Genomic DNA, 101,098 nt, shown 5'->3' on the forward strand with positions numbered 1-101,098 from the left:
GTTGCGATTTCAGATCTACAGCGCCATCTGGTGTCACAGTGTTTATAACACTGTATTTTGAGTTACAGGTAGGTAGCCGTGTTGGTCTGAGTCGAAGCAAAATTTAAAAAATTCCTTCAGTAGCACCTTAAAGACCAACTAAGTTTATATTTTGGTATGAGCTTTCGTGTGCATGCACACTTCTTCAAAATATAAACTTAGTTGGTCTTTAAGGTGCTACTGAAGGAATTTTTTTACTGTATTTTGACTAATTTTGCTGAGTCCCAGGTCCTCTTTTAAAATTGCTTTACCTTTTACAAACCGACCTCTAGAAAACATTTGTTTCAAGATCTACAAATTGGTTATATTTGCTTGTTTAAATAAAGGCTGATCCAGCAGAGGCATCAGTGATGATGGAGCCAAAACTGAGCTCCAAGTCCACCAATGCCATCAATGATACTTTTAAAAATGGGTTGCCTGTGTTTTCTCGTTCCACGCGAGCAGCTCGCCTCTAGGAAATTTCCCTTAACATTATCTTTTGGTGACATGGGGCCACCACATGCCTTGCAAAGATAAATTCATTAAGCTCACCATTATGCTGGAAAGACTGGAGAACGAGGTTCCTATTTTCATGGTCCACGCATTTTGCAAAAAAGTTTTTTATCTGACCTCCAAAATTACAAAACAGTCTATCCCTCCTAATTTGGCACTTGCCTTATCATCACTAGACTTGACCCCCCCAATTCTACTCTTAAAGCTAAATAATTAATTTCCTTTCTGTGCACAGCAACTAGACTAGTTGTTGCCCAATGACAGAAGGAAACCTTCAATATACCAATAGAAGCTTTGGTTATTAACATCAAAACGCCTCACCATAGGTGACTAATCAAGGGCATCTCCAAAAAAAGATACCTTTGATGTGATCTGGCCTCCCTTTTTCTCTTTTATTGAAGAGGAGCAGGATATTTTAATGCCAGCATCATCACAGAGGTGTCTGTGGAGGGGATATATGGACTGAAAACGTCTAGCCAACCAGATCAGTAGTTTGGTTCCTAGTGAGTATATTCAGCAAATAAATGTTATTAATTAAAAGGTCAAAAAAGAAATGGAACATTCCTGCCTGCCTTCCATAGTGGGTGTCCCTTAAGCCAGGGGGATCCAGGAGCCTGGATTCTGTTCTGGGAATTGTAATCAAACCGTGTAGTTTCACCCGTGCGCCAGGTTTCCTATCTTCATTGCTCACTGGATGGCCTTGATCCCCGCCATTCACACACTCTCGCCACTTAATCATAATAATGTACCTCACAGGGCTGCCACGAGGATCAAATGGGGAGGAGAACCTTGTGTGATACCCTGAACTCCTTAGAGGAAAAGTGGGGAATGCATGCAATAAGTAATATAAAATAACTTACTAGGGATGCAACAAGGCCCTGATTTCCATTCTGCCCCATGTCCATTCATGCAGCGCAATTTCCATTCTGCCACACTTCTAACAAAAACTGTCCACTGAAGCAGAATTTTACACAATTCATTCCACACCATTGGTCTCAATGCAAAGGGAGTTCAATGCAAATGGGGTGGACGTGTCTCCATTTATGTATCACTTTTGGACTGAAAAACGAGCAATGAATGCTAATAATATTTGCTAGATTGAGTTCCATCCTGTCTGGGAGACTCAGGAATCAAGAAGATGATGACTTTAAAAGAGAACAGGGGAAATTCATAACTTACTAAGGAGACCATTGTAAGCAAATAAAAAGTTAGCTGGACTTTAAAAATAACTTGTAAAGAAATGAAATATATGGATAATTTAGAGAGATGAAAACCATGGAGAACGTAATGATATATAGTCTTAGGAAAATTATTTTAAGGACCCATGCAGGGAACAGCGGGAAGTCACAAGATTCAGAGAATCTCATATATGGATATGTTTTTTTAAAAATTCCTCATTATTTTAAATTTGTTCTTGTAAAAACTAATAAAAAATATTTTAAAACAAAGAAGAGATTGATTTCCATCCAGGTCATTGAACAAGTAAACATTGGGAACGTCTCCTTTGATAGCTCAGTCTGTAGAGCCCGAGACTCTTCCTTTCATGGTAATAATGGGCTCAAGCCCAACACTGGGCAAAAAGATTCCTGCTGCATTGCAGGGAGTTGGACATGATAGCCCTCAGGTTTCCTTCCAACTCTCCAGTTCTATGATTCAATTATTCTCAGACAGCTTTACCTCTGACTGGCAGTCAATCTACAGGGTCTCAGGCAGAGAATCACCTGCAACCAGGAATTCCAGGCTGAACTTGGGACCTTCCAGATGTAAGGCAGGCCCCCCTCCTGGAAGCCGAGCGGGTGTTATTATTCAGATGTGGTCACTGAGAACATGCCTTTGCACAAAGAACCCTTCAGGTGTTTGAAGTGTATGCTCATGCTTTCATATACATACTACGGTAGAACCACAGCTACACCTAGTGACCATTCAAAGCTTTGCAAGTTGAAGTGCATTTAAAACCGCTGGCTGTTCCAGTCCAGGAAGTGGTGGAAGGAAACACAGCCTAGTTTTAATAAACTGAAGCAGCACAGTTAATGGCTGCGTATCTTGTGGGTTGGTTATAAGTTCATGTGTTTTTTTTTCTCTCATGCAAAGTGGGTGAAACTCTAAACACAAAACCTCCTTGCAATGGCGTCTCCTTGCATCTCCTTCCCCGACTGCACAGCAGAGAGCAGGAAGGTTCAGGCTGGCAAAGTGCTGCTTTCCCAGGGCATCCTAGGGAGAACATATTGGTGAAGCTGACTCCTGTAGCCAGAGATTGAATCTTCTGCTCTCCAGCTGGTGACAGGGGGGTTCAATCCTGCTCAGTTTGACTGTGTGTGTATGTGTCCCTTTAGGGAACAGTCACATGCAGCCAAAGTTCAGTGCAGGGCTGTTCAAAAGCCAACAGCCCTGGATTGCTCTGCATAGGTCAACACGGGGCTCTCTCCACCGGACTCAGATAAAGGCAGGATCACGCCCCCTCCCCTGGAATCATTGCAATTCAGTTCAGGATTCAGGCTTTGGCCAGACCTAGTGCACAGCCCAGAGGGACCCAGGTGGCGCTGTGGTTAAACCACTGAGCCTAGGGCTTGCTGATCAGAAGGTCAGCGGTTCGAATCCCTGTGACGGGGTGAGCTCCCGTTGCTTGGTCCCAGCTCCTGCCAACCTAGCAGTTCGAAAGCACGTCAAAATGCAAGTAGTAGATAAATAGGTATTGCTCCAGCAGGAAGGTAAACGGCATTTCCGTGTACTGCTCTGGTTTGCCAGATGCGGCTTTGTCATGCTGGCCACATGACCTGGAAGCTATACACCGGCTCCCTCGGCCAATAATGCGAGATGAGCATGCAACCCCAGAGTCGGTCACGACTGGACCTAATGGTCAGGGGTCCCTTTACCTTTACCTAGTGCACAGCCCTAGGAAGGCTGTTTGGACTTGAACTAGGGATATCCAGGTGAATGACATGGGGCCAATCAACATGCTCACCTTAACCTACCTAACATGTACACAACCTTCAGAGCCACCAGTTGTTGAAGGCAGAGATATATATGGGGAACATGCTGACCTGGCTGCATGAAGCAGAGCAGGGACGTTAATATCTCAGGGCTCTCAGCAGTAGCCAAGATCTGGAGGGGGGAAAGAGGTGGAGTTGCAATCGTCTATCGTGATTGCATCCTCCTGGCCAGGTGTCCTCTCCCACAGCCTGCTGGGTTCAAGAGTGTATCTGAAGACGGGTGGCCAGGGCAGAATAGGGATCCTGTTGGTGTAGCACCCACCCCACTGCTAAAGTTTCCTTTCCTGAGCTAGCCAGGGTGGCCTGGGAGTTGGTGCTGGAATCCCCCTGGCTTGTTGTGCATTCAATATGAGGCTCCCCTGTCAGGATTGGCTCAGGACTTCATGTCTGCCATGACAACCATGGTTCTAGTTACAGGTAGGTAGCCGTGTTGGTCTGAGTCGAAGCAAAATAAAAAAAATTCCTTCAGTAGCACCTTAAAGACCAACTAAGTTTTTATTTTGGTATGAGCTTTCGTGTGCATGCACACTTTGTCAAACTTAGTTGGTCTTTAAGGTGCTACTGAAGGAATTTTTTAATGACAACCATGGGTCTGCCCCAAGTCATTTCTGGCCCTGCTCATGGTGCAGGCCACACTCTGGACACGCGGTTCCTGCACTGGGTTGGATGATGGTGCCCTGATGAGCGGAGGAACCTCTCTTTGAGAGCCAGTGTGGTGTAGTGGTTAAGAGCGGTAGACTCGTAATCTGGGGAGCCGGGTTCGTGTCTCCGCTCCTCCACATGCAGCTGCTGGGTGACCTTGGGCTAGTCACACTTCTCTGAAGTCTCTCAGCCCCACTCACCTCACAGTGTTTGTTGTGGGGGAGGAAGGGAAAGGAGAATGTTAGCCGCTTTGAGACTCCCTAGGGTAGTGATAAAGTGGGATATCAAATCCAAATCCAAACTCTTCTTTAGTTCCGTTGTCCTGTCAGATCACACGGTACTCCAGGGGCAGAGAAACAGACACAAACAGCAGACTTCTAGTATGTCAGTTCTTTATTGAAAGCACCTGTTCCTGACTCAACATGTCTGGCAAAAACAACATTTTTTATTAATCCAAGACAGACAGACACAGAAAGTCAGTTTTTTGTTTTTATAAAGGAACAAACAAGTCAAGAAACATGAAAAACAGTTACAAGATTTAAAATGCAATCAGGAAAAAATAATCCAGTTTTAAGATAAAAGTGTTTCTTAAGAACTATCCATTTAAGTTTCCTTCCCCTTTAGGTGGGGTTGGGGAAGAGGGATGGAAAGCTCTCTTTATTTGTATTGGGAAGCAGTACCATTACTCAAAAAGCAGGTGGTCACTACCTGTAATGTGCTCTATGAAGGTCGAGAGATTACTGGACCACCACCTTCAGCAAGAATTCAGAACAAGGTTGAATTTTGGTTAGAACTAGTTTAGGTCTTCCTAGAACGCACACAGCTAAAAGGAGGGAAGAGACTTGCTTGGTCGTAAACTAACAAAGGATGTGGGCAGTGAGCAGATCACACTGCTCAAGACAAATGCCCAAAACCTGCTGCTCATGGCACTGGTCCCATTGTATTGGCTCAGTGGATCCCGGACAACAAGAACCACAAGGGGGAAATGCTCTAAGAACTCTGAAGTACAGTACCATGGACAAAAGCAGCATAAATCAATCTCATACCCAACTCCTGCAACTCTTAGCAGGTGATGCTTTCTGCTGCATATTTGGCTCCACGAGAGCAGGGGTGGGGGGGGGCAGAGAGGCAAGGCATGAATGTTAACATCAAAAGGTGGGGGTGTTCTCCGGAAGGATCCGCTAGCATCCCAGGGGGTGAGGTTTACTAATTTCTCAGATAGTTAGGCCCATTAATTTCAACAAGTCTACTTTAAGTAGGACTAATGTTGAATATAATTCATTTGTTTCGTATCACAAGCAGAGTAAACCATTCTGGAAGAGCCCCCACTGGCACCCTGAGAAGTCTGTTGTGTCCCCCCCCCCTTCTGCTTTTGCTACCACCCCAAGAGTTACCCATATTTATTCTCACCCTGCAGGCAGATGTCAGAATCAGATTCCAAACAGATGTGCATATCCATCCAGCAAGGGATGGGACCTGCAGCCAGATCATAAGACCCAGGAATGCAGGAGGGGCTTGACTGAAAGGCCTCCATCAAAAGAATTCCCATGCAAGGAAAGCTAAGACACCAGGGAGAAGGTGGCAAACTTCTCTCTGGCAAGGAGATACTTAGCAACAAGCAGGTCACTGAATATTCAAGGGTGGTACAACCCGAAGAAGATAGGTTCCAAATATGAATCAAATATTAATTTTTTAAAAGTCAAAGTCTGCATGAAGCAATGACCCCCTCCCTGAAACCCCTTTGCACACAATGGATTCCAGCACCCCTCCCCCCCCCCAAAAAAAATCTGGGCCCTTCCTTTTTTGTTCACTGTGTGCAATTTGATGGCAGAGGGAAAGTGGTCCTCCATATGTTGCTAGACTACAAATGCAAGAGTCCTAGACCCACTGGGCATGCAGGGTGGAGCTGATGAAGGCTGGGACTCCAACCAGCACCAGGAGAGCCAAAAGGCCCCCCACCCTGCTCCCTTTCCAGTGCAGTCAGAGAAAGCACAAAGACTGTAGCTGTGCCTCTGAAACCAAGCAACAGTAAATGGCTTGCAGCGTTCACAGCATAAAATCTCTCATTTCAAACACTTGGCCTTGCTTTCCAATAGGTGTATTTTAAAAAGATGATGGAAAAAAAGGTTGCTCCCTCAAGTCATCGGGCAGTTATAGTTATTACTCTGCACTTTAAGAGTGGACAGCACACACAGGGGAGCACAGTGGTTGCGCTCTTCTCATTCCACCCCAAAGAGACAGGCACTTGCCTCTCCAGCACACCTTCTGGGAAGCCAACTCTGGCCATCTCATGATCCCCAGCCCCTTAACTGCCAACACCAACTGCATGGGTCAGGGTAGGCTCCCATATGGACCATGATTTGTGTGTGTGTGTGTGTGTGTGTGTGTATGTGTGTGTGTAGATGCACCTACGTCTACACAAGTCAACCACTTGGGCCTCATAGCCTGCTCTCCGGTGGACACTGAATGGCTTTCTCAGAAGCCAATGGCAAGCAGCAAGGTCAGGACTTCCTCGCTCAAGAGGAATTGTTTAAAACAAAACAAAAAATCAACAGAGTGTTTTAAAACCGTACCAAAATGCTGAGGAACATTTTCTTTTTAAATGCCTTCAGGGAGCAAGTCCCTGAAGGTATCAACCCACTACTCCAGAAGGAGAGTTGATGAGGTGGTGGTGGTGAAGGAAAGGGGCTAGCAGTAAGATTCTTTTCTAAAGGCACATTGCAAGAGTCATCAGTCGAAGGCTGCCAGCCATGCATTTGACTTGGTGAGACCAGTAGAGGTGACAACAAGGAGTCAGCAAAGGAGCGAGAACTCACACTGTGTGCTTGGCCCAGGGTGGTGGCCGGGGGCAGGTAGGTGAGCTCTGTTTTGCAGAGCATGGGGGCTTCTTCTTCTGCAGCACCCACACACAAAGAAGCAAGCAGGGGGTGAGGGAAGAGAGGAAAATTTCCAAATTGGGGAGAAGGCAGGGGAATCTCTTTCTCTGGGTGGTGGGCTGGTGGCCATTTCCCCCACCTGTAGAACTTCAGTGCCTGGGTGGGGTGGGGGAAGGGGAGAATTCTGGCATCAAGAACGTTGCTGGAGGCGTCATCTTCTTTGCACAGCCTGTCTGACCAGGAGGATTCCATATTGTTCAGGGGCCAAGCCATGTTCCTCAGGGAAAGAATTTTAAGGAAGAATTAGAGGTTCCATGGACTCAGGAGGCAGCCCAACGCCTGAACGCTGCAGTGAAACCAGTGTGAAGGTGCAGCCCAGCTTCCCAATGACATTTCAAGTAGGCAGCAAACACAGGCCTCAAGAGGGGGGTGTCCAACAGTACCCTCTACTCCGAAAGAGACGGGTTGAGCAGCTTTAAGACACCACCCACCAGGTGCAAACTCCCCGTCACCAGGACCTGGATGGTGGCCGCTTCCTTGAGCAAGACAGCCCCGCTGCTGGCTGCTGGGTGAGGGTGGAGCCCTCGGGATGCCGGGGGCTGGAAGTGCGGGTCCCTGCCTTGGGTGATCCACTGCAAGGCCTTGGAGATGCAAGGGAAGACCAAGGAGTTGCTGTTGAGTGGGCGTGCCGAGGGTGGCAAGAAGAGCGGGGGGCCGTGCAGGGGGGCCTGCTTCAGCCACCCAGCCACCCCTTCCACTTCTGTTGAGGCAGACAGCCAAGGGTCCGGGCCCACTTTTGCCTCCATCAGGCGGTTCCAGTGGGTCTGGTTTTGCAGGCAACGGGTCAGGACATTCTCCAGGGTGACATTGAAGTTCTGCTGATCTGTAAGGCCAAACACAACAACCATTTTTAAAAAAACAGAAAGAAGACGAGGTGGAGTCCCAGGGATGCCAGGGCCACCCACCCACCCACCCACCCAGCCCCACACCAATGCAGCTTCAGGACAGCCTCCCTTGGATGGTTGGCCAAAGTAGTGTAGTGGTTAGAGTGTTGGACCAGGACCTGGGAGAGACGAGGGTTTACATCCCCACTAGGCCGTGAAGCTCACCGGATGCAACCTTGGGGGGCAGCCACTGCCACTCAGCCTCACCTACCTCGCAGGGCTGTTGTTCAGTTTGAAATGAGGAAGGGGGTGACCATGCAGGCCACCTTGGGCTGCTTGGAGAAAAAAGTGGGGTGCAATAAATAACTAAACCTTCCCCACATGGGCCAGCACTGACTCGTGGGCGGAACCACTCGCCTGTCAATCACCTGACTTAGCAATGGGACCTGGCGACCTTTCACCTGCACAGGGCTCTTCAAGCACCAGTGGTCAGCAGTGCCTGCTTCCGGTAGGGAACTACACCTCCACCTGTTCCTGAACTGGACGTCCTATGATGTGAGGATTTTTGACAGATGGGCACGGCTTGGGTGAAATAGCCTTGGAAAGGCCAAACAAGGAGGCATGGTGGGCTTCATTGGCCCAGGAGATCCCCACCCACCCCCAACAGAAACTGAGGTGAGCTCTTATTTATGGGGAAGGGCCATAGCTCAGTGGTAGAGCATCTGCACTGCATGTCACAAGGTCTCAAGTTCAACCGACCCTGGCATGGAAAGTGTCTCTGTCCAAGACCCTGGAGAGCTGCTGCCAGACAGACTAGACAATGCTGGGCTAGACAGACAAATGGCTAGGTCCAAAGACTCATGTGTGTGTGTGTGTGTGTGTGTGTGTGTGTGTGTGTGTGTGTTTAGGGCAGCACAGATGGCCCCCCACCTAAATTTTATCCTCTCAGCAGCCAGCAAGTTAGGCTCAAAGATAAAGGTAAAGGGACCCCTGACCATTAGGTCCAGTCGTGACCGACTCTGGGGTTGCGCGCTCATCTCGCATTATTGGCCGAGGGAGCCGGCGTACAGCTTCCAGGTCATGTGGCCAGCATGACAAAGCCGCTTCTGGCGAACCAGAGCAGCACACGGAAATTCCGTTTACCTTCCCGCCGGAGAGGTTCCTATTTATCTACTTGCATTTTGACATGCTTTCGAACTGCTAGGTTGGCAGGAGCTGGGACCAAGCAACGGGAGCTCACCCCTCACAGGGATTTGAACCGCCGACCTTCTGATCAGCAAGCCCTAGGCTCAGTGGTTTAACCACAGCGCCACCTGGGTCCCTAGGCTCAAAGATAGCAACGGCCTAAAGAGCTGAGTAGGCTTTCGAACCCAGGTCTCAAAGCCGTTGTTCCGCCCGGACACTGAGGTCCAAGCAGAGGGCCTTCTCAGTAGTGGCACCCGCCCTGTGGAACGCCCTCCCACCAGATGTCAAAGCGAAAAACAACTACCAGACTTTTAGAAGACATCTGAAGGCAGCCCTGATTAGGGAAGCTTTTAATGTTAATAAATTATTGTATTTTAATATTCTGTTGGAAGCCGCCCAGGGTGGCTGCCTGGGGAAACCCAGCCAGATGGGCAGGGTATAAATTATTATTATTATTATTATTATTAGGCATTTTTAGCCACTACAGCACACTCTGCACGGGCAAAGGTACAGCGCTCCACAAGTTTCTCTGTGGCACCTGGAAACCTTTCAGTGCAGCCCCATCTTTTACCTGCCCCACACCTGGATATCACATGTGTCTAAGGCAGGTGGGTGTGGCCTGGCTGGCGAAATGCGGAGGCCTGAGGGACGGTATTTGGCCTCCAGGCCGAAGGTCCACCACTGCCCTGTGGATCAGTAAGAATAGGGCCCACTGCTTAGCTAGCATTAGCCACGCAAGGGAACCTTATTTCTCTCTCAGGCAGGTCACTTTTCCCATCCTAGATTTCCTAGACTGATTATATTTCTATGCCGTTTTTCATTCCAAAGAATCTCAAAGTGCCTTACAAACAATAAATAATAATAGCAACATGCTAGAACATAATAGAACATCACAAACACAGCGTAAATCATATACCCTAATAAACAAGCCACCGGTGAAACAATTACAACCTATAAAACACTGTTAACAAAGCAACAACTAAAAAATAAGTAAATTAAAGCCAAAGTCATATTGTATGATTCCCAAATCAATACAGCATTTATAATCTATAAAACCCTGCACGCTTAAGCTAATGAAAACCAATGAGGGGCACCTGCTGTTATTTAAACAGGAGTGGGAGAGAGATTATAATTATAGCCAGAATTCAGAGCTAAGAAGGTCTACCTTTGGCCCTCCAGCTGTTGCTGGAGTACCGTACAACTCTCATTCATCAGCTCCTAGCAAGCACAGCCAATGGCCAGGGATGATAGGAGCTGCAGCTCAACATCTAGAATCACAGAGGTGGAAGGGACCCAAGGGTCATCTAGTCCAACCCCCTGCAATGCAAGGGCCAACGGTCCCCACAACTGATCTAGCCCAACTCCACGTGGCCATATTTCATTGGCAATTTACCAATCCTGTCTGCCCTGTGACCCACCTGCATTTCCTGCGGTGGAAACTTCAGTGAAATTGGGGCAGAAAACGGCATAGTCGAACTGGCAAGGCTGAAAATGTAAGAGGAATAAAGATTATAAAAGCAAGTCACCACACTGCAGGGGAGAAAGCAACAGTTGAGTCTGGCTTGGACTGCACTACTTCAGGCAGCATGTCTTATGTCCCAGTGTACCACCCCAGTATATACAAAGCAGGGATAGGGAAACTGTGGCCCTCCAGGTGTTGCTGAATGCCATCCCCCCATCAGCTCCTGCTAGCATGCCCAATGGTCAGAGATGGTGCAAGCTGCATTCCAACAACATCTGGAGGGCTACCGGTTCCCCCACCCCCAATAAACCTCTACATATGGAAACACAGCATGTCAGGAATAAAGTATTCTTACTTAGTTATTAAATTTATTACTGTAGTCACCTTTTTTTTTTTGCCGCAGCAAATCAAAGTGATTTACCCTATTTTAAGCAAAAACCCAAACCCAAGTACATTAAAACCAGCATTAAAAAAAAATCCTTAAAAGATCCCACCCGTGCAAAAAAAGCCATAGATAGTTAAAAGCCAAAGGCCTGATGAAAGATGTACAGTATGTTTTTGCCAACGGCACCAGGCAAGCCTCTGTAGGAGAACATTCCATAAGTGGGGAGCCACCACTGAAAAGGCTTGTTTTCATGTTGCCAACCTCCAAGCAACCTCCAGGGGGCACATATGAGGAGAGGTGGTCCTTGAGGCATCGAGGTCCTGAGCCGCATAAAACTTTATAGATTAAGAACCAGCACTTTTGAACTGGGCCTGGAAACTATTCAAGAGCCAGTGCAGTTTAGCCAGGATCCGTGTTATGTGCTCAGACCGTCTTGTCCCAAGTGAGCAACCTGGTTGCTGAACCCTGCACCAGCTGAAGGGCAGGGTGTGAATGTAAGAGTGTAAATAATGATAGAAGCATCTCAGCTGAAACACTCAGAAGCCAGTTATAATGGCAACCCAGCCCTATGACCCTCAGGAGGAAGTTCCACACATGACGGGGACACCTCTTATAAGGCCCCGCCTCTAGTGCAGCTTTCACCAGCCTTGATTTACAACTCCTATCAGCCAGCCCCAAAACATCTCAAGGGCACCAGCCTGGCAAAGGCTGCACTGGCATTTTCAAATCAAACTGACTGGCCAGAAAGCAGAGCCTCTAAAGGGGTAGGTCGGGTTGGGGGAACCCCATTTGTGGAATGTTTTCCTCAAGGAGTCGTGGCTGGGAAGCATATACTGTATAATTTCCCAGGTCATTCAAAGTGTCCGCAGAGGTCTTATATTTAATCTGCAGATAACCTCATGCATTTCATTTCCCTCTGCTGCTTTAATAGGTGCTGGTGATTTTTATTTCTAAATTCTATTCCAAATCATTTAATATTACTATACTTGTAATGGTTGGATACCAGTAGTTGTCCTGGAAGCCGTGTTAAAGCAGCGTAAGGTACTTCCCCCTTCCCTTTTTTTTTTAAAGAGAGAGAAAAGGAAAAAACAGCAAACAAGACAAACTCACCAGCAGCAGCTTAAGTAGAGCAGCAGTATCGCGATCGCCTGTCACGTTGAAGAGGAGCACCCGGACTTCAGAGCCGCTGCAAAGGCAAGGAAAGAGTCAGGTCTCATTATCTATTCACACACACCCACACCCAGCTCAGTGGAAGACAGACACGCACGACCAGAAGATCTCACAAGGTATGGGGACGGCCACCAACTTGTTTAAAAGAGGATCAGACAAATTTATTCAGGATAAGGCTATTCTAAGCAGTTGAGGCTCAGAATGGAAAAAGACCCCAGCCAAACCCTCACTTACTCTGCAGGCTTCTCCTCATTCAAGGCAGCTTTGCGAAACCAGCGGACACAGGCCTGTATACTGCTGGTGGTGTGGGCCCCATCGATGTACCACGTCACTGGGCCGTGGTGTAGCACCTGGTTTCGACCAAGCCACACGGCTGCCTCTAGCCCTGGGGAGCAAAACAGACGGAGGTGGTGGCTAAGCAGAAACAGCACCCTGCCCAAAAAGACCGACACAGGCCTTTATTTTTTTATCTACTGCAACTTTCACATCTCCCCCGTTTCCTCCGAGGAAAGGAGAACACGGTGAGACAGAAAGGTAAATAAATGAACCCAGCCTTTCACTCCAGAGAGTACAACCAAAGCCATTTGCTACCAGTGCAATAACAAAACACTAAGCAGTAGTAATAAAAAAAATGTACAAATTACACATCCATAAAACATTAGGAAAATATTAACAATCACAGAAATCAGGGTGCTAAAAATCAGGGCATTATTAGTCTGGGAATGTACTAGTGAAGAGGTATGTTTTCAACAGAGGCTGGAAGAACCGAAAAGTTTGTGCCGCATGAGCTCCTGAGAGGAAGTTGATCCATAGCAAAGGTGAGGAGTCTCTGCCTCCTCAGCCTAGTCTGGTCCATTTCAGCTGAGCCACGGCCAATTCCCCTATATTTGACATCGTGTGTGGCACGTAAAAAACCTGGTTCAGCTGAAAGGAGTTTTGCAGGAACTGCTAAGCAGGTGATCTGCAGTGCCCGCAAAGTCCCATTCAAAGTGCTCTGCAAGACAGTCATTTGTTCAATGAAATGGAAAGGAGATGTGTTACCAACGGTTCATGAGTGGCAGGGGAAATGAATAGAATATTTGAAGATGGCGAAACTGACTGCTATAATAAGAGAAGTACCCAGGCAGAAAATTATGGGAGAATGGAAATATGTACAAGATTACTTGGAGAAAGAAAATTTAGAAAATAATTTAGTGATGTGCTTAGAATAAAAAATCACAAGAGGAGAAATTAGCAGCATGTATTTAATAATGGTAAGATTCTTAAACAGGCATAGTAGGAGATACAGCAATGGAAAAAGATTATATATAGGGAAGCGTGTTGTAAATAATAGGAAGTGAAAACTTCTTTGATGTTTCTTTCTTTCTTTCTTTCTTTTTCCCCTTTTTGTCGTTTCTTAATTTTTTGCGCATATCTACCGTGTTTCTCATATTATAAGACACGTCTTATATTTATTTTTTCCTCAAAAAAACACACTATGGCTTATTTTCAAGGGATGTCTTATTTTTTTCCTCCTCCTCCTGCCGCGGCCAGCATTGCTGCTGCTCCTATCACTATGTCTTATTTTCGGGGTATGGCTTATATTCCTTGAATGCTTAAAAATCCTGCTATGGCTTATTTTATGGGGATGCCTTAAAATATGAGAAACAGGGTATCTTTGTATTTTTGGATTTATGTGTGAGTGGGTTTTTCTCTATATGTTTTTCCTTTTTTGTATTTTTTGATTTTGTATGTTTGATTTTGTATTTTTAAAATTATCTGAATAAAACTTTAAAAAAATTTTTTTTTTAAAGACAGTCATTTGTTCATTCATTTTATTTCTATACCACTTTTCCACACAAAAAAATCATGCTCAGCAGCCCACAACAAAGAAACAAACACTACAAAAAAACAATTTCATAACAACAAAGCAACATATACCAAAACAAAAACAAAAACATTTCAATACTATAAATACAACAAGATTTCTTAAAGAACAGTGCTTTGAAAATGGAACACAGCAAGACCTTCGGAGGCAAGGGGGAAGATCGTCTGGTGTCACTTGCCAGGCTTGGTTCATGAGGGCTGGTGGAGAGAACAACCCCGCTACCAGTTCCCTGGGCTAAGGGCCACCACAAAGTAGGCTCTTTTCCACAGCATCATAAGGTGAACTTCTGCAGACTATGCAGCTAACAGGGCCTTTTCTATTAGCAATTCATTCTTCTTGCACTCTACTAATTTCATGACAATCCAGCCGTTTGACAAGCTAAGAGAAGGCGCAGTTAGCAGCTAGTGGAGGTATAGGCAAACTCCAGCCCTCCAGATATTTGGGACTACAATTCCCATCATCCCTAGCTAACAGGACCAGTGGTCAGGGATGGTGGGAATTGTAGTCCCAAATATAGGAGTTTGCCTATGCCTGAGCTAGTGAGTCTTCAGAAGAAGCAGATCTGTGCTGCAAACGACCCCCTTCCAAGCCTGCCCGCTTGGCATGGAGAGAGAAGAAAAGTCAACTGGGCTGTAACCCAACTAAGTTATTCTCAGAGTAGACCCAATGAAATAAACGTTACCAAGTTAGTCATGCTTATCTGTTTCAATGGCTCCACTGTGAAGAGGACAACCCAACGCATGCAGAAAGTATTCTTAGAAGCTGGTCCATAGTGGTGGAACTGCCCTTTTCTTGGGAGACACACCAAGGCCCTAACCAGGACAACTTCTGGAAGCAGGCACAATGTTTCGTTGACTTTTGATGTTCCCATAATACAGCAAGTGAAATGGTGGATTTAATCACTGCCAGAGATTTTGATTTCAGCACGGGTCTGGCATCAGCACACAGTGCTCTGCGGCAGCTGACAGGGTCCCAGGTGCTGAATGGGAGCCTGGTGCTGATGCCTCCCCAGTGACATTTTTTTGGAGGGGGCCGTGTATGGGTCCAGTAGCTGTCGCCTTAATTTCCCACAAAGCTTAGGAGTATTGCTGCATGAGGATCGTTGTGGAGAGTTAAAACAGTGGTTCCTGGACCCAGTCGTTTGGGGACTGCCTCCTCGGTCAGCTGGACAAAAGCCACTAAAGTAGCAAAGGGTTCGCTAGAGGGAATTTTGCCCTGTACACCCTCATGCCTGTAGCCAGACCTATATTACTGTCACCATTCCTTGAGTGCAAAAGTCTGGATCACACATTGTAGAGTTTGCTTCTTACAAGCTCGGCAGGGGGTTGGACTGGATGGCCCTTGTGGTCTCTTCCAACTCTATGATTCTATGATTCTAAGTTTTCCTTCATAACAGTAGGACCAGAAAATGAGCTTTAAAAGTCAACCAGCCAGTCACACACAAAATGCAAAATCCTTTAAAACAGGTGTGTCTGTGTCTATAACCTGTGGTCCTCCAGATGTTGTTGAACTACAACGCCCATCATCCCTGAGCATTGGCCATGCTGGTTGGGTCTGATGAGAGTTGGGAATCCAACAACATCTGGAGGGGCTGCAAGCTAGCGACCATGGGAAACGCACGTACCCTGCACTCTTCTTCCTTTGTCTAATGTGGGAACGGACTGAACAGAAGCAGAACACACCAAGATAGGGATCGCTACCTCAAAAGCATACATTGTTGGTTTCCTCAAGTTCTGTGGGAAAGTAAGCCACAATAATTCTTGCTGCGACCTTGACTTCAGCAATTAAATATTACTGAATTCATTCTTTTCGTACCACGCCTTGCCTTCTGCATCCATTTGCGTGGGAGCAGCCTCCTTTGAGGTCCCTGACGGGAAAGCCAAGGAGGCTAGAACGTGTCCACACTGTTGTTTACTTTATGTGAAAGAGAAATGCTCGCACTGGGTCAAACCACCGCTTGCCAAAAGTCAAGGGCAACAGCAGTGTGTGGGAAAACAGCCAAGAGAAAGGCCTGTGACCCCTTTTTTTAGAGAGAGGGAGAAACTCACCTTGCAGCATGGCTGCTCCTGGCTTGAAGGCAGGGGCCAACGGTGGAGATCTCTTTGCCGGCAGCTCTGAGCTCAACCACGGGGCCTTCAGCTCACCAATATCTGTCCGGACACAGAAAAAGCCACCCCCTTCTCTGTTAGTTAACACTTAGCGTCTGCTGGAATCCTAATTTTTTAAAATTCATTTATTTATATCCCAAAGCCTTCAGCACAAACATGCTAAGGGGCACCTAATGAGAAAAACAAAAACAGCAATCAAAGGCAGCAGATGAGGCTATCACTAAATTAATAAAGGAGAGCTTATATCTTGATCCCCATTTAAGCCACTGTTAAAAAGATATTTTTAAAAATCAGCAAGGAGGAGGAGGTCTTTGAGAGGCACAAAACTCTACAAAAACTCCAGACTTTTGCACTGTACCTCTCTTTTAAATCAGAACCAGTGAAAGCAGTGAAGATGCTGTGTGAGTGTCTGGAGGCGGATAGATGGCAGCTAACAGATTGAGGTTGAAACCTGACAAAACAGAAGTACTGTTTCGGGGGAACAAGGGGTGGGTGGGTGTGGAGGACTCCCTGGTCCTGAATGGGGTAACTGTGGCTCTGAAAGACCAGGTGCACAGCCTGGGAGTCATTTTGGACTCACAGCTGTCCATGGAGGCGCAGGTCAATTCTGTGTCCAGGGCGGCTGTCTACCAGCTCCATCTGGTACGCAGGCTGAGACCCTACCTGCCTGCAGACTGTCTCGCCAGAGTGGTGCATGCTCTAGTTTTTAAGGTTTGACATTTTATTGTGCTTTTAATATTCTGTTGGGAGCCGCCCAGAGTGGGGTATAAATAATAAATTATTGTTATTATTATTAAACTTAGCCACTTTAAAGCGCTTGTGATTGAAACAGAAAAGGTAGGACCTAAATCTCTAAATTTAAAGGCATTACCTTTATAACAACCTTGCAAAGTGGACTGGTATCAGTTCGCCCTCTTCCCAACTATAGCCCCAAGGAAAGTTAGTTTCCTACACATCCAACTCCCCTCACATGTGGATGGTGCCAGTCCCAATAACCAACTTATGTAAAACCACGTGCTCTGGGGAGGCAGGCTAATGTAAATGCCATGTGTCTCTACTTGCTGGACCAAACTGGGCTTAAGGCCCTGACCCAACCCCTTCCACATGGCTTTTAAAAGACTGAATTCTAAAATATTGTTTCATACAGCCTGTTTTTTGTGCTGTACATGAATTGCCCTTTTTTTAAAAAAATAAAATCAAAATTAAAATACAACAATGTCAAGATAACGAGTCAATTTCACACATAACTGAGTGCGGACCATAGGGGGCTGCCTTATTCGAGTGAGACCGCTTGCCCATCCTGCCCAGTATGTAGTCAGCATTTACTGACAGTGGCTCTCAAGGGTTTCAAGCAGAGAATTATTTCCCGGCCTTACCTGGAGATGACAGAGATCGAGCCTGTGATCTTCTGCATGCCCAGACACTGAAGAACAGAAGCAGTGATGGGTGGTGTCTGTTAGAGTTGGTAGGGTGGAAGGCAGGGAGACAAACAGCAGGTGGTGCCACAGCCAATGGCAGCCACAGCCAACTAGTCTTAGTTTGTCCCCATTCTCCTCCTGCTCCATTCTACAAGGTGCAACACCGAGACTGAAGGGGAGGAGGCTTGCCGTCAGCACCAACCCCTGGCCTCAATGTGAGTAGGAAGGCAGGCAGATGGGTGCTGGCCGAGAGCAGGCTAAGGTTGTAGGGCATAGCCCTGCTTGCCCAGCCCCCAGTGACCAGAAGAGAAGCATACACTCTGGTGTCTAAGGACAGGTGAGGAGCCTAGTTGCTGGATCAGGCCACAGATCCATCTACTCCAGCACCCAGTTCTCACAGTGGCCAACCAGATGCTTCAATGCAGAGCTGGAACACAAAAGCGCTTTCTCCACTTGCAATTTCTGGTAACCCGGGGTCAGAGAGGCTACGTGCCCTTCGCTCCCAGGAAGAGTAAGACCAACCAATGGCCATCACTCCAAGAGGAGAGGCTGCAAGGAGCTCACTTGCCCCTTCCCTGTCTGGAAAAAAAACCTACTCAGCTCCAATTGCCCCAGGGACTGCAGGAGCAAGCCAGGGCAGTGTGTATGGAGGTCCTGGTCTACCCAGACGACAAGAACCCCCCTTGGCCTCACTGATATGGTCCAAAGGAAAGGAAAGCATATGGCCCCCACTTGGCTGCAGAGTGTTGCCAAAAGGATCCAACCATCTTATGGACTCCACTCTGGAATTGTGTAGAGTTTACTCCTTAGCCTTTTTTTCTCCTGAAGATATCCCGCAAGGCTGTGGGAGTTTTAGGGTCAGAGATTTCCTCCTCCTATATGGGCTACCTTCCCTCTCTACAGCATGTACAGAAGCTGCCTTCTTGACTGTTGGGCCTACCTATCCGCTCAATCTGCTAGAGCCTGTCTTCCCATGCAGGTGATAGACAAGTCCCTAACTCACTGAGGGCTTGAGACCCATCAGCTACCCTCACTGTAGGAGCAGGTCAAAGTAAAGGACACTCTGGCCCACTGACTAATGCAACAAGAGCCACCAACTGCTTTTACAAGCAAGAACAACACAACATGCTGGTTTCTACAAAGACTTAGCACAGGCTTCTCTATCTTTCATGCAGGCAAGCAAGAGGCATTATCAGAGTCCAAGAACACATACCAGCATGTCAAGAATAATCTTTCAAAGAGGCTGCAAGATAGGGCTTGCTAGACATGTAGCTGGGGATGGGATGTGGCCCAGAAAGAGTGCTGAGGGCCAGACAGAATGGCCTGGAGGGCCACATTTTGCACCCAGGCCTGTGGATCCCCACCCTTGCTTTGCTGCTATGTACAGAGTCAATTCAGACACGACAGTGGAGTTGTATACTTTTCCAACACTGTAGCATGACCTATTCTCATGGCTACTGCCTCATATACCTGAGCGTTCCAGTTATGGATTGGAAGCTTTTTGTAGGGGCACAGCCCCTCCCTGTCCCACCCCCAAAAGTGAAAAATGACTCTTTCCACTCACCCAGATACCCCTGCTGTCCAAGCCACGTGCGAGAGAGCTGGAGGGCCAAGGCAGCGTTGGAGCGCTGGTGGTCGCCCGCCAATCCCAGTCGAAGAGGCTTCCCATCCTCTTCGAAGGCATCCAGGTCAGGGCACAGGTAGAGCTGGCACTGCAGAAGACAAAAGCCTCCACCCTCTGGTTATCCACTCCACGCTAGCAGTCCCAACCAGTCACGTAGGAAACTGGGCTGCCCACGTAGATAACACCCAACATGAACCAGTGGTTTTTAACCCTAACTTCACTTTGCCCCTGCCGCAAACATGCACTGCCCCATTGCTGAACTGTTGTTGTCATTAAGCTTCTAGATGTTCACCTGAAATCTACCTATCCTCCCCTGGGTGAAACCAGAGACAAGATCTTTCCCTATTCATGCACAGCTGCCTTCACTAACCTGGTGCCCTTCAGATGTTTTGGGCTAAAGCTGGCTGGGGCTGGTGTGTGTTGTGGTCCAAAACATCTGGAGGACACCAGGGCTGGTGAAGGCGGCAGCTGCACAGGAAGAGGGCTCACCTCCATGTCTACCTCAGTTTTCTCTTCTCCAAGCTAAAAGTATCCACTCCCTTGGGCATTTCTTCATGGAACCAGGTTCCCATACCCACCCCCCACCCCACTCTTTTCACACACCAGCAGGGACTCATGTTCTAAGAAGGAGGCGAAGGACATAGGGGTGTGTTTTGTGGAACTTCTTACCGAGCTCTTCTCAGCTCTCTCTCTCAGGACATCTAAGGGCCGCTCTGGCTGAGGAACAGTGAATGCCGGCACTCCAGGCTGAAAAGCAAGCCGAGAAAGAATAAAGCAGCAGCCTCAGAGCACTAGAAAAAGGGACATACACGCAGTTTCTGGTCCTAAATGCAGCCTGGCCATATTCCACCAAGCCGCACAGTGCGCCAAAGCTGAGCAGGAGGTGCCAACATACATTCTGTGTGGGCTGCTGGGGTGTGTGGGAAGCCAGGTTCTGTTACATCAGGGATGGGAAACATTTTTCAGCTCAAGGGCCACCTTTCCTTCTGGACAACCATCCCGAGGGCCACATGCCAGGGGTGTAAAACAGGCTAGCTTCTGCACACACTTGCAGAGCCCTCTCTATCCCCCCTCTATCCACAGAAGCAAGAGGAATTATGAGAGTTTAGGGAGATATTCCAGCCAGGGAAAAATACTCTGTGGGCAAAGCAGGCCCAATGGGGGTGAGTGGCCAGGGAAGCATTCAAAGGTTCAGACTCAAGAGGTGTGAAGGTGGCCTAAACAACTGCACAGTTCAAAAGTGAAACATCAATTTATGTGTGTGGATAGATAGATAGATAGATAGATGATAGATAGATAGATAGATAGATAGATGATAGATATGTAGGTAGATGATATGGTGATAGACAGACAATAGATAGATAACCTCACAATGCAGCATAAGTACAATTTATATAGTTCAAAAAAGTATTAAAGTACAAAATCTGCATTAATCCAAATTACAAAAAACCTTTCACACTACACAAAATGAACATAAACAAACAACCCCACATATACAACCACTCTCCTTACAATCACTCCATCCCTCCATCCACTCAATTCTCATTCCAATAAAACACTCCAACATTGTAACAAGGAATAGCTAACCAATAAACTTGTACAGAAAAATAGGTCAACTAAATAAAAACAACCCAACAGCAGCAGACCCCTCCCCATCCATTTCCTGCCCCCCATGTTTCACCTGAGGTAATAAAGACCTCTCACCCAAGGACATTAAGACCTTACCTTGAAGATGCCTCCCTTCTGCCAGGCAATCTTCTCAATGGTGTCACCCAATATGCTGGTGTGGTCGATACCCAGAGAAGAAACCCCACACACAACTGGTTTCCTACAAGGAAGAGAAGGTGTGAGGAAGGCAGCCCTTCTCCCCTGGGCTTGGGGACTCTACTGTATCCAAACCACAGTGAATGGCAATGGGGTCCAAGCGCATGCGCACGCACACACCTCTTTCAAGCAAATGCAGAGGTCAGGGCCCCACCTCCCCTTTACTCGACATGCCTCGCTGAGGCAGCTTGCGCAATGGCAGACCCGTACGATGAGAATAGGGCTGCTGCAAGCTAGCCTACAATTCCTCCAAGTGGCGCTATTGTGCTATATGGGGCAGGTGACCCGGCTCCAGAACTGCCTGCATTTCTCCTACCTGCACCAGCAAGCGTGGGACTGACTGTCCAATTTGGTTCCTCCCTTCCCAAAACTGCCAGCATCAGCAGTCATTCTCCATCTTAAGTTACATCATCTTGTCACATTCTGGTGCCTGAACTTGCCTGTCTTTCTCTTCCTTCACATTTGTTTTGCCTTTTGTACCATGTCCCTTAAGACTGTAAGCAATTATATATAATAACAACAACTACATGCCGATACGCTGAAAGCCAGTTTGATGCAGTGGGCAAAAGACTGAGAGATCTGGGACCATATCTCTACTCAATCATAAGCCTCAGTTGGGTGGACCTGAGCCAGGAACGGTCTCTCTGCCTAACCTACCTCACCGGGTTGTTGTAAGGATATAATGTGGAGTGGGAGGCCCATGTGCATTCATCATTATCCCCTTGGAGAAAAGGTGCGGAAGGAAATAGATAATGATGATGATGATGATGATGATGATGATGATGATGAAATGGGGCACACACACCAGTGGGAAACTGCTTGGTGAACTGTGCCCACTCATTAGGGAAGCAAGAAACTGCTTGATGTTCTTTTTTATGAGATGGCATTCCAAGTATTTCCCACCAAGAAGATGACGGCCATTCGACTCACGCACACACACATGCCCTACCTGATAATATTGGTACAGTCATATGCACCACCGATACCAACTTCCATGACGGCTAGGTCTACCTGGGAGGAATAAAGGTGCGTATCAGCAAAGTCCGTACACAGAGCATATACACAGAGCAGGCACACTCCAGGGGAAGTTGGACTACAACTTCCATTGTCTCTGACCCCTGGGTGATGCTGGCTGGAGCTGATGGCGGTTCAAGAGATATGGAAACCCTCCAAGCTGGGGGGAGGTTGGCCTTAAAGGCACCCTCCGGGACTAACGAGAGTCGGTCTCCAGCAACTTCTGGAGGGTGCCATATTGGTTACCATAAAGTGCAGCATGGAATCTCTAGGGGCAGGGCATCCTTTATCCCTCTCTCACTCTGAAACACTATAAGGAGGATGGCCACATATCCTTCTCTACAGTCCTCTATTTGAAAGTGTCATTTGTTGGAGGGTTGTCCAGTCAAATCTAATAGCAAAGGTAGAGCAGGTTGGGCCCTTGAAGTTGTTCATCTATAGTTAGCACCTGGACAGCAGACTAAGCAACTAATCACACATCCACAGCCTTCCACACTAAGGTGAGTTTTCCAATGAAATTATAGCCATTATCTCTAAAAGTGCACTGACTCATATAATATTTGCATGTGCTAATATGTATGCATCTGTGCCCTCTTTTGTGGTGACAAAAGAGAAAAACAAGGCTCCTGTTTCAGGCTGTGTAAGCCCTAAACAGGAGTACTCTTCTGAGAGGAACAGGGAGGAATGGAAATATTTTGCTGTAAATCCCATTTACCACGACTAGGAGCCATTGACACGCTTCTATCTTCCACTAATCCAGGCTTCCTCAACCTCGGCCCTCCAGATGTTTTGAGACTACAATTCCCATCATCCCTGACCACTGGTCCTGCTAGCTAGGAATCGTGGGAGTTGTAAGCCAAAACATCTGGAGGGCCGAGGTTGAGGAAGCCTGCACTAATCTGTCTGATCTCCTTTTCTTTAAAGGGCCAGGCTAGCAATGCCACCAAGCTCCTTAGGAACATAGGAAGCTGCCTTATACCAGGTCAGACTCTTGGTCCACCTATTTCAGTACTGTCTACACTGAGGGGCAGCAATGTTCCCCATGATTTCTGGCAGGGTTCTCTCTCAGCCCAACCTGAGGACTGAACTTGGGATCTTCTGCATGCCTACCAAAGCACGACCACTTCCTCCATGTCTGGCTCAGCACCTTAAAGGCAGAGATGTCATAACTGGAATGTATCCATACACCATGTATTTAAAGCACTATGATATTACTTTGGCTTCCTCCAAAGATTTATGGGAGCTACAGTTCCTAGAGTTCCGTGTGAAGGACTGGTTTTTAAACTACTCCGGCAACTCCAGCTCTGTGGGAGGAATAGAGGCCTCTTAACAACTCTCACCTTTAACGGACTACAGCTCCCATAGCTTCCCCCATAATTCCTTGGGGGAAGCCACGGCTGTTCGAAGTAAAGTCATAGTACTTTAAATGTATGGTGTAAATGTGGCTTAGACCCAAAGGAGGGTCTCACTCTGGTCAGCGTTAATGAATGAGTCTGCAAGGTGTACCTTTTCCTGCAAGAAGACATGGAAAGCCATGATGGTGAGGAAACGAAAGTAGGCAGGCATGGCCGGATGGTCAGAAACCTTCGGAGAAAGCAAGCTGCGGGTTAGGAGGACTGCAATTCACCAATGGGCAATCTATACCACGAAACAAAGCCTCTCTTTGTTCACCATTAATCAGCCAAACTGGGTTTCCTTGAGATGTGCACTTTGAGCTCCATACGGCAGAAGACTTTCAAACTGTTGTGCTTAGTCCAACAGCAAAGCTAGAATTAAGTTGTTGTTTTTTTCCAGACAGTAGTCTTTTTTTCCATACAGCTATGTCAATATAAAACCACCAAGCACAAATCTATCAAAGCATACAATAATCAAAAGTTTCTATTTTGTTCTATTTAAATGCTTTTATAGCAAAAAAACAATCGCACATCAGAATTATGTGAACGATTTTCTCACTCAAACTTTATGCAACACAGTTCCAGAAATACTTTCTAGCAACATTTTGTTAACTTTTGAATACTGTTATTTGATTTTTTTAAAAAAAGAGGAATGGCTGAGAAATGTTTTAAACAAATAAACCAAGATTATATTTATTTTTATTTAAAAAAATACAAAATGGCAAAACTGGCAGCTCTGAACCCACAAAATCACAACTCCGGCCAGAAATCTACTAATGGAAAACAATCGTTTTGCCTTCTCGTTCCTTCTATTTCTAATGTTCATGCTGTGAGTTCCGTTGATGATGTGTAGCCTAAACACCACCATCCATGCACAAGACAAAGTGGATTAGCAGACCTGGGGAACTCCCAAGGTTTGCAGAAGTACCCCAACACTCTCTTGAGACCACCCCAAAACAGGCCAACAAAGACTATGCACCAGCAGCAGCCAGAGAATGACCACTGACTTGGCAGTCTGGTAATGGAATGGAAGATTCTGGGGAAAGACCATCGCTGAACATCAGGGCCAGTGGACAGGAGCCCCTCACACTGCAACACAGGTGGCGACCAGGTTCCGCTGCACTCACCTTGCTCTCCTCCAACCGATTATACACCTGCCAGAAGTACTTGCTGAACAGCTCCTTGCTGATGGGCTGCCCATTAATCCGGATCCTCTCGCGTACTTGAACCAGATGTGGAGAACTTTGGAGAGTAACAGACAGACAGACAGACAGACAGACAGACAGACAGACAGACAGACAGACAGACAGAGAGGATTAAGCCCCAGACTCTGTGCTAATCCACCAAGTAGAGCCCAGATATCAATGGACGCCCTGCTGCACTCTCTCTCCTACAAACATGGGTGAAGGGTAGCTGAGGCATGAGGTGGGGGACCCTCCCGGCTGCAGCAGTGCTGTCATAGGCCAGGATGCAAAGCAGCAACAAGTTGGTAACAGGTGTGAAAGCAGGCACATTTGTATCTGCTGCCACCCCCAAAAGCTCCCCCCCCCAACTTGGCGCTGTCCTATCCCATTCCAGCCTCAGCAAGTGGCAGCATGGCAAATTTCACATGTTGTCCCACCTGCTCCCTTAACAAAACCACGATTCCCAGAGTGGTTTATTATTATTATTTTTAAAAATGTATTTATTAAAGATTTTTTCAAACAACAAAAACATACAGAAATACAATACACAAAAAAGAAATACAAAACACAAAAAATACAAAATACAAAAATGCAAAAACAAAAATTCTAACTTAAACCCTTATTTCTAATCTATTGACTTCCTCCTTCCACCTCCTACTTCGGTTCTATAAATTTCATGCTTAGTAAATTCTAGATCTTACATAAACTCTAATTCTTACTTCAATGTTAACTTATTACTATATCTTTTATATCGTATCCATATAAACTCAATCTATATCTACTTCTTAATTAATTTATCCTTATCTTTTTTCAATACATATTCCAAACCCTTATATTATCTACAACCTCTTTGTATCTCCCTCACTTCCATTCCCAGAGTGGTTTAATGAGCAACCCCTCTTCTTCTCAGGGAATCCTTGGAATTGCAGCTCTGAGAGGGAATATAGAGACCTCCTAACAACTCTCATCACCCGTGACAAATTACAGTCCCCAGCATTTTTTATTTTTTTTGCAGGGTGGAAGCAATGGCTGTTTAAAACTGGTACCCTAGCGCTTTTAATTTGTGTTGGGAATGTGAACCAAGAGAGGCCTAACCAGCCCAGCCCTCAACTCAGCAGCACCTACCTGTAGAAACCAGTCTTTAAGCCGTAGTTGCGAAGAATACGTTCTGTGAAGGCACATGCGGAACCCTGAGGTGGGGAAGAAGAGGGCAAGAAATTACCAAGTGGACAAAGGCAAGAAGGGAGGGTGTCCCTTCTTCTAGCAGGAAGCCAGGCTCAAGTTCTGCTGGTTAAAAAATAAATCCGCACAGGGACACATCTGTCTGGCAAGGGGAATCTGGACAAAATGACTGCCCAAGGTGATTTGACACAGGAGCCCAAGTAATACAGGTACAGGTGAAACTCGGAAAATTAGACTATCGTAAGAAAAAAAAAGGTGCATTTATTTCAGTAATGCAACTTATCATTTTTTTTATTTTAATTTTTTTACAAATGCTTTCTCTTGGAAATTCCACAGTAATAAAACAAATAGTTACAATAATACAAAAATAAAACAAATAGTTACAATGAAATAAACATCACTATTACATTTCATTAATTACATTCCATTTATAATTGACCCGCCTAACGACAAATAATTACAATGACAACAAATCAAGGCTTGACATATATTGCTTTGCGTGTCATGCATCTATGACTTAAAATGAGGCTGCATTTTAAATTTTAATATTGCATTTTAATCTGTATTTTAATTATTTTCTTTTCTTTTCTGTCTTGTTGTAATTTTATTGGTGTGAGCTGCCCTGAGCCCGGTTTTGACTGGGGAGGGCGGGGTATAAATAAAAATTTATTTAATTATTTATTTTTATTATCTCATATATTGGTTTCACCTTTTAAGTTGTGTTACTGAAATAAATGGTGGGACCCAGGTGGCGCTGTGGGTTAAACCACAGAGCCTAGGGCTTGCCGATCAGAAGGTCGGCGGTTCGAATCCCCGCCACGGGGTGAGCTCCCGTTGTTTGGTCCCAGTTCCTGCCAACCTAGCAGTTCGAAAGCACGTCAAAGTGCAAGTAGTAGATAAATAGGTATCGCTCCAGCAGGAAGGTAAACGGCATTTCCGTGTACTGCTCTGGTTCGCCAGAAGCAGCTTAGGCAAGCTGACCACATGACCCGGAAGCTGTCTGCGGACAAACGCTGGCTCCCTCGGCCTATAGAGCAAGATGAGCGCCGCAACCCCAGAGTCGGACACGACTGGACCTGATGGTCAAGGGCCCCTTTACCTTACCTTTACCTTTACTGAAATAAATGCACATTTCGACGATATTCTAATTTTCCGAGTTTCACCTGTACATAGGTACTCATTCAAATGGGGGTTCATTTAGAATTTCTCAATAACTTACACTGTGGGTGAGGAAACTGTGAACTATCTGGCCAGTTTAAAGCCTGTTAATCAACCACCATCTAGATGTTTTCTAACCACCCCACCTTTCTAGGTGCTTTTCCATTCATGAACTGTTCCTTTTGTTCTGTCTTCACAAAGACAAAGGCTATTATTCCCATTTTGCAGTTGGAGAACTGACAGAGATAAAGATTTTGCCCAGGGCCAAAAAATGGGTAGCCCTGAAAATATTAATATTAATATTATTAATATAATATGATTCTGGTGAAGGGCCGGCAAGAAATACAGTACATAGGAACAATATTATTATATCCTGCCTTTTTGGCACCCTAACCATAAAACACAACACTGGGGAAACTAGAAGCACAGTGTTTGGAACGCTTTGCTTAAGAACGGCATTCCTTAAAAAACAGCATCTGGATTAAAAGAGCATGTTTTGTGTCCATGTACATCGGAGGTAGTCAACATGGTGTCCTCCAGATGATGATGGTTGGGGCTGGTTGGGGCTGATGTGAGTTGTCTTTTAGCAGCGTCTGGCGGTGTCTGTCACATTTGCTACCCCTTCTATACACATGCTAATGAATAAATCCAGGTCTGCATCCAATCACATAGAAAAGCCAGACTATGTCAGCTCTTCAGACTAAGGCATCCAATCACATAGAGAAGCCAGACTACGTCAGCTCTTCAGACTAAGGCATCAAATCACATAGAAAAGCCAGACTACGTCAGCTCCTCAGACTAAGGCTGGGCGGTGTTTGGTTTCCAACACCGCGATATAGAACCAACTAAACATCGTTATCTACCAACATATCACAATGTCTGAAATAAGAATGGAACTCTATAGCAAGGAGATACTCTGCTTAAAAAAAAGCCTTCCTCTGTAATATGGAGGGAATCTATTCAGGGGGAACCAACTACATAAACACCAGGAAAATAAAAACAAAAACAAGCCCCCCACCCTGTTTCATCGCTATTGGGGGGGGTTGGGAGGGAAGAGAAGGGAAGTGGGCGAAGCACATAAAGCAGCTTAGGGTTCGGGAACAAATGTGTGAGAAAGCAGAAGGGCTAGAGGAGAATTGAGGAGAGTTCAAGCATAAGGAGAAGAAAATGAGAAACATAACTGGGGGGGGCGCATAGACACGTGGGAGACACAGACAAAATAACCTTTCATAATAGCGCTGTACAGGAAAAGTTCCAAAGTGCCGAATCCGCTTGGCTCTGTGAAGGCAGTTCTAGGGCTCTGGCCGCATCCCAGAGCCCTTACACCGTCCTCCCAAGGCCAGACAAAATGGAGGACTTTGCAATCCTACATAAAATGGCGCCCTGTGAGGCCAATATTTGGCGCCTCCAAGTGGATCCTCACAGTTATGCATCTTCACAGCACAACTTTCAGCTTGAGGGAGGCGGTGCCAGGGCTCTGGGATCCCATAGCCCTTGCACCATCCTCCCAATGACAAACAAAATGGATGGGACTTTGTAATCGTCCATAAAATGGCACCTTTTGGAGGCCAACATTTGGCGCCCCCAAGTGGATCCTCAGTTATGCAGCACCTCAGCATCACTTCCGGCTTTGGGAAGGTGGTGCCAGGGCTCTGGCAGCATCCCAGAGCCCTTGCACCGTCCTCCCAAGGCCAGACAAAATGGAGGACTTTGCAATCCTTTTGCAGCACCTCAGCATCACTTCCGGCTTTGGGAAGGTGGTGCCAGGGCTCTGGCAGCATCCCAGAGCCCTTGCACCGTCCTCCCAAGGCCAGACAAAATGGAGGACTTTGCAATCCTACATAAAATGGCGCCCTGTGGAGGCCAATATTTGGCGCCACCAACTGGACCGTCTCAATTTTGCACCACCATGCGTCAGCACCCTGTGCAGAGAAACTTCCAGTGCTCCAAATACCGCACTGCGGCTAAGCAAGGCGCCTGGCTCTGGGAAGGAAGCTGCAGGGCTTGGCCAGGTCCCAGAACCCTCCGTCCCTAGGAGACGCAAGACACTTGCAGCAAAAGAGCAGAACCCCGGTTCCCGAGGGAAATGCATGCGCCCCCTCCCCTCCCACTGCTTCTGTCCAGGGGGAAGGATTGTTCCGTCTTCACAAACCCCTTCCACATGAGAGACAGGTGTTGGTTAAAGTGAGATAAGGGATGGCTTTCCTGAGGTAACAAAAGGGAAGCCCCTAAAATCCCACAGCTGGAGGAGAGGACAACTTTGTTTCTCAGAAACAATCTTTAGAACTACAATAAAGCACAGTGGATCCATTGTACCTTTTCATTCAATTCTGGGGCTCCACCACTAGAGGTGCAGTTAGGATTTTTGGGTGGCTGAAATAGCATAGTACTATGTAAAAATGAGAACAGAATGGTGGACTGGAAACAACATTAAGTACCTACAGGAAAAGCAGGGCTTGTATGCCCTCTTCTAGATAAGAGAGAAGGTTCTGCTACTTGAAAGGGTGTGGAGATCGACAGACTGAAATGAGCATCCAACATTCAGAGAGGCCAGAAATGAAAAGGGCTGCACGAGGGCTGGGCAATGTCTGGTTTCAGGATCGTGATATATCAACAGCTTAACATTGCGATATACCGATACAGAACGATGTCTGAAATAAGGCTGAACTCTGAAGAGACAAACCGGGTAATCTCCTGGCAATTGCTACTACATAGGGGGTCTAAAACTTACAAAATTTAACTTTTCTTTAATGTACTGCTACGACTGTTAATTTATAGTCCAGGTAATTTTTAAATTAGCACATTTTTTCAAAAATTAAAGCTGTAGGAGTAATTAGTAGCATAGATATCAAAGAGAAAATTTTCCCTAATAGACACGAGGGAGACACAAGCACACACAAAAAAACACAGAAGGGAGGAAGGAGTCATTGGCTGTGAAATATTTTAAACTGTCTTTTAATTGTTTCAATTGTTTTAATGTAGAGTTTTAATTGGGGGGAGTGTATTTCTTGGGGTGGGGATAACGGTGAAATGCTCATATGTTAATTTGTATTTGTATTTTTACTGAGTTATTTATGTTAGTTAAATTAGAAAAGATATTTAAGGGGAGAGGCATGGGCGTACCCAGGAACAAATCTGGGGGGGGGGGCAAGCCATGGTCGTCCAGGTTGTGACATTTCAGCACGGAAAAGGAGAATGAAACCAAAATTTTATTATATATAATTATAGCAGTGTTTTATTACGGTAGTTATACGGTAGTTATTACAATTATTTGCTTGAATTTTTTAAAATTTCTATTCTAATTACATACTAATATCATTTTTCTTGGGTTTGAAGAAAATGTTGAGGTTTGTTTGGTGCGGCCTTTTTACGTACCTGGACTAAACAAACCGGCAGTTGTGTGGTATAGTAATGCATATACAGTCCTGCCACCATGTACACTGGCTGAAGCAGACTACTGTGCTACACAAACTCTTCACCGGGAACAAAACTGAATTCAATAACCACATCTTTTAAAGATGTAGGAAAATTAAGGAGTACTCTCACCGGAGGAGAGTATGGTAGGGTGCCCCTCTTTCCCTCAGAAAATGTTGAAGATTATGGTGTTAAGCGACCCCCAAGCTACATCTGTTCCTAGTGGTCATCTAGTCCCACCCCCTGTAATGCAAGAACATGCACCTATCCCATATGGGGATTGGGCCTGCAAAAATTTGGCTTTATCAGCACTACTATCCTGCCAACCAATAATATGCAGCTTGCCCAAATGGGGATTGAACCTGCATCATAGGGGTTATCAGCACTATTATCCTGTCAACCCAGGAATAGTACCTCAAAGTTTTGATGGGACCCTGGGGTCATCTAGTCCAACCCCCTGTAACGCAATAATATGCAGCTTTCTCATATGGGGATAGAACCTGCAACCTTGGCGTTAATAGCACTACTATTCTGCCCAGAAAAGTACCTCAGAGATCGAGGGGGTCCTAGTGGTCATCTAGTCCAACCCCCTGTAATGCAATAATATGCGGCTCTCCCATATGGGGATTGAACCTACAAGTTTCATAAAGAAGATTCCCAATCCTACCTAGAGATGCCAGGGACCTTCTGCATGCAAAGCAGGCTATCTTCACTGTGGTACAGCTCTAAGATTAGGTTAAGTAATTAGGCCAAAGGTCATTTAGTAATCTCGACAAGTTACTGGAGATTTGAAGAATATAATTTATTATTGATATAATTTTATGTATTTATTTTCAATATTAAAGAATAATAATTATTATTATCATTATCATCATTCTTACTACTACTACTATTACTACTACTGATTATTATAGAGCATTATTTACTCTTTATCAGGACAGGAGTGCCTGGCGTGCTATGGTCCATGGGGTCACAAGGAGTCGGACACGACTAAACGACTACAACAACATTTACTCTTTATGCAAGGCGAGCATAAACTAGCAGCTATGAGAGTAAAATAATCAAGCAACAATAACAAAAGCAAAACAATGTAACTAGGATTAGAGTGATTTAGCTGCTGGCTAGAAAGGGACTTAGAGGGATCCTTTAGGATGCAAAAACCAACAGAGGTGACCCAGCAATCCTTCCCTGTCCCAGGGAATGGTCCACACTGAGGATGAACACTGCAACTCCGCTCTCCGCTGTCCCAGGAGTGGGTCCTAGCCAACACAATGTCTGGGGCAGGTTCCACAGGGGGTGATGCATTGGGATACCCAATCTCAGTGATCGGGGCAGGAGGAGGAGTTGCTCAAGGGCCAGACCATGTCATTACTAAGGAGGCAGGTTTAACCATTGCCTCCAGGTCTGGTCTTGACCAGAAGGATGCAGGTATCAGCAAGGGTGTCCCACATGACCTGAAGGTGCTGCTGTGCAATGCCAGGTCAAAGATTCATAAGATCACTGCCATCCATAATTTGATCATGGATGGAGGAGTTGACCTGGCATGTATAACAGAGAGTTGGTTAGACATAGCAGATGTTCTTGCTCCTGCTTGTCTACCAGGTTTCTCTTATGCACAGCAACCCAGGGCATGTGAGCGGGAAGGGGGGGTTGCAGTGATTTTTAGGAAGTTATTAGTTATCACCAGGTGTTCTATTAGGGAGACCAAGTTTTCTGAGTGCATGTCTAGAAATTGGGCAATAGGAGCAGTACAGCATTCCTATTGTGGACCTACCTCCTCGCTGCACCAAGGATTCCCTGCCAGAGCTGCTTCACATGTTCTCCTGGAGACACCTAGTTTGGTTGTCCTGGGGGATTTTAACATCCATGCCGACATGACCTTACAAGGAGCCTCTCAGGACTTTGTGTAAAGCATGGCCTCCATGGGGATGTCCCTGAATAAGTTTGGCCTGACTCATAGCCATGGACATGACTTAGATCTGGTGTTTTTACCTCTGTGGACGTGGGTGATCTGGCACTAAGTTCCAGTGGAACAAAAGAAGTGGCATGGTCAGAGAACTTACTGGTGCAAGTGGACTTCTCTGCGACCCTTCTCCTACACAGAGAGGTGAGACCAATTCAAATGGTCCACCCCCGCTACTTAATGGATCCAAATGGCTCTCAGACAGTGGTAGGGGATATATTATCCCATGCTGATTGCCTTTCAGTTGATTCCCTGGTGGCACACTGGAATGCAAACTGTCTGGCTCTGAAGTGCCCTCCGATTGCATGGAGCCTGGACAGCCCCATGGTTTCCCCCAGAGCTGAAGGCAATGAAACAATCATTGAGATGGCTAGAGGGCCAGTGGCCAAAAACTCATTCCAAATCGGACCAAACATAGGTTACAGCTCAACATCTATTTTTGGGGGGGGGGGGAGTTAACAGTCATTAATATAAATCACAATTCTTTCATACAGATTACTAATAAGCAAATGTAAGTACAAATTTCAGATTTCCAATAAAGTTATTTTAACAATCAGATCTCGTTTTGTCCATTTTTTACCTCTTTTCCTTTCCCTTAAAATTACTCCCCCCCTACATGTTTTCCCAGTCTTTAATTTCTACTTGTTAAATTAACTATTTTCTCCAAAATAAACATAAGTAAAATGTTCATCTTTGTTCTGCCGAACTAAGACTTCCCCTTCCCGTACCCTTGGTTTTATTTATCCACTCTTTGCTTCTCGCACCTTTATTACTCTAATTTATTTGTTTACGTTCACTCTACTCTCTGTAGGTCATCCGTATTCTCACTGATGCAGGTATTACCACATTCCTGTAAGTGTCTTCACGTTTAAACAATACGATTTAAGATATTCCATACATTTACTCAATTCATTTCGGGTTTTCTGGTATTTTTGATCTCTTATTCTTCCAGTTAAACTTGCCAGCTCAATGTATTCTATCATTTTCCCTCTCCACTCCTCCACCGATGGAACCTCTGTTAACCTCCATTTCTGTGCCAGTAGCATTCTGGCCGCTGTGGTGGCATACAAGAATATCTTAACATCCTCCTTTTTAACTTCATTCCCTATTAAGCTTAACAAGAGTAATTCGGGTTTCTTTGGGAATGTGTATTTTAACATTTTTTTTTAACTCATTGTAAATAGCCTCCCAGAAAGGTTTTACCTTCTTGCACAACCACCACATATGGTATATATCCCCACCGGCCTCTTTGCACTTCCAGCATTTCTTGTCTCCTTTTTTATATATCCTGGGTAGCTTAACTGGTGTCAGGTACCAGCGGTACATTACTTTCATGATGTTTTCCTTTAAAAGCGTACACGCTGTAAATTTGATGTTTTGATTCCACAATTTTAGCCATAAGTCAATCTCAATGTTATGACCTATGTCCCTCGCCCACTTGATCATAACTTCTTTGGTTTCCTCATACTTAGTATGCCATTCTAGGATGAAGTCGTACATTTTCGACAATATTTTCCTTTCACCTTCAATTATTTCAGTTTGGAATTGAGATTTATCCTTTCCAAAGCCATTTTTCCTATTGTCCTCTTTAAATAAATCTGTAATTTGATGGTATTGGAGCCAGCTAATCAGTTTAGGTTTTAACTCTTCGTATGATCTAATTGTCAGGCTTTCCTTTGATCTAACTATTATATCTTCATATGTTAACCATTCCTGGTCCATATTTTTTTCTTTATTGTTAGGGCTTCCGTTGGTGACAACCACAGAGGGGTCTTTCTCTCTAATAGGTTCTTGTACCTCTCCCATACCTGAAAAATAGGTTTTATGAATACATGTGTTAGGAACCCCCTGTGCGTCTTGACCTTATTATACCACAGGTACGCGTGCCACCCGTACCTGTTTTTAAAACCTTCCAAATCTAAAAGGTCAGCATCTTTCAATAAGATCCATTCTCTTGCCCATAACAAACATGCAGCCTCGTAGTAGATTTTCAAATCTGGCAGGGCGAAACCCCCACGCTCCTTTCTGTCTATTAGCAATTTATGTTTTATTCTTGGGGGTTTCCCCTGCCAGATGAACCTTGAAATCTTTCTCCTCCACTGATCGAGGCTGTTTGTTCCCTTTATCACCGGGAGCATTTGAAATAAGAAGAGCATCCTCGGTAAAAGATTCATTTTTATTGTAGCTATGCGGCCCCATAGGGATTAATTCAACTTTTCCCACCTTTCCAGGTCTTTTTCTATGTTCCTCCAAGTTAGGTCATAATTGTCATTAAAAAGATTTATATTTTTTGACGTTATCCAGATTCCTAAGTATTTGATCTTTTTCACCACTTTAATACCGTATTCACTTTCCAGTTCGTCCACCTCCTTCCTGCTTATGTTCTTAACTAACATTTTGGTCTTATCAGTATTTAATTTAAAGCCAGCAAGGCTACCAAATTCCTTCAGCTCTTTTAACGCTTCTCTCATACTCTCTCCTGGCTCCGCCAACGTCAACACCAAGTCATCAGCAAATGCCTTTTGCTTACCGTGTTTCTCATATTTTAAGGCATCCCTAAAAAATAAGGCATGGCAGGATTTTCAAGACCTGGCGAAATATAAGGCATACCCCAAAAATAAATGGTACGGTATGGCAGGGCACGCCGCGCCAAGTCCCGACTGAGCAGGACCCGGCAAGGGCAGCAGCGCGCGCTTTGCCAAGCCCCGACTGAGCGGGAGCTGGCAAAGGCAGCAGCGCGCGCTTTGCCGAGCTCCAACGGAGCGGAAGCCGGCAAAGGCAGCAGTGCGCGCTTTGCCGAGCTCCAAGCCGGCGGCGGGCTGCTGCTTTCCCGCTCAATTTCGACAATACTGCCACAAGCGAAAGGACGCAATGACGATGCCACTACTCACGACACTACTTTCACTTCCACCCTCCTTCTGGGATGGCCCATCCGACCCCACCTAAGGGCGGGCTTAATGCGGGGGCCTCGAGCCGCCATGTTGGACTTAACCACCAGGATTGTTCTAACGAGGGGGTGGGATGTGAAGCGAGTTTTATCTCAAGACCGAAACGCCTAATTCCTAGGGGAAAGCCTAACTGGGCGTTAACCTATAGCAAACCCTGTCCTAGCCCATTAACATAGGAGATTAACATATACAACCCAGTAAGACACCGCTTTTGGAATCCGTTCCTCCCCCCCTCCTGTGCCGAGTTGGTCCCTGCCCCCTCTCGCGAGACTCGCTGCCGGGTCCGCTCTCGCGCACATGGCCTGGTGAGAGGGAGCCTCCCCTGCGCGCGCGCCTGCGCTCTAACCTCCCCCCTCCCCCTTTTCGGCCCAGCGCGCCGCCTTGCCTGTTCGTGCGCTGCGCATGTGAGGCGAGCGGGAAGGCCGCGCAGCCCCCCATGCAGGAGACCCAGGAGAGCCTGGCGGCCGCCGAGACCCCCACCACCGCTCTTCCCGCCCAGGACAAGGGGCCCGGAGGAGGAGAGCCCGGCGGAGGAGGAGGAGGAGAAAGAGGCGACAGCAGCAGCGGCGACTCAGAGGCCGAGCTGCCGGACGGGCCTTCCGCGGAGGAGCCTGTGGGGAAGAAGGAGCCGGAGCCCGAAAAAGGCGGCAGTGAGGAGGAGGAGGAGGAGGAGAAGCCGCGAAGCAGCAGCCCGCTGCCGGCTTGGAGCTCGAGCCGGCAAAGGTACCGTAGCAGCGGCGCTTTGCCGAGCTCCAACAGAGCGGGAGCTGGCAAAGGCAGCAGCGCGCACGTTGCCGAGCTCCAAGCCGGCGGCGGGCTGCTGCCTTTGCTGGTTCCCGCTCAGTCGTGGCTCGGCAAAAAAAAGACACCCCCGAAAATAAGCCATAGGCTTATTTTCTTGAGTAAAAAAATATATAAGACATGTCTTAAAATATGAGAAACACGGTGAATTCCTTTGCCCCTATTTTCACCCCTTTTATATTTTTATTTTCTCTTATATGTTTCATCAATATCTCCAATACGGAGATAAATAATAAGGGCGACAAAGGGCACCCTTGTCTGGTGCCCTTCTCTATTTCAAAATCCTCTGTCACTACACTGTTCACAATTAGCTTAGCTTTCTGATTTTTGTAAATAGCACCGATACCATTTAAAAAGTTTTCTCCAACGTCCATTTCTTCCAACAATTTCTCCATAAATTTCCACGATACGTTGTCGAATGCCTTTCCAGCATCGACAAATATTAAGGCCGCTTTTATATCTATCCTCGTGTCTAAGTATTCAATGATGTCAATAACAGTTCTTATGTTATTTCTCATATAGCGACCTGGTAGGAATCCTGCCTGGTCCCTATGTATGCTCTTATTTAATACTTTTTCCACCTATTTGCCAAGATGTCAGCATAGATCTTATAATCAGTGTTTAATAACGATATCGGGCGGTAATTTTTCATTTCCAATAAATCAGTTTCCCCTTTCAGTATTAGTGTAATGAAAGCATTTTTCCATGAATTGGGGATTTCCCCATTTATTAAGATGTTATTCACGACTCTCAGCCATGCTGGCGACAATTTTTCTATCAGAACTTTATAAAATTTAGCGGGAAGGCTGTCAGGTCCAGGAGCTTTTCCTATTTTTAATCTAGCTATTGCTTCCTGTACCTCTTCTAACGTTACTGACTCATTCAGATACTTTTTCTGTTCTTCAGTAATTTTCTCCAACTTGGAGGTTGTCAAATATCTAATTATATCTTTATCATTTTCCTTTTTCTTTTGGTATAGTTCCTTGTAGAACCTCAAAAATTCCTTCCTGATTTCTTTTGGATCTTCAATTATTTTCCCATTTTTCAATATTCTATTTATAGTGTTCTGGTTCTGCTGTTTTCTAATCTGCCAGGCTAAAAATTTACCGCTCTTATTGGCGTATTCAAAATTTCTCTGCTTCAACCATCTCAACCTCCATTCCACCTCCTGATTAACTAGTACAGAAAATTGTGATCTCAACAACGCTATGTTTTGTTTCATCTGTACGTCCCCTGGTTTACCAATCATCAGTTTCTCATTTTCCATAAGTTTTTGTATTATTATCTCTTTATACTATTTTGTTGGACAAGGAAACCCCTCGCCACTGCTTTTGCTGCATCCCATACTGTATTCAAGCTTGTTCCCTTATCTAGATTCAAATCAAAGTACTCTTGTAACATTACTTCCGCTTTCTCCACCACCTTTTCATCATTGAGTAAGCTTTCGTTCATTCTCCACCTGAACAAAGAGTCTTCCTTTTTTAACACCATAAATAATGGGTTGTGGTCAGAGAGGGTACTCGGTTGGATCTCTACTTTTTCCACCTTTGGTATTAGTTCCTTAGTCAACCATATATGGTCTATTCTCCCGTGACTCTGGTTTGCATTGGAATAATAGGTGAATTGTTTGGTAGTTGGATACTTGTATCTCCAGATATCCACTAGTCCTAAACTCTCAATCATCTTAAAGAAGCTTTTTGGTAATTTCCCTTCAAACATGTCTTTTTTCCTTGCGCTTCGGTCCAGTTCCGGACTCACTACTCCGTTTAGATCCCCCAACAATATTATTCTCTGGTCAGCAAATTCCTGCAGATTTCTCTCTAGTTTCTTAAAAAACTTTGCTTTTCTCTGATTTGGAGCATAGACACCAACAATCAAAATTTTCTCCCCTAATATCTTTGTTTGCACAACTACTACCCTCCCCTCTTCATCTTTGTAAATCAGGCTTGGTTCATATTTTTCTTTTATATATAACACTACCCCACGTCTTTTTTTTTCATCCAAGGTGGCAAAATCCAAACCTAATTTTTTATTTACTAAAATTCTTTTATGTTTTTTTTAAATATGAGTTTCTTGCAGACATATAATGTCTAATTTTTGTTTGCTCAATATATACTCAAACTTATTTCTCTTACTTTTGCAATTCAAGCCATTAACATTCCATGATTGTATTTTCAATGCCATAATGTTTTATTGAGTTATTAACAATACTATTATAATGTTTCTTTTCTTTTATTATATCTATGCCTCCCTCTCTTTATCTTTAATACCTTCTAACTCTAAGTTTTCATCTTCCTCATTTGACTCTTCTTCACCGCTCTTCACATCTGATCCCTCCCCTTCCTCCTCCTTGGACTCATCATCATCCTTTCTTACCCAGCCTAGAATTTCTTTATATTTTCTTCTGAATTTTCCTATATCATGAGAGTTTTTAACTATAAATCTTTTCCCTTTGAAATAAAACGAAATTCCCTCCAATTTCTCCCACCTAAAACTTATGTCATTTTTCCTCAAAATAGTCACCATCTCCCGGAAATTATCTCTCTTACGCAAGATTCTGCTTGGGATTTCCTTGAACACAATTATCTCCCTTCCCTCTATGACTAATTTTTGTGTAAAGCTCTGACTTAAAATCGTGTTTCTTAAGTCCATAGAGTTAAACATGACTAAGCAGTCTCCCGGCAGTTTCTTTGCTTTAGCTTTGGGAGATTTAACTTTAATCCGAAATGCATTTAAAATTTTTGCATCTACTTCCTCTTTTTCAATTCCTAGCCAGTTCACAATTTCCACACTTAACTTCTCTCTAATATTTTCATTCATCTCTTCTTTAATTCCCCTGACTTTTAAATTCAGCTGTTTCTGAGTCTGCTCTAGTAGGGCTATATTATCCAAAATGTCCTCCTTGATTTTACTTAGTTTCTCTACCTCCCCTTTCACCCAGTCTGTCTCTTTCTTTGACTCCTTAACCTCCTTCTGAATTTTTTTAGTCATCTCTTCCACTGTTTTTGTCCTAACTATTACATCATCCATTTTTTTGGGAGATTTCACCTACTACTTTTTCAAACTTTTGATCGATGGAACACTGTATGTCGGTTAGTTTCTTCTCTATATTCTGTTCACTTAATCTGATCTCTTTCTTGATCTCTCCTAATAGACCTTCCCAATCTTTGAGTTCCTTTCCCTCATCTTGTCTAGAACCTCTCCGTTCTGTTGGGGTTGCTGTTTTCGCCCCTCTAATTTTAGTCTCCGTCATTTTCTATTCAATTCTTGGGACTTCCTGTAATGCTGCTTTGAACCACTAGGGGTTGCCACTTCTCAAAAGCCACCAGTTTCCTATCACTGCAAAAAGCACTCTCACATTTACTGCCCTGTTAACTTCTTTTGCCCCTCTAGTTATAACCTTATAACACAGCTGTAAATACCTTAGATAACCCCCCCCCAAGTCTTTGTTCTTAAGAATCACTATACAGTCAGTGTACAATGTACAGTCTTTTTTTTCCTTTTTCTGTTTTTCCCCTCTGTCGTCCCCCAACGTCTTCGTTCAATGCAGAGTTCTAGATGTTCTGGGTGGTCTCAAAGCTCTTTCCTTTTCTGTTATCTGTCACTTCTATATCGACACCAGGCCCCACAGCTAACCCGATCTCCAACCTCCCACAACAACAGATACAGTGGGTACAGTGGATACAATTTCTATAAAAGTCGAAGGGGTCAAAAGGGAGTCCTGTTGTTTTTCTGCAGTCAAGAAGCCCAAGGAGGGAGGGTCAGCGTTCTTACCTCACTCTCCACCCAAGTCCGTATACAGTCCCAGTAGCTCTTTAAGGCTTAATTTTAAAGTTTCCTTCAGTGGTCGATGGTCCGATAATACAAAAAGCCTCTTTTAAGTCCAAAAGTAAGTATGTTAGCCACCTGTAGGCTCTCCTTCTCTTCCGAAAACCCTGAACAGTTCTCTCTTCCTTATATTATACTTTCCCTTCTCCGCTTTCACGGGAGCGACCCCGTTGCAAATTGTCTCCTTCGAGCACCAAGCAAACGTCCTAACTAACCAAAACTAAAAAGTCCCAACATCCAAAAGTTCACATAAAAAACATAAAAAACATGAGAAACTCTTGGATTATTTGGATTATAAAATATGCTTATTGGGAGACTTGAATGGAGTGGTGTCAACATTAATGGACAGATCTCAAAGACAAAAGGAATCCAAAGATGGAAGACTCCCAAAGTCATTTTTTGAATTGATAGAGAACTTTGATCTAATCGACACATGGAGATTGAAAAATCCATTGGAAAAAGATCAAACTTTTTTCTCAAATGCCAAACAATCGTGGAGCCGTCTTGACTACATATGGATTTCAAGAGAATTGGGACCGAGGATAAATAATGCGGAAATTTGCCCAAGAACATGCTCCGATCACAATGCAGTACTTTTGGATTTAAAAACATCTCTTCAGGGTACTTACAGATGGAGAATGAAAGATGCCTTATTGAGGAATGAAAAAATCTTGAAAAAAACCACAAAAAACAATAAAGGACTATTTTGAGATTAACTTAAGAACAACGGTCAGCAAGGAAGTTATTTGGGATGCCCGCAAAGCTGTAATGAGAGGATTTCTGATTCAACAAAATGCAATCAAGAAAAAAGAATACAATGCAAAGAAAGAAAAGATTTGGAATCAAATGAAAGAAAAGGAAAAGAAATTAAGATCCAACCCTAAGAACATACAGATACAGAAAGAGATCAAGGCATTGCAAGGACAATTTTCGCAGTTAATGAACCAGGAAATAGAATCTAAAATTAAATGAATGAAACAGAGATCTTTCGAATCAGCGAATAAATGTGGAAAATTACTGGCATGGCAATTGAAAAAAAGGCAGAAGCAAAATATTATCACATATCTCGTCCGAGATGGAAAACATCTGGAGCACCCGACGGAGATCAGAAAATGTTTTCAAAAATATTTTAAACAATTGTACAAACAAGAAAAACAAGATAAAGATGAATTGGAGCAATTCTTGGACAAACACGGTTTGCATAAAATCCCAGAAGACAAGAAAACCCTACTTTCACAACAGATAATGACACAGGAAGTGGAACAAGCTATACAACAAATGCAATTGGGCAAGACCCCAGGACCGGATGGTCTTACAGCTACATACTATAAAACAATGAAGGACTGGATAGTCCAACCTCTGAAAGACTTATGCAATGAAATCATGAATGGAGGAGAGGCCCCCGAGTCTTGGAAAGAGGCTTATATCACACTGATACCTAAACATGGATAGAACGCAAGTAAAGAATTACCGCCCAATCTCCTTGTTGAATGTGGATTATAAAATATTTGCCAGTATTCTGGCTTCCAGACTGAAAAAGGCCTTACGAGACTTTCTACATAAAGATCAAGCCGGCTTCTTGCCAGGAAGGCATATGAAGGACAATATTAGGAATGTTGTGGACATTTTGGAGATGCTGGAACAGAAAATAAATAAAAAGGCCGTGCTAATGTTTATTGATGCAGAGAAGGCCTTCGATAATATTTCTTGGACATTCTTAAAAAAGAATTTAGAAAAAATGGAGGTGGGCCAAAAAATTTTGAGTGGAGTAAAGGCGATCTATTCAGAGCAAAGAGCAAAGATAATTGTCAACAATATGGTCTCAGAGGACATTAAAATTGAAAAAGGTACAAGACAAGGGTGTCCCCTCTCACCCTTGCTTTTTATAGCGGTCCTGGAGGTTTTGCTCAACAGGATTAGAAAGGACGATGAAATAAAAGGAGTGACTGTAGGGAAGAAACAATACAAACTTAAAGCCTTTGCAGACGATCTTGTCCTGACATTAGAGGATCCAGAGTCCAGTGTGCAAAGGGCTCTGGAAGTAATTCAAGAATTTGGAAAGGTAGCAGGTTTTAAATTGAATAAATCAAAAACCAAAGTTCTAGATAAGAATTTAGACAGTAAGGAAAGAGAAAAGTTACAGGAAACGACTGGTTTATCTTTTGTTAAGAAAGTAAAGTACCGTGTTTCCCCTTTTTTAAGACGTAGTCAGCAAGTAAGCCATGGCAGCATTTTTTAGCATTAGTGAAATCTAAGACACCCCCTGAAAATAAGACATACCTCCATGCGAGACCGCCGAGCGCCCCAGCCAGCCAGAGGGGCCTGGAACCGTCTGCTGTTGCTGCAGTGAACGCATGGAGCGCCCTGCAGCGCCTGGCCTCTTCTTTTCTTTTCTTTTTTTTGGGCTGCCCGAGGCCTGCCGCCCCGCCACCGGAACCAGCGGCTGCAGAGTGGAGCGCTCCGAAGCGCCGAGTGCTCGGAGCGCCCTGCAGCGCCTGGCCTCTTCTTTTGGGGGGGGAGGAGCTGCCCGAGGCCTGCCGCCCCGCCGCCGGAACCGGCGGCTGCAGAGCGGAGCGCTCCGAAGCGCAGAGCGCTCGGAGCGCCCTGCAGTGCCTGGCCTCTTCTTTTTTGGGGGGGAGGAGCTGCCCGAGGCCTGCGGCTGCAGAGCGGAGCGCTCCGAAGCGCCGAGCGCTCGGAGGGCTCTGCAGCGCCTGGCCTCTTCTCTTTTTGTTTGGCTGCCCGAGGCCGGCGGCTGCAGAGCGGAGCGCTCCGAAGGCTCTGCAGCGCCTGGCCTCTTCTTTTGGGGGGAGAGCTGCCCGAGACCTGCCCCCCGCCGCCGGAACCGGCGGTCTGCAGCGCCGAGCGTCCGGAGCGCCCAGCAGCGCTGGGCGGAGTGCCGAGCCAGCAGCCTGCCGCCTCGGTGCCGCGCAGAGCGCCCAGCAGCACCCCGAGCCAGTGGCCTGGCCCTTTCGAGGAGGCCTTAAGGTACAAGACATCCCCTGAAAATAAGACACCGTCTGTTTTTTTTGAGTAAAAAAAGTTATAAGACGGTGTCTTAAAAAGGGGGAAACACGGTACCTTGGTGTTAACATGACTGCAAAAAATTTGAATCTATTTAAAGACAATTATGTGGAAATGTGGAATGAAGTGAAAAAGGATTTAGAAACCTGGACCAACTTGAAACTTTCTCTGTTGGGCCGTATAGCTACTGTTAAAATGAATGTATTGCCAAAGATGTTGTTCTTATTTCAATCGTTGCCAATAGTTGAGAAGTTGGATTGTTTTAAAGAATGGCAAAAGGCTTTGTCAAAATTTATATGGCAGGGGGGAAAGCCAAGAATTAAATATAAGATTACTGATGATAAACAAAGAGGTGGCTTTTCCCTGCCAGATTTAAAGATTTATTATGAAGCAGCGACCTTTTGCTGGTTAAAGGATTGGTTTTTGTTGGAAAATTCAGATATTCTAGATTTAGAAGGATATGACAATGTTTATGGTTGGCATGCATATGTATGGTATGATAAAGTAAAGGCCCATAGAGGCTTTAAAACACATATAATAAGAAAAGCATTGTACAGTGTTTGGTCCAGGTATAAAGATTTGCTAGAAAGAAAAACCTAAATGGATTTCACCGTTAGAGGCCAAGGTTCGTAAAAGAGTAAACATGGAACCCAGTTGGCCGAAATATAGAGATTTGTTGATTCAAGAAGGAGACCAATTTAAGTTAAAAACTTATGAAGAAATGAAATGCAATTTAAATGATTGGCTCCAATACCATCAGATAAATGAAGTGTTCAAAATTGATAATTTAGTTGGTTTCCAACCAGAGAAGTCAAAGTTGGAAACAGAATTGCTAGAACCCAAGTCGAAAATGCTTTCCAAAATGTATAAATTACTGCTAGAGTGGCATACAAAAGATGAACAAACAAAAAATGTGATGATTTTGTGGGCAAAGGATGTGGGACATAATATTATGATGGAGGAATGGGAGAAACTGTGGAATGTGAATATAAAGTTTACTGTGTGTATTTTATTACAAGAAAATTTAATGAAGATGATGTATAGATGGTATCTTACACCAGTAAAATTAGCAAAGATATACCACAGTCATGATAATAGATGTTGGAGATGCAAGAAAGAAGTAGGATCCTTTTACCACATGTGGTGGACATGTCCACTAGTAAGTGACTTCTGGAATAAGATTTATAATGAACTTAAGAAAGTGTTTAAAAACACATTTGTTAAAAAACCAGAAGCATTTCTAGTGGGCATTGTAGGGAAGGAGATTCCAAAGAAAAATGTGTCTTTTTTTATGTATGCTACAACGGCAGCGAGACTGTTGATTGCTAAGAACTGGAAACTACAAACATTACCAACGATTGATGATTGGCAGATGAAGATGATAGAGTTTATGGAACTGGCTGAGATGACCGGAAGAATCCGCAACCAGGGAGAAGAAGTGATGGAAGAAGAGTGGAAAGATTTTAAATTATATCTTAAAAAACATGCTAAAGTAAATTACTAAGATAGAAGTTAAGTGTAAATGAACTGTGGAAATTTTTCATATGTAAGATGACAGAGGAAAAATAGGATTTATAAGGTGATTAAAATGATATAGAATTTGCTAATAATAAATTTAATTAAGGACCACAGGGAGGGAAACCCAAGGGGGTCCCCATAGACAATGTGAAGGGATTAATGAATTAATAATTTGATTTTGTATTTGTATTTTTGTTCAATTTTTTTCTTTTTTGTAATGTTTCTTTTATCTTTTTTGTGCTTTTTTTCTTTTTTGTACTTTGGAAAATTTTAATAAAAAATATTTTAAAATAAAAAAGAAAAAACATAAAAATCCCAAAATTTCAGATAAGGTTTGCTGTCTCTTGGAGGTTAATTAGTAAACGGATTATCCAAGTGTTCACACCCCAGGCTGAATCAATCATTCACTCACTACAACGCTTCGTCCGGCGCCATTTTCACGCCGAGGTTAGGGAAGTTCCAAATCTGCGCCCCACCGCTTCTTGAGCACTGCAGACAAGATTTCCTCACAGATTCTTTTCAGGCGGCCAAGAAGTTCTCAACCGCCTCCAAAACATCCAGTGCTCCTTCTCTCTACGGAGGCAGGCTGCTTCTCATCCGGAGCTCGAGGCTGCGAGTTACGGAGTGGGCGATAGATCCCTCTCGCATCCGCCGCTCAATCCCCTCTTCCACCTCCCTGCAGGGAAGCCGAAAAGCGGGGAGAGCAGCCAAGGACGCTGCAGGGAAGCCCGAACCTCAGGGTAGCCCCCCCTGAGGTGACCGGGTCCGCTTAGCCTTAGCAGACCCCTAAAATCACCGTAACTCACGGAACCCCTCACGGAGAGTGCGTTCCGCGCTCCTTCGATGTCCGCAAGCCTCACCGGAAGAGCTCAACATCTAGCCTACCAAGTGGCGATAGTGATGGTGAAGAGGACCTTCTTCACCGCCTCTACTGCATCTGCAGAAAACAGTACTAGGAGACTCTTTCAGGTGGTTTGTAGCCAATTATCACCCAGTCTCATATCTGGGCAAGATTATTGAGTGTGTGGTCCCTGAACAACTCCAGGTATGTCTGGAGGATGCAGACCATTTGGACCCCTTCCATTCGGGATTCAGACCCCATCACAGGATGGAAACCATCTTGATCGTGCTGGTCGATGATCTCTGGTGGGCTAGGGATTAGAGGTGAAAGCTGTTTCCTGGTGCTGCTGGATCTCTCAGCGGCTTTGATACCAAGGACCATGGCATCCTTCTGGACCATCTAGACAGGTTGGGAGCTGAGGGCACTGTTATGCAGTGGTCCCTCTCCTTCCTCTTGGGCTGTGTCCAGAAAGCGGTGAAACAGGAAGTGGTGAGGGAAGTGGTGAGACTTCCGGTTTCCCGCAGATCAGCTTCGGACACGCTGGCGGGCTGCTCCCGGCAAGTGCACTCGCTAAAGGGCGGATGGGGGGGTATTGGGCTTCAAAGCCCCCCCCCCTTTTAAAGGTGTTGGAGGACGTCCAGACCTAACTGATCAGCAGCAGTGTCGGGAAGGGTGCGGTACCGGACTGGAAAGTGTGGTGGAGAGGAGCCCCCCCAGGACGCCTGCCTAAGGATCCCGCCCTAGCTGAGAAAGCCCGAAAACCGGAGCAAGCAAGCAGTGAAATCTCCAAGGAAACTATCCGACCTAAGGTAATTCTTTAAGCTCCACATGCCCGGAGGTCTTTTGAATCAAGAATAAAAGAATAAAAGCAGACCCTTATCGAAAGACCGGGGGAAGTGGATTATAACAGAGAGAGAGGAGGTCGGCACGTTGATTAATGGCGGTGCAGGAAGTCACCTTCACGGTGCTCCACTTTGCTTAAACTACCAAACACAATAAAAATCAGGGGCTGTGAGAAATTGCCACTTTCTTTCTCTTTTCGCTGCCTGAAGAACAGTGTACATAATTGTAGCAGCTAAGGGGGTGCCTTGACAAAGCGGGACAGTTATTTTGCAGCGCGCAACTCCCAAAAAAACAACTACTTATCCCTCTTTTTGTCGGAGCCCTGTTGGAAGGGAAAGGATTCAGAAAGACTACTGATGGGGGAATTTGAACTGTTGTAAAAGCCAACCCCCCCCCTTCCAAAGCTTAACGCGATATACGGACTGAAATGTGTAGAAAATAAATTGGGGTGGATCTTCTGGCAAACAAGAAACAAGACTCAGAGGAGAATTTACCTAAGGATTTTAAAGAGCTTGAACTTTTTATTGGCAATTAACACTAACTGGATTGCTGAGTCACAGTGGTGGTAGACGACAGATCTTGCAGAGGATAACGCTAGTGTGGAAGAACGCCACCTACAGGAAGGCTGTAAAAAGGCATCTAAAGACATAAAATCTATTTAATCTACGGCCTCCATCTTAAGGACTGATAAGAGACTTTACTGGAGTAACATCTGGGGTGGATAAGAGGAGCAGCATATACTTAACGACATAAAGGCTTCAACAAATAGTGGACTATCATATAGTTGTTAACCACTTTTGATTAACTCTTCAAATCAGGTTTTTGTAAACCAAATTGGTGTATTGTGAACCCTCTACTTCCTCTCATTTGATCTTTTTCCCCCTCTCATTTTGATCTTTTTCTTTCACCTTGCTGTCTTTATTGTGTTATCACTGTTGTAGGGGAGCTATGGGAACCCAAAGAGAAATGGCAGGGGGGGGAACTGCTACCACTGCTTTAGTGGGGAACGCTCGTAATCAAGGTAGAAGAGGGTCAGGAGCAGATATGGATGCAAATATGGATGTGAAGGAACTAATCCTAAGCCTCAAAAGGGATTTTGTAGACATGAAAAAAGATATGAATGAAAAGTTGGATAGCTTTGGGGGGGGGGGGAATAGATGGGAATGCCAAGATAGTAACTGAATTAACTGAGAAGATGAATGAGTTGGGGGGGGGGGAATGTAGAGCTTACGAAAACAGTGCAGGAAATAAAAGGGAAGACCATAGGGTTAGAGGAGACAGTGAGGAAATTACAGAATGATAATAGAGAATTGAAAAGGGAGGGAGAACGGGTACGGAAGGAGATGGCTGAAATGAAAGAAACCAATGGGACTAAGAGCAATACCTGAGAAACCAGATGAGCAAATTGGACAGAAAGTGACTTTAGAATTAGCAAAATGGCTGGAAATTAGCGAACAGGAAATGGAACAGCATATAGATAGGACATTTAGAATAAGATCAAATGTTGCAAAGGCAAATAATTGGCCAGGGGACTGTCTGATAACCTTCAAATCTCTGGATATTAGAGATAAAGGCCTGCAAACAAGTAACAAAAAAAAGCTACAGATTGATGAAAGCGATATAATTATTCACAAGTATATACCAACAAGATTCTTGAAAAAACGAGAAAAATTTAAGCCATATGTCGAAGCTCTGAGAGGAAAAACGATAACACACCGATGGGAATTCCCAGAGGGTTTTTCCTTTTTCTTTAAAGGTAAAAGGCGAAAATTTGTGGTGCCAGAAGATGCAGCAAAATACTGGAGAAAGTACCCGAAACAATTAGGAATAGTAAGAAGGTGAAGTGGAGGAGGGGAGGAGGGGGTAGAAGAGGGCTAGAGAGGTGGTCTACAGAGTTCTAAAGTCTTAAGTATTTTGTGAGGATAACCATGAATTGAAACTTATACAAAATCATTTGCTTTTGAATTGCAGTTTCGCAAATTGTTCTTCTTTATTTTAAAATATAATTTTTCCTATAATAAAGTGAAGAAAGAAATAGATAAATAATAAAGAAATAAACAAAAAATCCCAAAAATAAAAGAAATGAACCTTAAACTTCTGACTTGGAATGTAAATGGATTAAATGATAAGATAAAACGAAATAAGGTAGAACATGAGCTAATTAAGCAAAGAATTGATGTGATCTGTTTACAGGAAACCCACGTGATGCAGAAACATATAAGAGTGCTTTCTAATAAAAAATTAGGACAGGAATTTATTTCGGCCGATAAAACAAAAAAAGAGAGAGGTGTGGTAATTTATGCTAAAAACTATCTGGAACCCAAATTATTATTCAAAGATTCGGGGGGGGGGGATAGTCATCATTGAAATTACACTACAAGGAGAAAAGATAATAATAATAGGAATAAAAGGTAAAGGTGACCGACTCTGGGGTTGCGCGCTCATCTCGCATTATTGGCCGAGGGAGCCGGCGTATAGCTTCCAGGTCATGTGGCCAGCATGACAAAGCCGCGTCTGGCAAACCAGAGCAGCACATGGAAACGCCGTTTACCTTCCCGCTGTAGCGGTTCCTATTTATCTACTTGCATTTTGACGTGCTTTCGAACTGCTAGGTTGGCAGGAGCTGGGACCAAACAACGGGAGCTCACCCCGTCACAGGGATTCGAACCGCCGACCTTCTGATCAGCAAGCCCTAGGCTCAGTGGTTTAACCACAGCGCCACCTGGGTCCCAATAATAGGAATATATTCACCAAATAAAAGACAAAAGAAATTCTATCAGAAACTGGAAAAAAAAATTAGATTACGTGGGTGAGAAGACAATTTTGTTACTTAAATGGGGCCACCACACCTGACTTAGACAGATCACACAAAAAGAACGGGAAAGGTTCTAAGCAAACCAAATTACCGGTAATATTTACCCAAATGATGGAGATAATGAATATGAGCGATGCATGGAGCTTGCGTTCGGGAGGCAGACGACGGAAAAACCCCGCTGCAGACTGCCTTCTGCTTGGGGTCTGGCTTGACGACAGCGGCAAGAAGGGGAGAACCCCCTTCTTGCCGCTATCGCCACCAGACCCCAGGCAAAGGCAGTTAGCAGCGGGGGTTTCGCTTCCCTTGGCAGCCGCCGCCTGGCTTCAGACGGCGGCTGCCGAGGGAAGCAGCTGTGTGCCAGGCTGCTGGGGAGAAGCAGAGGAGCCGCTTCTCCCGCTGCCGCTCGGCACAAAGCCGAGGCAAGCCGCTGTGTGCCAGGTGGCGCGGGAGAAGCGGCTCCTCCGCTTCTCCCACTGCCGCCTGGCACAAAGCTGACATCGGACGGGGCTTCAGAGAGGCGCAGCACTTCTCCGAAGCCCCGTCTGATGCTCCCTGGTGTCCGTGGCATGGTGGTGGGAGGAGTAGTGGGGGAATGGATCAGTTTCTCCACTTCTCCCCCCCTTCTTCCCGCGCTACAGCCCTTTGTGTTCCGCTGGTCTCTGCCAGTTGCCCTTCACCAGCAGAGACCAGCGGAACACAAAGGGGAACGAACTGCATCGCCGGAAGAAGGCAAATGAAGATCAGCTGAGAAGCGCTGACAGCTGTCAGCGCTTCTCAGCTGATCTTCCTTTGCCTTCTTCCTGTGCTGCAGCTCGTTCCCCTTTGCTAGACGAATGCCCCTTTAGGTTTTGCAATCGGAGGTTTTTATGGCCACACTTCGCAAGACGAAGCAGTGGCCATAAAAAAACTCATCGTCTTGCGAGGCAACCTCCGATCGCAAAACCTATTCGTATAGTGGAAAATTAGTCTTACAGGGCATTCGTCTAGCGAGGCACCACTGTAATATACTTGAAAAGGGCGAAATGCCTAGAACATGGGGAGAAAGCTACCTAACCTTAATTCCAAAACAGGGAACAGACTTGTCTTTGCCATTAAATTACAGACCTATCTCATTATTGAATAATGATTACAAGCTGTTTGCCTCCATCTCAGCAGATAGATTAAAGAATATGTTGGCAACAATTATTCATGAAGATCAGGTGGGCTTTCTTACAAAACGATTAATGCAGAGTAACATCAGAAATATTATCAATATCATCGAATATTTAGACATGAGAATAGATAAGCCAGGAGTTCTAATAGCGGTCGACGTGGAAAAAGCGTTTGACAAAATCTCATGGAAATTTATGAGGGCTACCATGGAACAAATGGGGCTTGGGAAGTCTTTCTGTAACGGAATCCAAGCAATCTACACTAAGCAAAGGACAAGACTACTAGTGAATAATAACATCTCTGACGAGTGTGAAATAAATAAAGGAACTAGACACGGCTGTCCCTTGTCTCCTCTAATTTTCATTTTACTGATGGAAATATTAAACAATAAAATTAGAGACGAAAAGGAGATAAAAGGAGTCACACTCGGCAGTAGAGCGTATAAATTACGCACGTATGCAGATGACCTAATCATCATAGCTGCCAAGTTATCCCTTTTTTTTAAGGGATTTTCCCTTATGCTGAATAGGCTTCCTCGTGAGAAAAGGGAAAACTTGGCAGCTATGCTAATCATTACGACGGAAAACCCAAAGGAAAGCATAATTAAGATTCCAGAAATAATCAACGAATTTGGTAAGGTGGCGGGATACAAATTAAATAATACAAAAACCAAAATGTTGGCTAAGAATTTATCAAAGGAAGAGAAACTTGAAATTGAACGATCAACACAACTAAAGTTTTCCTGCAAAATTAAATATCTAGGAATTTGGTTATCCCCCCAAAATATTACCGTAATTTATACCAGGACAATTTCATCAAAGCATGGGAGGAAATTAAAAGAAATTTGGCGATCTGGAGCAAGTTAAAGTTATCATTTCTGGGACGAATTTCGGCAATAAAAATGAGCGTATTACCAAAGTTTATGTTCTTGTTTCAAAATATTCCCATATTACGTAATACTGGATGTATAAAAGAATGGCAGAAGGAAATCTCCAGATTTATCTGGCAAGGAGCAAGGCCGAGAATTAAGCATAAGCTGCTTATAGACATCAAAGAAAGGGGAGGATTTGGACTACCCGATCTGAAATTATATCATGAAGCGGCTTGCTTTGCATGGTTAAAAGACTGGTTTTTGCTTCAAAGAACAAGTTTACTGGATTTAGAAGGATTTGATTTAAGGTTCGGGTGGCACGCCTAAATTATGATAAGACCAAGGTACATAGGGGGTTTACCAACCACATAATAAGAAGCTCTCTCTACAAGGTGTGGGCGAAAGGTGTGGAAGCGAAAGGAAAGTCCGATGCTGTAAAGAAAAATATTGCATAGGAACCTGGAATGTAAGAACCATGAGTGGAGGTAAGCTGGATGTGGTCAAAAATGAGATGACAAGAATAAATATCGACATCCTGGGCATCAGTGAACTAAAATGGAAGGGAATGGGCGAATTCAGTTCGGGTGACTATCATATCTACTACTGTGGGCAAGAATCCTGTAGAAGAAATGGAGTGGCCCTCATAGTCAACAAAAGAGTGGCAAAAACGGTAATGGGATGCAATCTCAAAAATGACAGAATGATCTCGATACGAATCCAAGGCAGACCTTTTAACATCACAGTAATCCAAGTTTATGCACCAACTACCGGTGCTGAAGAAAGTGAAATTGACCAATTCTATGAAGACCTACAACACCTTCTAGAAATGACACCAAAGAAGGATGTTCTTCTCATTACAGGGGATTGGAATGCTAAAGTAGGGAATCAAGAGATAAAAGGAACAACTGGCAAGTTTGGCCTTGAAGTTCAAAATGAAGCAGGGCAAAGGCTAATAGAGTTCTGTCAAGAGAACAAGCTGGTCATCACAAACACTCTCTTCCAACAACACAAGAGATGACTCTACACATGGATATCACCAAATGGGCAGCATCGGAATCAAATTGATTATATTCTCTGCAGCCAAAGATGGAGAAGCTCTATACAGTCAGCAAAAACAAGACCTGGAGCTGACTGTAACTTAGATCATCAGCTTCTTATAGCAAAATTCCAGCTTAAACTGAAGAAAGTAGGAAAAACCACTGGGCCAGTAAGATACAATCTGAATCAAATCCCTTATGAATACATAGTGGAAGTGAGGAACAGGTTTAAGGATTTAGATTTGGTGGACAGAGTGCCTGAAGAACTGTGGATGGAGGCTCGTAACATTATACAGGAGGCAGCAACGAAAACCATCCCAAGGAAAAGGAAATGCAAGAAAGCAAAATGGCTATCCAACGAGGCCTTACAAATAGCGGAGGAGAGGAGGCAAGCAAAATGCAAGGGAGATAGGGAAAGATACAGGAAACTGAATGCAGATTTCCAAAAAACAGCAAGGAGAGACAAGAGGGTCTTCTTAAATGAGCAATGCAAAGAAATAGAGGAAAACAATAGAATGGGGAAAACCAGAGATCTGTTCAAGAAAATTGGAGATATGAAAGGAACATTTCGTACAAAGATTACCATAATCAAGGACAAAAGTGGTAAGGACCTAACAGAAGCAGAAGACATCAAGAAGAGGTGGCAAGAATACACAGAGGAATTATACCAGAAAGATATGGAGGTCTCGTACACCCCAGGTAGTGTGGTTGCTGACCTTGAGCCAGACATCTTGCAGAGTGAAGTCAAATGGGCCTTAGAAAGCACTGCTAATAACAAGGCCAGTGGAAGTGATGATATTCCAGCTGAACTATTTAAAATTTTAAAAGATGATGCTGTTAAGGTGCTACACCCAATATGCCAGCAAGTTTGGAAAACTCAGCAATGGCCAGAGGATTGGAGAAGATCAGTCTACATCCCAATTCCAAAGAAGGGCAGTGCCAAAGAATGCTCCAACTACCGCACAATTGCGCTCATTTCACACGCTAGCAAGGTTATGCTTAAAATCCTACAAGGCAGGCTTAGGCAGTATGTGGACCGAGAACTCCCAGAAGTGCAAGCTGGATTTCAAAAGGGCAGAGGAACCAGAGACCAAATAGCAAACATGCGCTGGATTATGGAGAAAGCTAGAGAGTTCCAGAAAAACGTCTACTTCTGCTTCATTGACTATGCAAAAGCCTTTGACTGTGTCGACCACAGCAAACTATGGCAAGTTCTTAAAGAAATGTGAGTGCCTGATCACCTCATCTGTCTCCTGAGAAATCTCTATGTGGGACAAGAAGCTACAGTTAGAACTGGATATGGAACAACTGATTGGTTCAAAATTGGGAAAGGAGTACGACAAGGTTGTATATTGTCTCCCTGCTTATTTAACTTTCAGAATTCATCATGCGAAAGGCTGGACTAGATGAATCCCAAGCCGGAATTAAGATTGCCGGAAGAAATATCAACAACCTCAGATATGCAGATGACACAACCTTGATGGCAGAAAGCGAGGAGGAATTAAAGAACCTTTTAATGAGGGTGAAAGAGGAGAGCGCAAAATATGGTCTGAAGCTCAACATCAAAAAAACCAAGATCATGGCCACTGGTCCCATCACCTCCTGGCAAATAGAAGGGGAAGAAATGGAGGCAGTGAGAGATTTTACTTTCTTGGGCTCCTTGATCACTGCAGATGGTGACAGTAGTCACGAAATTAAAAGACGCCTGCTTCTTGGGAGAAAAGCAATGACAAACCTAGACAGCATCTTAAAAAGCAGAGACATCACCTTGCCGACAAAGGTTCGTATAGTTAAAGCTATGATTTTCCCAGTAGTGATGTATGGAAGTGAGAGCTGGACCATAAATAAGGCTGATCGCCGAAGAATTGATGCTTTTGAATTATGGTGCTGGAGGAGACTGTTGAGAGTCCCATGGACTGCTAGAAGATCAAACCTAGCCATTCTTAAGGAAATCAGCCCTGAGTGCTCCCTGGAAGGACAGATCGTGAAGCTGAGGCTCCAATACTTTGGCCACCTCATGAGAAGAGAAGAATCCTTGGAAAAGACCCTGATGTTGGGAAAGATTGAAGGCACTAGGAGAAGGGGACGACAGAGGACAAGATGGTTGGACAGTGTTCTCGAAGCTACGAACATGAGTTTGACCAAACTGCGGGAGGCAGTGCAAGACAGGAGTGCCTGGCGTGCTATGGTCCGTGGGGTCACGAAGAGTCGGACACGACTAAATGACTAAACAACAACAACAACAACAACAACATGAGATGGAATGATGTTGTGGTTTGTTTTTACTTCTCTTTAATTTTTTTGTAAAGTAAGAGGCGAAAACTTGTTAAATTAACAACGTATAACGGTTTTGGATGGTAACTGTGATGGAATAATTGTACAATATCATTACCTTTCAATAAAGAAATGTTTATGTGCAAAAAAACCCAGAAAGCGGTGTTGGGGGTGAGTGTTCAGACTCCTGGGCGTTCACTTGTGGAATGCCTCAGGGCTCTGTCCTCTCCCACATGCTTCTTAGTATCTATATGAAGCTGTGGACAGAGATAATCTGGGGGTTGGGGCTGGGTGTTCATCAGTATGAGGATACCCAGATCTACCTCTCATATAAATCAGAACCAGTGAAGGCGGTGAACGTCCTGTGTGGGTGTCTGGAGACAATTGGGCGATGGATGGCAGTCAATATATTGAGGTGGAATCCCAACAAGACAGAAGTATTGCGGGACGGAGGAAGGCCGGTGTGGGAAATTCCCTGATCCTGAATGGGGTAACTGTGCCTCTGAAGGACCAGGTGCACAATCTGAGGGTCATTTTAGATGCACAACTGTCCTTGGAGATTCAGGTCAATTTTGTATCCAGGGCAGTTGTCTACTAGTTTCATTTGGTACACCAGCTGCAACCCTACCTTCCTGTGCACTGTCTTGCCAGAGTGGTGCATGTTCTGGTTATCTCCTGCTTGCACTACTGCAATGCGCTCTACATGGGGCTACCTTTGAAGGTGACCAGGAAACTACAACTAATCCAGAATGCGGCAGCTAGACTGGTGACTGGGAGCGGCCGCCGAGACCACATAACACCGGTCTTGAAAGATCTACGTTGGCTCCCAGTATGTTTTTGAGCACAATTCAAAGTGTTGGTGTTGACCTGTAAAGCCCTAAATGGCCTCGGTCCAGTATACCTTAAGGAGCGTCTCCACCCCCATCATTCTGCTCAGACACTGAGGTCCAGCACCGAGGGACTTCTCTGCGAGAAGTGAGGTTACAGGGAACCAAGCAGAGGGCCTTCTCGGTAGTGGTACTCTCCCTGGGAACGCCCTCCTGTCATATGCCAAGACATTTGAAGGCAGTCCTGTATAGGGAAGCTTTTTAATGTTTGATGTTTGATTATGCTTTTATATTTCTCGGAAGCCACCCAGGGGGGCTGGGGGCAACTCATTCAGATGAGTGGGGTACAAATACAACAACAACAACAACAAGAGCTGAAGAAGAAGAAGAAGAAGAAGAAGAAGAAGAAGAAGAAGAAGAAGAAGAAGAAGAAGAAGAAGAAGAAGAAGAAGAAGAAGAAGAAGAAGAAGAAGAAGCTTAAACAAGAGGGCAAGGTTTATTTTCATTTTCTTTAACTCAGAAGTAAAGAACCCAGTTTATTTTTCCACGGGCCTAGCAGCAGCTTCCAAGAGAGCCCCAGCTGAGGGCAGCAGCAGTTCAAATGGCAGAGCCAGGCAGCAACTTGGGGGTGGTCCTGGGGAGGCGAGGCGGAAAGGGCTTACTGCTTTTGTGAGGACCCCGGCATGGCTCGGGTGTCAGGGTCTTGTGCGCAGGCAGAGATAGCCCAAAGAAAGAGGAAGGAAGGAAGGGGAAAGGGACTCCCAGCAAGAAGCTTGGAGCTGGCTCGGACTGGGTCTACCTCAACCACCTAGCAGCCTGGCGCCTGCACTTAAAACAAGAAGCTCATGAGGAAAGTTCCCGGGTAGGCTGCTTTCTTCAGCAGCTGCTCTTGTGATTCATTGCAGGAGGCAGAGGAGAGTTGAGGCGGCAAAGCAACAGGGGCAACATGAATGGGGAGAGGAGCAATGACCGAACTCATGGTTTTTCCCACATTGTGATTTTTGTATAGCACATGCACACATTGTGATTCATGATATGTCACCACATCAAATACTACGAAACCATTACCACAAGGTAGACTTCAGACTGGTTTTGGACAATATTGATACATTGCCAAGCCGTACTTCATTCAAACACTCTGAAACTGAGCACTCTCAATTCCCCACAGCAAACTGCCCCACATTTCCCCCATGTGTCAAGGCCCTTGGAGCTATCCCAGGTATTGCTTCCCCCCTGCAACCCATTTCACCTTGCCCTTCGTCCCAGTGACGTGAATGATGTTCAGTTGATCCAGGTCTTCGACCTGCCGGAGAAAAAGTGAATGAACCTTTCAGTTTAGCTGTTCAGGTACTCGCCCCCGGCCCCACCTCATCAGTGCAGGCAGCAACGGCTGCTAACAGACAGCCCTCCCTCTCCCCCCCATCCCTTCAGCAGTAACCCCAGAAAAATCAAGACTGCATCATCGCATCACGGCCAGGGGCCTCCCACAAGCTTCCCAACCTCCTCACCTTCAATCCACTTCGCTCCAAAAAGCCTTTCATGGCTTCCAGCTGTGCCTGGGGGTCTCCTCGCTCCCGTTTCACTTGTTCCAGGTAGCTGGCATTCGTCTGGAGCGTATTCAGAGTCCGAATGGCATCCTAGAAGGCATATGAGGCAGTGGTTAATTGCTTTCCCCCTTTTGGTCAGCCTTGTAAGCAGTTACTAGCCTGCAAAGACAGTGGAATGCCCAGCTGAGGAGGAAGGGAAAGCACTGCTCCTTCTTCCATGGGAACAGAGGAAACTGACTTGCACAGAGACCACAGAGTTCATTTACCTCAGAGTTGTCTACACTGCCTGGCAGATGCTCTCTAGGATGTTCCCAGCCCTACCTAATGTTCCCAAGGACAGAACTTGGGACGTACTACAAGCAAAGCACATGCTCTACCCACTGAGCTACAGTGCTCGGGTTACAGACGCTTCAGGTTACAGACTCCGCAAACCCAGAAATAGTACCTCGGGTTAAGAACTTTGCTTCAGGATGAGAACAGAAATCGTGCTCCAGTGGCGCGGCGGCAGTGGGAGGCCCCATTATTAGCTCAAGCGGTACCTCAGGTTAAGAACAGGTTCAGGTTAAGAACGGACCTCCAGAACGAATTAAGTTCTTAACCCGAGGTACTACTGTATAGCCCCCCAGCTTTCTATGCTGGGCATGGAAGGGAATCAGAACACCGCCATCTTTCCACCACCAACCCACTCACTTGCACACAATTCCTTGTTGGCTATTGCAACCAGGCTAGTGCCTGAATGCAAGACCTGTTTTTCAGCCTTCCGTTATGGAAAACAAGAAATCAACCACTCCAGGTCAATGCTAACCATCTCCTCTCTGCCCCATTCCAAAAATAAACCTGGAATTGTGAAGTCCCCGTCCAAGGTTCCAGATTCTCGCTGCGCACTCCAGTGGCTGCAAGAAAGCAGGGGACAGGGGGACAGGAAACTCTTTTCTTAACGCCTGCTTTCCAGCTGGTCCTCTGCCTTTTCATGTCTGAATTCTGCCACAGGCAGGACAAGGTGCCAGCGGGTCCGCTGGAGAATCCACACCCTATCCCTCTTGAGAGAGGAATATGCCTTCCTTGCTCCTCTGAATGCACCAGTAGTTCCACGCACGTGGCCAGTGTTTACCCCCTCCCCAACAAACAAGATAATGACCTTCCTCTAGCTGGCTTATGACACATGTGCCTCTCCCTCAACAGCTCAATCACATGTCTAGGGGCGTAAAGTACCAGTTAACTGAAAGCACATAAAAAAACAAACCCAGAAACAAAAAAAGCACAGGCTCTTCCTGCTTCCACCAAGCAAACTGTAAGGGCAGTGTCGGAAGCTGGCACATTGTCAACATGGCCATCAATGAACTCAGGCCACAGAGCAGTCGAAGAGCAAGGAGCTAGGCCGGTCTCGGCAAAAAGATACTAACCCAGGGGCTATTAGCAAAGCTGCTGATTTGCTCAAAATGAGGGCACATTTTAAAAGGCAGCTAAGTAATCTTATGACTGGGAGGAGGAAGAGGGAATCAAGAGAAGTATCAGAGACCGAAGACAAAACTTTTATCTTCTCCTCCAAGGCACTTTGGAAGAGTTATGAAGATTTTTGCAGGATGTGTTTAATTTATTTCGTGTTCATTTCATAAGATTTATATACCACTTGATTGTAAAAAAAAAACTCTAATAGCAGACCTAGGCTGAACCTTGCTATGTGAGAAGGAAATTAAGTAGATGTAAGATTCATTAATGTGCGATAACCTGGGAGTAATATAAATTACAACTGGAACAATTGGAAGACGATTTTTAACATTTTTGCTTTTTATATGTTTTTTTTTCTTTTTCTTTTTCCCTTTCATTTTTTTGAGTTCTTTTTCTTTTTCTTTTTTCTTTCTTTTTGATATATCTTCAAACATGTTTTGTAAACTATTTTGGTTTGTGATTTGTTCTTTGAACGTACTTTGTACTTTTATATATTGGAGAAATGTAGATTGTGTGTATATGTATATTATCTGAATTTGCTAATTTTAAACAATAAAGAATTTACTTTAAAAAAAAACCTCAAAGCCATTTACACAAAGAAGTAAAATCAACAAAAAACCACAACCAAACCTTTAAAAGTACACTGAGGTTAAAATATTAAAACAGATTAAAATTACTTCTACTTTCTAAGCATCCGGAAAGTAGGCTTGGCAAGCACGGAAAAGAGTATGGTGAAGGCTCCTGCTTGAATTTAATAGGCCAGGAGTTCCTTAGTGTTGGCATTGTGACACTAAGCGATTGAAAGACGGGTATTATTTGGCACCTGTAGCAGCACTATATCCACTGGGCACAGGTGGGGTAGGTAAGTAAATCTCATGAGGAAACGGGTCCTAAGCTGTTTTGCTACCCAAGTTTTCCCACAATTTGCAGATTTTTGTATGCTTTTTATTGTAATACATGGATCCCCCCCAAAAAAAACCCCCACATACTTTTATGCTATGCTTTCTGCTTTTTTAAAGTTTTGTAAGTTGCTTGGAGATGCTTTACATGGCAATCAGTTAACAGGCTCAACATTTAATAAACATTACCTTACAGGGCTTTTGTAAGGATTATCATTGGGAGGTAGCTGCATGTTATTATACGCGATGTATTACACAACTGCCTCACAAAGTCCTCAAAAGTGCTTCACGGGTTTTTCCACATTAATTCTTATAAACAGCCCTGCAAGGTAGGTCAGCACTATTATTATACCTGGGGCCAAGAACCTGAGGGGGAATAGCTTGCCCCCAGGTGGACCAGAAGGAAAGCTCAGCTAGCTATTCATTCTGTCCTTTTAATTAGTCTGAAAATGACTTATCAAATGTTCATAGCTTCCTTTCCTGACAAAATGATCATAGAATCATAGAGTTGGAAGAGACCACAAGGGCCATCCAGTCCAATCCCCTGCCAAGCAGGAAACACCATCAAAGCATTCTTGACATATAGCTGTCAATCCTCTGCTTAAAGACCTCAAAAAAAAGGAGACTCCGCCACACTTCTTGGCAGCAAATTCCACTGCCAAACAGCTCTTACTGTCAGGAAGTTCTTCCTGATGTTGAGGTGGAATCTTCTTTCTTGTAGTTTGAATCCATTGCTCCGTGTCCGCTTCTCTGGAGCAGCTGAAATCAACCTTTCTCCCTCCTCTATACGATATCCTTTGATATCTTTGAACATGGCTATCATATCACCAATTAACCTTCTCTTCTCCAGGCTAAACATACCCAGCTCCCTAAGCCGTTCCTCATAAGGCATCGTTTCCAAGCCTTTGACTATTTTTGTTGCCCTCCTCTGAACACGTTCCAGCTCGTCAGTATCCTTCTTGAACTGTGGTGCCCAGAACTGGACACAGTACTCCAGGTGAGGTCTGACCAGAGCAGAATACAGTGGTACTATTACTTTCCTTGATCTAGGTGCTATACTCCTGTTGATGCAGCCCAGAATTGCATTGGCTTTTCTAGCTGCTGCATCACACTGTTGACTCATTTTCTACACCAGGGGTAGAAAATCAGCCCCAGCCAGCATTGCTAAAGATGCTGGGAGTTGTAGTCTGAAAACAGCTGGGAGGTCAGTTTCCCCAAGTTACCCAGAGAACTGCCTCCTCCCACATGAATGCCAAGATCATCCTAAATTTGCCAACTTTGCCATATTAAAAGTTAAATGGTAATGGACTGGATGAGAGCCAACAAACTGAAGTTTGATCCAGATAAGACTGCCTTGGTCACGCTGGTCAATGATCTCCGGCAGGCTAGGGACAAGGGTGAAAGCTGTTTCCTTGTTCAGCTGGATCTCTCAGCAGCCTTTGGTACTATCAACCATGAAATCCTTCTGGACCGTCTAGAGGAGTTGGGAGCTGGGGGCACTGTCATGCAGTGGTTCCGCTCCTTCCTCCTGGGCCATGTCCAGAAAGTGGTGGTGGAGGATGAGTGTTCAGACCCCTGGGCTCTCACTTGTGGGGTGCCTCAGGGTTCTGTCCTCTCCCCCATGCTTTTTAACATCTACATGAAGCTGCTGGGAGAGATCAGCAGGGGGTTTGGGCTGGGTGTCCATCAATATGTGGATGATACCCAGCTCTACTTCTCTTTTAAATCAGAGATCAGCGAGGATGGTTAAGTGTGTGAGTGCCTGGAGGCAGTTGGAGGATGGATGGCGGCTAACAGATTGAGGTTGAACCCTGACAAGACAGAAGTACTGTTTGTGGGAGACAGGAGGCGGGCGGGTGTGGGGGACTCCCTGGTCTTGAATGGGGTAACTGTGCCCCTGAAGGACCAGGTGTGCAGCCTGGGAGTCATTTTGGACTCACAGCTGTCCATGGAGGTGCAGGTCAACTCTGTGTCCAGGGCATCTGTCTACCAGCTCCATCTGGTACGCAGGCTGAGACCCTACCTGCCCGCAGACTGTCTCGCCAGAGTGGTGCATGCTCTGGTTATCTCCCGCTTAGACTACTCAAATGCGCTCTACCTGGGGCTCCCTTTGAAGGTGACCTGGAAACTGCAATTAATCCTCAATGCGGCAGCTAGACTGGTGACTGGGAGTGGCTGCCGGGACCATATAACACAGGTCCTGAAAGACCTGCACTGGCTCCCAGTACGTTTCCGAGCACAGTTCAAAGTGTTGCTGCTGACCTTTAAAGCCCTAAATGGACCTGGCCCTATATACCTGAAGGAGCATCTCCACCCCCAGCATTCAGCCTGAGGTCCAGTGCCGAGGGCTTTTTGGCGGTTCCCTCCCTGCCAAAAGTGACAGGTTACAGGCAGAGGGCTTTCTTTGTAATGGCACCCGCCCTGTGGAACGCCCTCCCACCAGATGTCAAAGAAATAAACAGCTATCTGACTTTTAGAAGACAACTGAAGGCAGCCCTGTTTAGGGAATGTTTCGTGTTTTATTGTGTTTTTAATACCCTGTTGGAAGCCACCCAGAGTGGCTAGGGATGTCCGGCCAGATGTGTGGGGTATAGGGTATAAATATTATTATTATTATTATTATTATTATTATTATTATTATTATTATTATTATTATTATTCTGTGGAGTGTGGCCCACTAAGCGTGTGTGCCTTAAAATTATTACAATTTATTTGATATTAATTTGCATGGATTAAAGCAGGCACCCCCAAACTGCGGCCCTCCAGATGTTTTGGCCTACAACTCCCATGATCCCTAGCTAACAGGACCAGTGGTCAGGGAAGATGGGAATTGTAGTCCAAAACATTTGGAGGGCCGACGTTTGGGGATGCCTGGATTAAAGCAGATACAAGTAGACACACACACACACACACCCTCTTTTGTGGTTCACTACCCCAGTCTCCGAAGGGTGTGGAACTCCAGTGGGCACTTACCCATGTTCAGTTTCCTTGGAATGATGGACGGCGGCAATTGTGGTGTCTTTAGGAGAGATGGTTTATCTACACATACATACAACCTGAGCCTACAATGGAGGTGCTCACAGCATGAGCACCCCAAAAGGGTCTTGCTTCTCCCACCACCACAGCCTTGGATTCCAGCAGGAATCGGGTACAGCTCTGATGCCCTGGCTTCTGCCAGCCGCCTCCTTCTAGCCCAGCTCTCTCACACAATGCTGGCTATTGCCCTTCTCACTAGCAGCCAGGTGAGGGAGGGGGCCCAGGGCCCACCCATCTGTCCTCTGGCACAAAGCCACTTCCCTTTGTTATACCATGCTTAGGCCCACTGACTCACCTAAAAGCTGGCCTGTCTCCTTTAACCACTGAACCCCCCAAACTAACCACATTATATATATTCAAGTAAAATGCAATTATGCTACCTGGATGAAGGGCCTTGGCATTTTCACTCCAGCGCCTTGCAGGGCTGGGCCCCACGCAGCTTGTCCCTCCCTCCATTTTTCAACATCACAATGCTGAAAAGTTAACATTGCCCAGCCCTACACAGCTGAGAGGCATGGTCTACATGCACTCAAGGTCTCTCTGGTCTGCTGCCTTTCAAATTCTAAATTCCCAGGCAAAAACCAGACCTTTTTGGTTGAATAAGTGTGTGTTTGAGGGAGTATTAGTTGGTAGTTTTTTTCCTTGTTTTTATTATGTATATTGTGTTTTTATATTGTATTTTTTTGTTTTGAACAGCCCTGAGATCTATGGATGAAGGGTGGTATACAAATTTAATAAAGAACAACAACTTTTCTGAAAGGCTAGAAGTACTTTATCAGGTACTGCCTACCTCGGAGGGAAAAGGGATGCGGGTGGCACTGTGGACAAACGCCGGCTCCCTCGGCCTGAAAGCAAGATGAGCGCCACAACCCCATAGTCGCCTTTGACTGGACTTAACCGTCCAGGGGTCCTTTACCTTTTACCTTGGAGGGAAACAAGCTCCTTACCTTCTTTCTGCAGAAAAGCAAAGTGGACAGAGCTAGCGTACAGTATTCAAAAATAGGCTGCATATCTCTGCTACAAGCTGGTGGGTAACGGGGCCGTCCACTGCTATAATAAGCAACTTCCTCAATTGCCTTGTAAGTGGGATAGTGCAGGGATTGGCCAACTCCCAAGAGACTGCGATCTACTCACAGAGTTAAAAACTGGCAGTGATCTACCCCCTTTTGGGGGGTTCAGGTCAAAGTTGTTGAGGGTTTTTTAAGGTAGGAAAGCCCTGATTTTGGGAGTTCACATAAAAGTTCTTGAGCTTCTTTAGGAAGGAGGAAAGCGACTGAGCTTTTTTTTTTAGGAAGGAAAGCCCTGTTTTTGGTGGTTCAGGTCATTTTAGGGGTGCAGGACAAAGGTGTTGAGTTTTTTTAGAGGAGCCAAAGTTTTTTAGCTTCTTTGGAGGGGAGCCACTGATCCACTAGTGATCTACCACAGACGTCCAGTGATCTACCGGTAGATCACGATCTACCTGTTGGACATGCCTGGGATAGTGTATTTGATGGCACAGGGATGTGGGACTACTGTACGCACGCTTAGGTGAACATCAGGCTATTCCTGCACTGCACTAGAAAGTGGTCGGACTGTGTGCTCAGTAGAAAGGCATTGCAGGCAAAAGGTCCCCTGTCCAATTACTGGACTCTCAAGGGAGGGCTGTGGAAATCCCTTGCCTTAAACTCTGGACAGCTGCTCCTAGTCAGTGCAGACCAGGAGCTAGCAAACTTTTTCAGCAGGGGGCCAGTCCACTGTCCCTCATACCTTGTGGGGGACCGGACTATATTATTTGGGGGGGGGGGAATAAACAAATTCCTATGCCCCACAAATAACCCAGAGATGCATTTTAAAGAAAAGCACACATTCTACTCATGTAAAAACACGCTGATTCCCGGACCATCCGCGGGCCGGATTGAGAAGGCGATTGGGCCGCATCCAGCCCACGTGCCTTAGGTTACCTACCCATGGGTGTAGACTATACTGAGCTAGATGGAACAAATGCCCTGTCTCAGCATATGGCAGCTTCAACCCATACAGAAGCAGGAGGGCTGGGGTTTTATTTTCTCTTTAAGTGAATGGCCATAGCTCAGTGGTGGAGCAGCTGCTTGCATGCAGAAGGCGCTGCCTGGAACTCCAGAGAGCCATTGCCAGTCACCAGGCTAGTCAGACCAGTGGCCTGACTCAGGATAAGGTAACGTCCTGCATTCTGGGGGGAGCTATTACTCCCCCCACCGGACGCCCTAGGCAGCCGAGCAGCAACCCACCTCTCCTTCACAACATGTCACTTGGGTAGTGTTCTCCTTTTTTCTTTCTTTTCTCTCCTCCCACCTCCAAATTATAGGTTATGATCAGCTGGCGTGGCCTAATAAAGAAACAGTCAGGCAGGCAGTTCCTTTGGCCAGATGAGGGCATGTTAAGGGCCAAGTTTAAGAGGCCCCCACGGAATAACACACACTGATTTACATTTGCACTGATGTAGAGGTGAGGATGCAACTAAAAGCGAACCATCAAACTAAACAATCAATCTGCCTTATTCTTTCTTCCTTAGCTTATATGACGATGTTTAATGTACACAAGATCATATCAGATTTATAACGGCTCTTTTAAAGTCTGTTCCTCCACCACCCATGTCCTTTACCAAAAAGAAAAAAGAAAAAACAATTACTGTATGTAAAACTTGAAACTTATCAGGTACTGCAGCCAATTATGTAAAATGGGTACAAAGATCTCAGGCCCCAAGCACACATTATGTATTTATTATTATTTGTTCAATTTATATCCAGCTCCTTCTGAAGGAGCCCCCCGGTGGCAACCAGATGAATAATAATTTTAAAGACTTTTTAAAGACTTCTAAAAACAATTAAAAACATTAGATTTCACTCAACTAAGTTTTCTTGACAGCACACTGAAATTGATATGCCCTAGTTTAAAAGGTAAAGGTAAAGGACCCCTGACAGTTAAGTCCAGCTGCGGACAACTCTGGGGTTGTGGCGCTCATCTTGCTATACAGGCCGAGGGAGCCAGCGTTTATCCGCAGACAGTTTTTCCGGGTCATGTGGCCAGCATGACTAAGTCGCTTCTGGTGCAACGGAACACCGAAACCGGAGCAGCGTGCGGAAACACCTTTATCTTCCCACCGGAGCGGTACCTATTTATCTACTTGCACTTTTTTGCGTACTTTCGAACTGCTAGGTTGGGAGGAGCAGGGACCGAGCAACAGGAGCTCACCCGTTGTGGGGATTCGAACCGCCGACCTTCTGATCGGGAAGCCCAAGAGGCTCAGTGGTTTAGAGCAAAGCATCCCTATACTGTACCCTAGTTAGTCATATCTATTGAGTAGGGTCAATATCACTCAGTCTGTCAACCAGGGATTTCAGAGTTACCATGAACATCGCAGCAGGGAGTGACATGCTTGTAAAGGCAAGTTGAGAAAGATGCCTCGGGTGGCAACAGGCCAGGAGCAGGCAATGTGCTAAAAGCACTTTTACTTCTAGATCTGGCCATATTCATCACTTTCCCGCTTCTCCTCCACCTCACCCAATTCACATGCAGGGCCATGACTATATTGCTTAAGGCTGCACATTTGGAAAAATACTAATCTATGTTAAAAAGAAGCAGGAAATGGTTCGCCAGAAGCAGACAGGAAAGGTAGGATATAAATGTAGTAAATTAAAATAAAATAAATAAAATAAAAATAAATAAAAATCAGCAGGCCAGGCTAGATGCTCTCTTACCGATGTGTATAGTTTCTATCTGGGGGATATTTATATAGATTTGTATCCATAGCCCTACTGAGAGTAGAGCCATTGAAATTAATGGATGACTCAGATCCATTATAGAATCCTAGAATCATAGAATCCTAGAGTTGGAAGAGACCACAAGGGCCATCCAGTCCAACCCCCTGCTGAGCAGGAAACACCATCAAAGCATTCTTGACACATGGCTGTCAATCCTCTGCTTAAAGACCTCCAAAGAAGGAGACTCCACCACACTCCTTGGCAGCAAATTCCACTGTCGAACAGCTCTTACAGTCAGGAAGTTCTTCCTAATGTTGAGGTGGAATCTTCTTTCTTTTAGTTTGAATCCATTGCTCCGTGTCCGCTTCTCTGGAGCAGCAGAAAACAACCTTTCTCCCTCCTCTATATGACATCCTTTTATATATTTGAACATGGCTATCATTAGGTTCATTAGGTCTACTCTGAGTAACAGTAGCAACTATAAGAGGCAAAACACCTCTGTAAACACAGAGAGTGTGGGGGATAATAATATACAGTATAAGAAATATACTGTATACAGCGTATAAAACAAAGACTATGATACAACAAGCCAAAGCAACAATAGGGCCAGAGACCGGGGGGGGGGAGGATTATACTGGAGGAGCCGTGAAATTATACAAAAAGACAGAACATCCAAACAAGGAAACTAAAGTTTTAGCAACATGTACCATTGTTGATTCTTGGCTGGCAGATATCAGCCTTCGGCAACCTGGCACCCTCCAGGTGTTCTGGACTACTATTCCTATCATCCTCACTCAGCATGGTCAATGGTCAGGGGTGATGGGGGTGTTATCCTGCAACATCTAGGAAGCCAGCTGACAAAAAGGCTGGACCACACAGAGCTAGTAGGATGGCAGTCTTGACCTGGTGTAAGGCAGCTTCGTATGGCCCTCTGCTCCACTTGAGAGGATAACGTGCTGCTGAGCTATGATAGCAGAGTGAGCTCTCTTTGCTGCGTCTGTTGCAAAAAAAGAGCAAAGCACAACATTTACAGAACACTTTGCCAGGTATAAATAAAATGCAAAGGATACACCAAATTCACCTGCGTCCCCCCGACTACCAAAACTCCCCTTTCGAAATCAAAATTACTCCCAGGAAAAACTGAGAAGGGGAAAGGGACTTACCCCGCTAATTTTACGGGGCTCCAGCAATGACCTCCACACCTCCTGCTTGAGCATTATTCAGCCCCGCCTAGCATGGGCAAAGGGAGTGGGAGCTGTGGAAGTTGCAATCAAGCTGCCTCTGGAGGGTACTGCGTCAGCTGCCCATTTTGAAGAGAGAGCCAGTGATGGTATAGTGGTTGGAGTGTTGGACTAGGACCTGGGAGGCCAGGGTTCAAATCCTGCTTGGCCATGAGACTCATTAGGTGACCATTCGCTGTCTCTCAGCCTAGCCTACCTCACAGGGTTGTTGTCAGGAGTAAATGAGGAGAGGAATACCATGAGTGCCTTGAAGAAAAGGAGGGATACGAATGGAAGCAACCAATCAAGCATGCTTATCCTAGGGTGCAGAAGGATACAGAATACCCTGGAGACGTCATTGCCCCCCCCCACTAAGTAGAAGAATAGAAGCATAACCACTAAACTCCACCCCACTCACCATACTCCCCTCCCCTCTTTCTTAATTGTTTAAACCAGTGATGGCCAAACTTCGCCCTCCAGCTGTTTTGGGGCTACAACTCCCATCATCCCTAGCTAACAGGACCAGTGGTCAGGGATGATGGGAATTGTAGTCCCAAAACAGCTGGAGGGCCATGTTTGGCCATCACTGGTTTAAACCAGTTCATGAACCAAGAACCTGTAAATGGAACACTAATAATGAAACATATGTTGTGGGTACTTTCCCACATATATTATGCTATTTTTGTGAGATATACAAATGGCATGAGGAAATTTGGTATACTTGTTTGTATAACATTATTCTTGTTTATAAAACCCAATTAAAAAAAAAAGTCCACATCATGATAGCTGTTTCATAACATTCGACCTGGAGATACAGTGGTACCTCGCAAGACAAATGCCCTGCAAGACAAATTTTTCGCAAGACGAATGCGTCTTGCGATCTGATGGTTACTCGCAAGACGAATTCGTTTTGCAAAAAATTCGTCTTGCAAATCACGGTTTCCCATAGGAATGCAAAGAAATTTCAATGCATTCCTACGGGAAACTGCGATTCGCAAGACGAATTTTTCGCAAAACGAATGGACTCGCGGAACTAATTAAATTAGTCTTGCGAGGCACCACTGTATATTGCTAATCATGGGGGAAAACCGTGAAGCTGATTGTCACTTTGCTCACAATTCCTGCAAATTGTATGGCTTTGCTGGCTTAGCTCTCTCCTGCCTCCTGCAGGGGGCAGCACACCACAAGAGCAGGCGCTCACAAATGCAGGCAGAATGACTGGGAACTATCCTCAGAGCAGACACCATGATTTTTTGTTTTAGAGCTAGGCTAGGGGCACCAGGCTGGTACCAGTAGGTTGTGCTGCTGTTTAAGCCTCTTTCCCTCCCTTCTCTCTCTGTGTGTAAGAATGCAGCATGCGTGTGTCTGTAGCACCCTTGCCAGAGCTGGCTTCCTCTCCTCTTGGTAATCGTCTGCTGTGAGCTGCTCTGATCAAATCCATTAGGAAATCCCTTCACCCTCATTCTACCTTCCCACCCTGCCTCCGTCAACTTTGTGAAGGGAGTGGAGAAGCCGGTTAGGCTTTTAAAAACAAGTAAGAAACCACAGATCTGCTGCCAGATCCTGCTTCACCAACCATGTTTGCCTAAGTAAGATGCAGAGTTGGTCCCACCAGAACTACCCACCCAAGCTCATGAGATGGTGGTGGTTCTTTTGGAAGAAAAACTGGGGAGGGGGTATGTGAGATGTGGGGGTGTGGTTTGTGTAAATTACTTAAATAACTCTTAAATCATTTTGAAAAATTTTTTTAAGCATGTGTGTGTAATTAACATTATTTCACTAAATCTAATGCCCTTAAAACTGCATAGAACATTAATATATTCTCTAGAAATCTTTAATGGTTTAGCTGAAGAATGATATCATTGAGTCTATTTTCATTTATGCATCAAATTTAATTCTCCCCCCCCCCTCAATATTTTCCCAGATTATTTGTACTCACTATTATTAAAAGTTAGTAAAAATGTGCCTGCTTTAGTAGCAATACAGTGGTACCTCGGTTTATGAACACAATTAGTTCCGGAAGTCTGTTCATAAACTGAAGCGTTCATAAACTGAAGCGAACTTTCCCATTGAAAGTAATGGAAAGTGGATTAATCCGTTCCAGACGGGTCTGCAGAGTACTCAACGTGAAGCGTACTTAACCCGAAGCATGGGTGTAATTTGTTCCAGAAGTCAGTTCATAAACTGAAGCGTTCATAAACTGAAGCGAACTTTCCCTTTGAAAGTAATGGAAAGTGAATTAATCCGTTCCTGATGGGTCTGCGGCGTTCGCAAACCGAAAATTCGTAAACCGAGGTGTTCATAAAGCGAGGTTCCACTGTAGTAGCAGTTGTCAGGACATTACCATGTTTGCTCTCCATCCTTATTTCAGACACTGTGATACATTGGAATATCGCAATGTTTGGGAAGTGATTTATTGCGATGTTGAAAACCAAATATTGCCCAGCCCTGTGGACAATGCCTGAAAAATCCAACTGACACAAGGGTGGCTAATCAGTGGCCCTCCAGATATTGATGGGACTCCAGCCCCCCCCCCCCATCTGCCCCAGTCAGCTTGGGCAAAGGTCAGGAATGATGGAAGTTGCAATTTAACAACGTATTGAGGACAGACAACAGACTGGCTGCCCTTTGGGATACAGGGTTTACAAATGGATGGACGGACACACAAAAAGGCATTGAATGTTAACCTGAAACAAGTTAAGTGGCTACAAAAAAAACCCCTATGAGGCCAATTGTGGAGTAGGAAGCATAAAATCACAACAAAATTGACCACTGAGAACAAGGGGTGCTTCCTTAGAGCACTACTTCTGCCACCTGAGTCCAACATGTGCTTCCTAGGGGCTGATGGAAACAGTTCAAAACATCTGGAGGGCAGCAATCAGCGAAGGCTGGGAGATCAACGAAAGAGCATTTTGCATGCAAAAGCCCCCTCCCCAAGTTCAGTCCCTAGAACTGCCCCCTTAAAAAAACGGACCACAGACATCTGTTGCTGAGGTCTTAAATTGCAAGCAGGAACGTGCAACCCTCCCGGCGCTGCTGGACTCCCTTCATGCCCTGCCAGAAATGCCAGCAGCAAAGGATGATGGGATTTGGAGTCCAAAAACATGTGGAAGCACATGTGGAAGCCTCAAGACAGCCAGGTCTTCCGATCACCTGGCAATATCTCCCTCCCTTGTTTCAAAAGTGATTTGCCTCTAACTGACAAACGTGTGCTCTAGTTTTGCTGTCTTTTGTTTGCGGTTACTGTTTTATCCGTGGAAAAACTAATACAGCTACCTTTTTCAAAATAATAATAGTAGTAGATTCGCCACTATAGTTTTGTTCCTTCACTTCCTGGCTCGGAATCTACCACTACACTAAGGAAAGTACAGTATAAAGTAGGGTTCCCGTCCCGTCCCGTCCCCAAAATGCAATGTGCAATACATTCTGCTTGGAATGCAATTCATTCCTTGCGTCTGCAAGTCGCCAGGGCTGAACTTGAAAAATAAAAGTAAGGTAGGGTGACAGCCTATAAAACTAACGTAAAGAAATCGAATTAATATCCTGCACTAGAATTCACGACTCCCTCCCCCCCCTCACATGAACACACCAATAAAACAAAGCGAAACAGCACTGCAGCCTAGAAAGTTAATGCAACGGAAAGAAATCGAATTAAAATTCGCTGCCAACATTAGAAATCACTAGCCACGCGCACACCAATTAAATGAAACGAAATATGAAACAAAGCAAAACAGGGAAACAGAGCAAGCAGGCGCCCGCGTGCAAAAAGCATTCCTGCTTACTCAAGCCTGGCCGGACACTTAGAAATGCTGTTTGCTCGTTTAATATTTATAACTTTCGTATGTTTCAAAAGCGAAGTCGGGGAATTGCACGTGTGTGTTTTTACTGCCTTCCTCCGAGGCTTCCGTTCCTTGCTGCACTCCCCCCTTGCACGGAACCAGCAGGTGCGAGAGACAGGAGAAGGGGGTCCCTGCCTGTCCGCCCGCCCGCCGGCTGACGCAACCCCCGCCGGGCTTGCAAAGGGGCGTCTCCTCCGGGCGGCGGTGCCTCACCTGGTACTCCATCCTGGGCGCGTGGGCCGGGCGGGCGCTGAGCCACCTCTGGACGCGAGGAGGCGGCGGCGGCGGCACCAGCACCCGCTGCTGGAGGAAGGCCAGGTGCAGAGCGCGGACCCGGCGCGAGCCCATGGCAGGCGCCTCCCCCCGGCTCAGCTTCCCCAAGCGGCGGATCGTAAGCCGCGGCCGCACCACGCCGCGGAACCTTCCCGGCAGCGCGCAGGCGCGGAAGCGGCCCTGAAGCCGGAGCGGCCATCTTTGCGTGTGGGAGAGGCGCCCGGGCCGTGTTGCGCAGAAGCGACCAGTAGAACCAACGCAGCCATCTTTGGGAATGGCGGTTTTCCCTTTCTTTCTTTCTTTCTTTCCCCGCCCCTCCCTCCGTAGAGATAGGAAGTCGCAGAGCGGCGCGCGGTTTCTCCGTGAAAAGAACGCGGGTGTCGTGCGCATAGCTGCCAAGTTTTCCCTTTTCTCACGAGGAAGCCTATTCAGCAAAAGGGAAAATCCCTTAAAAAAAGGGATAACTTGGCAGCTATGCGGACGCGTGCGTCAGATCAAATCTAACACAAACTGGATTTTGTTTCAATCAAATTCACAGTTTCGTTGTAAAAGAAACACGTAGAAACGCAAGATCAGAGACCCGCAACGCAATTTGAAAATTTATTTAAGCACGACGGGGGGGTGGGGGGGAGAAGGGATTGGTTTTCAAATGGTGCATAACATTTCTCAGTATAATTATGGAACTCCTTAAAAAGATATGGGGGCTGGATATTGGCACACAAATTATTCCCAGGGACTGAAATAAAATTTGGGAATCGCAACCCTTAAAATCCTTAGGGAAAACTCATTGACGTGACTACACAGGTGGTATTATAGCCCCTTTGCAAATGTCAAAAATGTTTTATACCACCTAATTCTTGGAGGGTGATAATATTGGTACATATTATCATTTACAGGAATGTCGGTTGGTGTGAGGTTTTGGAGATTTAATTTTGACAGAAATTAAACCATTGTTTGCAACTCAGTGGAAAACAGCCCAAAATCTTACACCGGATGCTTAGTACCAACCACTCTGGGAAATACGTAGCTATAGTGGAGAAAATCAGATGTAATTTGAGATTTTGACAAGGACTAGAAGCTCCAGACACTTTTTAAATGATTTGGCATTATTTTATGGCATATACTGTACACCAGAACCTGCACTTTCAATACGACCTTTATCACAAAAGCCTGGCAAATCTGAAACTTTACTTCATAACCTGATACAAGTTGATAGTTTTCTCTTATCTTTGTTTTTTAAACTCACGTGCAACTCTTCACTCCAAATGCCTATTTGATTGTTTTTCATCTTTTAACTTTTGCCTGTTGTTATAATTGTTCTCTCTGTTTTATATACATTATAAAATGAAATAATAATGCTTTACCCCGCCACTCCACCTTCTGAGGTAGACAGGTCTGCAGTTTACACTGATACAGTATATCTAACATCTCCAGATATCTGAAGAGCTGTCACATGGAAGACAACAAGCTTGTTATTGCTGCTCCAGCGGACAGGACCCGCGTAAACTGATTCAAATTGCAAGAAAGGAGATTCTGACTAAGCATTAGGAAGACCTTTCTGAGCAAGAACCATTTGTCAGAAAGGCCACCAGTAACTATTTATTATGACCACAATCTGGGTTTTTTTAAAAATCTCCAGGGGCAGGTTTCACATTGGTGAAGTTTTTAAAAATAGATTTCACATTGTTCAGACCTCCACCTAGGATGAAGGCAAATTTACCTTGTATGTTTCTTTGAACTTTCTTCTCTCCATTATGACTCTCCAGAAGGAAATTCTGATCATTCCTTCTGCCCTGTGGCAGAACGTGTGCTGGGCAGCCTAACAGTTCCCAAAATTGTTAAATTACAACTAGACAGAGGTCACTAGAGGTTGCATTCAGTACAGAGTCTCACCTCACTCTGGGTTTGTTTGTTTGGTTAGCCTGTGACTCGGATATGCTTGAGCCATTTGTCCTGCTGCAATGCTACTCAGTTGTGCTTTTTAAAGACTGTCAGTCACATCCACACCATGCATTTGAAGAATTATGAGAGCTGCTGTCTTTCTACCTCTCCCAGAGTTCCAACTTCCAGCACCCTTAGTGAGCTGCAATTCCCAGGAGTCTTTTGGGAGAAGCCATAGAATCATCGACAAACCTAGACAGCATCTTAAAAAGCAGAGACATCACCTTGCCTACAAAGGTCCGTCTAGTTAAAGCTATGGTTTTCCCAGTAGTGATGTATGGAAGTGAGAGCTGGACCATCAAGAAGGCTGATCGCCGAAGAATTGATGCTTTTGAATTATGGTGCTGGAGGAGACTCTTGAGAGTCCCATGGACTGCAAGAAGATCAAACCTATCCATTCTTAAGGAAATCAGCCCTGAGTGCTCCCTGGAAGGACAGATCGTGAAGCTGAGGCTCCAATACTTTGGCCACCTCATGAGAAGAGAAGAATCCTTGGAAAAGACCCTGATGTTGGGAAAGATGGAGGGCACTAGGAGAAGGGGACGACAGAGGACGAGATGGTTGGACAGTGTTCTCGAAGCTACGAACATGAGTTTGGCCAAACTGCGGGAGGCAGTGCAAGACAGGAGTGCCTGGCGTGCTATGGTCCATGGGGTCACGAAGAGTCGGACACGACTAAACAACCAAACAACAACAATAGAATCATCATAATTCAGATCAGGAGTAGGCAAGCTTCTCAATCCGGCCCACGGACTGTCCAGGAATCAGCGTGTTTTTACTTGAGTAGAATGTGTGCTTTTATTTAAAATGCATTTCTGGGTTATTTGTGGGGCATAGGAATTTGTTCATTCCCCCACATACATACACACACAACATATAGTCCAGCCCACGACATGGTCTGGGGGACGGTGGACCGGCCCATGGCTGAAAAAGCTTGCTGACCCCTGATTCAGATCATCTCACCCCAGCCACAGCCTCGTGAGAAGACCTAGGCAAGCCACTCTTCTCTCAGCTGCCCCACCCCATCTACTAAGTAATAACATTGACCTACCTTACAGGACTGTTGTGACTGTCCAGGTCACAAAAGCCAAAAACTGCAGCCAGGTTGCTGAGTGGATCACCTGGACAAGTACATATTACACCAGTGCTGAGGGAACCGCACACAGGACCATGTTTCGAGGTCCTGTTGTTTATGCACATAGCCCTGAACAACTGGAGTCCAGGTTACCAGCAAGACCATCTCCCTCTGCAAGTTCACTTTGATGCTCCTGGGAAATTTTACTTGTGGCGCTGCAGCTGGCAAAATATCATAGATCATCGGCCTGGAAAACAGGCATTTTTCTTCTGTTTCCCCTGTACTGTGGAAAGCTATCGCCTTCTGCTGTATGTGAAATAGCAACCATCATTCCCTTCAGACTTCTTGAGAAAACTAACCTTTTTGCTCAGGCTTGGACTGTTTTACAGGTTTGGCTCCCCTCAACTTTTAATCACTTTCATATGCTTTCATTTCTTTCATATATATTACTGGTTTTGATTTTGTGATTTGTCATAATCATAGAACCATAGATGTTGTTGTTTTCAGCTGTACACCACTTAAATAGATTTAAAATAATAATAATAATAATAATAATAATAATAATAATAATAATAATAAAGCAGTTTATAAATGATGAATGAATGTGATGCTCAGATTGGACAGTCATGGTCACAAGAACCACTGCTGTAACCTGCTGTAAAATTCACAGTACCCACTAAGATTGTGTGTGTGTGTGTGTGTGTGTGTGTGTGAGAGAGAGAGAGAGAGAGAGAGAGAGAGAAAACCCTTTATTTCTGACTTCAAAACGCTGTAATGTAGTTAAAAACCGCAAGCTGTCTCAGTGTCTAGTTCAACTTCCCTTTTTCATCTTACAGGAAACTGTTAGCCAATATGACCCAGACATAAAACCTTTGGAATTCAATGGTTGAGATGAATTATTTATTTATTTACTTACTTACTGCCCTATACACAGGGGTCTCAGGGAGGTTCACAGAATAAAATCAAGATATAAAACCACAAAATACCTAATAAAAATAGAAAGCTTCAAGCAAGCATTTAACATAAGAGCATATATAGTTATTGTATTTTTTAAAGGCATATCTGAATCCCTCACATTGCACGGCCAAGAAGTGAGCATGACTGAACCAATGCTCATCAGTAAACAGGCATGTTCCAGATCTATTTATTTTATTATTTACAGTGCTTTTTCCCCCCTTAAAAAAATGTTTAGGGCTACTTTCATTTTGACTCAAGAAAATCACCAGTAAAGGAAAGGAAGTTGCCATCAGATGTGGCAACGACGAAAATGACCAATCACCGGGCTAGATTCCAACTCCTACTTCACACAATAAACGCCCGCTTCCACCTGAGACTCAGGAAACACTCAGGAAACACCGTGGCAGGAAATGAAGCTGCCATCGGGGGTAGCAACAGAACTGACAATTCACCGTGCTAGAGAAGAAACCATTTTTTTAAAAAAAAGTTTCTTCTCCCGTTAGATTCACAAAATGTTTAGGGGAATGCTTACCCATGCACTCCACCCCCCCCCCCCGGGAAAAAAAGCACTGATTAATTACATTTGTGTGCCACCTGTCTTTCAAGCAGCATAGAGTTTTCCCGCTCCCCATTTTATCCTCACAACAACCCTATGAGAAAACTTAGGCTGAGAGTGATTGGCCCAAGATCGACAGGGATTTGAACCCTGGTCCCTAGGTCTCTGTCCAAGACTCTAACCACTACACTGCACTGCACTTCTCTGATATGTTCTGATACCCTCTGACATACCAAGCCTTCCTCCCCTGCACAAGGTGAGCGGTTTCTCTCCACCCTGCTCAACCTTGCAAAGCAAACGTATTCGAAATCCTTAATCTTCCCTTTGGCTTTGGCCGGTCTACCCACATTTTAACCCTTAGCACCCAAAGTCCATTTAGACCATCAAGTGGCCACAATTCCCAGCTGCTTTTTTTTAACAAAACATCTCTGAAAGTGACAGCAGCAGGGATTTGAGTAAAATGTTGAGGCACTATTCTGTCAGAGCTGTGTAAGAAACTACCCTGTTATCATCCAATGTTTCATGTTCTCATCCAATCTATCATTTCGATATAGATTAACAAAAACTACTTTATTATTTATACCCCTCCCATCTGGCTGGGTTCACTAGTGAGGAAGCGTTTGTTGCCACATAAAACAAAAAGAGATTCCCAGTATAATTTAGTGCAGCAGTGTAATCTGGCTGTATCATCTCCACCCAAAAACCAAAGGCAGAAATGCATGCCCTTTTAAACTAAATTCAGGCCAAAGAATTATTTTTTGAGAGTTAATATACATTTTACAATACCAAATAAAATTTAGCAGTACACCCGTACTGTTAATGTGGGTTAACACCTCCTTTTAAAGTATTCTAGTTGCAATTCCCTTAGAGGTCTGTGGAGTAGGATCTGACTGGCTGAAAGCCATCATCTGAGGACTGGCAGGTGGTTGGATGCGATATAGAGGGGAGACTGTGTATTCCTTCCCAGCAGGCCCCCTCCCTGCCCCAATATGCCCTATTTTTGGGTATTCCACTGGACAGAACGATCACAGTTGTAACTTCTAAGAGAAGATCAATCAGCACTCTTCATTCCAAACCTCCTGATCAGAATGGTATTTACTTATTATTGATTTCTTTTATCCCACATTTTCTCAGAGGAGTTCAAAATGACATACATAGTTGTTCCATTTTATCTTCATATCCACCCTGCAAGTGAGGTAAGCCAAGAGATAATGTGTGTGTGTGCAGGCATATGAGAGACAGACAGACAGACAGACAGGTCCAAAGTCATTCAGCTCCAAAAGGGAGAATTTGTACTCCACACCTAATCTGAGACTTTTAACTACCATACCACACCGCTGGCCAACTCTGCAATCTAAAAAATAAAGAAACTCTTACACAGTACCAAATATATATGCAAATACCTTTTATTATTACAGTTGAGCTATTTAGAAAAAGACCAGAACATGATAAAAGTATAATACAGGTAAGTATCCCCACCCATTCCCAGGGTGGAAAGTCATCAGACCTCTTGCCTTGTTAGGCCCAAGTAAGTGAGCATTTACTGCCTGCTGTTGTGACTTTTTAATAATAATAATAATAAAGCTTGAAGTCTACAAAATCCATGGCAGAGCTACGTAGTGGTTCAGCAAAAAGATTAGAATTCAGTTTCTCAAACTTGGGTGACCACCTGTTAGACTACAACTCCCATCATCCATAGCTAGGATGACCAGTGGTCAGGCATGATGGGACTTGTAGTCCAACAGCTGGGGACCTCTAAGAAACACTGGTTAGATGGCCATCCTACAGTGGCTCAAGGATGGGTCCGCATTCTTCTCTGCCACCACGGGAAGGCTACCTCTGTTACCAAAGCCTGGGAGATCTGCAGCTTGCTTCCTGGCCACCCTAACCAACCCACCGCCACAACACGTGTGGAGCTTGCTGGCAGAAGTGGACAGGCCCCACGGTATGATCCAAAGTCAGCAGCCATTCTTGGACACAAGACCCTACCCATTCTGCTCCATGCTCCTGCACACCAGATACACACTTTCCTAGCAGTGCAAATTCATAGAACCAATGGATTTTTTTTAAAAAAAAGTTCGATATTGTTTCAGTACTTTAGAAATCAACAAGCACAGAAAAGCCGCAATTCAGTCTGTGATAGCCCAGCTAGGCAGAAATCTACACACCTATCCAGTGTTTAATCTAGCCCTGCAGCTCCTAAAACACAGACACACAGCTGTTTTGTTCTCTTCCCACCAGTTTTTGTTTTGTTTTGTTTTGCAACAGTAAAAAAAAAACAGCTGAAACAAATCATTTTCGTTATTCCATTGGAAACCGGTACTCCATTCTTGTTCTTGGTCCACAGCCATCAGAACACTCTGTCGAACTCTGTCTGATTGGTCGCCACTGGATTCCTGCCCTGATTGGCCGGCTGCTGTGGCATATGCCCACCCCTCCTCCTGGGAGGAGCCAGGTACTCAAACATGGATTGGTTATGGGTGGAGAGCATGTTTTTGAGATCCGAGGGCATAGGGTCGGACCAGAAGAAGTCATGATTCAGGGCGTCATCGCTATCTATCCTTTGGGCAGGATCCAGGACCAGCAGCTTATCTATGAGATCCAGAGCATATGGGTCTTTGACGTACGCCTTTAGCCGCTCCTTCACCTTGCGCTTCTGCCCTTTCGGCAGGTCCAGCTTCTCATACAGTTCGTACTTATCCATGTTTGGCCACACCTAAGGAGTTACCAGACAAGGATTAAATCCAGAAGGAGGAGAGTGATAACCCATTTCAGAACCAGAGCAGCACACAGAAACGCCGTTTACCTTCCCGCTGTAGTGGTACCTATTTATCTACTTGCACTTTGACGTGCTTTCGAACTGCTAGGTGGGCAGGAGCTGGGACCGAGCAACGGGAGCTCACCCCGTCACAGGGATTCGAACCGCCGACCTTCTAATCGGCAAGCCCTAGGCTCTGTGGTTTAATCCACAGTGCCACCTGCGTCCCGAATGTTGCTGTACTGCACAGCAAAGTGTTTGATCCCACAGCAGAATCTGAACATGGTTTTCTCAGAGGTAATTTCCACTTTCCTTGGTGAAGCTTCTTCCAGGAAAGCAAGAACAGAAAGGCAGCCTTAAATGCTATAAATTATCCTAGGCTAGGAAAAACTTTTTTAAAAACAACAACAAAGTGTATAAATCTCAATTAAAATAGTCAAAGAGTGGGAAGTATGTGAGGGCCTCTGCTGTGCTTTGCATGGAAAAGGCACCATGCTCACTCCCCCCCCAGCATCTCTCAATAGGGGCATAACCAGTTGGAGAGCGTCAGTGCAGTGAAGTAGATGGACCAAGTAGATGGACCCCATGTTTCTAAAAACAGCAGTTTAAATATGATCCAGAGATTCAAATGCCATACCTACTAAATTCAGCTATTGGTCAAGCATGTGGTCAGGATTTCATCACCTGATAGATTACAGAACCTACCTCCGGGGTTATGCATCCACAAAGCTGGCTGATGAGAGTGAGCTGGTGCTGTTCTGTGTTTCCCTGCATGATGGGGCTTCGGGTCCACATCTCTGCCATTATGCATCCTGCGCCCCAGAGATCAATGGGTGGTCCATAATCTCGTTCCCCTAAGCAGAAGGAAACTCATTAATTAACCTCAAAGAAACCAGGGCTGGACAACACAGCTTCAAAAACACATTGGCAATTTGCTTCCAGTCTCAACTGGAAATCCTAGGGTTGCATCCAATTAAGGTGCCCAAGTTAGCCAGTGGGTCTACTCTAAGTAGGATTAACAATCCATTGTGTGGGTCTTTAAAGCCCTAGAATGTTTGTATTGCATTTTAAATACGGTGAGGTATAGATTCCTCAGGTAAACAAAAAGCATAAGTAGGCTATTTCTTTACAATCTATCAGCAATTTACAATGCAAATTAAAAAAGACAAACAAGGTAAGTGAGCAATTCAAAACAGTCTTCTCTTTTAACAGTTTGTCTAATCATGCTTTGTGAAGAGGACTTCCATGCAGAAGATTAAGAGGAGGAGGAAGGAGAGGCATGGAAATGCGAAAGACCACCAGAGAAGGAATGGAGTGGTGCACCCCTCTTTCCCAGACTTGCTTTGCACAAAGGCTGCAGCTCAGCGGCAGAATGCCTGCTTTGCATGTAGAAGGTCTCAGGTCCTATCCCCGGCAGCCTCTCCAGGTAGCAGAACCCTGCCTGAAGCCCCAGAGAGATGCCTGTGAGTCAGTGTTGCCAGTTCTGAGCTAGGTGGGGCCATTGGTCTCTCGGGAGAAGGCAGCTTCCTATGCGGAAGGCAAATCTTTCACTAGTCACTTAAGGGGCCAGTAGCAACGAGCATAATTAAGATCCCTTCTGCCTGAAACAGTAAATGCTTGCCTGCACTACACTGCTTCATGTGGTTGTGAAGATTTCTATGCTGAGGAGAAAGGTGGCAAACAGACATGCTCCTCTTTATTTTTTTCAGGCCTTACCCACACAATGCTAAATGCAGGAGTAAAGTTGATTATCTTTCTTAAAAGGTAATGTCCTATGAATACGCAAAAAGGAACTTGTAAACCCCATCAAACCCGGCTCCCTCCTCCCTTCTAGCATGTCCCCGTAGTCATGCTGTAATCTGCAATGCTACCTGGCCTGCTGGCAACCAAACAAACTGTTGCATGACCACAGCCATACCTTTTTATTATATGTGTAAGATCTCAGGGGTATGAAACCCTCCAGCCCTTTCGCTTTCCATCCCTTTGAACTCTGCCCAGGACATGCTCCCTCTCTTCTGGTCAATTGCCATACAGGCCTTGCTGTGATGGACTCCCCTGAAGTGCTTTTGCCTGACTAGAATGTGCCACTGAAATGTGCCTCTTGCTTGCCAGTATGTATGGGGAGTGCATACATATACATAAATGTCTCCAGGGGCTGTGTGACTGGAATGTAGCCTACTGAAAATCTTATCTGTTGCTCTACCTGCACTCACCTCTGTCCCGGCTAGGGTTGCCCGACTCAATAGAGGACAGGACTTCTGTGCCTTTAATTGCCCTGCTCTCTTTTGAGTCTGGAAACCTTAAAGAGACACCAGCAGACCCTTTGTTTAATTTCCAAGCAAAGTCCTGTCCTCTATTGAGTCTGACAACCCTAGTCCCTGCCCATCACTGGAATGCAGCCCCTGGAAGGCTGCCCACAAGGGAATGCGGTTTTTGGACAAAAAAAGCTTCTTTAAGAGGTTGAAGGGGAAAGCACAAACAGGCAATTACCCCCCCCCCCAAATAAATTATTGCCTACCCAGGAGCAGCTCCGGAGGACGATACCACAAAGTCACCACCCTGTTAGTGTAGCGATTGGGCTGGCTGTTCTTTGCCAGGCTGAAGGCCCGAGCCAGGCCAAAGTCGGCCAGCTTCAGAACACCATCACGGGTGATAAGCACATTGGCTGCTTTCATGTCCCGATGCAAGATCTGGAGAAGGAAAACAATTGGGTAGATGTAGAAAAAAGATTTATAAAAAGGTGCATTCTGAGAAGTCACAGGGCCAGCAGGCAGAAAATCCCAAAGCTACAGTTCACAACTTCCTTCAGGTCAAGAAGCCTGGGAGCAGGGGGAAACCTCAAGCAGAGAAGACCCCCTCCTCACCTTATTACGGTGGATGTAGTACAGGCCGTTCAGGAGCATTTGCATGACTTTCTTGATCTCCGAAAGTGTAAACTTGACGTGGGCATTGCTGAGGAGTCCAGCCAGGTCATGCTCGCAGAAGTCAAATACCAGGTAGATGCTGCCCTTGCAGCGGTTGTACGGAGAGGCTGTAGGAATTAAAAGGAAGCAGCTGCAATCACAGTCTTGCCTTCAAAGGCTCAAGGCAGGTTAAGGCACAAGGATACAGCATCAAAAATCATCTGACATAGAAGGAAAAGATTTAGTACTCACAGATCCACCCAAAAATGCAAAGCAAAGTGTCTATCCTTCCCACCTCCCCAAATGAGAACTGATTCTGTCCTTCACATGCTGCCACTCTGCGCAGCCCTCTCTCACAGAACCACCTCCCACAGGGGGCAGGCGTAGCCAATATTGTGCCCCCCAGAAGCTGTTGCACATCAGCTCCAGCCAGTCTCACTAACTATCGGGCGGGATGGGCATGCCAGTACTCAAGACAAAAAACACATGCAAAATATACAGATTTATTTACACACAAAGCTACCTCGGATACGGAGCATGACAACCTTTGGAGGGGACCATATTGACTTATTGGCATTGGCATCCATCTTGAGAGACATCTTGTGCCTCCAAGGGTGAAGCCAAACTACTGCATTAGTAACACCACAGTGACCTCCCCAGGGTGCAAGCCTGGGCAGTTTGTTTGTTTGTTAATGTTATAATTATTTATTTGCCGGGGGGGGGGGGAGAGAAACACACACCCCACACCCCCTACCCTCCACCCCCTAGTTGTGCAACTTTTATATCAATACTGACATACAACTAAATACCTGGTGATTTCCTTTCCACCCTTTTCCTGGTTTCTTTATTTTTCTACTAAATCGCATCGTCCAAATTTTTAATCTTTGAATTTCTTCCTCTGTTAAATTCTATTACAGGCAGCCCTCCAGATGTTTTGGCCTACAACTCCAAAACATCTGGAGGGCCGAAGTTTGGGGATGCCTGTTATAGAAGAAAGAGGAGGCTTCTCCCTACCAGATTTCCAAATCTACTTTCAGGCATCATGTTTATGGTGAATAAAAGATTGGGTGTTGTTGGAAAATATCAGAGGTTGAAATTTGGAATGACTCAATATAGAATTTGGGTAGCATGCCTGCCTATGGTAAGGAAAGGCAAACATTTATAAAACCTTTATAAATCATGTGACCAGGAAAAAAAATTATACAGAGTATGGAAAAAGTATAAAAATGCCTGTTCTATAATCTATATCAGTCATGACTTTGTGTTTTATTCTGGGCTTCCTTCCCTACCAGATAAACCTTGATATATTTTTCTGCCATCTTTGAAGCATCAAGTGTTGTCAATGAATGGGATATTTTTAAATAAGAATAACATTTTTGGAAGGAGGGCAAGAGCAAGATTTTTATAGCCGAAATCTAGCCCAATAACAATAGTTTCATTTCCCCCCATATTTCCATACTTCTCTTTATTTCCTTCCAAACCTTTACGTAAGTTATCTTGGTAAATATTATAGTTATTCGCTGTTAACCAGATCCCCAGATATTTAATTTTCTTTCTCTACTTTCCACCCAGACATGATTTCTAGATCAGGCATAGGCAAACTGGGCCCTCCAGATGTTTTGGGACTACAACTCCCATCATCCCTTATCGCTGGTCCTGTTAGCTAGGGATCATGGGAGTTGTAGTCCCAAAACATCTGGAGAGCAGAGTTTGCCTATGCCTATTCTAGATCCGTTTTTTTGCTTGGTTGTCCATATTTTTAACCATCATCTTGGTTTTTCCTTTATTTAATTTGAAAGCAGCTAGTTTTCCAAACCCGCCTACCTCTTCTATCACTTCTGGTACGTTCTTGCTCAGTTGTTCTAAAGTTAATACTAAGTCATCCGCAAATGCTTTTAATTTATAGTTTTGCTGCCCAGGTGCTGGGCAGTGTGTTTGCAGGCCGTGGGCTGCCCAGATGACAAGACACCCCACCCCACCCCTTGCCGATGTGATCCAAAGGAAAGCAGAGCAATGGCACCAGCTTGGCTGCAGGAGCTGCCGGAAGGAGGCGTACAGGCCCCATCCAACCGCCTTAGGGATTCCACTCTGAATTAGTGTAGGGTTTGCTCCTGAGCCTTTTCTTCTCCCAAAGATATCTTGCAAGGTTTAAGTGCAGGTTTAAGATCAGAGTTTGCCTTCTCCTGGATGGGCTACTTTGGCAGGCTGATGAGCCCTATCTGCACCTCACTTCCCTCAACAGCACATGCAGGAACCACCAGGACCCGCTCCCCATTCATATCTTTATAGTGCTGCTGTTTTTACATTCATATATTATAAGCAGTCTTGGGATACTTTTTTTTTAGTGTGGAAGGGTGGCATATGCCTAAATCTAACCAATCAATTGTATCATATGAGTTGTGGGATAGTGATTTCTCAATGCCTTGGATTGCGATTATTATCTCCAGCTTTCGTAAGAACTTACCAATCATAAAAACTGCCTTTTTTGCAGCCACAATTCTTACCTTTGGTCCTGCAGATCTCAATGAGATTCACGACGTTTTCATGCTTGAGTAGTTGGAGGATTTTGATCTCCCGTAGGGCTGTGATGGGGAACTAAAAAATTAACCCAGACAGTCAGTTAGAAAACTTTAATAAATGTTAGAGATCTATGCTAAACCATAGCTTATTATAAACCAGCAGTGCACTGGTTCACATTCCTATAGTTTGTAACATGTTGCTCTGCCCTTCCAGGAGCAGCAAACCACAAGCTTTGACTTACAATGACATGCAAACTAGAAAACCTGGCTTGTTTCTTTTCAGAAAAAAACCACAATGGTTAACAAAGTTTCTTCTCATTTTATTTATTTTATCTATGAATCCCTTCCCTTGAGGACTTCCAAAGGAGTTTATAGTACAACAATGTACATATTAATTGATTGATATTTATTACGGCCATTGGCCCATCACCAACAATGTCCATAAAACAATCACATACATAGAAAAACAACTGCACATATTAAAACAATTATTAATATTAAAAACAGCTTTTAAAAACACCATGTAAATAAGATCCATTCGTATTCAAGACAGATGCCAACTGGGACAAAGATTTTAAAAGGTTTGTTGAAAAATGAATGTCTTCAGCAGGCTCCAAAAAGATTACAGAGGAGGCTCCTGTCTGATATGAAACAAGAGGCCGTCTCATCCGATACCGTAGGTGCCACCAACCTAAAGACTCCATTCTGACAATGTGTGGAATGGATCTCCTTACAGAATGGCACCTGCAATATTAAGTTGGCTACGCAAGGAATAAGGTGGTCCTCTAGGTACAGGACTTTGTACCCCAATGTTTATCCAGTAACTAATTGGCAGCTGTTGAGGGGCCTCCTCTTTGGGGTTTTGGCCAAAAGATTTGTTTCTACTTCTGCAAGCCTTAGGGTTCCTGCCAAGACTCACCCCTCTCTTCCACATGCCATTTGGGCAACACAAGCATTAACCCCTCTAAGCATGAACACCAGAAACAGAAGGAATTATGATACAGCAGAATAAATCCACTGCTGCAAGATGGTGAGACGGCTTTTAAAAAAAATGATGCCACAAATTCATACAGGGTGCGTTTCTCAAGTGGGATCAGTCCTGAGAGCCACAACGAAACTTCCCCTATCAGAGGCCAGGCAGGCAGTCACCTTTACTGTACATAGCCAAAGGTCTTTATAGAGGCAACATACTGCTGAATGGTAAACGCAAGGATAATAAAGGAAGACTACTGACTTCATGTTCTGCATTAGAGCTTCCTGGAAGCATCTGCCTGACCACTCTTTGAAACAACACTACAACAGATGAACCCACCTCCCCCTGATCCAGGTTGCCGCACCCAATTTTGCACCCACATCCTGTTCCAAAGCTACTTTACCTCCCATGCTCATAATCACCCTTACACACACACACACACACACACACACACACACACACACACTGCCCCACATCCCCAACAGAGCACAAACTTACCCCCTCTTTTTCATTCTCCATCAACACCTTCTTCAATGCAACTTTTTTGCCTGTTTGACGATGTTTTGCTTTGAACACTTCCCTGGAGAGAAAAGGGGAAGTGTTAAGATTCACCGAGGACCTAAAGGTGTTTCCATCTGCAAACTCCCCAGAGACGTCTGACTAACTGTTGCTGGATAAATGCTGACTGGAACTCCCGGGTTCCAGAGGAACATCTCTCAGAACATCAGTTGCTGGGAGACGAACAACGGTGCTATCTTCACGTGCTCAGCTTCAGGCCTAATCCAGCAGGACCTTTCTTGACTTCCTGTGCAGTCCTCATGTAATTGAACAGGGAAAGTGCAGCTACCCTTCTAAAAATAATAAAGCCCACACAAGTGGCAGAGTCTTTGGTCTTCTTCACCCAAGGTATACACACAATGAATGGCTTTTTTTGGCACATGTACATGGAGTGAAGCTGCCACTTGATGAGGTACCCTTGGAACAAACAGGCACTGTTCAAAAAGTGCTCGAGTTTTGTTTTGTTTTTTTGTAAAGTATGTGCACCCGATATAAGAAAGTGCATGTGGGAGAAAAGTTGAATCTTACAGTATCCTGCTGATAAGAAAAGGAAGGAAGAATAGGCTTGAAACACTGGCTGATGTGTTAAGATGGTATCCTGTGTCAGGCACATGGAAGGCTTTGCAGAAGGACACAAAACAGTATGAGGAATCCAAGCAAGCAGGCACATGTTATTCGAGAGGAACTGGATGAAAGAACAGGAGACCACCATCAAGAAGGTACTGTCCCACCACTGCTTCGATTGGCACTTCTTCTAGTCTAAAATTTAACTAGTTTTCCACAGGGTTTCTCAGACAGCAGGCCAGGACCCACAACTGAACTTTTAATGAGGGCTCAGTGGTTACAGCCGGCCCCCTACCTCCTCACTTACCAGTCCCACCCACTAGCCTTTTGGTTTGGAAAAAGGCCTGAAAACCAGCAACTTCTTGCATGCAAAGTAAAGGTGGCTGGAGACAAAGAAATTTGGGGGAGAGATCTCTCTCCTCTGAGGGGAAAGGGAAAGTTCAGTAGTGTTGAAAGAATTTAGAAAGCAAGATGAAAGGTTAATAATAATAATATCTAATTTAATAAACAAAGAAACTGGGAACAGAAAGGAAGGGGATATCAGAGGCAAGCTGCTTTAGAAGCAAGTGAAATGGAAAAGTATAAGAGAAAGGAGATTTTAAAAACTGGCAATCTGAGTATGGGTGGGAATAAGGTGCAAGCAGAGTGTGAAAGGAGTCTGGTAGATATAGGTAACTGAGAAGAGAGAAAAATGAAAGCAAAGCCCTTCTGCACTTAAAAGCTCAGCAGATTCTGCCTAAAATGGGGAGAGCGAGCTGCAACACACTCAGAACATATGTCTGTATTTGGCCTGAGGAAAGCTCAGCTTTGGAACTCCTTGTCACAAGGAAAATGCTGTGGCACCCTGGGGTGCTTTTAATGATGGCCGGGGTGCCATGGGCAACACTGTCCTCTGTCCCTCTTTCCTTCCCTCCCTTCTCTGATGCCCTCACACGTCTCTGCCTCCCAAAGGCTTGGGCGACTGTTTGTTGTAGCAGCTCCCCAGGCGAATGGTGCCTCTGGGGCTGGTTGCCAGGAGCTGAGGTGGCCTCAGAGTGAGTAAGCAAGCAAGCAAGCAAGCAGGTGAAGGAGCCCAGCCAGCCAGTCCACCAGCCCTTGCTGTTGGGAATGGACAGACAAGTGGGAGGCCAGGCAGGCAGGCAGGTGCTGTGCTGGCCTTTCTTGTGCTTGCTGTGTGCAAGGCCTGCCTGGGAGCTGAGTGCCTGGTCCTGCCTCCCAAGGTAAGGTGCTGGCCTCATGTTCACCTTTGGCCAGTCTCTGTTGGGCCACTAAGGCTGGGGGCATCCTCTTCCCAGGCCCCTGTGGGGCAGTGTGAGGAGGCACCTCTCTTTGGGGCATGTTGGGGAGCTCAGAGGCCAGGGGTGGCAGCCCAGAGGACTCCCGAGGAGAGGAGGCTGAGGGAACACTCCACAAGGGAGGGTGCTTGAAAAAGGGTGAGAGGCTGCCAGCTCTGCAGGCAAGGGGTGACATAACTGGGCTCCTGAGCCCCACAAGGGTACCGCAGAAAGAATGAAGTTGGTCAAGAGAGCCATGGACTCAAAAAGGTTGAAAACCTCTGGATTAGATGGTTGTTGTCCCCTGTAGTGGTGACTTTCTAGTGATCTATGGAAGGGAATCAGGTACTCATAATTATGTGTGCCTGTAGAGGATGTCTGAGCTTCGTGGCTCCCTTGATATACCTCTGCTGCCTGAATTATGAAAATCCTGGTCTTGGACATAGGTTTCTGGGATGATTACTGACTCCATCTCTTTCCACCTTTAAAACACGTTTCAGTCTGGGTTGCAAGAAACAGGCCTGTGTTGCCATTTGTTTCATGCCTGACTGTAAAACATTTGGCTCAATAGATCTGGGTAAAAGGGCATCTGTTAATCTTCCTTCCTTCCTGTTAGCCTTTGAAAAGCTGACAAACCTGTTTTCTGACAAGACACTGTTAATCTATGCAAGAATTCCTGGGCTCCTTTCCTGTCTTTAGTTGTACACGCTTTGAAGTCCAGGAAGTCTTTTTAGCATCTTGGTGTTAGTTCCAGATCTCCCCAACAGTATCAGATTCAAGGTGGGAGGAAACCTGGGAGGGGTTTTAGAAGTTAGGATGAATTCTATTGGATGATTTGAATCTTTGTAACCTTTTGATATTGTAATAAAAAGATCTGGCGAAGGGAAAGAGAGTTGCACTTTTCCTCCCAGAGATTTGCTGGTTGAATCTTTGGTCCTTTGTCTTTGTTTTCAATGTGGTATTCCCACAGTCCCCCCCACAAGTAAGGTGGCTCTCTCATGCAATTTGAACCTGGGTCCCCTCAGGCCACATCCTGCCTCTTTTTATGATCTTACTTGGAGTGGAGGCATAGCAGAATGCTTCCAGAAGCAAGACTTTCTCTCCAGCTAATCTATATCCTGGGGTTATTAAGGTGATAAAATGGGGGTGGGTCTGAACCACCTATGCAGCCTTGGTCTTCTCCAAGGGAAAAATAATACCAGTACAGTAATTAATAAAGGCTGTCTGCAATCAGTGAAAGGAGCTGATGCGGTGGAAGCAATTCAGTGTGTGAAGCAGGCGAGTTATTTAAGAGGCAACAAGACTTTTGGGGAGGACAGCAAGGAGCTTAAGGGGGAAACGTGGCCCGTGTCTGCGTTGGGAAGGGGGACCTCAAGCTGCTGTGGTGGGAGCTTGACTGGAGAGCAACTAGGGGAGGCAACTGATCGGGAGGGGTGAGGCCTAGAACAGGAAGAACAGAGGAAGCCAACTCTACAGGAGGCCAGAATGAACGCGAGGCAATGGGATCTCCAAAATGTTGTTGTTTGTGGACCTTAAGGTCCTCCGCGGGGCATACCAGGAGAGGCGCATAGGGCTTTAAAGGTCAAAACCAGCACCTTAAACCTGATCCTGTGCTCCACCGAGAGCCAGTGCAGCTTGCAGGAAGGACGTCTGTTGGGACCCTGTGCTAAGAGCCCATAAGGGAGGCGGTGGGGCTGGAGCAGTGGGGGAGCCTGTAGGGAGGTGGGGAGCGTGGAGCAGGGGTTGGGGGACCCTCTTGGGGGGTGGGGGGGATCTATAGGGAGGTGGGAGGGGCAGGGTGGGGTGGGGGGCTCCCCGGCAGAGACTCACCCGAAGGTGCCTTGCCCAATCTTGGCCAGCTTCTCGTACTTGGAGACCTCGTCGCAGTAGGGACACTCCACCGCGTCGTACTGCTTGGCCATGGCGGAGCCGGCGCCCCTGATCTCTTCTGGCTGCCGCCGGCCTCCGTCCGAGGGGCGCAGCGGCACGTTTCCGGGAGCGCTTCCGCCCGGCCGCTCCATTTCTGTGCAGTTCCCCTCGTCCCGCCGCCACGCACGCCACTTCCGGGGCGCAGGGACTCGCTGCCGTGAGGCATGCTGGGCTTTGTAGGCAAGGCGGGGCGGGGCAAGTCCTAGGGGAGAGGCCCGCCTCGCCCCGCCCCGCCGTGAAACCTGCAGGGCAGCGCGCGGCCTCAAGAGGGAGCCAAACCGCTGCCTTTTATCAGGACAGGTGGGGTTCAACAGATAAAGATGAGATGAGGCGGAATAGGGGGTGCTGACCCTGGCAAATTTCTGCCTCAATTGTTTTAACTCGGATTTCCCCCCTCCCGTCTGTATAATTTGTAGGTGCTGCACCCTCAAAAGGCAGGCTCATCCATCCATCAGGCAACTCTTATTTCCATCTCCCAACCTTTGCTCTGTTTACCATCCAGCCTTGATCCTGAGTTTCTGAGAATGCCAAAAGCTGTTTGTGACATTTTGATGGGCCAAATAAAATGAGTTGTGGGGTTTTTTTTGTTTTTGTTATTTGTTTAGCTTGAGGGCTGCATTTCTCTCTTTCTCTCTCTCTCTTTTAAAAAAATTATTATTATTAAAGGTTTCTTGATTTACAAAAGTATGTGCAACGTCTCTCGAATTTTTTCCATTTATCATTTTTACAAATCAGTTTCATTTGTTGAGACATTGGGAAGAAGAGGGGGAGAGAGCTAGACGGCGGGGGGGGGTAGGTAGGTTGGGGGTTGGGTGACGATGCTTCTATTTTGCTTAATATACGTAGAGTTTGATGTCAGCGTTGCTTGTGTGGGTTCTCTTTTGTTCGCTTGTGTTCCTTTGGTGGTGAGAGAGATTTGGGTTGGCCTAGGGTGTGGTTGTTCATTTGCGGTTGGCTGTGGTGGTCTTTGTTTTCATGTGTGAGTGGGGTGGGTGGGTGTTTTGGATCTGGTTAGCCATATTGATTTGTATGCTGTCGGTAGATTTTTGCCATTGTCTTGTTGGGCTGTGTGATGAAGAGGTGAAGCCATCTTCTTCTGTTTGTCCCTGTGTCATTTTCAGTTTATTGGTTAATTTTTCTAGTACGGCTGTTTCCCATACTGTTTGGTACCATTGGTCCATGCTTACTCCTGACAGGTCTCTCCAGTGTCTGGTGATGATGTTTCTGGTCGCTGAAAGTAGGTGGGCTATGAGTTCTTTGTGGTAGGGCTACATTTCTCTGTGGGCAACTGTCACCCATGGTGGGCAGGGCCAGATGCAAAAGTGGGTGTGGCCAGAGGTAGACGTGGGTGGAGCAGTGAGTGTGAGTCATCCCTCTACTGTAGCCAACCATGGATGGGAACTGGAGGGTTCAATCACACCTGGAGGGCAACATGTTAGCTGTCCCTGCTGGCCACACAAAAGCCAGAGCCCTGAGCCATGGCCTCCGAAGGCAGCGGTTGTACTGGACAGTGATGCAGTAATAATGGAAAAAGATGCAGATATTCCCCATTAACCACTGCATTTGTAAATTAAAATATGTAAATTTTAAAAAGAGGCTTAGAAACCAGGCTTTCTAATGCAATCGTTTCCTGTTCCTTACTACTCATTTGTACAATTAAAATGTGACTAGGTAAAAGGTAAAGGGCCCCCTGACCATCAGGTCCAGTCGTGTCCGACTGTGGTCCCCCCCCACACACAGAGAGAGACACAAAGACACAACCATCCCTTGCAGCAGGATTGGTCGGTTGAAGACCCAGCCTGTCTTCAATAAGGAAAGTCAGGTGCTCCTCTCCATCTGGTAAACTGTCTTCTCAAGCTGCATATGCATGCTAACACTTCAGTATTCCCCCCCAATATATTTATTGGTTTTATAAACATTAAACCAGGGGTCCCCAAACTAAGGCCCGGGGGCCAGATGTGGCCCAATTGCCTTCTAAATCCGGCCCGCGGATGGACCAGGAATCAGCATGCTTTTACATGAATAGAATGTGTGCTTTTATTTAAAATGCATCTCTGGGTTATTTGTGGGGCATAGGAATTCGTTCATATTTTTCCCAAAATATAGTCCGGCCCCCCACAAGGTCTGAGGGACAATGGACCGGCCCCCTGCTGAAAAAGTTTGCTGACCCCTGCATTAAACAAACATACAACAAACACAGGACAAAATGCAAAATGCAAAATACAAAAAAAACCAATACATAATACAAAAATATATTAAAAAGAAATACAAAATACAAAAACAATAATCTTATTCTAACTTTAAATCTAAACTTACTGACTTCCTCTTTTCTCTCTCAACTGCATTTCAAAATATAACATCCTTAGTACTTTCCACATCTTATTCCATCTATTTTAAAAATTAAACATCTCAAAACTCTCATTAACTTGTCTAACATATTATATCTCTTATTATATCTTATCTTAAAATTCTATTTTTCTATAACACTTTTATCTAAATATCACTCTTTATTATCTCAACCTTTATCAAAATCTTAATATACCGGTACAATACGACCTTAACCAAATCTCTTCTGCAGCCTCCTTACACTTCCACATCTTATATTAAACTTAACAATCTTAAAGTTGTTTCTTAAATAAACTTTAACTTTATTCCAATCTTCCTCCACCGACTCTTCCCCCTGTTCACGGAGTCTTCCGGTCAGCTCAGCCAGTTCCATAAATGTTATGGAGATAACACTTCAGCATTTTTCATACCTTGACATTGTTTTATTATTTGCAGTGTTTCATTGTTTTAATCAGGTTAGTAAGCCGGATAACATACTTCAGAAAAATTCCTTCCAGTAGCACCTTAGAGACCAACTACCGGCAAGTTTATCATTGGTATGAGCTTTCGTGTGCATGCACACTTCTTCAGATACACTGAAACAGAAGTCACCAGACCCTTATATATAGTGCAGACATTTAAAAAGAAAAGAAAAAGAAAAAGAAATCAGGAATGGGCAGCAAGTAAATCGGGAGCTACTGGTTGACTCACAGTAGATCAGCGAGGATTTCTGACTCTAGGGCCTACCACATTGATTATCAGTGCAATATATTAAAAGAACCAAAGTGAGAGAAAAACCTATGCAGTGTTCTTATGAACAGCCACTGCAAGACAAATGCAGCATAAGCTGACATCAGACCAAAGCAGGCTTGAACTGGGCTGAGGGGAGTTGGTCAAAACAGGTGGTTTGTGAAGATTTGTTGTTGTCAAGCTCTTAATCACCCATCAATTAATTTTGTGGAGTTGGGGCAGAAGGCTAAGTGGTGAAAGGCACATGCCCCTGAATAAACACATTCCCTTGCAGAGCAAGAGGGGATTTCCATTTAGCGCAACACACAGGGCCAATCCTGGAATCGCTGGCCCGTCCCTGGGGTGGTTCAGGCTGCTTGCCGACTTCTTGACCCTTGGACAGACCAGTGCTCTGCTCTGCTGGTTGCCTAACCAACTGGCTTCCTTTCAGGCTGGGCCCAATCTGCTCACATTTCCTCCCCACTCCATCAGATCTTTCAGCTCTGATGCGAAAACAATGGATCAGTTTGTGCCCTGGACCAAAGGAAGTCTGGAATTCCTGTCATGCCCCAGCAGCTATCCAACAGCTCTGTGGCTCTGGGCCATCACGAACCTCCACACACCCAAAAAAGACTGAGGGTTGCAGAGGTACCCATATCTCAGTCCGGGGGGGCCTGTCTGGTGTTAGAGCACTGGATAGACAAACTATTTATTCTGATCCTTGTGCAGCACGTCAAAGCATTCTAAGCCTTTGATATGCACCACTGTGGTTCTTATAACAGGGATAGGGAGCCTTGAGATGAAAGCACCCCTCCAAACCTCTTTATCTGCCCAGCAATATTCTTTCCAAGGCCATGGCCATGGCCTTCAGTACTGTTCCATGCTCTGAGATGTAGCTCAAAAGCTTGTGCCTCTTTGGGCTCTGCTACTGCCATCCCTTCTCTTCTCACGGCTGCTCTGATTCTGTAGAAAGCAGCTTCCTGTTTCCCTTGTAAAAGGGGGTGCCAGGTGAGCCTCCCTGGATGAAACTAACAAAATGAAGAACCCACACAAGTGACACTGACACAAAACCCCACACATACACTAAGTAGAAGAACAGAAGCATAACTACCTGACCCTTCCCCCTGCCCTCTTCCCCCTATTTTCTTCTCAACTTAATACTGCATGCAACATCAATGTCTCACAACAAATGACACTGATCTGCAGAAAACACAAGCTGAAAAAAGAGACAGTGCACTTATTTTTGTAAACTAATAAATATTTAATAACAATTATAAAAAAACTAACAAAATGAATTTCGAAAGAAACAAATGTCAGGTTCTGCAGGAAGAACCAGCAGCACAAATCTAAGATGGGGGAGGCACCCGGCTTGCTAGGAGGACATATGAAAAGGATCTAGGGGTCTTAGTGGAACACAAGCTTGACATGAGTCAATCCTGTGATTGTCATGGACTGATTGGAAACAGAGGAATGGGGGGAGGAACCAGCTATGGAAGTCCCCAGGGAAGAGCCATGGGAGCGGTGGTGGAATGTCAGTGAGTGGTCACAGGAATAAGATGGGAAGAGTTGTCGGAAGCAGAAGAGGTAACAGGGTTTAGTGAGAAGGGAGAGTGTGTAGCAGAGAGTAGTCCAGAATCAGGGCAGAAGCTGAAGCAGGAAGGAGGGAGGAGAGAGGCCAAGAGGCAGAGATGAGTCTGGCCAGTGAAGAGGCACAAGTGTCTCGCCTTCCTGCTGTGACAAGCTCCTCTCCCACCTTGTTCCTCAGAACCAGAAGAGGTTTGAAAGGACGGAGGAGAAATTAGCACCACACAGACACAGTCTCTAATTCTAGGCTGCATCACAGATTCAAAGAATCTTTTGGTTGGAAGGGATCCCAAGGGTAACCTAGCCGAACACCCTGTAATTCAGGATTCTCAACTAGGTGGCCATCCAACCTCTGTTTAAAAACTTCCAAGGAGGTAAAGTCTACAACCCAACCTCTTGAGGTCCATTCCACTGTCAAACAGCAAAAGGGGGCACCACTACTGAAAATGCTTTCTCCCTGCTTTGTATTCTCCTTGAGATGTGCATCAAACAGAGATATCAACCCTCAGATGCTGATCTGTACTAAAAGATAGCCCTGGGCACATGCTGTATGCCCTCTGACCATCCAAGCATGCCTTGCTGACACAGAGTGAAGAGGAAGCAGGCTTGAAGTGGTGATGGGCTCAGCACAAGCATGCTCTCTGCTGTGGTTTTGTGGCCAGCCTTGTGGATTTCACACCATTCTCACAGCATGACATAGTCATTCTGGCTGCAGTAAGGCTGGCTGAATCTGCCAGTCAGGCTCTTCTTTTAAAAACTGTTACGTATTTTGCTTTGCTTTATACTTAGTTGCCCTGCAGATTATACTGTTGTGAGTTTGGGTGGGTGGGTGTCAGTCTGTTTGATGCCCTGAGCCCCTTCCAGTTCTTGATTTCCTGGATCTGTGGGAGTGGAAGACCACATTCCGTCATACAAACCTGCCCAGGTTCTGAGATCTTTAGGTGAGGCCCTTCGCTCGGTCCTGCCACCCTTGGTGGGGGCATGGGAGAGGGCCTTCTCAGTGGTGGCTGCTCCCAGACTCTGGAACTCCCTCCCTAGAGAAGCCAGACTGGTTCCCTCCTTGCCATCCTTCCACATGCAAGTGAAGATCTTCTTGTTCCAACAGGCTTTTGGGAACTGATGGCTTTTGTTATGCGGATCAGAAGATTCTAGGTTCGACTCCTGGCTGGCTCGCCATATTGTTATGAAAAATGTACCCCAAAATGCGTTGCCTTTTAAGAAGGACAGACGCGGGTCGGAAGCTCCAAAATTTGCACTAAGTTCAGCTCCGCCGGGAAAATGACAGAGACCACACGATGCTGTCAGGAAAAACAAACTGATCCCTTTATTGCAGAATGCAAAGCTACAGCTGTAGGGTCCCTGCCTCTGGAAAGAAGGAAGGAACCCCGGAAAATGGTAAAGTCCCCTTATATACCCTCCTGTCCCTGCATGGAAATCTCTGGACTGGGAGGGAGGGGGAGACAAGGGCGACAGGTGGGGGATCGGATTAGCTGGGTGCGGAGATGACTTTTCCTTTCAGATGGAGAGATGTCAATCGCTCTTCTCCTGTCGCTGATGGTGCTCCCTGTTGTTTGGCAGGAAGGGCAATCAGTCAAGATGGGTGCAGAGGTGGGGCAGTTCCTGGCGATTTCCGTGGGGTGGAAGTCCGCCCGGCAGGTGTTTTCCTCCAGGCCATGGAAGGGTGGGCTACGTTGAGGATGGCAATTTATTTGAATAAAGTTGTTCCAGCTAATCCCTCTATTGTCCGTGTGTCCTTGAATGGGTATAGGGTGGTAGTAGGGCAAGGTTCAGGTGGGTTGGGATCATACAGGGTTCATACAGAAAATATACCTGGAAAACATACCTAATACAGGGATTTCTAATTAAAAGGTAGCAGTCCTGACATATACAGTTCTAAGATATAAAACAGCAATTCCAATACAGAGAGATACTAGCAATTCTAATACAGAGGCAGCGGATAGAGATTTCATGGTAAGAGAACATATAATAGGCTGTATTATTAACTTGAGTAGAAAAGTGTCACTTTGGATTTGGGCGGTTCCCCCCCCCCTTCTTCTGGAAACATTGTTTTGTTCTGGGCGGAGGGGAGGTGGAGAGGGGAAATGTGTGAGTTTATGCTAACTGTTGTGCATATGCAGATCCTTAAGCCTTCCTTCAGGCAGGGTCGTGTCCTAGCGGGAGGGGTGAGGAGACAGGGAAGATGGCATTAAACAGGATGTCAAATTCTGTCACCCCTCTCTGTTCATTAATAATGGTGCAAACCCCCCCCCATATGATTTTATAACACTTTCAATAAAAGGACTGGTGCTATGATTTTTTTTAATTGTACTGATCTGCATGTTTTAATAGATCACATATATTGTTTTAATTCTATTAAGGTTTAACCTTTTTAAGCTGTTTTTATTTTATCTGTAAGCCATCTTCAGTCCCTGTCACGGGAAAAGGCAGAAGACGGAAGGAAGGAAGGAAGGAAGGAAGGAAGGAAGGAAGGAAGGAAGGAAGGAAGGAAGGAAGGAAGCTTGCCAAACCAGCCCCTTCTAGGCATTGACTGTGGCTGACTAGTCAAACGTCGTCATCATCGTTGTTGTTGTTGTTGTTTAGTCATTTAGTCGTGTCCGACTCTTCGTGACCCCATGGACCATAGCACGCCAGGCACTCCTGTCTTCCACTGCCTCCCACAGTTTGGTCAAACTCATGTTGGTAGCTTCGAGAACACTGTCCAACCATCTTGTCCTCTGTCGTCCCCTTCTCCTTGTGCCCTCAATCTTTCCCAACATCAGGGTCTTTTCCAAGGATTCTTCTCTTCTCATGAGGTGGCCAAAGTATTGGAGCTTCAGCTTCACGATCTGTCCTTCCAGTGAGCACTCAGGGCTGATTTTCTTCAGAATGGATAGGTTTGATCTTCTTGCAGCCCATGGGACTCTCAAGAGTCTCCTCCAGCACCATAATTCAAAAGCATCAATTCTTCGGCGATCAGCCTTCTTGATGGTCCAGCTCTCACTTCCATACATCACTACTGGGAAAACCATAGCTTTAACCTTTGTCGGCAAGGTGATGTCTCTGCTTTTTAAGATGCTGTCTAGGTTTGTCATTGCTTTTTCCCCAAGAAGCAGGTGTCTTTTAATTTTGTGACTGCTGTCACCATCTGCAGTGATCAAGGAGCCCAAGAAAGTAAAATCTCTCACTGCCTCCATTTCTTCCCCTTCTATTTGCCAGGAGGTGATGGGACCAGTGGCCATTATCTTGGTTTTTTTGATGTTGAGCTTCAGACCATATTTTGCGCTCTCCTCTTTCACCCTCATTAAAAGGTTATTTAATTCCTCCTCACTTTCTGCCATCAAGGTTGTGTCATCTGCACAACGTCATCATTAGCATGACCAAATACAGGAAGTTGCTCTGTGCCATGGGACAAATGCATGGGCCTTCTCTCCCACACTTGGCTGGTAGTCAAGGAGCTGGAGACAGAAATATGTGCTTGATCTGGCCTGGATCCAAAATTGTGATGAATGAAAGAGCAATATCTGTTGGGGTGTTCATGTAGTGAGCCCCTCCATCCTATGCTCAGAGTACATATATGTGTAAATAAAGCCACTTATCCTGAATACACCACCATTAACTCCAAGGAAGCTGAAACCTGAGTGAGCTCCTGGAATCTGGTTTCTCCCACCATTTAGGGGGTGGTGCGTAACAATAGCTGTATCACATTTGTAAAGTATAGTGATTTACTGGTACTTTACTACAATTGGGGGTGCTAGTGATGTATGGAAGTGAGAGCTGGACCATAAAGAAGGCTGATCGCCGAATAATTGATGCTTTTGAATTCTGCTGCTGAAGGAGACTCTTGAGAGTCCCATGGACTGCAAGAAGATCAAACCTATCCATTCTGAAGGAAATCAGCCCTGAAGAACAGATCCTGAAGCTGAGGCTCCAATACATTGGCCACCTCATGAGAAGAGAAGACTCCCTGGAAAAGACCCTGATGTTGGGAAAGATTGAGGGCACTAGGAGAAGGGGACAACAGAGGACGAGATGGTTGGACAGTGTTCTCGAAGCTACCAACATGAGTCTGACGAAACTGCGGGAGGCAGTGCAAGACAGGAGTGCCTGGTGTGCTATGGTCCATGGGGTCACGAAGAGTCGGACACGACTAAACGACTAAACACACAAAATGCATCACTATGTGTTTAATTCTGGATTGTCCCCCAGTAACTAGTGTGATTGTTTAATTTTGGTCACATGGGAGTGACTTGACTGTAACGGCTGCATCTCCTTGAACACTGAAGAAGAGACAGTGTTAGGGTTGCCATATTTTTAAAAGTAAAATCCCCCCAGACAATATTGGATAACTCTACCTCTAAACGCAACGGAGGAGAGGAGTGCTGATGTTTCTGTGTGTGTGTGTGTGTGTGTGTGTGTGACAGAAATATGTACAGAAGTTAATGTTCTCCCAAAGAAGTCTTCTGGAAGGAGAAAGGGGAAACCTTTCAGAAGCAGCTGCATGGCCTGGCTGAGTCACGTGCCGAAGGCGGAGTGTAAGTATTGGAAAGAAAGACACTGTTTGTTTGAATGTTTAAGGAAGCAGCTATAATCTTCAACTAAGAAAAGCTAAGCCCATGCTTGGATAAGCAGGTGAATGTAAATACTTTGCATATTTTAGTCTTTAGCTAGTTACAGGAAGGTAGCAGTGTTGGTCTGTCATAGTTGAAGCAAAATAAAAATTACAAACTCATACCAATGACAAACTTAGTTGGTCTCTAAGGTGCTACTACTGGAAGGAAATTTTATTATTATTTAGCTATACGTTCTGCAAGTAAAAGGACCCCTGGACAGTTCAGTCCAGCCAAAGGCGACTATGGGGTTGGGGCGCTATCTTGCTTTCAGGCAAGGGGAGCTAGCATCATGTGGCCAGCATGTCTAAATTGCTTCTGGCACAATGAAACACCGTGACAGAAGCCGGAGCGCCAGAAATGCTGTTTGCTTTCCCATCACAGCAGTACATATTTATCTACTTGCACTGGCATGCTTTCAAACTGCTAGGTTGGCAACAGCTGCGACAGAGCAATGGGAGTTCACCCTGTTGCTCAGATTCGGAACCTTCTGATCAGCAAGTTCAAGAGGCTCGGTGGTTTAGACCACAGCGCCACCCACTCTCCTTCTGCAAGTTTAGGCTTTTCTGCAAGTATATAGGCTTTTGAATATTTTAATAAGTGTTTGGATATTGTTTTAATTTCAGTAAAAGAGTCAGTATTGCATATGATTTGGCTTCCTAGCTGCAATTTAGCTACTCTGCCAGCAACATTGATGTCCTAGAAGTGGTCGGCAGGAAGTGGTTGGAGCCACTGCAGACATAGCTTCCTGGGAGGGTAGATCCCTGTTGCATACCGGGAGGACGAGGCAGCAGGGAGGTTGACTCAATGCAAACACACCAGCAGAGCCAGTTCTGCTAGTGCATCTGCACTGCACCAACCTCCCCACTCTCTCTCAGATGGTTAGAGCATGGTACTGATAATGCCAAGGTTGGAGGTCCAATCCCTATACAGAACAGCTGCCTATTCCTGCATTATAAGGGGTTGGACTAGATGGTCCTTTGAGTCCCTTCCAACTCTACAGTTCTATTAATCTTGCTACTAATAAGGAGCTAATGCAGTGGCTCCACACCACCTTGCAAACAACTACATCCAGCTCCCTTCTCCTCCGGCTTCCCTTTAGCTCCCTTTGCTGCTGATACGCTGTCAAGATGGGCTGGAATGACTGGCTAGTTTTGTTCAGGGCTGCAGGCAGTGGGGGTGTGAATAGAAGCTGGGGGTGTCATCCCATGTGGAAACCTCATAAGTGATGTGAGGGCCAGTGGCGTAGGAAAGGGGTGTAGGGGGTGGGCCACCCCGGGTGCCACTCTGGGAGGGGGGCGACAAGATGGACCTGCCTCCCCCCAGCTTTAGAGTGGCTGAGGGTGTGGCGTCCATATGGGCTGCTGCTCGCGCACTGTTCGTATGGGCGTCCGTCCGGGATGCTGCTCACGAGTGGCAGCCCATATGGCCGACGCGCGTGAGCGGCAGCCCGTACGGACTGTGCATGTGCGGCATTCCGTATGGAGTGTGCACGCGCGGGATACCGCACATGCGCAGTCCGTACGGGCTGTGCCACCCCAGTGCCAGAGAGGGTTCCTCCGCCACTGGTGAGGGCATGGGCCCAGGGTCTTCTGCACCAGGCCCTAGATCTCCCGTCTCTACCTCCCTTTTCCTTAGGATTATTATTATTATTATTATTATTATTATTATTATTACTCTGCTGACACAGTGTAGCTTTCCTTCTAAAAGGTTCCTGAATTTATGCAGGCACCTGCTGTGCAAATTTGTGTCATGGCACTATCCCCCAACCCTTTTAATGCCCTAGCAATGCTTTTGACCGATCTTGGTGTTTTGTTTTTTTAATGTCTGATAAAATAAAATAAGGCAGCTGCAGCAGGCACTCTTGCTGGAAGCCAGTCAGGAAGTTAGGCTGTCATTCCCACCATTTCTGAGGTTCAGGCTGTGGAGTCATAGCCGTCAACCCTCCCTTTTTATGTGTGGGCAACTCCCTTATTCCAAGCCACAGCTGTCAGCCTTCCCTTTTTTGCTGGAAATTCCCTTATTCCAGCGCTGTTTCCCGCTGCTATCCTGGATTGTTAGATATACCGTAGAGACTGTCCCCGGGGCTGGTGAGGCTGCTGATCCCTTATTTTCAAATCTGAAAGTTGACAGCTATGTGTGGAGCGGTGATGGCTCTGCAGATGAAACAGCACCATCAGCACAAAAGAGGGAGATATCAGCAGACTTGGAGAAATCCCAAGATTTGCAGAAGTACCAAAAATATCGTTACAAAATTTGGGTGCCTCCCCCTCTCTCTGCTGAGTGGTGGCAACAGTCCATGGGACTCACGCAGGGTCTGTGTTCCTTTGGAGGATCGAGAAATGGCAGGGACTGTTGTACCTTTGAGAAATGTGGTTTATATTCACCTATTTACACCTGGAGGGAGTCTAGACTTTCTTATCGCATGGTCATTTCAAGAGCAGTGTTCTCCAGAGCAATGCAGCCAGCCTTCAGCCAAGGGCGTACCCACCACGGGGCAAGTTAGGGCAGCTGCCCTACTCTAGAAGCAGGGCTGGTGGGCAGAGGCGGAGCACAGCCCAGCGGAGCGCGAGTTCGCCATTCCCGCCGCGCTGCGCCGCACCCTCCCTCCAGCTCCCCGGCGCGCCCTCAGGCAAGGCCAAGCACGGCAGGAAACCAGGGAGCGCGGCGCAGTGGGCGGGAACGCCGAACTCGCGCTCCGCTGGGCTGGGCTCCGCCTCCGCCCACCAGCCCTGCTTCTAGGGAGGGGCACAGCCCGGCGGAGCGCGAGTTCGCCGTTCCCGCCCGCCGCGCTGCGCCCTCCCTCCAGCTCC

The 101,098-nt window shown here is 45.4% G+C and overlaps 3 protein-coding genes across 6 annotated transcripts; 1 reads left to right on the top strand and 2 right to left on the bottom strand.

The window, feature by feature from the left end:
- Positions 1-4,538: 4,538 nt before the first annotated feature.
- On the bottom strand, positions 4,539-72,870 carry FPGS (folylpolyglutamate synthase). 4 transcript variants are annotated; one of them, XM_088665087.1, is made up of 16 exons: positions 70,974-71,242; positions 66,409-66,698; positions 56,560-56,688; positions 56,301-56,354; positions 25,684-25,748; positions 24,502-24,616; positions 23,487-23,564; positions 21,916-21,977; positions 20,868-20,970; positions 19,812-19,889; positions 19,083-19,230; positions 16,041-16,142; positions 12,360-12,510; positions 12,066-12,141; positions 10,527-10,593; positions 4,539-7,922 (listed from the first exon to the last, which is right to left on the bottom strand). In XM_088665087.1, exons 2-16 carry the CDS (start codon positions 66,487-66,489, stop codon positions 7,486-7,488), a joined length of 1,746 nt encoding a protein of 581 aa, XP_088521213.1. In that variant the 5' UTR covers positions 66,490-66,698; positions 70,974-71,242; the 3' UTR covers positions 4,539-7,485. The 4 variants fall into 4 exon arrangements, with proteins under 4 accessions (XP_088521213.1, XP_034958179.1, XP_034958180.2 ...); XM_035102288.3 differs by lacking the exons at positions 66,409-66,698; positions 70,974-71,242 and adding an exon at positions 72,754-72,870; XM_035102289.3 differs by lacking the exon at positions 66,409-66,698 and having other exon boundaries at positions 70,974-71,459.
- LOC148686667 (uncharacterized) lies at positions 59,193-64,521 on the top strand. The gene is made up of 4 exons (XM_088665402.1): positions 59,193-59,238; positions 60,719-61,194; positions 62,072-62,188; positions 64,513-64,521. The coding sequence occupies exons 1-4, from the start codon at positions 59,193-59,195 to the stop codon at positions 64,519-64,521; spliced, it is 648 nt and encodes a 215-aa protein (XP_088521528.1).
- Positions 72,871-76,950: 4,080 nt separating the features above from the next.
- On the bottom strand, positions 76,951-89,201 carry CDK9 (cyclin dependent kinase 9). The gene is made up of 7 exons (XM_035102283.3): positions 88,942-89,201; positions 85,214-85,295; positions 83,728-83,818; positions 81,185-81,351; positions 80,839-81,010; positions 79,026-79,174; positions 76,951-78,278 (listed from the first exon to the last, which is right to left on the bottom strand). The coding sequence occupies exons 1-7, from the start codon at positions 89,130-89,132 to the stop codon at positions 77,913-77,915; spliced, it is 1,218 nt and encodes a 405-aa protein (XP_034958174.1). The 5' UTR covers positions 89,133-89,201; the 3' UTR covers positions 76,951-77,912.
- Positions 89,202-101,098: the final 11,897 nt, after the last annotated feature.

Source organism: Zootoca vivipara, chromosome Z2 (assembly GCF_965207765.1).
Source record: "Zootoca vivipara chromosome Z2, rZooViv2.hap1.1, whole genome shotgun sequence".
In the NCBI taxonomy this organism is placed as follows: Eukaryota; Metazoa; Chordata; class Lepidosauria; order Squamata; family Lacertidae; genus Zootoca; species Zootoca vivipara.

Coding starts and splice junctions, on each gene's coding strand:
- LOC148686667 (XM_088665402.1), top strand. CDS start 59,193: ATGTATTACACAACTGCCTCACAAAGTCCTCAAAAGTGCTTCACGG. Junction 59,239..60,718: donor TCCTCAAAAGTGCTTCACGG/GTTTTTCCACAT, acceptor GCCTGGAGGCAG/TTGGAGGATGGATGGCGGCT. Junction 61,195..62,071: donor GTTTCCGAGCACAGTTCAAA/GTGTTGCTGCTG, acceptor CCACCACCACAG/CCTTGGATTCCAGCAGGAAT.
- FPGS (XM_035102289.3), bottom strand. CDS start 71,423: ATGCGCACGACACCCGCGTTCTTTTCACGGAGAAACCGCGCGCCGCTC. Junction 25,749..56,300: donor TCACTGGGACGAAGGGCAAG/GTGAAATGGGTT, acceptor TCCCCACCTCAG/GGTTCCGCATGTGCCTTCAC. Junction 24,617..25,683: donor TTAAAGACTGGTTTCTACAG/GTAGGTGCTGCT, acceptor TACTCTCCAAAG/TTCTCCACATCTGGTTCAAG.
- CDK9 (XM_035102283.3), bottom strand. CDS start 89,132: ATGGAGCGGCCGGGCGGAAGCGCTCCCGGAAACGTGCCGCTGCGCCCC. Junction 85,296..88,941: donor ATTGGGCAAGGCACCTTCGG/GTGAGTCTCTGC, acceptor TTTTCTCTCCAG/GGAAGTGTTCAAAGCAAAAC. Junction 81,352..83,727: donor TGAGATCTGCAGGACCAAAG/GTAAGAATTGTG, acceptor TAATTCCTACAG/CCTCTCCGTACAACCGCTGC.